At 41.8% G+C, this 120,312-nt stretch overlaps 8 protein-coding genes across 10 annotated transcripts; 4 read left to right on the top strand and 4 right to left on the bottom strand.

Annotated features, from left to right (window-relative positions):
• Positions 1-4,183: 4,183 nt before the first annotated feature.
• LOC117499006 (helix-loop-helix protein 2-like) lies at positions 4,184-5,493 on the bottom strand. Its single transcript, XM_034151231.1, has 2 exons — positions 5,430-5,493; positions 4,184-4,685 (listed from the first exon to the last, which is right to left on the bottom strand). The coding sequence occupies exon 2, from the start codon at positions 4,646-4,648 to the stop codon at positions 4,274-4,276; it is 375 nt and encodes a 124-aa protein (XP_034007122.1). The 5' UTR covers positions 4,649-4,685; positions 5,430-5,493; the 3' UTR covers positions 4,184-4,273.
• A 27,452-nt stretch (positions 5,494-32,945) lies between these two features.
• Positions 32,946-36,639, top strand: hpxb (hemopexin b). Its single transcript, XM_034151204.1, has 10 exons — positions 32,946-33,044; positions 34,137-34,159; positions 34,274-34,357; positions 34,436-34,587; positions 34,686-34,839; positions 35,258-35,470; positions 35,573-35,665; positions 35,799-35,929; positions 36,020-36,167; positions 36,247-36,639. Exons 1-10 carry the CDS (start codon positions 32,980-32,982, stop codon positions 36,471-36,473), a joined length of 1,290 nt encoding a protein of 429 aa, XP_034007095.1. The 5' UTR covers positions 32,946-32,979; the 3' UTR covers positions 36,474-36,639.
• A 5,676-nt stretch (positions 36,640-42,315) lies between these two features.
• LOC117499223 (gap junction alpha-3 protein-like) lies at positions 42,316-44,255 on the bottom strand. Its single transcript, XM_034151601.1, is given in 5 exon segments — positions 42,316-42,560; positions 42,730-42,864; positions 42,918-43,036; positions 43,538-44,097; positions 44,187-44,255. Coding segments are annotated over 5 exon segments (1,128 nt in total).
• Positions 44,256-48,118: 3,863 nt separating this feature from the next.
• On the bottom strand, positions 48,119-50,312 carry LOC117498998 (gap junction beta-2 protein-like). The gene is made up of 6 exons (XM_034151222.1): positions 50,250-50,312; positions 49,575-49,746; positions 49,332-49,484; positions 48,821-48,969; positions 48,537-48,743; positions 48,119-48,423 (listed from the first exon to the last, which is right to left on the bottom strand). Exons 2-6 carry the CDS (start codon positions 49,743-49,745, stop codon positions 48,336-48,338), a joined length of 768 nt encoding a protein of 255 aa, XP_034007113.1. The 5' UTR covers position 49,746; positions 50,250-50,312; the 3' UTR covers positions 48,119-48,335.
• A 2,272-nt stretch (positions 50,313-52,584) lies between these two features.
• Positions 52,585-54,498, top strand: sap18 (Sin3A-associated protein). Its single transcript, XM_034151230.1, has 4 exons — positions 52,585-52,816; positions 53,780-53,889; positions 53,977-54,099; positions 54,212-54,498. Exons 1-4 carry the CDS (start codon positions 52,745-52,747, stop codon positions 54,366-54,368), a joined length of 462 nt encoding a protein of 153 aa, XP_034007121.1. The 5' UTR covers positions 52,585-52,744; the 3' UTR covers positions 54,369-54,498.
• A 531-nt stretch (positions 54,499-55,029) lies between these two features.
• rtraf (RNA transcription, translation and transport factor) lies at positions 55,030-57,881 on the top strand. Of its 2 annotated transcripts, none has more exons than XM_034151224.1 (8): positions 55,030-55,187; positions 55,674-55,798; positions 55,889-55,988; positions 56,618-56,698; positions 56,814-56,902; positions 56,988-57,056; positions 57,171-57,219; positions 57,309-57,881. In XM_034151224.1, exons 1-8 carry the CDS (start codon positions 55,127-55,129, stop codon positions 57,461-57,463), a joined length of 729 nt encoding a protein of 242 aa, XP_034007115.1. In that variant the 5' UTR covers positions 55,030-55,126; the 3' UTR covers positions 57,464-57,881. The 2 variants fall into 2 exon arrangements, with proteins under 2 accessions (XP_034007115.1, XP_034007114.1); XM_034151223.1 differs by having other exon boundaries at positions 55,032-55,187; positions 55,889-56,003.
• An 85-nt stretch (positions 57,882-57,966) lies between these two features.
• nid2a (nidogen 2a (osteonidogen)) lies at positions 57,967-94,102 on the bottom strand. The gene is given in 44 exon segments (XM_034151235.1): positions 57,967-58,594; positions 60,227-60,339; positions 60,420-60,543; positions 60,785-60,942; positions 62,639-62,810; positions 62,897-63,026; positions 63,192-63,364; positions 63,461-63,561; positions 63,645-63,774; positions 65,330-65,435; positions 65,527-65,660; positions 65,842-65,947; positions 66,048-66,181; positions 66,641-66,746; positions 66,830-66,963; positions 67,117-67,222; positions 67,330-67,463; positions 68,536-68,641; positions 68,749-68,882; positions 70,180-70,285; positions 70,400-70,533; positions 70,852-70,957; positions 71,063-71,196; positions 71,370-71,475; positions 71,571-71,704; positions 71,810-71,991; positions 73,619-73,724; positions 74,333-74,413; positions 74,416-74,478; positions 78,095-78,325; positions 78,412-78,612; positions 79,019-79,130; positions 79,268-79,401; positions 79,493-79,602; positions 79,825-79,864; positions 81,836-81,947; positions 82,468-82,560; positions 82,562-82,795; positions 82,889-83,021; positions 83,441-83,580; positions 83,707-83,808; positions 91,645-91,761; positions 92,274-92,459; positions 93,790-94,102. Coding segments are annotated over 44 exon segments (5,616 nt in total). The 5' UTR covers positions 93,997-94,102; the 3' UTR covers positions 57,967-58,583.
• A 4,340-nt stretch (positions 94,103-98,442) lies between these two features.
• On the top strand, positions 98,443-111,080 carry ptger2a (prostaglandin E receptor 2a (subtype EP2)). 2 transcript variants are annotated; one of them, XM_034151213.1, is made up of 4 exons: positions 98,443-98,611; positions 98,835-99,001; positions 100,101-101,012; positions 108,185-111,080. In XM_034151213.1, exons 3-4 carry the CDS (start codon positions 100,188-100,190, stop codon positions 108,473-108,475), a joined length of 1,116 nt encoding a protein of 371 aa, XP_034007104.1. In that variant the 5' UTR covers positions 98,443-98,611; positions 98,835-99,001; positions 100,101-100,187; the 3' UTR covers positions 108,476-111,080. The 2 variants fall into 2 exon arrangements, with proteins under 2 accessions (XP_034007104.1, XP_034007103.1); XM_034151212.1 differs by having other exon boundaries at positions 98,835-99,005.
• Positions 111,081-120,312: the final 9,232 nt, after the last annotated feature.

The raw sequence follows: 120,312 nt of genomic DNA, 5'->3' as shown, positions 1-120,312 counted from the left end.
TTCACGGAGACGTGCAGATGGACTCCTCCATTCAATAAGCTGCAGCAGAAGTCCATGTCCACCCCTGCCAGAATCACAGAGCTTGTTTTGTGTTCTGAAGAGGACAATCTGTTGATGCAACATATTGGGCTTCTTTTCTTCTTTTTTTTAAAGATAGAGCTGTCTTTAATATTGGACCAGTCAGGTTTGAATGGTGTCTAATTAGAATCAAATGATGATCAAACATTTAAATGTAAGTGTTTCGTATGTGATGCAAAGTGCTGACAGTGTCGGTAGAATGAAACAAATATGCCGCCTTTATCTTCTTCTAAGTGACATATTTTAACTGCGTCTTTGGACAGACCAGGAATCAGAATTGCAAAACTTCTCTGGCTGCAAATTCAACCAGGGTTACACCAAATGAGACAAACATGCGTCAAAATGTTCCAACGTGAGCGAAAAATGTGCCTGTTTATGTGTTTGCATCATAAACCTACAAAGACAAAGAAAAAGAAAGGAGAGAAACTGGAAGGAAATAACAGAAAGAATGGTAGTTTCTGCATTCTGAGTTCAAGCCAGGGCTAAACCAAACACAAACACAGTCGGAGCACCCGTTGCTAGCTAGCCTGAAGCTAACGTCTGAACAGTTGGTGTATTGGCTGTTTGGGGCGAATTAACACCAACAGTCCATTGACCAATGTGAATGACCAAAGGCACACATTTGCTAACAGTGTCCAATGTAGCATTACATGTAACAGGATGATATTTCCCAACATATCTCTTCAGTCTATTGCTTTAAATCCGCCCCAAGCTGCTACTACAGAGCCTCAGAAACTGTTAACACAACATTGACACATTTTCACCTTTAGAGTGTCCAGTATTCTCTCTGTTTTAGCTCTGTTTATGGTCTCCAACAACTCCTGAGGGGAGAACATGTCTCTTTAAATGCTAAATACTCCACTATGTTCACTAGCTAGTGTCTACATGTGTGTGTTTGCTGAGAAGGTTCTATGCACATGGTCTAGTGAGAGTGAAGCAAACAGTAAAGTCGTGTACATTTCAGTATGTCGAGGGATTGCAGATTGAGATTCTCAACTGTCACATACTTGTTAAAAGAATGATAAATGAAAGGCAGCAAGCTTACTCAGTAAAGTCTGTTGTACAACTTCAAGTTGTTAGCCGCCACAAGCTATTGGACATACCGGAACGAGTAATCCTGCAGCAGCAAGGCCCCTGGTGGTATTGAAATGAGCAAAATTACGTTTTACTTCGAATGAATGCATCTTTTCATAAGAGGAACCATTGTGCCATATCTTCTATGGAAAGTTGCTTTATAGTTTCCAAAAATGTCAAGCTGACTTGTACAGCAGCCTTGTCCCCATACAAACTTCCGGGGCCCGTGTGGGTGCAGCTGAAGGTAAAACAAGGTGGATGACTGACAGACTGACAGGCGCCAAATGGAAAAGAAAAAACACACAGGGGGCCCTTGAGCTGAAAAGCAAAGTACATTTCATGCAACCTTCGGTCTCCACGGATAAAAAGATTTGGAACAGGCAACATGGATTCACTAAAAACACTGCAGCTGCCACCTGAGAGAGAGAGAGAGAGAGAGAGAGAGAGAGAGAGAGAGAGCGAGAGAGAGAGCGAGAGAGAGAGAGAGGAGAGAGATGAGAGAGGAGACTTAATAATTTGACATATGCATTCTGCTCCCCAATTGGAACAGCTTATGTGGCATTTCCTGGGTGAAGGGTTCGATTCCCAAAGGGCCAACCAATGCTTGTGCAAAATAAAAATAAAGGTTCAGTAAAATGATAATCTGATGTGGAAAAAAGCATTCACACATCTCCTGCTCTGTAACTCAACTACACGCTTTGTATAGCCCAATCGATGGGAATGGCCGTTATATATCACAGATGAATATAAATATTTGGATCTTTCTGTTCATACCATTTGGCAATATTACATCTCGGCGCTCGCTCGCTCATAAATTTCCATCTCTCCCATCCCTTCTCTCTTCCCGGGTTTCCCACGGGAGGTGCCAGACGGCCAGTAATTTGGTTGTCTTGGCTCGTCTGGAGTAACACCTGCCCCCCCTCTCTGGGGAGCAGAGCCTTTCAGCCAGGAGCACACATGGAGGCTACCACTGCCTTTAGCTGCTGACCACTGTGTGTGTGTGTGTGTGTGTGTGTGTGTGTGTGTGTGTGTGTGTGTGTGTGTGTGTGTGTGTGTGTGTGTGTGTGTGTGTGTGTGTGTGTGTGTGTGTGAGAGAGAAAGAGAGATATGTGTGTGTGCGCAGATTTTTTTATAATATCTGTATTGGTGTGCACTCTCTTGTATTGTATGTGTGTACAGTAGGATATGTGTGTGTGTGTGTGTGTGTGTGTGTGTGTGTGTGTGTGTGTGTGTGTGTGTGTGTGTGTGCCAAATTGGTTTGCACTTCTTTCCCCATGCATTGTGTGTGCGTGTGTGTGTGTGTATGTGTGTACAGTAGGCTATATGTTGGACTGATTTGCACTTATAGCACCCAGCGCGTGTGCACGTGCACGCGCGTCAAAGAGCACGAGCCTTACGTCATCCTGCTCCGTATCCATCATGCCAATCAGCTGGATATTCCCAGCTGTCGCTAATTTTTGCCATACATTAACAAAAATATTTCAAACCAGGAGAGGGATTTTTCAAGTATTTCCGTTTTAATTAAAAATAAAAGCGGAAAATATGAAAGTTTGTTCATTAGAAACCAGCTGTCACAGACACCTCTACTACAAAAGATCTGCATAAAGCAACAAGTAGCCTACACAACCCTGAAGAGACACAAAATCTTTGGATAGAGGATATGTTTGTTTTTTTCCTTCACTATAAAATGACTTATTGGATTTTCGTAATACAAAGCAGACACAAATAAATAAATAAACCAAAATATAACATCAAAGCATTGAGGAGAATAAATTCAGACTATTATTTCAAAATGATCAGTGTTATTTTTTGGTAACAGCAAAAAAGAGGGTTGCTTCTGATGACCCCGTTTGACATGATCATTCTTACATTTTTCTGACATTTTGAAATTGCAAATTTGAGCAGCCCGTTTCTTATTCTTCGAGCAACACAACGGTGGAGGGAAATAAACATTTATGGGGCCATTGGACCCCATCTTGAAGTGCTTATCGTTGCTATTGATAGGCAATAGACGTGACATTAAAATAAATATAAAAATGACATACATCAAACATACACCAAACGAATAAATGATGGAGTAACAGAACGGGCCTTTTGTAACAGAACACCATCACTTTCCAAGTTCAATTCACAGCCTAAAATATAGCAACAAACAATATACATTTTTACAAAAAGACGCCAGCCTATGATATAAACATAAATAAATTAGCCTTAAATATAAACACAATTAAATAAATAATTCCATACACTTTAAAAAAATGATTAAGGTCACAATTGTATATGTCATAAGTGGCACTTACGCATTTTTTTTCTTCCTTCACGGAAAACATCATCTAAACTAGATCTAAAGCAGCTATCTCTTTACATCCTTCCTCTCGATGTGAAATGTGTTATTTATTAGACCTCGGATTTTTACAGTGAGGGCAGGACTGTGATTTAAATATATCCATGAAATTAGGATTTAACTAATATCATTTCAAAACCAAATTCTTGATATCCCTCCACATTTCTCCCTCCTCTCCTCCAGCTCCGGGAGGGGGACATGAATGCCTGCGGGGCCCCTGCAGCCCATCCCCCCCCCACTGCATGTCGGGTGATAATCATAATTCTCATTATTGCATCTAACAGCTCCTCGGCGCTTGTTGCTTTTTGTTCACAGGTCTGGGCTGGAAGTTGTGCATTTTTTCCCACAACTTTTAAACCGCCGTCACAATAACCAAGACTGCGGGGGGAGGGTGGGCAACTCAGTCAACTGGCAGGTATGGCAAAGTCCCAGCATCCGGGGATCCGTGGACAAGAGGGGAATATTTCATAGATTTGTATTTTAAGTGAGCTGATTCTGTTGTGATTAAAACCTAAATATTGAATTTGAGTCCCTGCATTTGACTCATATTGTAGCACACAGTCTATTACAAATATTGTCCTTAACCTCCAATCATTTAACGTTATACACATTTTCTACAGGTCATCTCTGCACTAAATGAAAGGCTACGAAAATATCGGGTATCCGTCCCCCTCCTCAGCCAACCTTGCCATACCCAACTGACGCACAGCATTTACGCGCTTGAGTCTTCAGCCCAAACCAAAGCATTTCTGTCTCATGGGGGGGTGGGGGTCACTTTTAAACATCCAGCACGTGATTGAGATAGGAGATATAGCATATAGCCAGTCTGAGTATTTCGATCTTGGAGAGTTTTTTGTCCGGGGGCAAGGTGGGGAGTAATTTCCTCAGCTCGGCGAAGGCCACGTTGAACGCCTCCACCCGGATCCGCTCTCTGGTAGCGTGGGCCGAGCGGTACTTGGCCGTGGCCCTCCTCCGCCTCCTCTTCTCCTCCCGGCTCAGGGGCTGGTCAGATCTGCATCTGGGCCGGTCCTCGCCCTCCGTGCAGGGCTCGTCCGAGGTGCAGCCGGTGGACTTGAGGCCGTTGAGGATGGACTCCGGGTCGGACTGAGTCCAGGAGAGGTCGGCCTCCGTCTGGTCCGGACTGAGCATCATCTTTATTCTCTGTTGGCTGTCACTCCTCCGTGAGAAACTGTAGTGAGGACAGAACAACAATTAAGCATTTATTTATATTCTCCCCAAAACTGCACTTGAATAAATGTGTCCTAAAAACATTTCTACATTTTAAATTACGAGCCTCCTCGATGCATCTTCAATAATGAGAAAATGTCAATTAAACGGAATTGTGTTTAGTGTTTCTGCCACCCCGAGGCCCCAGTATGAGAGATGCCCCAGCGGGGGCTTGTCTGGGTGCCAGGGCCCCCCATAAACCCAAAAGCAGTCTACGTTCGTTGCATAATAACATTAAACTCCATAAATAATAAATGCATCCAACAATTCGTGTAATGGATAATTGATCAATGCCTAAGGCCTTACTAATTAGGAAAACACATTTTAAAGTCTCATTTTTTCGTTCCAAATAATTATTTTTTTGTTTGATAATCCTTACAATAAAGAAATACGTAAGTTGTGATCATTTTTAGAAGGAGAAAGTCCCTTTTTGGTGAATTAACATAATCAGAATGTGCCATCTGTCACAGTGTGATGAACACATCTGCTTGGCTGAGGCCAGAGAGACTTGACAGCATGGAGGCAAAGAGGGGAAAATAATGTTGACATCTGCTGGACATGGAACTAATGGAGATATGTGTTTTTAAAAAACGAGGAAAGTAAAAATAAAGAACTTGTCAGCACAAAAAAGCATCTAATTGGGGGACAAACATTTTAATAACAAACTTTCATATGGAAAAAAATCAATTTAAAAATTGAGACTCACCTTGACAAATAATTTGGAAGCAAAACTCTTCTGGAAACGAACTTAAAAAGCGCTCTTTGGCGGAGCTTCAACTCCAAATTAAGTCATATTCCACCGAAACAACCATCAGATGTTCAACAGATGCACCTTCAGCCTCTCCGAAATAAAATAATCTATCTGGACTCTGTCAGCATGGAAACTTGCAGCATGGGGGGTCACAAGTCAGGCAGGGTGAATGCTCCTGCACGAGACAAATGTGATGATAAGAGTGATCAGTCAGTCCGTGCAGATCCAGAGACAAAAGAAGAGACAGTGGAGAACTCGTCCCTGGAAGATGGGGATGAAGGGGGGAGATAAGCGAGGCTCTCCCGTGTCAGGGTGCAGAGGATCGGATGCAGCTCACAGATAATCCCCCTCTCTCTCTGGCTCTTCCTCCAGCCTTTCTTCCACACAGTGTCATATGCAAGATAAGATCCAAACGATCCCGGCTAATAAAGGCTCACTTCAGGGACGGAATATATTTGAGGAATGGCGTAGTGGTCGGACGACGCCCAAGAAAGATACGGATCTCGACTAGAGCAGCTACGATAGAGAGAGAGAGAGAGAGATAGAGAGAGAGAGAGAGAGAGAGAGAGAGATAGAGAGAGAAGCGAGAGAGGAGAGAGAGATACTCTCTCTCTCTCTCCCTCTCTCTCTCTCTCTCTCTCTCTCTCTCTCTCTCTCTCTCTCTCCCTCACAAACACACACCTCCTCCCTCCCTCTCTCCCCCCTCCCTCCTCACGCCCCTCAGCCCTCAGGCTCTCCCTCCCGTGGGAGTACAGTGGGCAAAGGGAAAGCAGAGATGTGTGCATGATAAAAGAAAAAAATAAATAAAGAAGGTTTTCAGTGGTGATTGGAAAAAGTAAATACAGATAGGTATGGAGGTTTTTAATCTGATAATAAAAGGGTCGTTATACTATACATTTAATTATCATTTAAAATGAGATAAGATAAGGGATTATTTTCCCCAAGAGGGTCATTCAACAACACTGGAAAAGTCAGTCAGTTTAGTTTACATCTTTGTGTCATGTTGGCTTTAATGTTTTCATAATCTCATTGTATTTTATTTTGAAATGACACTCGACACTGACATTTGGTCCTGTCAAAATGCCGCTTTAATTGTTAACACGTTTTGGTGAGAATTGGAATGAAGCAGACTCAGGTGTTTGTCACTGAAGAAACAGTATTGTCTTTGGTTATAGCTAACATCCATGCCTGATTAAATAAAAACAACAAATGACAATAATAACTCATAACTTAAGTTAGTCAACATGGGGGACAAGACACTGATGCTGTCCAAATCACTCTTTCAACTAAAAAGAAAATACATGTTTGACACTTTTATTATATTCTTAAGCCCAAGGGAAAAACAGTGTGAGGAAAAACACAGACATAACCTATTTTCCTGCACTATTTGAGCTATTAGAAAATATTAAAAGTGACTAGATTAAGCCCATGTTAAGGGTTATTAGCCTTCACAGCTGCCCCCTTAACCATTCTGTGCTGTCAAAGTTAAAAGAATCTTGATTTCATGTGACTGTCATGGCACTGCTGCGATTCCACGGAGAGAGAGAAAGAAAAGACAAGAGAATAAAGAGAGAGGAAGTTCTGATATTTAAAACTTTGAACTTTACCCTCTCTTTTCAGTATTACAGCTGTTGAATAAATACAGTTCAAGTAGAGTATCCCACTGAAATGTAAAACAGCATAACATGGAAATATTACATTAAGTAAAGTGTCTTAAGAAACAGTTTAAGGAAATGTACTTACATTTCCTGACTGCAGGAGGGAACTTGTTGGATGCTCTAAAGTTTCTCCTCTCTTCCTTCCTTCTTCCCGCCCTCTTCCCATCATGCCCTCCTGTGCCCGGTGGCAGCGCCGGGTCATGAGGGCCGGGCTCCAGAGGGGGGGGGGGCAGTGGGCAGCGAGTGTGGGGACTAGCTGCGCCTAACGAGGTGATTAAAACGATAAGGGGAAGCACGGATGACTAGCCGTGGCCCGCAGCCACCGCCATGCTTATTGCCACACAAACACACACACGCACACACAAACACATACACACGCACACACACACACGCACACACGCACACACACACACACACACACACACACACACACACACACACACACACACACACACACACACACACACACACACACTGAGAGTGAGAGAGAAGTACCATAGAGCCAGAAGGACCATATCGGTGAAAACTCAGCATGTTTGAGAGAGAGAGAGAGTGTGTGTGTGTGTGTGTGTGTGTGTGTGTGTGTGTGTGTGTGTGTGTGTGTGTGTGTGTGTGTGTGTGAGTTGACGGACAGCTCGCCGTGGGCTCCGGCCGGGTCCACGGAGTGTGTGTGACACAGAGAGACTCACAGCGGGGTGTATCGGAGACATGTCAGGACCAGGAGACAGAGGCCTCCTGACAGCTGGAGCCCACGGACACACACACACACGGCCCACCACCCTAATTGCTCCACAGACGGAGAAGTGGAGATGGTCTGCACTCGCTGGTCTGCGTCACCCCCCCCCCCCCACCCTCCCTCAGTCCGCCAGGCCCTCGGCCAAAGACATGAAGGACCCCTCCAAGGCTGTTTTGTTTGTGCCTGCTGCAATTACATCCCACAGCTGATGTAGGGCGGTGCACACGGGTGGTGCAGTCACCAGAGAATGGTCATTTCAGGCAGAGGGTGACACTCGCTGCAGTTATGATGTTTCTGGTAAAGACTTTGTGTTGGTGGTCTGAAACTCACATTAGATCATACTTCTGTTTTAGAACATGTCAATAACATGTAATACTTCATGAAGATCCAGAAACATGACAATGCAGTTCATCCTTTTTCACAAAAGTGCTTGTTGCTAACATGTTTCTTTCAGATAAATGGAAAGATATTATTTAAAATGCACATTAAGGTGTTGATATCGCTATTTTTGTCAATTTGCGTCTGAAGATTTCTCCTAAATTCACCAAAGAATAACAAGAATGATAGATAATATGATCATGTTTGCAAAATGCCTATATCAACATCTCATCTGCATATTCAATCATTTGTTCTCTTCCACATCGACATCCCCTTTAAAATAATAAGATTTAGGAATTGTCCAAAGACAATAAGATGAAACACCCCATCACAAATATGTAAAATATACATGACAACTGTGTGTAAAAAGAGCATTACTATTGCATCAAAGCAATATTCCTTTCCCCTAAGTTATTGGAAACCAAACTTAGACACGATTGTTTCATTTGAGTTCTTGCAAGATTTTCAAATGAACAAATCCCACTCATATTAGGGTGAAATATTCCTTTGGAGAGACCACCCCAGGAACAGGGGTTTAGTCTGCCCTCTCCCATAATCATGGAGAAGAGGCAGACACACAGGAAGCAGCGCACTGATTTATGGTTATGATTATTCTTCGCAGGGCTTATATCAGCCATCCAGCTGGGGCCTAATACTGCAGTTTCTGAGGAAATAACATGCAAATCTGAAACCTGAGTTTTTGGAAAGGATCAAATCATATTTGAGGCTAAGGCGAAGAATTGTAAAGGCTTTAAAGGCCATTTCTTTTTGTGTGGGTGGACGTCCTTTTGAAGATTCAGGAAGTTACAAAGTGACGGCGGTAATGGAGTTATTCCTCTAATCAGTCGGAGCTCAGCGGACCCGCAGCTGTCTGAGCTGCTTGTTACAACAAAAACACCTTGAACCTGTGTGACACACTCCCACCTGTCACCCATCTCACACACACACACACACTCTCACACACAGTTTTGAACATTCAGGGAGCAGTGGGATGGAGCTGTGAAATGGGAAGGATTAGTCACTTTGTCAGGAGACGTACGAGGCTCCTCTGAGGTGGACGGAGAGCCACAGGGGGCATCTGGGAGGGGAGGGAGGAGGGGGGGGGGGAGGAATAAGAGGCTGGAGCAGAGAAATGGAAGTGTGCAAAAAAAAATGAAGACAAATGCAGTTTGAGAAAGACAGGAAAAGGAAGCTGTTTTTGCATCAGAAACTCTTAATTTGACAGTGATTTAACTTTGGTCTGTTTGCACATGGGTACACTGTGTGGACGCCAACTCGCCCATGTGTTGTGTTCTGTCTTTTCTTCCAGGGTAGTGAAATAGGCAGTGGCCTGGACCCTGGCCTTGTGTGTGTGTGTGTGGTAGAGGAGGAAGGGAGGGACAGTGGGGGGTTGTCAGTCCAGGCCTGAACAGGAGGTGTGGGATCCAGAAAGCTGGGGGTCCCATGTGAGAATGTGGCCATCCTCGGCACCATCTGTGCTCCCAGCAGGGCGCCCGGCGCGCTCTCCGCCACCCAGACACATATGGACACACAAAGGTGCTCACTTTCTCCCATGAGCGTGCACTCATACACACACACAGGAAAAACATTTTGGCCGAACAGTGAGAGTTGGGAGGGAGGATGATGAGTGTGTGGATGTGCAGTGTGTGATAGTGTCTTGTTGATGATGCTGCTGACATAAGTGTGATGACTTTGGAGAGCCAAAGAGGCATTATTAGTCAGCAAACGACCCAGCTGTGTTCTGCTTTCACCAAAAACACATCTTTTATTCTCTCATTACAATGTAAAACTGCCCATGTTTATACATGAAGACTTAGTGGTAATACAAACGTAGTGCTAGGAGGGCAAGCCAGTGTCTTGCTCCAGGAAAATGGAGGGAGTTCTGACCATTTTCAGCTGCCAACTTTTTATACTTAACGTTTGAAACAATTCAAGAAATTGATAGAACGTTTTAACATTTGTTTCCAATGTTATCAGCCCATTAAATGGACGTTATCAGTTATCACTAGCGCTCAAAGGCTTTAGAATGGGCAAACTGCACCCAACAACAAGCTAGAACATGCAAATCCAACGCTATGAGACATCGCAGTATCATTGTCACTTATGTTCACCAATATTTGGGATTAAGTCAAAGGGTAGATCATGATTTTGGTTAGAAAAATTAGGCGTTACGTTTTCACAGGACAGACTGACACATATTTGACACAACGTGTAGTTTCACACGGGATACGAACTCCAGTCTTGTGTTTGCTTGACCAATCATAGTCACCTGACTTTACCTTTACTACAATCATGAATACTACAACTACTACTAGACGTCACCAGCTCCTTGTATCTGTCTTTCTCAGAGAGCATGTGAATATATGATAACAGCATTCTGAAGCAGGCCCCTTCTAACCCATATCTATGACGTGATACAACTATTTTAATCTCATGAAATCATTGGAAATGAATAGAAGACAATTACTAGCTAACTTGTTCGATACTACTCTGATTTAAATTCTCAATGTGAAGCTATGGCTAACATAGCTTAGCTTAAAGACAGGTCTTTGCTAATCGGAACTTTACTTTGGAGCCACTGAGTCTTTAGTCCTTGCCTCCATCTCTTCTTCAGCACAGACCTACATTTCTTCCTCCACACACCTCTCCCTCCCGCCCGCTGACCCTCCTGTCTCGGCCCCCAACCCCCCCTCTGAAGCTGCACCTGCCTCATTTACTATGTTGGGGATCTCAGCTCAGCCGCCCTACACCTCCATCTTCCTCATACCTAGCACCTTGATAGGCTGCCCCCCCCCCCCCCCCCCCCCCCCCCCCCCCCCCTCTCTCTCTCTCCCTCCGGCCCCGCAGCCTCCCCCAAGTGGCCCCTGTCCCTCCATCCAGGGCCTCCAGCTGGCTGATGAGTTCATTAGGCCCAGAGCTCTGCCAAGGAGCATGCCGCTGTTTGGGCCAAAGCAAGGAGGCATCAGGGGGCCCCTGGTGGTCATTGGGCACAGTCCATGGTCATTGGAGGTGGGACAGAAAAGTCCCAGAATGCCCCACATGTCGATGTTCAGGCTCTGTCCATTCTTGGAGCGGGAGACTGTTATTTTGTACATTAGCAATCTGTTTTGGTGCTTGTTTCTCCCTGAAACTTCAGCGGGCAGGGCGCGAGGCGTTGTGGTTTGAAAGGGTCCACATAAACAATGAGGGAAACAGATTTCTAATAATCCCCACAGGTCGCAGTGACATCTGGCCCCACACTTGAGCGTTGGCTCAATTAATTCGGAAAACACAAAACAAAAAGCGCCAGGGGCAAAGATCTGGGGGGACTTAACAGGCCGCTTTGTATATGTGTGTGTGCGTATTGATTGTGGCATTTGATCAAGTCAACTGCAGTGCGTGTGTGTGTGAATTTTGTTCAAATTAGTCGAGGTATACAGCTGCTTCACAGAAAGAGATAATCATGTTCTTCTTTTAAAGGCAGTCATCTTGTGAACGGTGCAGTTAAATAAAAAATGTTCTTCCATAATCTCTACCTGCAGTCCTTTACCTGCAGCTTCACAGCAAGACTTTGTTCCCTCCACTCTCACCTTTCCCCTTCTCTGCCTCCTTCTCCTTGGCGGTGGGTCAGCTGGGGTCGGGGCCTCATGGCTGGGCTCAGGTGTAGCCTCAGCTGGGGCATGATGGGGGGGGAGGTGGGGGAGGAGAGGAGAGAGGAAAGGAGACAACGAGGATTCTGTCCCACAGGCTGCCCGAGAGGAAGGAAACAAACACGTGCGTTCACGCAAGTTAAAAAAAAACAAAAAAAAACGACAACAGCTTTGTCCCTCACCCCTCTTTCTACACCTCCCCCATCTTCTCTCTTCCCCCCTTTCTCTCTCACTCTTTCTCTCCTGGGAGAGGCCTGGCCGGGCTTGGCCTGAACGCCATCTGCTGCATAATGTAACGGGATGGAACTCCAAATCCTTCATTTCCACTCACTGCCTGTCATCTGTGTGTGTGTGTGTGTGTGTGTGTGCGCGTGTGTGTGTGTGTGTGTGTGTCCACTCATACAGTTGCATATGCACACGTACTCGGAAAGGGTGTGAATGTTTGAGCGCGTGTGAGATCTCATTTTACGGATGTTGTGACATTAGCTCGTCCAGCGATGAGTGATGGGTCTGATGAAACACAAGGTGACGCCAAATGTGTGTGTGTGCTTTTTCAAAGGGATTATTACGCCGTTTGGAATATGCAAGTCCAGTGGTCTTCACGGCATCTGCAGAGGATGGGAGGCAACATCACGGCATCCATTTTCAGCCAATGGTCCTGGGGAATCTCCAGAATGGCATCGTGCCAGAAATGTCACAAATTTGCTTTTTGTTTACAAGTTAACAACGACAGTGCACACACACACAGAGGCGTGTTTAAGTGCCCCACCCCTTTTTGCGGCACTGGTAACCCGGAGGTGGAAGGAGTTGTCCCTTGGTGTCCCTGTGGGACCGCTGTGAATTGGGGAGCCATCTGTTTTCTGGTAATAAGCTTTCTCTTCATTCATCCTTCCTCACTTCTTCTCCGCGTTTGATTCTGCTTTTGTTTTGGTTGTTTTCTCTGTCCGTCTTTCCCCTCCGCAAAAGACACGAAAAGACTCAGACAGACGAGAGAGGCTTCTGGACACAAACACAGGCTCTCACGCTGATGTTTAGGGGAACAGAGACATGGTGAAATATCACAGCGTGAACCCTGAACCCTGACCAGCTATCCATGGCTGTTGACATAAAGTAAACGTGACACATCCCTCCTCACATAAACCCATACCCCCCCCCCCCCCCCAGCTGCTGGGCACGCAATAAAGGATGTACTGCATTTTATTTCTTTGTTTCTATTACACAGGGGTTGAGCCAGACTCTTTTTGTAGAGCGTTTTTTGTATTGGTTGTGAATTTCCTTTTTTTCATTGCAGTGATTTTGGACTAATTGTTTCTCGAATTGACAAATGTGCTTTTGTTGAGGACTGTTGATCTCTCAGGGCCACCATTTCTTTTTTATTCCAAATAAACTGACAATAAATAAATGATCCATTCCTCAATGTAGTATTTCATTGTGACGATCGTTGCTTTATTTCTCTGCACACCTCACTAACATTCTGTATTGAGCTGCATTCACCGGCTCACAATAAGAGTGGCACACTAACAGAAAGCCAACACCACTCCCATCATGCACCTCTGCTGGAGCCGTCACCTCGCCGCCTGATTGTTTAAGTTTTTTGGTTTGGAGAAAACATTTGGATTTGGAATCGATCAGAATAGTTGCCATGGCTACGGTGGGATGTGATGGGGGAGAGGCTGAAGGGGAAGGGAGCAGACGAGGAGAGGGAAGTGGATTTAAGTTCACACACACACACTCACACACACACACATAAACATAAACACATAGCACAGAGAAGCAATTGAGTGTGAATGGAGCTTCCCAAGGCCCAGCTCTAAAATTGCCCGGCTCCTTTGCTTTGCATGCTTCGTACACGTGTTCCTGCATGAATGCACAATCCGAATATCCCACTACACACTTATGTTTCATTACGGCCGTGCATGACAACATCGATATGTCATCTGATATTGTTCATTACCCCGGCTGCTGCATTATCCGATTTATGCCTTCCTATGGCAGGTTTCAATACAGCCGAGTGTTATATCATGATTATGAGCGTCCCGGGTGCTGGGATGCTGTCTGCATCTCATTGAGACAGAATGAAGTGGATCAATATACCAGAGGGGGCTGAATCAGGGGGTCTGCATGTGTGAGTGTAGACAGACAGCCTTGGGAGATCAGAGTGCACAACTGCTCGCGGCTTCAAACAGAGTCTGTCTTTCTGTCTCTCACACACACACAGATGTTTTTTTCCACTGCATGCACAAGTGGACTGTTTTTATCCGGTGAAAACATTATAATCACACAGTATATCAGCCTCCTTTCTCCCCCTTGTGTTGGTTACAAACTTCATGAAGCCGTATTTCTTCAGTGACGCAGCAGGCAGGCAGGAGCCGGGCTCTCGCTTGCTCTCATTTAAGTGCAGATTTACAAGCTGTGTGCGACAGAAGCTTAGGTCCAGGACGCCGAGCTGGGAGGATGCATCTGTTGTGTCAGGTAAAGTGTAGCAAACAGGCTGTCGGGCTTATGAAATTGAAAAATCTAAGCCCTGTAATAGCTCAGGTGCATTGTTGGTTTGTTCTGAGGTAAGCTTCTTGTTGGAGGGATTTTTACATTACCTTTACACACACATGCATGCACCGCTGTTCCCTCACAATTGCACTAATTTAATGCCTCATTCCCCCCTATTAATCCTGAATTCTGTCCACATTTTTATTCTTGCTTCAAATGAAGGGGCTGCCACATGCATCACTCCTAACAAAAGGGAGGTTAGATTTATTCTTCATTTGGGGCAGTGTGGGTGGGTGTGTGTGTGGGGGGGGGGTTCATGCATGGGCATAACCCGGCCCCTAAAGGAAGGCCCCCGCTGCCAGCTGCCAGCCATAATTAAGCAGCCCTGCCGTGTCTATCACTGATTATGTTTGACCTGGCTAATAAGGCGAGTGTGTGCCACCTACATGTGGCAGGAGAGCGCCGCAGCTCCACTGCCCTCCTTCAGACCAGGGTACCGTTTGATGTATTAGTGATGACAAAAACGTGTGTTGCTCAAACATCAGCTGCGTTGATGTGTGATAGGATGATGCAAAAGTAGCTGGGGAACATAGCAAAGCATTTAGCAGCTTAAAATCTGGATACTTTTCGAAGGAGTTGGTGGAGAACAAAACCAGAGCAAAAAACATTGAATTCGGTACTTGTGCTTGCCACAACTCTAAATACAAGATGATATTGTCTGATGAGTAAATATGCAGCTTTCTCAATCTTACCAAAGCCAATTAAAAAAATCCATGTGTCAAGTTGTTTTAGCTTCCAAAGCAGACCAAGTTGTTATTACAGGTTCAACAATTACAACTTTATATCAGAAAAGCATTAAAGTAGGCTTAACTTTAGATTTGGTTAGTCTCAAAACAACCTGGGTGCTAATATTTACGCCATGGAACACTTAGTCCTACTTCTAAAAGATCACTGTCTCCCCAAATGGCAGTCCCAGGGAGGGATGTCCTTTATATCACTGCCTTCGCCTGCATGTACGGCAACATTGCAGCAATCAGTATAAATTAATAATAAGTGAATCAAAGTGCTTAATTTAACGGAGGCTATGAAAGATTAATACCTGACATTATCCAAGCTGCTGAGCTGTAAGGGGAGCCACCCACGCCTGAGGTAAACCAATCACATTTCTATGAATATGACATTAGACACATTGATGTGATGTGTTACATCAATGTCAGCCGGAGTCTTGAGTACAGCAAGTCTGGATAGAAAGTCCACTGAGTGTGACTGGTCTATTTCTGTATCTGCCCCCCCCCCCCCCCTCACCTCCCTCCCTCCCTCCCTGCGTGGGTCTAGAGGCGAGAGATCAGTTGAGGGTGGAGGATGGCTGGTGTTAGGCCCGAGGGGCCCTTGGACACAGATTCTGTCATTGTCCACAGCTGCCACTCCGCCCCTCCCATACCTCCCTCCTCTCTGTGGCCATCCTCACCTTAAGGGCATCCCCTGCTCCCCCGCCTCCCTAATGAAGAGTGACACGCGTCCGGAGGATCTGATCTAGTCTGCAGCCGGGCCCTTGCCTCTCTGTTTGTCTCCTATTATTGACTGCGCCGGCTCACACTGAGTCGCGGTGATGAGAGCGCCATATACCCAAGAGGCATCGCTCCCAAATCGGAGGGGGAGCTCAAAGGGCAGATGCAATTGTATGGAATCATGAGGACCTAATTGTCTTTATTCATGAGCTGTGTGATTGATATTAGAGGAAAATGAGACACTCTAATTGTCCTCTTATATGAAGAATTTCTGACTGGACGCTGGGTGTGTGTGCATGCATCTCTGTGTGTGTGTGTGTGTGTGTGTGTGTGTGGGTACTGGGTGAGATATCAAAGTGACAACTCCTAAAGGGCATCTATGCAGCGGTCTACAGACATATCACTTGAAATAATTCACATCGTCCTTTCTGACAGTGTCTTGCCTTTATTGCATCCAGAAAAACCAGACACAACATTATTATGAAGAAATGGATACATACGTCTTACTTCTTTTTTGTGGCAAGCACCTGCTCTGATTTGCTTATGGCCTGTGTTTACATACAGTATCTAGTCAATTAGTTTATTGTGGGTTTAAACATCATTTATTTTAAGTGATTTTCTGATAATTTTTCCATGCCTTTGATTAGATTTGATATTAAAATGATAAGGGGTAGAGTTACTCGGATGGGTTTTGATCTCAAACCACACGTCGAGTTTGCACGATTTTGATGCTATTGGTAAAGCGTCATCGGGACATCTAGAATGGTAGAATGATGCCCTAGTGTTTACAAATGTATTGGGATCAAGCCTTTAAAATAATATATAACAATTTGGCATGAAAACGTTCTAGGTTTGTGTACTGACATTTAGTGGTGCCACCTCTCGTTTCTCTAACTTCCGAGGAAACACGGGAAACGCCTTTACTCAATTGAGTGGGACTTAACGTGATGTGAATAAAACTTGATTTCATTACTTTGCCTGGAAACATGATTTCACAGACAATCTTAAGGTAGATCTACCGGAGCATTGGTGGTTGTTTCATCATGAAGACAACACCTGTATGATCCTGCATCACAACGTCATCCAACTCTTGTTATTATTTTGAGTCCCTTAGAAGCTACATAACCTACTTTGCATTTAGGTAGTGATCTTTAATCAACATTTGGTTTAAATGGTGACAGGGAAAAGTGATTTTTTGTGTGTGTGTGTAATGTACCTAAAAGCAGTTGAGGTAATTGGGTTGATTCTACAATAAAATCGTTGAGTGCTTCTCCACCAATCAGGTCTTTTCCCAAAGCTAACTTGAGAATCTGAGTGTCCCAGTAATAGGTGCAGTGTGATGCTTCGTGTCCGTCCACCTACCAACGAGATGCTCCTCACGAGGCATCCTGCCGAACCCTAATTGGAACCCATGAGGGAAAACACCTTGACTGGTTCAGGTAAGCGTAAACTAATGTGTGTGCGAGTGTGTTTATGTGGGCCAACGTGCACACACCTACACATGAAAAGGAAAGCAAGGTGTGTATGTTCATGTATGTGAGAGTGTGTGTGTATGTGCACCCACCAGTGTAATGTGATAAGCTCCAGCAAAGCACATACCTGATGCCATTAAATGCAATTTCCCCTGTGTGTCAGCTGAGCCATTTGTCAGCTGCTAACACTGCACGCTTTATTAAAAACCTCATCCGCTTCAATTAACTGCGCCTGCAAAGCAGTTTAACTCCACTCTAATCCTGTAAAGATGTTTAAACAGGCCGTGCGTACAGTAGGTACATCATTTCAAACCCTGTCAGTAAGTTGTTTTTTATCCAGCACCTCCACTCTTACAGTTGGGGTTAAGCTCAGGGGGACTGGGTTTAGTGAGTGTGCACATTTTCTTTAAAGAGGTCGGAAGTCTCTAAGGAGCAGTGACAGAGTTCTGGTAGGGCATTAACCTTACATATGCACACTTTTCTTGTTCACAATTGTCTCCCCCTGCCTATTAAAGCACATTTCCTTTTAAGAAATTGAAATTGAAAGGCCTTAACTGTAAAATCAAGCTTTAATTTTTGTGCAGTAGCCCGCAGCTGTGTCCCTCTATGGTTTGTCTTTTTGCTTAACTGGGATTTGACTGACAGGCAGAGTGGTCTTGAGCAGAGTTAGGTAATTTTGTAACACTTTGATAATGAAATAAATCATTCATTTTGAGGCTTTGAATTGTAATTTCCCCTTCTATACTTTCTGTTGTTGTTGTGTTAAAAAAGTATCACTGTTTTTACATCTCTGCACATGGCAACTAAAGTATTGTTCACATCAATTAACTATCATTGGGAAAAAGTGGGGGAAATCTGTACGGCAACCAATCACACTTCACATCCAGCATACTGAACTATGTAAGGGAAGAATCAAGAGCTTTGCCCAAATCAGAACAAAGTCCAGAGGTTTCAAAATGCAAACAAGTCAAAAAAGGGAGAGAGGCACGTGAGCAACACAGGAGAGGCTCAAAGACACATGTCAAATGGAGCAAGGGGAAGTGGCAGGTGGGTATATCAGGGAGCTGATTGGGGGAATGAGGGTCAGGTGTGCTGGCAGGTGAGGATGAGGTGATTAGGGATTGGAGGGAAAGGAAGGGAATGTTACGTTTAAAGTCTGATTAACAACCATGGAATTGAAGTTGAGATTTTACTTTTATGACCACATTGTTTATGTTTTAATGCACATAAATCTTTAACAAATATCCAAATTCAAAGCTAGATCATTAGCCAATAGTCGATGGGTTCTAGGATTGCACTTTGGGAATTAAGATCCGCCTCCTTTCTCGCCACACAAACTGTTCACTGCTCAAAACAGATTTGTTTCAATACCACTCAACCTACGAACGGACTACAAAAAGAAACCAAAGTCTTGATAGGTGTCAAAGGAAAACATGCAACTGGTGAAATAATTCGACTGAATTCAGGATATACTAGTAGCCATGACTTCCTGCATAACCATCCTTTAAGCATTTCCTAATAACCCATGTTAAATTAAATTAAATGAAACACTCTCCCTGGATTAATTTGAACCTTAAACTATTATTCTCCACTTGTCCCTTGAAGAACAAAGGAGGGAACAAATTAAACAACATCTCCTTTAAAAATAAACGGACCCAGTCTGAGCAACTCAAATTGCTTCCCACAAGGATAACACTTGTGCCCTTCGGCTTTCTTCCACTCTCTCCTACACACACACCCTCTTTCTCACACACACACAGTCATGCCAGCAGGGAGGTGGTGGTTAGCATGGTGCTGTCACCAGGGGATCCTGGGTGGGGCTGCAGGAAAGGGAGAGGTGTAAATTGGGTGAGCGCTTGGTGCGGAGCCTTGTGAGGGAAGGCTTGGTCCTCTTCCTTCTGATGCTTTGTCACTCACACACATCCCGAGAGATACAGGTGGGGGGGTAAGGTGAGGAAGCAGAGGGCTGTGATATCCATTGTGTCTTTCACGGCTGTTCTGTAACCCCTGTGCCTACTATCCATGTTTTCAAATGCACTATGAAACATTTCAAGGTGCAAGGGAGAGTAAAGGTGTAACATTCCAGGAGAAAGACGACACTTGGGATTGTGTTGACCACGAGCAAACAGGTTTACCACATAATTTCATATCTATCAACTTGACGTTGATGAAATTTGAAAGTGTAATCAGTGAAACGAAAGCTAAAGGCGAGCAGGTGTGACTTGCCTTTGATCATAACGGAGACCAATTGCAATTAGACCCAAAATGGCTTGACGGAGGTATCAGGGGGCCGCTTGCAGATTATGTATTTTTAATCAGAGTTGTTAGCATCTGTGATGGATGCCCGTTTTACTCACACCAGCCTCTGATGGCATACGTCATGTTTGCTAGCTGTGAATTACCTCGGTGTGTATGCTGTCCATTAACTGCATGAGAGGGTGCACATCCCCCATCATGTCGCCCACCATCTCTCCCGGAGCATGCCGAGCTTCCGAGGGGAACTTGTTACTGAGGGTCCTCGTCCTCCTCAGGCTAGACTTGTTCCTGCACACATTCAGCCGATTGGAGATATAAGAGGTCATTGTCCTCCTGCTTTTCATTCTTATAAGTGGCTACAGTACATAAAGAATTACAGAAGATACAATCTGACAACGATAAGTATACGTGTGCAACAACCAATATGTCTAGGGTTTTGGTGTAGCTAACTGTTCATGGGCAAAGAGTTCCTTTACTTTGCGCTGGTTCTGTAACTGGTCAATACTACTCGGACTACGAATGGAAAACAGAGCACTTCTGTTGTCTAACAATTCTATGCTCTCATGCAGTTATTTTGTATAGAAAATAAAGGGATGTCTTTGTTGTTTTTACACCCAAAAGGACACTTTGAGGCTATAGAGGTTTTACTCATTTGCATTTACAGTACAGCGGTGCTTTGAGCTAAATGCTAACGACACCACGCCAAAATGCTAACAATGACAACGCTAACATGCTGATGTTTACCAGGTCAATTGTTTACCATCTTAGTGTGTTAGCATGCTACTATTTCATAATGAGCGCTTAACACAAAGTGCCAAGGTTGATGGGAATGTTGTTACTTTTAGGTAGGTTTTGGGTAACAAACAAAAGTGTTGGACAATTTGAAATTGCCCCTGATTTAGCCTTTTCACACTGTCTGTTTTAGATTCAAGGATTCAAGATTCAAGGGTTCTATTATCATAAGCACAGTAGCTACAGTGTAGTTATGGCAGAGATGGAGTACTCGAGTCCTGGACTCGGACTCGAGTCGGACTCGAGTGCCGATTTTCGGGACTCGTGACTCGACTCGGACTCGCGCACTGATTGACGCGACTCGGACTTGGACTCGTGAATTCTCGCACACGATGACTTGGACTCGGACTCGGACTCGTGAATTATCGCGTACGCTGACTTGGACTCGGACTCGGACTCGTGCATTTTTCCCCCCACGATGACTCGGACTCGACTTGTACATTGACGCTCCGACTTGGACTCGGACTCGGACTCGAGCAAGTTTTCTATGGAGTCTGATGTCCTCTATCCTGGCGTGTGCACCGGTTGCGAGGCGAGTTCACGTACTGGGCCCCGCTATTCCAGTCTAAATATGTCTAGAGACACACCCCGCATCGTGCTGTATGCTTTCACACATTCTGCTTCCACATTGGAAAAGAGCAGCGCAAAATGCTCTATGTGGAAACAATATTGAAGAGAAGGCTCCGTAACACATTACTCTAAACATCGAGTTCAGACATATAGGCTGTCTTGAACACTATCATCAGAGTAACGTGATCTAATCAATAAATAAAGATTCAGCCGATAACACGAAAGCACACGGCTACTTAACATGCAGAATGACGTCATTTTGCATGCTAAGTAGCCATGTGCTTTCTGGGGCTAAATCTTTATCAGTAAACCGATTTAACCGGTAAAAGTTCCTTCAAAATAAGAGTCCCGATCTTATTACTATCAAAATAAAAGTGCAAAACGAAAACTTTACCATAGGAAAATATTGGCATACAAATATAATCACTTCTCTAAAAGGTAACTCATTTTAAACATAGTTTATTTATATATAATAATAATAATAATATTAATATTAGTAATAAGCTTTATATTTGTATAGCACCTATTACAAGAATTGTAGCCAAACTGGCTTCACAGCAGTTCAATAGACAGATTAGTATAACATGACAGGATAAAAGCAATGTAGAGGAGCAGCTACATTTCAACACATATATCCACGAAGATTAATACATGAAGACTTGTGACTCGGACTTGACTTGGACTCTTCTTAGGTGACTCGGACTTGGACTCGGACTCGAACACAGGTAATGATGACTCGGACTCGGACTCGACTCGGACACTCCTTGGGTGACTCGGACTTGGACTCGGACTCGAACACAGGTAATGATGACTCGGACTCGGACTCGACTCGGACACTCCTTGGGTGACTCGGACTTGGACTCGGACTCGACTACGACTCTCCCTTGGTGACTCGGACTTGGACTCGGACTCGAAGAGTGGTGACTCGAGAGTGACTTGGACTCGTGAATTGGTGACTTGACTACAACACTGAGTTATGGCAATGAAAATCGTAGGTCCCGAGCTCCTCACACAATGCATCAATTTAAGGATTGATTTGAGATGTTATTGATTCTCTTTAAGTCCTTTGGCTCCTTGCTGTTTGTCCCACTGGTGCCTTATGTCTGTCTGTAATGACCCGGATTAAAAGATCTAGCTGAAGGTGAGCGGTTCAGCTGCAGGTTTCTGTGGTTTGAAAGCATCAAACTGAACAAGGTCGAGCATGGGGACTACTGTGGTTACATTACTGTGGTGACATGCTCTTAAAAGGCCGAACTAAGGAACTAAAGCTGAAAACTGATGCAGTTATTTGGGAAGAATTACAATCTTGAGAATGCAATTAAGTATGGGAACATTCTGGATTGTGGAAAACTACAAAAGCATACAGTACTTGCACATGCGTGATAGTGGCAATGCATAAAGTGCTGCATGGGTGGGCCTGACGGAGATGGTATAATAACACTGTAAAGAACAATGTATGCCATAGAAACCATTCATACACACATCGTCATTTGATCCGTTGTTGATACAAAATGATTAGGACGGCTGCATCATCTTCAAACATTTGGAGAGTCAAAATGGCAGCTGCTTCAACAGTATTGGAGATTCTTTTGAGAATCACCCAAAGAAAAATATCCTCATTAAAAGCACGACTTATTACAGTTTACGCAGCATAAATATTCCATATTTACAAAGACTAAAAGCTGTGTTTGTCAGAGTGTGTGTGTTTGTGTGTGTGGCCCCTAACTCGACCATGTGCTAACCCCACACAGCTGCAGAGTCCCCTTGAGGGTTTGTCGCACAGGCAACAGAGGAAGGGCGGAGGAGAGGGGGGGGGGGGGGGGGGCACGGAGCGAACATTCTCATTTCCATGCGGCACTGTTCTGGCAAAGACATTGTACACCGCTGTGGATGTGCGTCTCTTGTGCTATTGCTCAATCTTTTTAGGCCTGTCAGTTAGGGTTTTCATCAGACTGCTCTCTGGGCGCCGGGGGGGGGGGGGGGGGGGGGGGGGGGGGGGGGGTACTTCAGTGTGGCAAATTTGTTCTGTGTGTTAATGCGATGTATACAGGAGATGGAGAAAGATGCTCTTCTGGGGGAATTAAATCTGATTGTTATCTCGAATATGCATTCCAATTAAGTCTTGAATGCCGGATTAAGAGGTTTGTTTGTTTTATTTGTGAGCTTCATGAAACTACACCAACACTTCTTTCCGGCTGAAAAACAGTAATGGAGAAACCAAGGAGTCGCAGGTTCCTCAAATATCCCTGTCAATCAAACGCCGTTTCCTCTGAGTGCGCTTTCTATCTGTCAAGGGTCATAGAGAGTGAGGATGAGACCCATCCCCTCCCTCCCCCCATCTCCCCCAACTCCCCCATCTCCTCCATCCCCATCCCCATCCCTCCCTCCTCTCCCGCTCCTTAGAGGTGTATCTCTACCTTGTGCATCACGTCTGGGCATGACCTGTTGCTAGGTAACCCTGGGTCACAGCTGCACACTATGGCAGACCCTTTTTTTTATTTATCAGTGAGTTATGTGGGAGACGGGGGCTGTAATTTATTAGTTTGATATTGGGTAGGCAGCGCAAGTTTGGGATTGTAAAAAGAGGAGACGGCCTATAGCTCATCAAAATGCTCATTCTGATCCCAGGCCTCGCTCTGCTGAAGAGATTCACAACAGAGGGGATCACAACATTATAAATTCATCTGCTTTTTACTAAGAAAATCAAGCATCCAACAACAAAGCCAATGGTAATGCACTTTCCATGCTGGTAATTGAACAGATGTGGTCAGAGCTTAGAGGACCGAGGGAAAGAAATTCATCTCAGTTCTGTTTGTGACTGATTCATGTCCAAGGATGAAGTGGCTGCAGACAAATAGTGTTATCAAGCTTTGTAGTGACATGACAATGTTCACGCTGCAGTGTACGTTTATGCAAATCCAGCATCAGGCTGATTGAGTTCACCTGGAAGAAAGGCCTTTCAAAGAAATAAAAGCAACATTTACAGAAAAATATGATAGGTCTGTTAATGAACTGGAGTATGGTTAACTCAGCTTTTAAGGGAAATCGTGCAAATTCTGTTGATAAGATTGATATCACCCAGGTTCATCCATGGAATATGCATCAACAGCCAGCTGATGATTAGCCTAGCTTAGCATAAAGCAAAAAACAGGCTAAATTAGCTCTGTAAGGTAACACGGTTAGCCTACAAAATCACTAATGCTGCATTTCTGCTGCATGGGACTCAACGTGCTCATTGTTGTTTTTTAGCTAAAGTTACCTGGTACTTTTTTTGTACCATCGCAGTAGAGGTTACAAGCAAGTTTAGCCGTCACTACAGGGTGGAGTTCAAACACTGCAGACCACTGATTGGTCAAAAGGAATTGTCGCTACTCTGGCAAGGGACATCTTTTACAAACCCACCACATAGCCAAGGTATACCATCCATTTGTTTCTTCCAAGCCACCAACCAAACCACAGTGGGAAATGAATAAGGGAAACGCTTGTACAAAAAGTGAATCCAGTCGCGTTGAGCGGTAGGAAGGAGGCATAACAGACCACCTTGTTGCTACGACAAGACTCTGTCTCTGCTCCCAAACACGAAATAGTCAGGGTCATAATCCCCAGTGAAAAAGCTCAGACTCGTCTTGTTTCTACGAGTTCAAAAGACTTGGTTATACATATCGTAAGTATATAGAATAATTGGGTTTCTATAACATCAGAAGTTCATTTAGATATTTTAGGCATTGCAAAAAGTGTAAAGATCTGTATTGGTAGTTACATTTTTGGATAATATGTGTTATTATTTAATTCAAGGAATGTTAATGCAATTTCTTACATTTGTTGTGTTTTTACCTGAACCAATGGGTTATACCAATCGTCATCATCGTATTGATGAAGTCAAAGAATATGGAGGATGTTTGCCAATTAATGATATTATGTACTGTTCAATAGTTTCAACATTCTCAAGAACTCGTGCAGTGTTTGATTTCATTATCTAAAAATGTAAAATAAGACATTTCGGAAATCTCTTTGTTTTTAAACCCATGTTTTTGGAAGATTGTGTACCAGATCTAATTGTATCATTTCTCAAAGTATTGTCACATTAATTCATAGTGACACTTTATCAAAAACCCTAAAATGAGGCTGGCAAATGTCAGGACAGACTGCTGCCATCTGAAAGTTTGTACAGTTTGTGCAACACTTCAGCGTGATATTAATTTGTGATGCATCTGCTGCTTGAGACGGAGCCACAGACCCACCTCCCTGTCCTGAACAGAGCCCCCCCCCCCCACAACACTTACTCCTCCCCTCCCTAATGTGTGTGTGATGAATATTTCTCAGATGCTTCCTTTAGGCCATATCTGATCAAAACAAATGCACCTGCACTTTTCCTCCCCCCCCCCCCCCCCCTCCTTCTTGCCACTGCGACTCCCCCAGGACGGGTAAAAATTGACTCCCTGGCTTCCTCCACCAGGCAATTACGTGCCATCTGTTCCCATCTTGGTTGTTCCAGCTCGTTTTGTTTCTGCGATTGTTCGTCTAATATCATAGGCCTGAAAGTGTGAGAGAGGAAGGGTGGAGGTGGTGGTAAGCGGGGGGGTGGGGGGGGGGGGGGGGGGGCACCAAAATGAGGAGTGGCATGAAGAGGAATTAATCGAATCTAACAGCAGAACCAGATCTTCCCCTCTGAAAGGAGATAGTCCCACAAGAATGAGGACCATTACCATATTCATCACCTAATATTGCCTGCTGTATGCAAAGTGGGAGAGAAGAGAGCAATATGACTTTCTTGACCACCTTTCTCTTTCCATCTGTGAACGCTTCTTTTTTTAATTGTTTGTTTGCAACAAGTCCACTTCGTACCTGCTGCCTTTTGTTTGGGAGTGGCAATAACAAGCCATTAACTCCCCTGTCACACATCGCACTGATATTTATATATATGGTGCCACGCGGAATCACATTACTGTGTTGTTACAGTAACTATTGGGCCCATTACTCTCTGCCTCACACACACGGGCTGGAATTTAATTGCAGGGATGTTGCAGTGGAGGCGAGCAGCTGCATTGGACACTTTTAACAGTGATATCAATAACGGCGCGCTACCTTAGGCCCATATAATTTTCCGTCTCTCCTGACAGAGCGGAAGATAGAAATAATCAGTCACAACACCAGCCAGGCAGCCTGTAGGACCTCGTGTGACATCCAGCAACAGTGATGGCTCAAGACCCATCTGTGTCCAGGGGGCAGCGCTCAGTGTGTGTGTGTGGGTGTGTGTGTGTGTAAGGGTAATTGGTGAGAAGATGTAGGATCCTATAAGAACAGGACATCTGTTACACTGCTTAAAGGCTTATACCACTTGATCAGCGTGTGTATATGTGTTCGTATGAGTGATAAACAACAAGTGGAGTTGATGACACCGTATATGCTGAGTTTTTGCTTAGTAAAACATTTTGGTTATAAAAGTTAGATTGTGTTGGGGGATGAAATGTATTCACGAAGACATACAAAAGATACATCAGGAAATCTTCTCCCTTTTCAAAGCTTCATTTTGGAATGAGAGGAATCACCATCATATGAAGGTGAATGTGTGATCTCTAATTGGGAGCTTGTTAAAAAAGCCTCCTGAACTACCTGGGAGTGAAGTCAGCAATTTTGGAAATGATTAATTTATCTTTTGAATAGGTTAAGTACCTTTATATGACTTTACTTAAATGAAGGCAGTCATTTCTCTCATCAACTAACATAATACAATATCCAAATTGAGACTTTGATTTACCCCTACCTTAGAGGACTTCGCTATGTGACTGCTCGAGTAAATAAGGTAGATAAGATTGCATCGTTCTAACTAAGGAGATATATTATTTATTTAGTTGATGTCTTATTTGGTTCGAGAGAACACAATACTGTACAGGTTGCTCTCTTTTCGAAGCTTTGTATTTGCTGACATCCAGTGGTTAACTGGTGAACACTAGTCAAACAACCATATGTCAAAGTGTCTGTGTTAGAACATTAATATAAATACAGTAATAACATGATCCAGTATTCATTCATTATATGGCGTAAAAGTATTACTTGTATCAATATATTAAACCTAGTCGGGATTAAGTATGCAGATTTTAAAAAACATCTGGTACCACTTTTTATTTTTCTTAATGGATTCTTTTTCTGTGGATAACCTAAATGCTACTTTTAGATCCTTATTTAAATGCTGAAGGTTACACCGGAAATATCACTTTTACACTTTATAGTTCACTCTTTATCCTTCTGTGTTCTGAATATTTCTCTCAAGGCCAAATCTCCAAATGACAAAAGTGCCATCACCCAAAATCCAAAACTAAACTATCAATGTTTTATGATACTTTTTGAGTTAGTTTACAGTTTCAAATCAATCAATATGCAGAAATGGTCAGTTGAGTTATTCCCAAAATGACAAATAATCCTCGGACAGGGTGAGGGAGGGCAGTGAGGTGAGATGGGGGAGTGACAGAGAGGTGGAGGGAGGAAGAGGTGGAGGCGCCAGGACAGAGCAGAGGGAGCAGCAGAGGAAGAAGCACACCTGGACTTCAGGTAGGACATGCTTCTGTTTAATGCTTCTTTATTGTTTATGCACTTCTTGTATACTCGCATTTTGCAGTAAAGAATCTGAATTAAAGCCACTGTTTAGCCAATGGAATTTGGAAATAAAGAGGCAGTTCTTTGCTGACAGATTTCTTAGTTTTAACCGACTGAACTGCATTTAATTTACATTTCAAAGAGCTCTTTACCTGCGAGCTTTATGCTCCATAAGTTGCGGTGAATGGCTCCATTGTTTAGTTTCGATACGCTGGTGCACATCCTGCATAATCCTCTCAATTATGAATGCTATCATTTATTCTATAGCCTCAGCACCTCAGCGGAGGCCGTCCGGTAACTAAGCAACTAGTGCCTCTCATTCATCATTAAAGTGGGGTAACATGAGAAGACCCGGTGGCCTGCCTCCGGGAGAGTGACCGGGATTTGTTACTGACACATAAACTACATTTTCCTTCAATCCAACAAAGACCGATGGCTTGTTCACCTGATGCAGTTCTGACATGGAGATTTGACTCAAAACAATGTTTTTCTGTTCTAAATTCTGCATCCTCATCAGCATTGAACAAATGTCACCCACAGATAACATCTGAAACATCGTGTTTAAAACATGTGAATCAGATTGTATCCATTGACACTGTTAGGTCACTTGTTTCCAGGGGGACCTTATTGTGAGCATGCAGGAGTAAACTGACACCTCACCCTTTCATCCTTGCAAAGGCCGTGTTGTTTTGCTCCTGAGGGGAAAGGGCTCTATATTTAGTTCTACACTGTTAACATATATATACGCTGATATCCACAATTGCCAACTCAGAATATTATATTTTTAGTAGGGCTGACCCCTCTCCTCGCAGTGTCTCGCATATTTTGTGCTGGTGGTGACAGACAGAGTTCAGTTTCAATCCCTTCAGCAGATAAGCGCTGCTGTTTCCACAAGATGTGACAATGAGGGTCTGTGCCTCATTCGGAAGCAACTATTCCACACGGTTTAATGTTTCATGATGAGTGCCATTAAGTGAAGTGACTTGGCTCAGAAGTCCCTCTGCTTTACAGGCATGCATTGATCCTTTAACGATCATATGAGGTCAGAAATAGCTTTAAATACTGATGTAATATCCCATCTATTTGAACAAGTGAAGCATGACTTGCTACTTCAAGGCAAAGCTGAAATGAGAAACGTGCATTAGACAAACTGGTGGTCAAAATCCAACATTTTCTGTTGTAGCGATAAGAGGTCCGAACACAACACTGACCTCAGGTAAACAGAACAGTGGTTACCTGATAGCCCTTTACAGTCTGGTTTGAAACTGAATATATTGTTGGAGGGATAACGTTTCAACGGAAGGGAACATGTGTCCCAGTTTTAAAACATCAACAGAAATGTGCACTAGACCTCAGGGTATACTGGATATGTCAGATAGATCTGGATTTAAGACTGAAGAGTGCATTTGCAAAACTTCACAGGATAATTTTTGATAGAAAACTCTTTTGTTGTTCTTTAAAAAAGCATTTAATATATAATACATTTTCTTTTGCACTTTCTCTTTGTCTCAACAGGAACACACAAAAAGTAGTGAAAAGTGAAACCTTGATTGACAAGAGGATTGTTGGAATCTACTGTTCACAATGTTAATGCGGTCTCATTCAGAGAGGAGAGCCCGCCTTGGGCTCACAGCCCTGCTGACACACAGCACTCCAAAGCAGAGAGATGTGAGCCCCCCTCCTCCGCTAACTTTTACCCCAAGGGAGTCCATCTTCACACCTATATCTCTTACTTCACCACCTCCCTGGGTGACTCAAGCTCTTGCCAACCTGGAGCAAGGAGAACAAGAACTTCAGAGCCTCAGGGAGCGACAGCAGGTCGAAGTGGAGGAGGTGAACCGTGAGTTGGACAACGCTGCGATTGAAGCTCACAGAGAAGAGCGTCGCCTTCTTGAGAAAATTGAGCAAGACCACAGAGAGGCCCAGAGACACATCAGCCGGGTGAAAAGGGAGAACGCTGCAGCTGTGAGAGTCGTGCAGTCACTTGTTGACCAGCAACTTAGAAAAGTTGGACAACTGAAGGAACAGATACAAAGATGGGGCAGTACTGCTGGTGGATCCAACAAAAATCAGCTCCAAAGAGGAGCGGCAGAGCTCACCCAACCTTGGGAGATCGCTCTAACAATGAAAAGGGTCAGCTTCTTACCAAGCACAGGGTCCAAGGCCTTACGCTTAGGGGGAGTTGAAGTTCAAGAGCAAGGTATGATCTACCCAATTGGTGTCTGTGGTGACCAAGGACAAAAGTGTGCCTTGCACTCAAGGGATGCAGCATTTTCAAACATTATCCCAGTCGAAATTCGAAAAGAACCCCAACCAAACAGAGCTGGGCCAAGGAAGAGTCCAGAGGAGAGCAATAAGGCAAACATGCGTGTTGTCCGGAAACTACGTCTCTCAAGCTCTACAGAGAATGAGGAGCATCTCAAATCACCCACCTTGAAGTCCCCAATGCCAAGACATCGTGGTGCATCTGAGTCGTCCCAAGACGAGGACGTAGAGTCCTTGTGTTCAGACACACAGGGGCAAGACCTTTTCCTTGCTATCCCACCGGTCTCCAGTCAAGGAGAATCTGAAGGTGATGAATCTGACAGCAGACACAATGGAACAAGGAGGCGCTCCATACTGAAGGGTAAGAGGAGGCAAAAAGCCCTTGTCTTGGTTTCATGTGAAGAACCGTCCTGCCCTACAGACGCAAAAAGCAGTTATGCAGCAACATCTCCAAAGACTATTCGCAAAGGTTCCCCCTCAAGGTACAGTCTTGTCGATCATCCACTGTCACAATGCAACCCAACCAAGAAAAAGACCTCAAATCAATCTTCAATGGACAGTGGAAGTCCTCCGTCCCCAGTGGACAGTGAGGATTCCTCTTACATCTATACTGTGAATATTCCATCCAATGAATCCCTCAATCGAGAGCACTATCGCTCAATGTCCACCACTGACCTCTCAGGTAAACTGAGCACTTTGATAAAAGGTGACAAAGGTGAGCGTAGAGGAATTAGGAAGGTCAACAGAATGCGTCTAGCCTATGAACCTGCCACTCTTGAAGAAGGCCAAGTTAATGACACTGAATCGGACAGGAACAACGTTATTTGTGAAGGACAACGATCAAGATCACAGACCCGTGTTACACAGGGTTCAAGTTTAACCAGCGGGAGCAGATCTCTCTCAATGTCAGCCATTGAAGGAGACAAATTACACCTCGGTAAGGAACCACAGCAATACAACAAGAACAAGACAGAGAGTGTCGTGCCAGCTTTGGGGGAAGTGGAGGAGGAGGAGGGCGGTTCAACGGCGCTCGACTCAGCCTATCTGGTCAAACAGTTTGGAAAACAAGGATCAGGTCGCACTGACTTCAACCTACCAAGCGGCGTCCATACAACCATCAAGGGGCAACTCTTTGTGGTGGATTGTGGAAACGCCCGCATTCAGGTGACCGATCTCCAGAAGAACGTCGTACAGCAAGTGACTCCTTCAGGATCAGAAAGGTCTTCCCGCATCTGCAACTACTTTGACGTGGCTGTGAACTCAAAAGGCCTCATCGCCCTGACCTGTGCGGCTGAACGAGCTGTGCTGGTCTTCAACCGCCATGGACGCCTCCTGCAAACGTTTGGAGGCACTTTGATTGGCGCTACCAACGAAGAGCTCGATGCTCCCAGAGGGGTGACAGTTACACGCCAAGATGAGTTCTTGGTCGCTGACCTAAAGCGTGGCACCCTTACTTCCTTAAAGCTGGACCCCAAAACAGGGGCCAGGTTGGAGCGCACGGTGGTGACTGGGTACCACAGACCCTACCTAGTGGCAGCCTGTCTCACTACTGGGTTCATGGCAGTGTCGGAACGGGGAAATGAGACTGGACGCGTCCCATGCATCCGGGTCCTGGAGCCTGGCTGGAACACTATTCGGATCCTAGGGGTGTGCTCTGGCTTGGGGCCTGTTCTCACCTTCCCTTGGGGTCTCTGTATTGACAGTGATGGGGATGTCCTGGTGGCAGACTGGGGAAAGCAGCACCACCGTGTTCTCATCTACCCATCCACAGGTGTTGGTTGGCCCCTGGTGAATGACAGCCTCAGCAGCCCGAGGGGCCTGGCGCTGCTCCCCGATGGTCACATGGTCGTGTCAGACAGCATGAATCACTGCATCAAGATCTACCACTACAAGTAAACCGCGGAGGATGACTAACAAAGAGATAGAAACAAACATGGATAGAGTTAGCACTATATTTTAGAAGTTATTTATAATATCATAGGGAAATTATAATGTGAGTTTCTTTGAGTATTATTTACAGCCTCTACCTCCTACCTACTTTAATTTGACGTTTGATGAGAGTTCAATTGGGGATTGACCTCTATAATCACTATATTATTTAGAATTATGGACAATTATTACAAATTATTTGCATCATACCTATCCATTAAAAATATCTGAGTAAAAATGCATGCTTTACATTTCCCTTGAGTGTTTATAAACTATATTCCAATGTATTAATAACCCATAATGTTCTGTTCCTGAACGATATACGATGACATTTTGTGAATTATACTGTTAAGGAAATTGTGCGATCAAATGTGTTAACATTGCTAACCTTAGTTTCTCTGATTAGGTCATCTCTTTGGGAGTGAACCTTTGCATACTGTGTCTGAGGGGTATCTGCTGGCCTCCCAGAATGTTGTTATAATGTAAATCTGCTTTGATGTCCTCTTATAAAGAGAGCCTGTTTCACTCAGAACTGTACGTGCTCTTTTGAAGGATACTTGCAAGTATAAAAAGATCTTTATTGCCTTTAATACGAATATTGTGTTGATGTACGTTTGTTACCTAACTGATTATTCTCTCTGGACCACAGCTGATTTTAAAGCTGCGACAACAATACCCATAAGGCAAAACATTTGATCAATCAATAATCAAGACAAGTTAGAGAACTGATCATTTGTATTGTCCATATCTCTGACTGGAAAACATTCAACTTTGGTTTAACTCTAATTTTGCATGTTCCTGTTGTCACTGGGGCTAATGTCCAACCCTTTAGCTTTTGGGTATTTCTCTGTGACCAGGATTTCCCCAACACACCTGTTTTTCCTGAAAAGTCTGTAATCAATCAAAAAAGGGAACAAGACGCTGATCCAAAGAACAAATGCAGCAAATGAGTAATTGCCCAATTTTGCAATAACGGAAATTCTGACACACAGTGTATGTAAACACACACACACACACACACACACACACACACACACACACACACACACACACACACACACACACACACACACACACACACACACACACACACACACACACACACACACACACACACACACACACACACACACACACACACACACACACACACACACACACACACAGCAGTATAAAGTGCAGGTTCAGTTTCTGCTCCACAGTCTGACTTCACATCAGAGGACCGCACAGCATGGAGCTGTTCACCAAAACTCTGTTTCTGTGCCTAGCACTCGCCCTTACTAATGGAGCACCTGCGTGAGTATTAATCAACTATTTCATCTTGAAATTCATTTACACTCATTAGGTCATGATGTGCTAGTTTTAATACTGATCTCAAGATCCTTTACTGCCAACATCATGTGCATTTCCAAGAGTTGTTCCAAGCCTTGAAAAGAGAACTCTGTGTGTTTATTTAGGCTACAAAGCAAAAAGAATACAAAAAATAATAGCTTGTTATATAGTGCAAATCAATGCATAAATCCAGTAAATGCATGGGTCCTGCTTCAGATGCAATGAGTAACTAATGTGTAATTTGTGCTTTCCCAGTACAACCAATGCAGTAGAAAGTCACTGTTTATCCATTTCATAACTGTGTTTGTTCGTTCTCAAAGTCCACAGTTTGGATCAATTGATCAAATAAAACAGTGCCGGCCCTTTAAAAAAATGGTTTAACGTCATCATTTAAGTTGCGCTGACAGCCTTTTTCTCATAGTGTTACTGTTTTCGTTACCATTTAAATATTGAATTCTATTTATTACTTTTATTTTAAATCAAATCCACCTGTTTTAGATAATATATTTATTTTGAGTTTGATTTGCAGGTTGGTTGTTATTTGTATTGTTACTGTATATTTTATTATATTAACTACTATTTATTGCTATTTATAAAATACTGTTATGAACACTATACAATGTCTTTATTTTTGTAGATACCAGAATACATGACACAATGAATCTTTGTAATATATTTATGTTCTCTAGTTTAAATAATCATACCAGTATTTAAACAATGTATGCTGGTCACCTGGAATCCTGGTAAGCTTCCAGCATGGTATATTTAATACTATTATTTATTAAACATAAACTGGTGATAGATGGATGCTGTTTTTTTTAGCTGGCCAGGATGGCTGGTTTAGCTGGTTTAGCTGGTTTAGCTGGTTTAGCTGGTTTAGCTGGTTCAGCTGGTGCACCAGCTAAACCAGCCATCCTGGCCTGAATTCTAGTCCCAGTCCGCCCCTGGTGCATAGTCAATCATGTCACTGATTGACCTTGTTTCAACATGACTCAAGAATTTTTCGAAATGAAATGTTATGTGGTGGAAATTAAGGATCTATTTTATGATCCACAGGCACCATGATGCAGCAGTAGACGGTAGGTTTAAATATATATATTACAATGATAACCTGTCTCATATACACATTAACTGTATTTTCCAATAATTTCAGTTGCTCTAATGGTAACAAGAGATATTATGTCCATGCTTAGATGCTTCTCTACCAGACCGGTGTGATGGGCTTGGGTTTGATGCCATTACTCCTGACGAGCAAGGAACCACTTTCTTCTTCAGAGGTGCGGAACATTTCTGATAAAGAACAATGGAATTTATATTCTAACTAGTCTAATTTTAAACTGATGATTTCCCTTCAGGTAGCCACTTGTGGGAAGGCTTTCATGGTCCAGCTCAGCTGTCCAATGAGTCCTTCCAGGAGCTTAATGACATCCATAACATCGGCCATGTTGATGCCGCCTTCCGCATGCACAACATAGAGCACGACCACGATCACATCTATTTCTTCCTGGTACGATCCACGGATACTATTACTTGTGATGTGGTTTGTCAAAATATTCTTATCCAAAGCTATATTTCTACCTGTCCTTTTTCTGATCTTATCTATAGGATGACAAGGTGTTCAGCTATTATGACCACAATCTGGAAGAAGGGTATCCGAAAGAAATCCAGCAAGACTTCCCAGGAGTCCCCTCTCATCTGGACGCTGCTGTGGAGTGCCCCAAAGGAGAGTGCATGGTCGACTCAGTTCTGTTCTTCAAGGGTGAGTTGGCATTCGTGGTAGAAATATTCATCTCGCTGAGTGGAAAGTATCACAGAACTGTGCTTCCCTCACTAATATAACGATAATGCTGCTCCCTAGTGGAGGAAAGTAGCTGCACCGGGAATACATTTGGTCATAAAGCCAGACCTTCTTCCCCCAAACACAGGTCGTAAGGTCGTCTGTAAAAAACAGCTTATGATGACTTTTTGCTTTTTTATAACGGAAGTCGGGAGACACCTACAATTTTCCTACAGGTATCATTTAAGGTTTATCTTATCTTATAATATGAAGAGGGTATTGGCAACTAGGACTATTTGTGTCCCGTGTATAACAACGTCCACGTATTTATATACACATACGTTTTAATTAGACCTTTGTTAACAATTGAGCACATTCAAACAAATAATTGCCCCCACAGGACAGGATGTACATGTTTATGACATTGTAACAAAGAGAGTGAAGACCAAGACGTGGTCCCACCTGCCCGTCTGCACCTCTGCTTTGCGCTGGCTAGAGCACTACTACTGTTTCCACGGAAACAACTTCACCAAGTTCCACCCGGTATCCGGAGAGGTGAGCGGTGTTTACCCAAAGGACGCCCGCAGTTACTTCATGAAGTGCCCCAACTTCGGTGAGTTCATCCAGAAAAGAACAAGGAAGTTTGATTCAAATGAGTTTCTTGTAAGAAATAGAAACAGATGTATTTTGGGTGAATGTATAATCTTCTGTTCAGGTCATGGCGGTGACTACAAAGTCCTGAAATGCAGTGATGTCAAAATAGATGCCATCACCACTGATGATGCAGGCAAAAGTTACTTCTTCGCAGGTAAAGTAACAAAATAATAACAAAATAAGAGGTCTTTAAATGAATATTCCAACATTGAGCTATTTTCCTTTGATCATTTGTGAAGAACTTGCTGTGAAGCTTTCTTTAAGACTGTATTTCAAACCCCCTTTAGGCCCCATCTACATGCGTCTGGACACCAGGCGTGACGGCCTCCACGCCTTCCCAATCACCAGGTCGTGGACGGAGGTGACCAACGGGGTGGATGCTGTCTTTTCCTACGCTGATAAAATTTACTTGATTAAGGTAGGCCTTAAAGTAACAACAAAAAGCCAATTTATGTAGTTAGGCCTATGTGTTGAAATGAATACACCCTGTTCTCCCAAACGCACGCAGGATGATCAGGTTTACATCTACAAAGCAGCTGCTCACTACACCCTGATTGAAGGATACCCTAAAACCCTGAAGGAGGAGCTCGGCATTGAAGGACACGTGGACGCTGCTTTCGTCTGTCCTGATGATCACACAGTTCATATTATCATAGGTAAGGTTACTACGGGCTTATCCAATTCATTTTTGGGTTAAAAGTTTTCTGCTCGACTCCTAAAATATTTCTTCAACAGGAGGGACGATTCGTGCGGTGGACCTATCTGCCACGCCCAGGGTCGTGATCCAGGAGAGGCCCCTGCCTTTCTCCGGCATTGACGCTGCTTTGTGCAGTGCAGAAGGAATTAATGTGTTCAAGGGTGCAACGTATTACCACTACGAAAGCCCCATGACACTGGCTATGAGCAGAATCGCCCCTGAGCCTCTAAATGTTACCAGAGCAATGATGGGATGTGAGGAATAGGATGAAAGAACAGTCAAACATTTTATTCCCCTACTACGCACGCAAGAAAATAAATGGCATCTATCCATAAGAATCAAAATCACTTGGTAAACAGAGAGTAAACAGGTACAAACGTGAGTTTTTGGAAAAGTGTCCCCCCCATGATGAATAAAATGTTGAAACTACATACTGGAGTGTCCTTGTAGTGGTTGGTGTGCCACTATTTATGGTGTCTTTATCATAGAAAATAACATGTATTATTGGTTTGATGTTTTCAAGTTGCATATGTGAAAATTAGAACTATAATGAGGAATAACATCCAAAGGCAAAGTTTAAAGTAATGATGGAGTTTGGCCACAAGAGGCCCTACTGTACAAATGAATGAGTTACAGCAGAAGTAACAGCGGATCAGATCCAAACTGAGCTGATACTGTATGAACAGGTTAAGGAGCAGGTCCTTTTGCACATTTTCCAATTGTGATTTTTAACTAAATACTCTGAACTGCCTTAAAATATGTGAATACTCTGCAATAGTGTGAAAATGCAGCCAATATACGTGCAATATACTGCAAAAACAAAAGAGACAACTCTACATTCAGCCACAATGTTTGGCAGCTTCATACAAATGAAAGGGAGTTGCTGTTCCACTTGGTGTTGCCAGCAACAAGTTGCAGCTGTGCTAAAGTTCTGCAGACCGGGACTCTATTAGGAGAAATGCTTGTTTAATTTTTTGCAAAAATAAGGCCGGATCATAACAATAAGCCAGACAGAGGCATTTTTACTTCAGATATTAAAGGTTTGAAGCAGTGCTGCGTAAAACACACAGATTTGTGTCACACACAGATTTGCTCCCAATATTTGTTTAATTTCTTGATTTCTTTTCACTAATAGAATAGTCAATATATTATAAATGTTTGTATTTTTTTTTTTAAATATGGTATTATGAGGTACATAGTTTTATTTTCGAGAGCTTTTAACGGCTATCATCTGCTTGTATTTGTGTTGGGTGTTTATATTATGTCTAAAAGAAAAATAACTTTTCAATTTAAGTTCCTGTCCGTTTTTTCAATATATTCCCCGTAACAACAAAGTGAGCTTTCAATTTCCACTACACTAAAATCAAAACGTTTATGACCAAAAACAGTTCTAGTCTAGTTATCACAATATACAGTATTTCAGTGTTGTCCATGCCCATATCAGGTCGTACGGTCACGTAGGCAGCAGCCACCAAGAGTCCAGAGCTGGGGAGGCATTAGCAGCCATTCAAGGCCCTTTCACTCCCTGGAGAGGGTTTTGTTCAGACAAAATCCCTGGGACTTTCAGCTCGCATAAAGGAAGTGCTGGCCTCAGCACGGCTTAATGGGCGAGGCCATGAGGACACAGCACACACACACACACACATACTTGCACCGAAACGTGAATTCACGTGCACATAGAAACACCACCGCAGATACACATATTCACAGCAGACAGTACGGACTGCGTTTGCACACACACAGCTGCCAGCTATCCAGTAATACTAATAACGGAAGCTTAGATATTAAACATTTATTTTATTTTGTTCAATTTCAATTTGTATTTATGATGATTGGTTCTCTGGGGACCATGAGCATCCAGCTAGAAGTATCTTATATAGGCCAAACTGAATTTCACCCTGCACCAATAAAGCGTTCAGAGAAATTGTTCTAGAAATAATATTCCGAGTATAAAATCCAGAAAGATGGGGGACACGGACATCGAGGAGGACAGTGTTTGAGTCCTGTGTAAAACAAAAAACTCAGTTTACTTATTTTGTTGACTACTTAACCTCCGTGCATTACTGAATATACCTAACAAATGTAGTTATTATAATCATGACATTTTCCTTAAACACAACCTAGTAGTTTTGTTGTCTAAACATGTCATAGTTTAGTTTAACCACGTGTTTAAAACTTTGAGCGCGTGCCCGTATGTGACATTTACACGTACGCTAAACCATGATCTTTTCATTCACCTAAACGAGTACTTATGTTGCCAAAAAAGAACCAAGGAGTTTTGTTTGTATTCACGTCAACTACTCGTTTAAATCTACGAATGCTCGTACATTCGTGACATATTGTGAATGAGGTCCGTGCGTTATATGCAAAAAAACACTAAATGCAAAGCGACCTTAAAAGGCATTTCAATGAGATCACGTTGAATAAACTCACAAACATCACCGTGGTAAGGCACAATCTTGTATTTTTGCACAGCACAATAATAACAGAGGGTAAACACTCATTGAACACAGAAGAAAAGAGATCCAGGAAGAAAGTGCAAACCATGACAGACATAGGTATGGTACAAAAAGTTTATTCAGTAACAGTTCTGTAAACATCTGAGGTAAATGAACATTTACATCAACATGTTCTTTAACAAAAGGTTCAGACGCAAGGCACTTCTCTTCAAAGACAGTTGTTTGACAACGGGAGGAATAGCAGGGTGGTTCTTCATTTTTCTAACTCGTGCGATTCTGTGTCCCTGCTTGAAGGGGCGCCGTGAAAATCCCTCCACATAACCTCTGTTTTTCTTCACGGGACCTTTCATTCAAGGCTCATCCACATCCGGAAAAAAGTTGGAACGGCCAAAAGTATCTCAATCAGTATTAAGGACAGAAAAGAACAACCGCTTTAGGTTCTTCTTTCGTCCACTCCAAGTCTAATCATATTGTTATTCCCATAAATAAACAAAAATATGTTGATATCCCTTTTCCAAGGACACCCTTTCTCTTTTCCATTTAAACTATCTTCATATCCTCATTACAGTGATCTATTACTATTTAACTGAGCAAATCTTTATCACCATATTGTCAGTACTAAGAACAGCGAGGAACAACAACACATTTCAGTGATTGTAATAAGTCCAATGACCTTTGTCGTCTTTTAGAGACAAAGGTCAACAATTGTTCCCAGAATAATAAAAGGGGTTTTAAAATGTCGGTGTTAGGGTTCGGGTTGAGGCTACCAAGCAAAGCTCTTTACAGGTTCCATCCTGTATTGTGAAATCTTTGGCACAAATATCTTAGGTTAGATTTGACACATCACAGCTAACGTGCTTCAGCTGCCAGATTCAGCTGAAGTTGTTTTTTGGCACCCAAGATTTGTAGAGAGACATGTAAACATTCGACAGAGTCAGCGAAAAGCAAATATATATGTATATATATATGTTTGGTTCATGCTGAAATCCTGCCTGAAGTGATCAGAAGTTACAGGGCAGACATTTAGTCTGGAGAGCACTAACAATGTTTGATAAGCACAATGTCCTCGGAAACCACTTCAACATGTTGAAGCCTGGACCTCGTAAATGCTTACCAAATGCAAAAAGAGTATTAACTAAAGTTTGCCAGCGACTGATAATAAAACTGCTTCCAAATACAATACAACGAGCGTATTGGCTTAGTTAGAGTTAGATAGGAAGTCAGTCACCACTCTCAGTCCATTCACTATCAAGCTGCATTCAGGAGACTTTGATAAGCTTCAAGACTGGAAAAAAATCCACCAAACTATTTCTATAAAAAAATCATAATCTTTGATAATGTGCAAAAGTTAATAATTTGTGATGAACATACATACATTAACATAAGCAATGTATAAGTTACCATTAATTCTAACTCTGAGCTTAATCCAAAAGCGTTCATAAACTGTTGAGCTAATAGATGTTCCAAGATGCCATGGGTGTTATTATTTATACGATATGTGGCCATTTGAGAGTCACTCTCAGATCTGACTTATCGAACACCACGGTGTTCTTTCAGGACAACGCCATGGGTTACTTAGCTGACAGTGAAACATGGAAACAGACCTGGACAAAACTACAACAACAATGAAGACCGTGAGATGTGGTTGAAGGTTCAGAGAAAGTGAGTAAGGGGACCTTGAGTTAAGATTATTTTTTTAAACTACAAAAACAACATTTTGTTTATTTCGAAATGTCAACGTATTCAAATCAGACTTATATTGGGTTGTTTTGGTTATGTGTTTAAATGCTATAGCTAGCACTTTTGTATTATTCTAGTATTATTCCAAGTATATGAAACCTATATTCTGCTCGGAGAGAAACACAAAGATATACAAACCCAGAATGATGTTCGCCCCAAACCTAAATCCTTTGTCCTCTTGCTAATAGGGAGCCTTTTTAATTCCTGAATGAAAACATTCAGAGTAAGATTTGATAAAATAAAGCTGTTGGGAAGTACATTTAAATCAGCCATTTTCGGTTTGGTTTATGTTTTTTTCTTTAGGCAGGAATTAATAAGAAGAACAGGAAAAATGAACATTCCTATGTGGGATATCTGTTAAGAACTGACAGAGAAATAAAAGTTTTTTAGATCATATCGCTTTCTTTTTTTCCAAAAAATCTAAAAGCTACAGTATAATCTAAGTCTAGAAAAATAACCTAGAGTCCTCCTACAGATCAGCTAGGGGCACTCGACAGTTCTGTAACACACTGCAAACACAAGCATCCCAAAGAAGGGGAAGTGATTTGTTCAAGCTGCAGAGCTTCAAACCGCTGTAGACATAGTTAAGGCGCTCGATCGTGTAATATAAAAAAAAAGACCTCAAGTCTTCTAACATTGGATTTTTGCATAAAGTGACCTGTGGGGCCAATGTCAGAAAACGCTAAAGCACTTTTGATCTTCTAGGTAAAAGTCGCTATAAATTGCAGCTTGAGCAGAAACTACCGTTTTTCAAATGTAGCTAGTTTCTCTAAAAACATCTTTGGTGCCTATCAATACTTTGAATATATTTACATATGTATATACTTTATAGTTTACCCTGATGGAACTGCAGAGATGTCATCTTTTAAAACACTGAAACATAATTAAAGGTACACACACACACACACACACACACACACACACACACACACACACACACACACACACACACACACACACACACACACACACACACACACACACACACACACACACACACACACACACACACACACACACACACACACACACACACACACACACACACACACACACACACACACACACACACACACACACACACACACACACACACACACACACACACACACACACACACAGCCTGTGAAGCCTAAGGACTCTGTCTCAGGGTGGGACCTCGGTGAGTCCCTCTCTTCATTGAAACTCCGGGCTGTGTGAGCGCGGCACACTCGTACGGACACGACGCACGGACTGTTCGGCTCCATCATCACGTCACGGTAAGAAATGAAAATAAAGAAACCTCTCCTCCGATGTCTCACAGAAAGTAAATAAAAGATAAATGAAAATAAAGGAATATAGTAACGCTGCCTCTACGCCCCCAATTTATAAGTTAGTCCAACCAGAATCATCATCATCATCATCGTCATCGTCACTATAACCTCTTCTTACTTGTGTCTGTGCTCACTATATATATATATATAGTATATTATATATATATTGCCGTGTGTGAAAGTGAGTTTGCTAAGGAAATGCTGATGGTATGTTTCAAGGATTAATACAAATAAATATGCTTATTCACGAAGAAGATCGATACTACTAGCTAGCGTTTTTATTTTGGCTAAGTTCTCTTTTTATTTTTGAATTGCCTTCCTTGCCTGCAGTTATTGATTGGGCTTGTTTATTGAACATCTATTTTAATTGCACGTATCAACTATGATGTTTGCCTGGTCAGGCCAAACTATTTCTATCTCTACGTCTACCTTATCATTCTGAGATTAAAATGAGCAGCCCCCTCCAAATGAATAGTGTTTTCTTCATGCAGGCATGTCAGTAGCTGGAGGGCATGCTTTCTATGTGTACACATCATGTCTGAATGGTTGTGTAAATGTGTGTAAATGTGTGTGTGTGTGTGTGTGTGTGTGTTAGCTACACTGCCAAGTCGTCGGGACGAGCTCGGACGCCGCCGCTCCTGAAGGCCCGACTCGGCTTCCGGATGTTCGGCGCGGGAGAAGCAGGAGGCGGGTGCATCTCCGCCCTGGTTACCACGGTGAAGTCGTCATGTAGGCCCATTCGAGGCGATGTAGTTTCTTCATCCACCACCTCCTCCGGTGCAAGGGGGGAGAGAGGGGTGTGACGAGGAAGTGTAGGAAACTCAGAGTGTTCCTCCCCATCTGGGAGTGGCGGGGTGCTCTCCCCGTGAGGAGAGGAGGAGGAGGTGGTGGGAGGAGAGGGCAGAGGAGGAGGGCAGGAGGAGGAGTTTTGTCCTTCCCGATTGTGGAGCTCCAGCGCCATGTTGCTCCAGTTCTGATCCATCTCCATCAGCTGACTGCGGCCCCCGACACTCCCCCTCTCGCCGTAAAAGGAAGTGGGCAGGGCCTCCAACAGGAAGTCGTCTGGGTGGAACTCGTCCATCTTTAGTGCTGCGGGCACAGACATCACTGCAGGGGAGGCTTCAGCTGGACTGTAGGCTCCGCCCTCCGCTGCTCCACCCCCCATCACGTTCATGCAGGAGTATGGGATGGACTCACTGCTGACCCCCTGCTTGACCTTCTTCCAGCCCAGGTGGTATATCTCCAACAGGTTGAGGAGCAGAGACACGCAGGCAACCACCAACATGAAGATGATGAAGATTGTCTTTTCAGTGGGCCTGCGAAAACAGACAGACAAGATCAGATTTCATTCACAAATGTATAAAAAGAACAAAATAGTATAACATAGAATGAATTAAATCATTTAACACATGACAAGAATCTTATGATCTTGTGAATTTGAGTTGTCAGGATTCAAGAAAAATGACTAGCCCAATTTTCATGGATTATGTGGAAGTGTGTAGTAGAGGCCAAGCAAGAACTTAGGCTGATAACTGGGATATGTTGGTCCCATGGAATTGGCCTGGTCTGTGCTCTCAATGTTTATTTCCAAAAAAATCGTATTTGTGTTACAAGGTATTCCACCAGGAATATAGGCTTGCATGTGTTTGTCATGCAGCAGCCTGGTCTCCTGAATATAACGTTGATATACAACGTAACAAAGGGGGGACAGGCCAGAGGATGATCATTTCAAGTGAGTGTACAAAGTCATATGATTTCCGTGGAGTACAAAATGTGGTTTTGCATTGCATTGAACACTCAAACACAAACTGTCTAACCTGGAGATGAAGCAGTCCACCGTATTGGGGCAGGGCCAGCGGCCACATTTATAGAGCGGCCTCAGGTGGAAGCCATAGAGGAAGTACTGTCCCAGGATGAAGCCCACCTCAAACAGAGTCTTGAAGATGATGTTGAAGATGTAGGTCCTCAGTAACGCCCCGCGGATACGGATCTTGCCGTGCTCGTCACGAATAGGCGGCTTCTCCTTCTTCCCACCACCTCCTCCTCCGTTACCGACTCCATTGTGATAGAGCGGGTCGTTGTCCTCCTGGTGCCGCCCGGCCTTTCTGAGCTCCTCCTCTCTCTCCCTCCTCTTCTCCTCCATGCGGACTATGTGCAGCACATGGCCCAGGTATATGAGGGTGGGCGTGGAGACAAAGATGATCTGCAGCACCCAGAAGCGGATGTGGGAGATGGGGAAGGCCTCGTCGTAGCAGACGTTCTCGCAACCGGGCTGCTGCGTGTTACAAGTAAAGTCCGACTGCTCGTCGCCCCAAACCTCTTCGGCTGCTGCGCCCAGAACCAAGATGCGGAAGATGAAGAGGACGGTAAGCCAAACCTGGGGAGGAAGGATGGAGGGATTAAAAAACACTGCAGTTAATGTGATCGTGTCATATTGATCTAGTTCATGAAAAGTCAATCAGACACCTTTCCAATCACAGTGGAGTGTTCTTGAGCATTCTCCAGCAGCCGCCCCAGAAAGCTCCAGTCCCCCATGCTTCACTCGATCTCTAGCCTGGATGGAAAACAAGAGTTTTAACTTTTAGTGTTAAGAAAAAAGGCAGTCATTTGAAACAACTGGGCAGTTTTGAGTAAATATCTCTCAAACAAACATAAATATTGCATTTGTTCATTATTATTTTCAGCTGTGGAATACACAATGTGGTTGCTGGAAACCCAATGACGGCACCAGATTGTGATTCCTCAGGGGAAGGCAGACTTACTAAAATATTGTTGTATTGTCAGTGATAAATCCATCGACCAGATATCAGAAGAAAAACTATCTTGATCTGGAAAGGAGAGAAAAAAATATGTGTTATATGTCATTTTCAAACATGGATAAAATGTCACATACATAGAATAAATATCACCAATTATTTTCATCTGTATGGAGTCACTTATTGTAGGATACAACCAAACTGTATGTTTACTGTTCATGTTTAGTGACTGTCTGACTGCTTAAAGAACCATCTCTATAAACAGATGCCTACATATGAATTGAGAGTATGTTGGCGACAGTAGAATATGTTGGTTTCTGAAGGGTTCTGGTTCATCAGGTTTGAGCAAGCATTGGTTGCAACAGTCTGTGTTTAGAGCAGAAGAGGCGTAACACATTGGCTTAAAATGCAATCTCAGGACTCATCGGCTATCGCCTGAGAATGAGCTAGTTGAAACTATCTTTCAAACGTGTGAAACATAGAAGTCATCTCTAAACTCTAGCTCCAAAGGCACGTCTCTGGTTGCATATCAGACAGTAAAGAACGACCAATATATCTTCTGGCTACACCACAAACATCAAAATGCAGCAGGACCTAAAGTTTGTACGGGCACTAATGCAAATAATATAGGGAGCCCTGGTACAACTGTAAGTCATCCTATGTGTGTGTATTTATGCATGTAAGGGAACTTGGTTTGTGCATGCCTTTCTTACTTTATCCAAATGTTAAATTGCGTACAGACATGCATCTATTTGTGTATGTGTGTGTCGCAGAGCAGGCTGGCTAGTGGACAATGGCCGGCCATCTGTGGGAAGTGAATGAGTGGATAACAGGTTGTCCCGGATGAATGCTGGACTCATCACATCCCAGGAATGCTGAGGAGGGCAAATGTTTGCCTGGGATTGACGGATATATACACACGTGCAAACACACACACTCAAATGTACAGTACCACACCAATCTGAAGCTATTTGTAACCTATGTAACATATAATATTTAAGGTAATCCCAAGACTTCTCTCTTATTTACACTCACAATAAGTAGATCAGAGGTCGGAAAAAGCAACAAAAGGAAATCAAATAGTCAAATGAAGTTGCGTTCTGTAATATTGCCCCTTTAATACAATAAAAGTATTTGATATATCTCTGCTTAAGTCCAGAAAAAGTCTGACTTTACCACACCCTAAAGCTGCTCAATGCTCAGTCTATGTGGACTGATGTAACTGTCTACTGAAACGCCAATCTAACAGTGGCATGTGAACATGTACATGATGTGTTGACCTGATGAAATACCATCTGTCAAGACAGACAATAGAGAAGCTGCCAGATGGACATTGTCCTGGCTGCCGTGTGCTTTTGATGGATCAGAGGTCTTTGTGCTAAAACAGCCCAAACAGTTAACTCTTGGCTTGCCGCTTGCACCCCGAAAACCTTTTTAAGATATGAGGACAGAGGCAATGCTCACATGAAACACTATTATGTTTTAATCATATAGCCTGATGTTGGTTAGATGCACATCCATAAACATTATAAGTTAGGTTTTTTAACTTATATAGGCTCACATAGCTGGTTTACACAAGGAAATGATGCTAGAGCTTGATAATGACTAACGGTCAACAAGTGCTGAGGAATTAACGGAAAGAACACGTGTAAAAGTGCATTTAGTGTATTAAAGGGTACAATATTTGATAACAATTTATTAAGCTGTATAAGGTGCGTAGAGGTGACGTAAGAAAATAAATAAGCTTAAATGTGTTAAAATGTGTGCAATACCACAAATAAATAGAGATGCTTAATGTGTGTAAAAGTACAATACAGTTTAAAGAAGCACATCAACAGCTCTTTAAATTTAGATAACGATCTACGAGGAGCAAGAGTCAATCAGGGTGTCCAAATGTGAGGTTTTTATCCCAGAGAAAGTAACATCAACTGAGAAAACAGCAGGGTGGTTAAGAGCTGCAATGCGTTATGATGGACATTATTTGCAAGAAGAATCATAAATCACCATTTAGGAACACTGGTTTTGAGTATTACATAGAAAATATTAAAATTACATATTTTGTACTACACCAATTCTTGGCTTTAACAACTTTGATGGTCTAGCTTGTTTGAGAAATTCCAAAATGACCAAAAAGATGAACACTTCATACAAACTCAAAGGCTAATTGACAGTGTCTAACACATCCTAATTTAATATCCAGGACTCCGTTTGGTGTGTTTTTACTAATAATTGGGATTATCATTGAAAACACAAAATCTCTTAAAAAATGTCCGAGCTTCTATGTAAAAAAATGATTCTAGGAAATATTAGTGGCTTCCTGTCTGCCGTCTTTCCCACAGGGAAGTGACCGCAGCATGAGAGGTGCTCCTAATCCAGCAGGTGGAAGGGTGATAATCCCTCCTCTTCCCTCCCACTCCACAACACCATCACTGCAGCCTCCACCTGCTTACCGCTCTCCTCTGAAACACGGATCCTCCCGCAGCGCCTTCCCTCTTCTTCTTTTTCTTCTTCTTCTTCTTCTGTTTTTACTCCCACCGGCGGGCTAAACGAGGAGTAGGTGAGATTAGAGAGAGAGAGAGAAAGAGAGAGAGACAGAGAGAGAGAGCGAGTTACAGAGGGAGAGAGGGAGGGTGAGAGAGGGAGTAAAAAAAGACGCGAGGCCAGTCTAGCGAAGGCGAAGCGGAGCGGCTGCGTCCCGCGTGGCCAGGGCCATCCGCTACTGTCACACATTGGTATCCCCGTGCATGGGGCGCACGAGGGGGGTGATGGGGGGAGGTGCGTGCTTTTTTGCGTGCGCGTGTGTATGTGAAAGAATAGGCACTCCATCACAACACTGACAAGCCTCATATAAAACTACACCGTTTAAAACTAATGATATGAATGCAGTGTAGGAAAACTTTAGGTGGAAGTACTAAAGTGTAAATATACTCTATTATGAGTACAAGTGATGAATAAAAAAGAACATACAAATGTACTTAAAGTGCCAAAAGTAAAAGTGATAATTATGTGTGCTCTACTTATCTTATATTATAATGCAGCATATAGCCTAGCATTAGTTACTTTCCCTCACTGCACTGAAGTAGTAAGAATATCTGAATTATCCCATACTCTTATCTGACCAAGATTGAGATTGAAATATGCAACAATGAGACTAATGAGTAAAAATTATTCGAAAACAACAAAAAAAGCAATAGCATTGCATAGCAAGTAACAAAGTCATCATTGTGCATGTCTCACCATGGTTAGTTGTTAGGAGGTGACATCAGTTCCTGTTGTGTGTCAGTGACGCTCAGGTGGTGCAGTCACCGTGGGCCGCCAGCAGAGGTCAACACAGGTCAAAACAGTAGACCACTCCATGCATCTGATATAAATGAGAATACAGTACAGGTTGTGTCCTGTTACATTGTTTTTTTTAAATTGATGAGTCACATGGTTAAATGCATGTTAATGGTTTTGACTGCATTTGTCTATATTCTGTGTGATTTGTTTGAAACTGTACCACTAAATAATTTGCAACAAAGTCAATCCATAGTTAGTCAGTTTCCCAGACAGGAGCATCCTTATTATCAAGCAGTGATTTAATCAAACAGTTAGACTGACACATAGTTAAGATAAGATGAAACTTTATTTGTGCTACAAAAGTAGGAAACCGCAAGTGCATTCAGTGAATTAAAGTTTTAACATACAATCTTGTCAATATCATGTAAAAAAATACAGTTTCCATTCTCTCCACCCCTTGAACGTTACACTAAGTATCATAGAAAATGTTCACTTTTTGAGTTGCATTTAAAAATGTTCTTGATCATTCATATGAGTACCACTTGTAATCATTCAGCTTGAAAGTCTTTGGAAGTCTTCCTCAGACTGAGACTAGTTTCTGAGTTGTCTTATTATGCATCCTCTCTCTGCTGGATCTTCTTTTTCTCTCCTTCTGACCACAGAGACTCCTGAAAAAGAAGACGTTTTCAAGCATTTAAAGACTCCCTGCCTTTTGATGACCAAGAGAAAGGATGCAGCACTTCAGACTTTAATGAATCACCTGACTGATTAATGCCTCTACCTAGTGACAGCCTTGGCAACAAGATATGACAGTTCAGCCATGTTGAGGACCATGCAGATAGAGGAAATGGTGGCCATGAAAACGATGAAGATGGTTTTCTCCGTGGGCCGTGAGATGAAGCAGTCCACCAGGTTAGGACACGGCCATTGGTCACACTGCACCAGTCGAGGCATATGGAAACCATCATACACTACGTATAGAGCATACCTGGAGAGACAAAGATGCAAACTGGTGCGATTATACCAAAACCAGTAATATGGCACACAGAAAATTGCAGAGCATACATGAAGCCTCCTTCAAACAGCAGCCTGAACAACAGACTGAAGGCGTACGTCCACCAGAGGGCGCCAGCTATTGGGAGTCTCCGTCTCTTTAGAGTGTCCAAATCTTCCTCTTGGCTTTTGTTGCTGAGGAAACTAGATCTACCTGAACCCTGTAACACAAGATGTAACATAACGTGATGACAAGATACAACTAAGACCCAACTACCTAATAAATGACCAAATAAAGCATGCCATGGCAAGAAAAAAGTATAACATGGGTAGAGGAAGCATAACGTGACAAAATAAAGCAGGAAATGGCAAACAAAAGTAAAAAGATTATACGATAAAGCACATGACAAGATAAGAAGAGACAAGAAAAGACAAAACTTGACAAATTAAGCATGAAAACTAGACACAAAAGGAACAATTCATTGAAAAAAAAACAGGACAAGATGACCCATGTCAGGACAGACGAGACATGGGCTGAACAGTATGTTTGTCTCCTGCAATAACAGCAGACAAATCCACACACCTCTAGGAGCCTCTTCCTATCACGTTGGTTCCGATAGGCCACATACATTGTGACCAGGAGCGGTGGTGTGGAGACAAAGATGAGCTGAAGACACCACAGACGGATGTGGGAAACAGGGAAGAACTGATCATAGCAGACGTTTTCACAGCCGGGCTGCAACACAGACAGACACAGATTGTTTCAACAACACAGATCAGTTAAGTTCATTTATACGTGTTGTATTCTTTCTCATGGGGGCCCTACCTGTAGTGTGTTGCAGGTGAAGTCAGACTGCTCGTCCCCCCAGACGCTCTCAGCGGCAACAACCAGCACCATGACTCGGAAAATAAAGAGCACCGAGAGCCAGACTTTGCCCAGGCTGGTGGAGTGGCGGTTAGCTCCGACTAACTGAGCGTAGAGAATTGGCCAAGACATCCTGTGGGGAAAAAATAGAATGTTTACACAATAATGACTTCGTATAAAGGGGATTTATGTACCAGGTTCGGCTGGTTTCTTTGAACTACACATCTGACAGCACTGAGGGAAATTGAGAAGGCTGGCAGTGGCAAGAGATAAAAGCTGCAGAGACAGGCAATGAAACAAAAGAGAAGTTTGAAAGAAGAAGAGGATGTGAAGGAATGAGAGTGAGAGGAGGAAGAGAGAAGGCCCGGTGCCAGACTGCATGTGAACTGATGAACCGCTCTGCCCACTGTGGACTGTACCGAGCCCATTCCATGAGAAAACACACTGAACACACTGTACTGACAGTACACTGAGCATCACCATTCACATACAACCATGGATTCACTGACTATTGTATGGATATCATGGAATATTCATGAAGAGTTTCCATTTGTTAAACACTCTCCAAAACACATTTATATGAATAATTGATGATGATAATAAAAGTCAACCAAAAAGAAAGAGTTTCTTTCTCACCTTGTGTCTGCAGAGTCAGGTTGTTTGCAGGAATATGTTCCACATTGTCCTTTTCTTACAAAGAAACAAACAATCAGCTCACTCTCACATCATGGAAATGAATTGCAATTGATTGTACTGAGTCTCAAATATTGAGAAAACACTAACCTGCAGCTCCTCCTTCCTTTGTGGGGAATAAAAGATACACATCCAAGTCTGCCAGAAGAGTATGATGAGACTTCCTGTGAGACTTTCAAAATAAAACCTTGCAGTTGGAATGTTTTTGTGTTCAACGTTTGAGCAGCAACGCAAAACTGTGGGATTTTGAAGTTATTTCAATGTCACTGATTATAGACAACTTTTACTATACTGGGTTTGTCACTGTGAACGGATGGTGGGATTGTTTTTGAGATATTCAGTGAATGATGAGAGCAGCAAAATGTTAGTGGAAAATGATGAAGAAGATAGTGGGCACAATCAAAGAAGCAGAGTTGAGATGCCCTGATTCTGAGATAAAAGATGAAACGACTGTTGGGTTGAAAAGACACAATTGTATTGGAGTTTAAGGTAGGTGTGTGTGAGATCCCTTTGTGACTGTAACAGGACACAGGTAGCGTTAAACTGACTTTTCAGGGTCCAACCAGGACTTGGCAGCGACAGGCCTCAGGACAGTGCGCTCTGTGTGCTGCTAATGACTGTGGCTGATGACATTTAAATTAAGACTTTTAGGGAGGTCAGGGGCCGTCGTGGCCTTCACCTTCAATAAGGCTCAAAGAGACACGTACCAACCAGGAAGAGACATAAAGTAACCACAAAAAAATATAAAATGACTACAAAGAGATCAAAACTATACTGCAAAGAGAAATAAAATGACTACACAGATGCACAACATGAGAACAGAAACATAAATCAACTAAAAAGATATTTAAAATAAGCACAAAAAGACAAAAAGCGACTACAATTAGACACAACATGATTACAGGAAGATACAAAACGACTACAAAGAGACACAAAATGACCACAGTGACAAAATGATTACAATAAAACTCTAAAATGGCGACAAAGAGACACTAGGCGAAACAAATGACCACAGACACAAAATGTTACAAAAAGTCACAACTCAACTACAAAGAGATATAAATGTACCTTCAAAGATTTCAAATAATGACTACAAAAAGACACAAAGTAGCTAAGAACAGTCACAAAAACGACCACAGTTAATATTAGTTTTCATTAATAAAGTTGGCGGAGTATTGGACAATGTAAAAATAGTATTGTCTGACTCACATCACTGTATGTAACATTGCTCTGCCATGAGCTGCAAGGATCTCCAGGAGCACAAACACGGCTAAGGTTGAGACAGAGAGGGCGTCAGTGATTCTAATGGAGTCATTATCAGAATAACACTTAGTCCTGATGCATATCAATGAATGGGTATTAGTGGCAAGACCGGACTCAAAGACCCACTGTCTGATCTCTCAGCCACAACAGAGCAAAAGAGAGGAACAGAGAAACAGAGGGAGAGAGGCTGGAGGATTGTTTGCAGCGGCTCACACAAAGTGAAGGATGAAAAAGAGAGGTAAATAGAGCTGATTGTTAGAGTAGATCCTGATTAGCCTGGACAAGAGGAGAACAGAGGGGGCCAGTGTCAGGATATACACACTACACTCACATATGTGTTTCCAAGAAAGACACACACACACACACACACACACACACACACAGAGGGGGAGCAGCATGTGACTGTTCAGTTCTGTTGGTGGACTTGGACACTTTCTGAATTAAAGTCTGCCAGACATCCTAATGATTTGTGCAATTTACAGATTATTTTCTCTTGAACAGAAAACTATTTGCAGGGTCGAATTTGGAGAGGATTTCTAGGCAGACATTTAATATGAAGAAGAAGAAGAAGAAGAAGAAGAAGAAGAAGAAGAAGAAGAAGAAGAAGAAGAAGAAACACTTTATTAATCCCTTACAGGGAAATTTCTTTTTGAGCGGGAAGATGCTGGCAAGAAAGCCCAAACAATATAACTTCTCATTCATACATATCTTACTTTGGAAAATCTAAACAATACACTTATTAATATAGCGGATTTGTAGATTCAATTTGGAAAATGTGTACATTTTTTCCCATTGTGTTTGGGAATATACTGACTGAAAAATCATAGCATAGATGTAATGAGGATTTGATACTTCATATGTTTAGTGTAAGTTATGTTGCTTTAAATTAAATAAGACTTTATTACAGGTAAATCCAATTGATTTCAGACTTTATCACATTTGATAATAAAGAAAAATACCATATTACGTCATCTTGTGCAAAATGATGCAGTCTTTCTCCCTCCAAAACAGTAGAGGGCAGTAACTTTGTGCTGGTGAGAGTCAGCTAAAACCACCGCGGAAACGGAAACCGCCATTCAATCGTTGCTGCACTAGCTACGAAAAAATATCAAAGCAAGGTGGTAGAAATCCGTTAACGTTACCTAAGTGCATTAGTATATCGACAGAAAGTAACAATGGCCCTAGAATCGAGGATCACACAAGAAGAAATCAAGAAGGAACCAGAGAAGCCCATTGACCGAGAAAAGGTATACAGCTGGATATAAAGTCTAAGTCCGGTACAACGTTAGCTTGTTTACGTTAGCTCATTAGCTCTATGGTGAGCTAACGTTACCTGGCGCTGCTAGCCAAAAGTGCTAACAGTTTGGAGACTGGTTAGCATACGTTGAAGACTGCAAACAATTAGGACATATGCAGGCATTTTTTTCCTCCGTGAAATATTATTTAGGTCTCTTCACCACCGGTAAATACAAGGTGATTGAATAGTAACTTAGCATCTGCAGCGTGCTAGTGCTAGCGTGCTAACGTAAGTGCTAGCATGCTATGGGAAGCTAGCAAATTACAGGTTTCTACGAAACTGCTATATTAAGTTAATAATATATTACTATATCAAATGTCATAACACGAGTACTTTGCTATATTTGTAGCTTACCTCAGTTCAGTTGTCATGGTGGGTTTTACGGCACTTTGTTAGTGTAGTGCCCCCGATAATTGCAGTCGTGCATTGGTGAGATATCCACAGGTGATTCGAATATTCACTGATTAATTAGTGGTGGACAAAGCTAGTTCAATGAGTACACTGTGTACAATTGAGCATTCAGATACTATCAAGACTATTAGTCAAGTTCAACACCTTCTATGGAAACTAATGGTATTACAAACTGTCATGTTATCTTTTCTTGTTGGTAACCACCTATGGGCAGCTAACTATCAAAACCCCACCACTGTCAAACAATGCACATGAGCATACCATATTATTCAGGGCCATCTTTCATAATGCACTGTTATCCCAATATTAATGTGTGTGTGTAATGGGTTCATATCCAGGGTTTCATGTCAATTGTTGTAGTGAGACAACATTGGGTTATTTAAAGGAATCACTCTATTTTAAATATTTAGATTAGTTAATTTAACTTTTCATATCCGCTTGCTGAAATCTAAATTGTTTACTTCTCTTTATATTGTTCATTTGATGCTTATTTTTGCTGCAGACTTGCCCCCTTCTGCTGCGAGTATTCACCACCAACAGCGGCCGACACCACAGAGCAGATGAATTTGCCCGTGGCAATGTTCCCTCCAGCGAACTGCAGATATACACATGGTGAGATTGCAAACTCTTTTATTTTGATGTCAATTGAACATTTGCCAATTTTTTAAAATTGAGATTATAAGACTGTGTGCTTTTCAGGATGGATGCTACTCTCAAGGAGCTGACCAGCCTGGTGAAGGAAGTGTATCCTGACGCTAGAAAAAAAGGGACCCATTTCAGCTTTGCCATTGTCTTTCCTGACCCCAGGGGGAAAGTGTACAGGTGTGTATCCCACTACAACATTTGTTTGGCTCATGGAGCTGAACACTTTCTTTATACCCTGGTGATTTTTTGTAAACTATATATTAAAACCTGTATCTGTCCCCCCTTACAGGTTGAAAGATATCGGCAACACTTTATCTGGCAGGAAGGGCGCAGACGACTCCATGACGTTGCAGTCTCAGCGCTTCCAGATTGGAGACTACCTGGATATAGCTATCACCCCCCCCAACAGAGCCCCACCCATCAACCCACGCATGAGGCCCTTCTGAACATAAACACCAACACATAATGTAACACACATCAACATAATTCTGTTTTTTTGTTTGATTTTTTTCCATTGGATGCTTTTTAGCTTCATTTTATAAAATGTGACGTGTAATAATAAAATGGTCATTTTTACAACGTGTCTGTCCTTTCTGTGTAACATGCTGGGGGATGCTATAAAGAATTTACTTTTTTTCAAATTGTTTATTAAGCTGCACTAGTATTTTGAAATAATCAGAATTGTATAATATTTAAGGCAGTGTATATATACCTATACCTTAGTTTAGTATAACTAACCTATTTGGAGTAATAATTCCTGGTAACACCTCAGTGATGTTTAACATTTTAAAGTTTGAAAGCCCGATTAATGAAATTGTAACTGCTCTGAGATTCTGTAAATTGGAAACTAGTTGAACTATTGAAGTGTCATCAACACAATAAATTATGATCAATTTACAAGTGTAAAATGCTGTTGCAGGAATGTTAAGTCTAGGAATTCATACAAAATTAAATCTGCTCTTAAACTACAAATAATAATAAAAAAATGTCTTTTGGCATTGCTGTAATATAACCAGCTCTTGGGTCATTGTTAGGTGTTGTGCGGATGGGCATGAGGGAGGATCTTATTTTGTTAGTTATAACCGGAAGTTGTATGGCTGCGCATGCGTATTGCAACATACTGACAGCTAGCAGAGAAAACAGCCAAGCTAGTCAACTATTAGCTAAAGAAAGCAGCTATTTTCACACAAAAACATACGTTGAAATGTTTAAGAGAAAACTGACAGCGTTAGACTATCACAACCCCGGTGGATTTGACTGCACAGGTGAGCCTAAACATTTCAAGGAGCTGTTTAATGTGGGTCAGTGGGCTAAACGTGGAGCTGGCTAACGTGTATGCAGATAGATCCTGTCACTGAAGACGACATGCCAGACCCTATTTATAAAACTTTTATGTATTGTAGCTTTTTGACTGAGATACCTGTAGGACTATTAGGACACGGTGTAAAACTTCTATACACCTCACACTTTTATTCGGCTTTACTTGCTTAATGTATTACTTTGGGTCTACTTTTTTATTGGCATATGTTTACTCTCATACTTTGTAAGTCAACTTGAAAATGACGCTCACTTTTAATAATTTTTGGGCTGCAAATATCAATTAACCAATGCTAATATGTAAAGTAAAATGCTAGCTTGCCCAAACGTAAATGTGATGCTCTGCAGAGATTGATCAATGTATTCAGTTTGTCTCTATTACTGTTATTCTACTGCATGAAGCCATTTGTGCAAACTGTCTCTCCTCTGCTCAGATGAGACTCAGTACAGAAACTGCATCGTGTGGCTGGAGGACCAGAAGATTCGGCATTATAAGATCGAGGAGAGAGGAAACCTGAGGAACATCCCGAGCTCAGACTGGCCCAAAGCCTTCCACCAGGTGAGACACTTTGACATGAAGAAAACTCCTGCTGTGTTGAGCTATTGTTGAGAGTTGTATCATGAATGGAGTGCCATTTCCTGTGTGCAGTACCTGCAGGACCTGAACTGTCCGTTCGGAGGTGAGCAGCAGCCGGAGGCAGTGGACTGGTTGCTGGGCCTGGCTGTAAGATACGAATATGGAGACAATGGTGAGAGGGCAGTATGTGCGTGTCTCCTTTTTAACTCTGACACACTGTTGCGTCGTTACTTCTTCTATGTAATACTGATGGTGACCAGCAGATGGAGACATTATAAAAGGAATAATATGTTCTAGTAATGCCAGCTCATCAGTCACAGTAAAGTTATTATTTGACAGTCAAATTGACAGACATTGTATTGAAATCTATGGAACCCTCCTTCAGTAATGGAAAGAAATACAATGATATCAACCTTGAAGTCAATATACTGACAACATTTCTCATGATAATGACTCCGTATCTAAATAATGAATTTGTTTCTTAACATAATGTCAACATTTCTCTTAATATAATGAACTGGTGTTGCAAATAAATGACTTGTTGTAGAAAATACAATAACTTAGTACCATACAAATAATGACTTGGTATAGCAAAATAATGCCCAAGTCTCCCAAAATAGTGACAAATTAATGATATATATCATAACTTTTGAGAAAGTTTCACATTACGACTTACAGTGTCTTTTTTTCAATCACAATCGCAGACATTTGCTCCAATAGAAAACCAAGAAATACATAAATGTTAAAATAATCTTTATATTCCTGGTTAGATTCTCACCCTGTTTTTATTTCTCTCCTCAGTGGACAAGTATAAGAACTGTAAGCCGCTGGCAGCCCCCACCAACAGTGACAAGGCAGTGGACCCCCTCCTCAACCTTGACGGTAAGTAGAAACACTTCTCTGCCCGTCCTTGCACTTTGCTTTCACGCATTCTTTCTCTGTTCTTCATGATGCCTTTGATCCTGAGTGAAAGACGACAGTTGTTTGTGTTTTTCAGGTGATTCACCAGATTTCAAAGCAGGAGTGACAGCTCTGGCTAACATCCTGAAGATACAGCGACATGACGACTACCTGGTGATGCTCAAGGTTAGATATGTTCTCTTTACTGTCTTCATCACTTAAGAATACTTATTTAATGTCATACTTACCAGTTTTCATGTACTCCTGCCAGGCTATTCGTATTCTGATTCAGGAGAGACTTTCTCCAGAAGCCATCACTAAAGCCAGCAATAATAGAGAGGTATTGTAATATTTTGTATCATATCTAAAGATTCCTATTTCACAAGTTCTTATATTAAAACCTTCCAATTAATGAAATATATCTGTAACATTTCCATGTGTCTCTGTTTCCCAGGGTATTCCAGTAGCTTTAGACAAGCACGTCTTGGGTTTTGACACTGGAGGTGAGTGTTGCTTTTGAAAAGGATTCAAAAGGAAGTAAGAGGAAAATATACAATCACGTTTTATTCATTTCAAATGCATTTTCTCTCAGATGCCGTTCTGAACGAAGCGGCTCAGATCCTGCGCCTGCTGCACATCGAGGAGCTGAGGGAGCTACAGACGAAGATCAACGAGGCCATCGTCGCCGTTCAGGCCATCATCGCCGACCCAAAGACAGACCACCGGCTGGGCAAGGTCGGCAGATGAGAGCGAGGAGGAGGAGGGACGCTGGAGGAAGAAGGGAGGGGCTGAACCACGGGAGTTTTAATTTGATTTTGAGAGGAGAAGCCTTTGTTGGAGTTTTGTATTTAATTGATCAGATATGAAGTAAATGCCAAATTTTCACATGCTGTCTTTCCTTTTTGTACTGCAGCATGGAGGAGTTTACACTACACGTTAGAATCGTTTTTGATTTACCAGATTTCCGTTAACATCTTCATTTCTTCATACTGAGGTAGAATGGTATGATCATCTCCTGGTTGCCGCAGTGTCTCCCTCAGTGGAAATGACACAGAAGCTGATGAAATATTCGAACGGTTATATTTGTATCTTTTGTTTCCAGAGGTTATTTTGAAAACGTTGTTGCTGTGCGGGAAATGTATAAATACAGCTGAAGAGATTGGCATCTGTGCTCCTTGTTTGGTTTTTCATATTTAAAGAAGCATCACGGCTGGAAATAAGACACACAATAAACAACAACAAAAAATCTGTCAAGTACCAAATCACATTTTATTGTTATAAATATCACATCTTATAAAAAGATAAAGATTTAAAAAGTAGTAGTAGTAAAAATATTTGGCAAAAAAAGATTGTAACGTCTTTTCATGGTGTGTGAAATACAGATTATGAGTGCAGAGACTGCTGTGATCTGACTGAGGGAAACATTACAATCTGATTACAGTAATCTGATTACAAAAACACTTTTCTGTCACTCAACAATGGTAACGGAACTTGAAAATGACAGTGGTATCAACGTCTCATCAACAAATGTTCTCTTACATTTAAAAATCAGGTTTCATTGTTCTGTAGCTTTAATCGAAAGATAAACAACTGGCGTACAAAAATACAGTAAAAAAACAAACTAAAAATGAGGTATAAAACAAATTTACAAAACATTTATTTGGGGGTTATATCTTTAAGGTGAGATAATGGGCTCGGGGTCAGGGGGAGTGGAGGGGATGTTAATTTGCTGACAGTCGATCTGGCAGCCACCATCCCTTTTTCTTCGGAGGGACACTGGAGACACTTCTTCAGGAGGTCCTACCATCCGATCGGGAGTGGGCCCCGAACTTTAGCACCAGAGGACCCTGCAGCTGCCGCTCTGTCGTTAGTGGCTCCCTGAATCACACAGGTCAAACATTAAAGGAGGAAAACTAACTCATGAGTTACATTCTGCTGGAATTACACACCTCCTTTTCTTCTAGCTTGTGGAAATGAAGAGTAAAAGGACAGATTTTCTCTTCCTGTGTGAATCCAAATGGGACAGGATGAGAGCCTAAGTGCTGCCGTGTCCTAATGACAGAACAAACAGAGCCTCCGCGCTGAACAAAGAGCTGCACTTTACAGCCTGTGGTGACTGAATTATCTCCGTAAAGAGCATGTGTGTTCATGCGTTCAACAATAACAGCTTTTAAGCCTCTTACAAGCAGCTCCCTAACCTGTAACAAGTGTTCAAGAGCCGTCATCATGGTCACAATTACACCACGCGTCCACGCTTTGAAGAGAGCGGCTGTTATGTAGAGGCTTTAGAGAGTGTGAGAGGACATTCACAGCAACACACAGCCATTTTGAGACGCACAAACTGGACTGTGTGTGCATCTCTTCTATCGTGAGCAGATTTTGACGCTCTCTGCAGATGTGTGTAGCTCCGACGACGACATCTGCCAAGGTGCTACTTTAGGGATTATCCTGTGCTTAGAGGGCTACTTTGTACTTTAAAGGTGTTTAACGCCAGGCTTTGAAATGACTCGGAGCCATCTGCAGACATCAACACATCAAACATGACACACACAAACACAAAATGCAGGCGGAGGGTCGCAGGCAGCTGTGTAATCACTGTTCCTGGGTGGAGGTGAAGTCACCACACACGGTGCAGGACGGCTGAGCCAGCTGTGTGATCACTGCAGGGTGATGAAACACCAACCTCTGTCTCTTCAGGACGCTCACTATTTACCTTATCTAACCTGATCTGATGTGGTTCGTTTCTCAATTATTTTATTTCATTTTTATTCCTAACTTTACTCACGAAAAGTACAAGCACATCAAAATTGTACTTAAGTACCGTACTTGAGTAAATATACTTTGCTACAATACGCCACTTGTTTTATGTTGATCACTGGTTTGGGTTTTTATTTGTAAATTGAGCAACTGCCACAAATCCTAATTTCCCCTATGAGTATTCTGCTTCTGTTTTGATTCACTTGAAACATTTAAAGATCCCCTCCAGACACGTCTTATAACTTATAAAAACATATAATGTGTCTGATACAGAAGAGAAAGCTCAAATACTTTGTTATCATTTTTTGAAATGGACAGTCCCTCCCTCACATTGATATGCATGGTCCTCGTGTGATAAAGCAAAGTGTGAATCCATATCTCCTCATGTGTCACCTCAAGTGTGTTTCAGGCTTCTTTCTTCTGTTTTCCTTCACTTGTACAGCGAGTGTGTGTTGTCCACCTCACTCAAATAGTTTCTTCTGCTAAGCAGCCCGTGTAGACATTGTTAAAGAAGTTCATATCTCCTGTGTGTCCTGCAGCTGTGTAGGGTTAACTGTGTGTGTGAATGCAGCCTTCAGGGTTAAGGTGACACCTGGTGGGAGTCGACTGATGTTGTGACACTGCACACAAACCAATGAGCTCACTGTCTGCTGCACCTCCAAGTCAGTGTGGGTGTGGGGGTGTCATTATATACAATTACACATCTGAGTGTGTAAGTGACAGAGAGTGATAGTGTTTAGCATTTCACAATACCTGATAGACACTGGGTGGTTGCTATAGCGATGCCGTACAGGTGAGAGCGCTGGTCAGGCAGGAACTCGTCCGTGATCTGACTGCTGTCTTTGTTCACTGCGATCACTCCGTCCCTAAGAACACAGACAGTGTGAGCAGAGCTTCATACTGGTCAGAATTAAACACACACACTCAGATATATGAAGATAGCTACCTCCTCCAGTCAGTGTAGTAGAAGTGGTTCCTGTAGTACACCATGCTGAACGGGTAGTTGAGGCTGGGGTGGACCACTCTCCGGTTGGAACCATCCGGGGACACACACTCTAACCGCTTCGTACCTGTGAACAGAGCAAAACAGAAACGTGGATCATCATTCTGTTATCCATGGTTTCTTAGATAATGTCTTTTGAAGCTCAGATATTAGAAATTAAAACAGTATATGAGGTGGCAGCCTGGAATATGCGTCTCATTTGAGTTTTTTACCGCCTGCTTACAGTCAACTAGATGCACACCCAAAGGGAAAGCCACATTTCTGATCAACAGGAGACACTTTCTGACAGTTTTGGTGGGGGTGTTTACCTGCATCGGCCCAGCAGACCTGAGAGGAGGAAGAGTCGTACGTGAGAGCGTTGGGCAAACCGATGCCGTCAGACACCACCACCTTGCGGTTCTGTCCGTCCACTGACGCACACTCGATCTTCGGAGCCTCTCGGTTCCAGTCGGTCCAATACAGAGTGCTGCAGAGAGGAAAACAGGGGGGGGGGATTATAATATTTATCACTCTTAATTTCAAGTGTATCCAGGCTGGATAAACATGTTTTTGTAGCTTTGCATTTTTTTTTTTTAAACCTCTGGGATCTGGCTAATATAAGGAGACAAGAGGAAAACCGCACACCCGCAAACACACACGCTCTCACACACACACGCAGGGTATATAAAGGTACAAGGGCACAGGGCCCTAGGGAGCAGCTGTCTCGCGCTGATGAGGTCACGGTCAGGTTACTCTGAGCAACGTGCAACCTTTGCCCCCCTGCAGTTTAGTTTCATCTCAGACAATATGGACCACACTAGCTGACAGAAATAGACACAATATCCAATCTCAAATAAAGCAGTTTCGGCTTATTTCTCACGGTATGTTTCTGTGAAATTGTTTTTATATTTCAAAAGCTACAAAATGTTGGACTGCGGGATGATAAGAGAGCTTCAGGCGGAGTGTGTGTGGGCTGCTGATGAAGCCACGCTGTTTTTCGTCTGTAGATGATGGTGTACATGTGAGCAGTCCGCTGGGAACTGCAGGTAATACACACCACATGAGCAATCAACTTACACACACATACACCATGTGTTTATGAGTCTGTACGTTAATTAATCTGAACGTAGGGCTGAGCAGATGTTTTTGCATTAGACACATGTACGTGCTTTTATAAGTGTGTGTGTGCGCGTGGACTTTCTCTGTGTCTGCTTCAATGTGTGTGGTTATGTCTCCCTTAGTGTATGTGTGTGTGTGTAAGGGCAACATGTGTTGAAATCACAGAGCACATGCTTAATCATAAGTGTACCCGTGTGAAGCAGTAATTACCTTTAGGACTTGGCTTTTTGTCAGAAAACACACACTCACACACACACACTCACACACACTTACACACGTACTTGGCCTTCAGTCAGACTGTAAACGTTCAAACCAATAATGTGAAACACACATTAGAAGTTTTATGATTTGGGTTATTGCTTCGATGTTTAATCATTTGTATCAACCGCAATAACACACACACACACACACACGCACGGTTTCTCTCTCAGACAAAAACACATGCACACAGAGACACACACAATAACACATGCATACCTGTTTATTATGTGATTAGTTGCAATGACGAAAAGCAGATGTTATTCCTGTTAGTCTGAAAGATGTGTGTGTGTAGGATTAATAGCATCAGTAAATGTACAGTTTTCTTGGAACAGTTTGGTGCTACACTATAATTAACTTCTATGACAGATTATCAAACATGTGTTTTTAAAGGGACACTCCGCCCGTCCTTGTTCCTGCGAGCGTCTGTCTCACTCTGATGAAGTCAACAGGAATTTCTGCCGAATAGCTTTACATATAACAGGCATTGTACTAATGAATGAGACACAGGCCTGTCTGAGGACTTTAATGTGTTTGTCATGGCTGATGGTCTGAAACCATCTGTGCGTTCCGCTGCTCATGTGCAGTGCAGTCTCACTGGGCCTCTGTGGAGCACCTCCAGGATGTTACACTTGATCGTGAAGAGAGTGTGTGGGAGTTTGTTTGATTCTTGCTCAGGGAAGAGATTTGTACATGTTTGCAAATCCAGAATAAACCGTCCCAAGGCTTTAGAAGTGCAGCTTTTGTAAGTTGAATAGCTGGTGTTTGTGAGTTGCCAAAAGAGAACAATAGAAGCTGGTGTTTACCCAGTGGAAGAGACCACTATGATGGCTCGAGGGTTGACCAAGTTGGAGTCAAACAGCGTCCGCCTCCCGCTGCCGTCCAGGTTGGCTCTCTCGATCATGTCGGGGTTCGAGTCGACCCAGAACATCAACCTGCGCTTTTCATCCACAGCCAAACCCTCGGGACTGACCAGATCTACACAGAGCAGAGAGGGTTTAGAAATCATTTAAAACATGCAACTGATATAAAAGAAATGAAGGAGTGTAGGTGTTGGTTCTTACTCGCGTTAATGAGGATCTCTGGCTCGGCACCGGCCGCAATCGAAGCTCTGTTGATTGTCCTTGCAGACAAATCTGTCCAATAGACCTGGTTGTCTTTGCAGTCGTAGGCTAAGCCAACAACTATGGAACCCTGGACACACACATATGAATATGAGCATAGAGAGATAAGAGGCTTTCAAAATGGGAAATAATGTCAATATTTTTGCAAAACAATGTTGTAATGATCTACGTTTAACTAAGAAAATAGATAACAGAAGTAAAAATAGAATCAAATCTGGCTATATTCATCCCTTACATGTAGAGTCAGTAGTGTTTTGGAGCGGGCTCCATCCAGTCTGGTCCCGTTGAGAGGCAGCGCTCCTATCTTCTGTCCCTGAGCGTACAGCAGTGTGATGTCAGTGTTTGGCGGAGGCGTCACATCTGGGCGGGGCAAGGGGCGCACGGTGGGCGGGGCCACTGAGGGAAGGCCTGGGACAAGAGTGGATTGGTTAAAAAAAAGCCACGATTGGTTGGAAAATCAGTTATTTTGACCACATATAAACATACAGGTAGAAAGATGCTTACATGCAGGTTTGACCACATCATGTGATCGGGTTCCAGGAACCTCGCGCCCGTCCTGGTCCACACACCAGCAGTACGTAGTATCTCCGTAACACTGGACTGGACTGAGAGACAATTTGCTTTCATTAGTAATTTGTCATTAAAATAAACAATTTCATCTGCTGTTTTTTCTTTCTGTGGCGTGTACCTGAACTGTCCGTCCGACTCGCACTGAGGCACGTATTGTTGAGCCCCTGGTTTTCCACCATAGTGCTCAATCAAACTGGTCCTCCATCGCTCACACACACTCTCGGGGCGCTGGGTCGGAGCCACGGGGCCTGCAAACAAACAAACCCAATTATGTAAATGTTTTTAAAGTTACATTTAATTCTACATTGTTGTAAAATTACAATTGAGATCACATTCTGCTGTAACTTGTTTGTTTTCAAGCTCACACACACATCTTGCTTTTGTCAATACTGTTTACCTTGTAAAATCTCTTTAATAACTCACTTTATAGGAGAGCTTTAAAAGTAAACCTGAAACCACTTAAGGCCTCCACTAATGTTTATACTGGCCCCTCTCTGGCCCTCTGTGCATTTCCAATGTGAGAGTGCAGTTGCTGCACTAAGGAGATGAGATTAATATGTGAAAGGACAGTGAGAATAGCTTTATTGTGAGAGTGAAGAGAGGTAGAATAATACTGACTGAACTATTAGAATGATGTTTTTCCAGCAGGATGTATTGCAATCCAGTCGTATGATTCACTTGGTTTTACTTCAATTTACTGTTTGACCACATGACGTTCTTCCCAGAAATCAACAGCATGTGGACTGTCCAGTAAGTCAATGATATTTCAACTTAGGGCTGACTTAGTGTGTTGGCAGTGAGCTGTATCACTTATGTGGGCACACACATTCACAAGTTTAATGTCTATGTTTGCCTGCATCACGTAAACTTCTAAATTTGGTACAGATGTAATTTAAGAATCCATCTGAAATTGTCAAATTATGGGTTTCCGTTCATGCAAATCATGTTTCTGGGTTCCTCTCCTGATTTGGAGCAGAGGATATGAATGTGAGCAGGAAATGCGCTCGCCTCCCTCATCATGGACTATTACAGAAGAATCCCTGTGCAGCGGCCTGTGGTCGTGCTGTGCAGCTTCCAGGTGGGAATGAGTGCCGCTGAATATGAGACGGAGCAGTAATGACTTCAGATAAGTCTAAAAAAAATGCTGAGCACATGTGTGTGTGTGTCTGGGGGTAACACTGTTTTGTAACTCAGCTGGTCAAGCAGCCTGTCTTGTTTTGGTTTGGTTGTCTAGCAACAGCTGGCAGCTCATCCTACCACAAAGTGACCACTTCAGATGTTTGGAGGGTCATACATGGAATTTATAGCCAGAGCTGAATTTATAGAAAGGCCTCTGTGTACATTAGAGTGTGAGTGAGAGGGCGAGAGAGGATCACAGGCTCAGGGGGAGAGAGAGAGAGGCAAATAATAAAGTTGTGAATTTTCAAAGGGTAATACTATTTTTTTTCAGTGCAAATGTTTGTTTTACACTGCTCCTTGTTCTAAAGCTCAACTGTAATCACTGTGTGCTTTCTAGTAGCAAAGCAAACAGCTTAATGTCTATTTGCGAAGTTTTCATCTTGTCTGAAACAAGATATTATTATGTTATGGAAGCAAAATAGTCAAAATCGCAATGTTTATGCCTACAATGTCTCGTCACAAAGAAATAATTCTTAATTAGATGAGAAGATCACTTGTCTATCTATTGATCTTCTAATTGAACTCTTTCCTAGAAAGGAAATTACCATAGTTTCCATTCCCATTTATTCTGAACTGTATTTTGCCTGGATGCAGAAGTACTTGATGCAGTGATGACGGTCTCACCTGGTCTGTCACAGTCTTTAGGCTGTGTACCAGCTGGAGTTCTGGTTCCTGCTCTCTCCTGTCCCGTACTGTCTACACACCAACAATGTCCAGTGGAAGTGTGGCACTAAAACAAAAAAGAAAGAAAATGTAGACAAAAAGTAATATTAAACAATGGCAAAAAACAATAACAAAGCAGGTGTGTTGTCGATGCCAACCTGCAGTCGTAGGTACTGTCCGTTAGCGTCACATTGAGGCACATGGGCTCCTACTACAGGATATCCCTCTTGAATGGTAGTCTGAGCTCTCTCTCTCTGGTGCTCACAGTGAGTCTTAGGACGCTCTGGTTCATCTGGAAAACATTTACAAGTTAAACAAAGTTATTATACATACATTATGTCTAGGAAAGTCGCAGATCTATATGATATCACCTACAATTATTCTGCATGGACGGCAGTCTTTGTACAATCCCTCAAGCACTCTAAATACATTGCATTCATCAGGTCATTTATAGCTATCATACGCAGTCTCACCTGGTCTGTCACAGTCTTTAGGTGGTGCACCAGCTGAAGTCCTGGTTCCTGCTCTCTCCTGTCCCCTATTATCCACACACCAACAATGTCCAGTAGAGCCATGACACTAAAGCAGGGGGAAGATCAGGGGAAGATCTTTCAGGTTATATGTCCACAATTCCAATTTACTCCACAAGTTTATCCACAAAATGTCTGAAAATGTTTACCTGCTGTGATATGTACTGTCCATTATCGTCACACTGAGGTACATAAGCTCCAACGACAGGATATCCCTCTGCACTGGTTGTCTGGACACCGTCTCTGTGGTGCTGACAGTGAGTCTTAGGGCGCTCTGGCTCATCTGGAAAAGAGTGATACATTTTTACAAGTCCATAGGAAACACAGGTGTTATTTTAAGATCATACCCTGCATGGGCTACTTAAAGATTTTCTCTTCAGTCCATAAGGCTCATTATCAAATCTTCACAGTAGATTATTTAGCTTTAACAACATTTTGCTAGCCGTAATTAGCATTCAAAGAAATATATCAGCTAATATGAATTACAGATAAAACCGACTTGCCTGCTATCTAGCATCAGCTGGTTACTAATCTTCACCCTCTCATCCAAATATGGTAATTTCTGATGTTGAATAACCAAGATGGCGACATCCAAAATGTCAAAATGAAAGCTTCAAAACAGCAATTCATAAACCCAAGCCATCACAGGGTCTACGTCAAACTGCTTTCAAACAGTTAAAGGACCCAATACTTAAAATTGTGTATGCAACAAGTCTTTTGCAGCTAGACTTAAGAGTCTCACCTGGTCTGTCACAGTCCACACGTTGTGTATCATCTGAAGTCCTGCTTCCATCTTTCTCCTGTCCTCTACTGTCCACACACCAACAATATCCAGTAGAATCGTGACACTGAAAAAAACCAATAATAGTTTTAACAATAACAGAGCACAAACAGAGGCCGTGTGTCTCTATACATTAGGAACAGATCTTACCTGCTGAGATGTGTACTGTCCGGTGGAGTCACACTGAGGTACATACACTCCCAGAAGAGGGTATCCCTCTGGGCTGTGTGTTTGAACACTGTCTTTGTGCTGCTCACAGTAGGTTTTAGGGCGCTCTGGTTCATCTGAAGATTTGGGATTTAGCAATAGTAAAAACATAGTCAATACATAATAGAAATAACCAATATGTAGCCAATTAAACCTTTCCACAAGTTCTACTTCAGTGTATGTTATGTTGGAGCCCAAGGGATGCAAAGAGAATAGACCCTTCCCCTAACCTGGTCTGTCACAGTCTTTACGTGGTGCACCAGGTGGAGTCCTGGTTCCTGTTTTCTCCTGTCCCCTTTCATCCACACACCAGCAATGTCCGGAGGAACCATGACACTGTAGCAAAACAATAATAATTGATGTTAAATAGGGCTTTATTTTCATCATATAACTCAAGGTTGCATTAAATGTATAAATGAAACTCTCTGTCACCAGACGCTGACCTGTGATGATGTGTACTGTCCGTTATCGTCACACTGAGGAACATAAGCTCCAACTATAGGATATCCCTCTGGACTGGTGGTCTGCACACCGTCTCTGTGGTGCTGACAGTGAGTCTTAGGACGCTCTGGCTCATCTGGACAGATTAAGGTGAACAGTTGCAGGATTATATGCATTTTCTTGTAAATAAGTTATTCAAATACATAGAGTAACACTAGACAACAGTTAGACATTAGTCATGTTTTCTTGATCTTTGTAAAGTTGTTTAACATTTGGAATGTTTGTACCTACAAGAATAAAACAATTATTTAATCATTTTTGTGTTTTAATAATGATGTCCTTCACGCATAGGCTACTACTTACTGCTGGTTGTTTAGCCTGAGCTTTGTGTAAAGACCTACACATGTACTTTATAAAAGCAGATTTCAAAGAGATGTTAGGGGAAGTGTTTATTTCTGACATCTCACAGTTAAAAGGGCTGAAGGTCATAAAATCCGTTCAGCAGGTAAAATCACAAATTGACAATTACTGTCTGACAATTGCAACATATACTGTATACACAAAAGGTACTTTTTCATGTATTTTAGTTCATATTACTGCCAAAATGAAAGCTTCTAACAACAGTCCACAAACCCAAGCCATCACAGGGTCTACGTCAACTGCTTTCAAACAGTTAAAGGACCCAATACTTAAAAGTGTGTATGCAACAGCAGCTAGACTTAAGAGTCTCACCTGGTCTGTCACAGTCCACACGTTGTGTATCATCTGAAGTCCTGCTTCCATCTTTCTCCTGTCCTCTACTGTCCACACACCAACAATATCCAGTAGAATCGTGACACTGAAAAAAAACAATAATAGTTTGAACAATAACAGAGCACAAACAGAGGCCGTGTGTCTCTATACATTAGGAACAGATCTTACCTGCTGAGATGTGTACTGTCCGGTGGAGTCACACTGAGGTACATACACTCCCAGAAGAGGGTATCCCTCTGGGCTGTGTGTTTGAACACTGTCTTTGTGCTGCTCACAGTAGGTTTTAGGGCGCTCTGGTTCATCTGAAGATTTGGGATTTAGCAATAGTAAAAACATAGTCAATACATAATAGAAATAACCAATATGTAGCCAATTAAACCTTTCCACAAGTTCTACTTCAGTGTATGTTATGTTGGAGCCCAAGGGATGCAAAGAGAATAGACCCTTCCCCTAACCTGGTCTGTCACAGTCTTTACGTGGTGCACCAGGTGGAGTCCTGGTTCCTGTTTTCTCCTGTCCCCTTTCATCCACACACCAGCAATGTCCGGAGGAACCATGACACTGTAGCAAAACAATAATAATTGATGTTAAATAGGGCTTTATTTTCATCATATAACTCAAGGTTGCATTAAATGTATAAATGAAACTCTCTGTCACCAGACACTGACCTGTGATGATGTGTACTGTCCATTATCGTCACACTGAGGAACATAAGCTCCAACTATAGGATATCCCTCTGGACTGGTAGTCTGCACACCGTCTCTGTGGTGCTGACAGTGAGTCTTAGGACGCTCTGGCTCATCTGGACAGATCAAGGTGAACAGTTGCAGGATTATATGCATTTTCTTGTAAATAAGTTATTCAAATACATAGAGTAACACTAGACAACAGTTAGACATTAGTCTTTTGGTGTTTTAATAATGATGTCCTTCACGCATAGGCTACTACTTACTGCTGGTTGTTTAGCCTGAGCTTTGTGTAAAGACCTACACATGTACTTTATAAAAGCAGATTTCAAAGAGATGTTAGGGGAAGTGTTTATTTCTGACATCTCACAGTTAAAAGGGCTGAACGTCATAAAATCCGCTCAGCAGGTAAAAATAACAAATTGGCAATTACCGTCTGACGATTGTAACATATACTGTATACACAAAGGTACTGTTTTCATGTTTTCTTAGCTTCATCTTACTGTTTTACTAGGATGCCTTTTAGCTCAATTTCCCACCACACACACAAACTCTCTGAAATGATATCACCTGTTTTTCCAGGCATTCCAAGGCTGTGACCCAATGACCTCAGTAGTGCACCACTTACAAGGTTAGACAAGCACTCACGTAAAACGTGCTGTCTGTTTGACCTTGTCATTGAGTTGAGGAATTATGGGGTACAAAGGTCAATGTTTAGCGAGAAATCCTTGGATAGGCATGACAGAATCCACCTGCTGACGCTAGTTCTGTTATTGCACATACCAAAACCGTTTGGAGCTCTCATTGGAGGCTGATTAGAGGGAGAGGTCTGTCTGTGTGTGTACATGTTCCTTTCTCACCTGGTTGTCACAGTCTGTGGGCGGTGCACCAGGTGAAGTCCTGGTTCCTGTCCTGCTCTTTCCTGTCCCCTACTGTCCACACACCAGCAATGTCCGGTAGTAGAGCCGTGACACTGAAAAAAACACATTTTATTCATTCCAAGCAGCCAGATTTATACCATTTAGTCTGTCAATAAGCGTATTACTCATTAGATCCTGACCTGCAGTGATATGTACTGTCCGCTAGCGTCACACTGAGCTACGTAGGCTCCAACGACAGGATATCCCTCTGGACTGGTGGTCTGCACACTGTCTCTGTGGTGCTCACAGTGAGTCTTAGGACGCTCTGGCTCATCTGAGAAAGAAAAGCATTTTTCTTTTTAGTTTCCACAAGAAGTCTTTAACAGATGCCGCAAATGGGATACCACAACTTCAAGATGGTACAAGTAAGATGGCGTAGGTAAAGCTTGAAAAGGCAAAGCAAAGAAATGGATAATGAGTCGAGAGTTTTACCAGAGTACGATACATTTAGTGTTGGTACAGGCAGAAAAGCAATCATTCCAATGAATCTCACCTGGTCTGTCACAGTCTTTAGGTTGGGTACCAGGAGAAGTCCTGGTTCCTGCTCTCTCCTGTCCCCTATTATCCACACACCAACAATGTCCAGTAGAGCCATGACACTGAAATCACAATAACAGCAACATGTACTGTATGAATGTACGTATTCAAAATAACAGTCAAATTACTGATGCAAATATAAAATGTCATGGATTAAACACATTATAAAGACTGACTTGTAATGATATGTACTGTCCATTATCGTCACACTGAGGTACATAAGCTCCAACAACAGGATATCCCTCTGGACTGGTGGTCTGAACACTGTCTCTGTGGTGCTGACAGTGAGTTTTAGGACGCTCTGGTTCAACTATAAAGGAAGAAAACAATGATATAATCTTGAAATATTAAAGAATGTGCTGCTGTGGAAAAAGACTTGAAAAAGTATCTTTGTCATGCTGGTTATCAAATGTACAATTTTCATAAATCTTTTGAACCCATCCATTCCTGTTTGCATAATAATGTTCAAAGCTGCTTGTTTATTAAACAATTTATGAGTATATATATCTAATGGTCCAGATGTACCAGACTGACCAATCTTGTCTGGTCTTTGTGTATTTGAGTAGAACAATCTGACCACATTGTAAAGAACACGCTCAGAGAAGCAAGAAGAAGGCCTGTTTCTCACCTGGTTTGTTACAGTCTGTGGGAGAGGAACCAGATGGAGTCCTGGTTCCTGCTCTCTCCTGTCCATTACCGTCCACACACCAACAATGTCCAGTGGAACCATGGCACTGTGGTGAACAAAATCAGCAATGCCATCAATACAAAGTATGAAATGATGTAAACATTATTGCAGTTGGACATTATATCTTTCACACACTTAATTTGTGACAAACCTGCAGTGATGTGTACTGTCCATTATCGTCACACTGAGGTACGTAGGCTCCAACTATAGGATATCCCTCTGGACTGGTGGTCTGCACACCGTCTCTGTGGTGCTGACAGTGAGTCTTAGGACGCTCTGGCTCATCTAGAGAGATAAAGATGAACAGAATATTAAGAGATGATGTATACATTAGTCGTATTCTTCTCTTAAATACCAACTTCTTTGGGAACTTGGGAAAGGGTTAACAATGAAACAATCACTCTTTGATGTTTTTCAATCAAATAGGCAGTGAATGTGTTTCTGTGTGTGTATCTCACCTGGTCTGTCACATTCATAGGGAGCTGTTCCAGGTAGAGTCCTGGTTCCTGTTCTCTCCTGTCCCCTGCTGTCCACACACCAGCAATGTCCAGTGGAGCCGTGACACTGTAACAAGTTGTTAAATGTTTTCAAATCCACACGTTGCTTAATTTAACCCTCAACCGTGCACTCTAGCGCTTCATCAGTCGCTGCCCACCCACCTGCAGAGTCCGGTAGCCTCCGTCAGAGTCGCACTGAGGGATGAAGGCTCCCACACTGGGTCTTCCTGCTTCCCCTCCACTCTGCAGGCTGTCCCTGTGATGCTCACACTGGCTCCTCGGGCGACTTGTCTCTCCTGTAGAAACAAAATCACATGCGTTTCGTTTTTTTCTTCCAAATCTTTGTGGTTTCTTTTGGATATGAATTGTATCGTGCATCCCTACGTGGTGTTTTTACTGACCTTCCTCCTGGGAACACTGGAAACCGTCCCCATAAAGCCCGGGCTGGCACTGACACTGGAAGGAGCCCAGTCCATTGATACATCTGGCACTGACGTGACAGGGAGAGGAGCTGCATTCATCGATATCTAAGAAAACAAAGGAAGCAGAAAGAAAAAAGTATAAACACATCCTCAAATTGAAACTTCGTAATAAATTCAAATTTCTACTACGTTCATAAATGTTAACTGATATACATCTGGCTGTAAGTTATCTTATCAGTATTTGGTTTGTGATGATTGCACCGCCTTGTGTAAAGTCTCTGTCAAGCAGGGAGGTAGGGAGGGTTTGAAGAAGTTCATCAAAAGTTCACACTGAAGGGTGAAAGGAGGACACACACCTCTCTCCTCCACACATTCCAACGCAAAACACAACATTGTGTCGTGTCTCCATTTGTCTTCCACTCTCACCCCCTTTCTCCTGTCTAACCTCACCCTCTCCTTCTCACATTAGTCCTCCCATTCCCACCCTTGTTGGAGCATTTGTCACCCTTCCTCCCCTCTCGCTGTGTTTCCTAGCTTTTGCAGCTGTGCGTTACTGTTGTTGAAGAAATGTGGATCTCCTCCAAATATACAGCTCATTCTGGAACATGCAGCACTACATGCTCCAAAAACATGTGACATGGCTCCCATTTGGATAGATGATTTGTTTAGAGAGTGTTCATTTCTTTGCACGTGCAGAGCATCCCTTTTACCACACTAACAGTGCGTGCAGGCGGACACCGCTTGTTCAGCAGAAAGCAGCGTGTTATGTGGTTGGAGTTGATATCTCTGTTGGTCTAGTATTTCAGATAACAGATACAGTGTAATGGGGCTTAGCTCAAATATAAACCACTGCAATGGGCTTGTTATTGATTTTAAACAATTATTAAAAGGTGTTGAAAGATCTTCAACAGACACAAAAACACATGCCGGAGATCACATGATTCTGCTTTTAAGTACGGAACAGTTGCCTCAGTGGGAATTATTAAACCACCTGCGATAACATTAAAATATCAGGCTAGTGAACATATTTTTTTGGTTCATTTTTATTAACCATCGCTGCAAGGCACTAGGTCGGACCACCACTTTCTTCCATGTTGAAATATAACAACTATTGGATGGATTGCCATGTAATTGGGTACAGACCGCAGAGGATAAATCCTCCTGATTTTAGTGTTCTCCTGGGGTTTTCCACTACCACTAACATTTTTGTTTTTTTAGCGAAATGTCTCTGCTTTGGATGGATTTCCGTGAAACTTGGCACAGACATTCATGTTGCCCCAAGGACAAATGCTAATTACATTAGTAGTCCTCTGGGTTTAAAACGTTTTCACTTGTCCATCCAAATGGGTTGAAATCTGTTGTAGGGATAATGGTAAATAAAGAAGAGTAATCAAATAACCAAATTAGATGTCAGTTTAACAACATCTGGAATAAGCTCACTTGTTCTCACATTAGCCACAATAAGCTACTGGCTATACCAGACAAAAAAAGTGGAATGGAAATATTAAAAAGGCTGAGGGTGTGTTTTATTGCATAATAATTATTGCACTATCTTTTCAAAGTTTCATTTAATGCAATTTTCAAGACCAAATAACTGCCTTACGACATTCCTCTTAGCCTCAGCTTTACTTTTGTTTTGTTTAGTGCTAATAAAATAGTCTCCAGGAAGAGCTCAGAACCCAAACCCATCTCCTGTGTAAATACAGTTAGGACAATTGTATCTAAACATCCCAAAAACACAGATCTGCGTTCATTGCACTCACCGACACAGGTTACGCCCGTCGAAGCCGAAACTCGTAGCCGCTCTGGCACGGACAGCGGTGGCTCCCGGCCAGGTTCATGCACTGAGCATGAGCACCACATGAGCTCAGGCCCTCAGCACACTCATCTACGTCTGCAGAGAGAGAGAGAGAGAGAGAGAGAGAGAGAGAGAGAGAGAGAGAGAGAGAGAGAGAGAGAGAGAGAGAGAGATGAGAAGAGAGAGGAGACGGAGAGAGAGAGAGAGAGAGAGAGAGAGAGAGGAGAGAGAGGAGGAGGAGAGAGAGAGAGAGAGAGAGAGAGAGAGAGAGAGAGAGAGAGAGAGAGAGAGAGAGAGAGAGAGAGAGAGGTGAGGCAGTGAAACAGTGTTTCTCACCACATGCGTGTGTCAGTGTAAAAGCTGTAAATAAGGGGTCATTACTGGTGCTCTTAGGTCGTATACAGTGAGTGCCTGCATGTTTGAGTTACTCTAACCCACACCTGGATTCTTGGCTGCTGTCTGAAATGTGTTGTGCAATGGAGAGAGAGGAGAGGAGAGGAGAGGAGAGGAGAGGAGAGGAGAGGAGAGGAGAGCTTGACCTCTGTATGCTTTTTGGACAGATGTTGATGAATCCCAGACACACTGCCTTCAACTTTGTCTAAATGTGTTATTGTTATAAAAACAGTTGTAAAAGCAGTTGCAATGTTCCAGATTATTTAACAGGACACTGTACATGCATGTCCATATAAAAGGGTGACAGGTACCGTAGCAGTTGCGTCCGTCCCCTCTGTAACCGGTAGCGCACTGGCACTGGAAGGCCTGGCCCTCCTGGGGGAGGCACTGGCCGTGGTGTCGCAGTCATGGCTCCCTGAGTAGCAGGGGTTCACCTGGTCCGGCCCCGCTGGCTCCACTACAGAGGAGCACAGACACATTACAGGGATCAAATAGATATAGTGATTTTTTTTTGTATTATACATCAATGAACACATGCTGCCTGAATGGGAAACATCTACAGTAGCTCAGGATTGAGTCTGAAGGTTTTATGGGTAATCATGCACCTTGGTGCTCGTCTATATAGCACATGGTATGGTTTACCATCCTTTATAGTCCTGGAAAATGTACAGAGGTCCTTTCATTTGGTACAAAATAGCTTAACAATCATGTAAAAACACTTAATAAAAGAACAGAAGTAGCAGCTGTGTATGTGTTTGTGCATTAGCGGGTAAGTTAGTGAGGCATTTTGGATAAGATGCCATGTCAATGCAGTCCATTGACCAATTAAATGTAGGAGGGCGTATAAACTGTAGTAAAAAATGTTCAGAAAAATGTTGGAGTGAGTCCTAACATCTTTACAGTGCAATTAATCTAAATAGACAAACTGTAACAATTTAGAGGCAAGACCAATCTACTGCACAGACTATGTTACATTTAGAATGTCCTGAATTGAGATGAATTCGATTATTCGACAGTTCAAGTCTCAATGATTGCAGCGTTGATTCCAGGACAGCCTAACCAGACACACATGTCAAATCACTCCAGATTCCCAAAGGACGGTTTCCTCTTAGGAAGTGACTCCCTTCATGTTCTCAATATTCACCATATGGATAATGTTAGACACACACACACATGAGGGAGACACACAGACAGGGGGATGAGTGAGCGGATGTGTGTTCGGGGTTTCCTCATACCAACGCACAAGACAACTTAAAGAGCAACCCTCGACTGATTTCTGGAAAATCAGGAAGACAAACAGCAGAGTGAAGAAAACCATGGGAAGCCATTAGAAAAGAATGTGAAGGACTTATAAATATTCCCAGAATTAAGTGACGGCTTAAAAAAATGTTCCAGACACATAAAGGGTGGGTGGCACAGTGGGAAACCCTTTCTCTTTCCAACTCTATCTAATTAACCTACAAATAATTAGTAGTATCAGTTTTAAAAGCTTTTATTGGAAAAAATGTTGGGCTTGGTTGTGGACAAATTATTGAAATGATGCTTTCAAAATGTCATAAATATTGTGTTTTTAAGTAGAATTTCAAGGAATCTTCTTGTGTCACATTTGGTGAAACACAGCACTTCTGATGGATGACTTTGTTTCACATCGTCTAAACATGTCTAGAAAATACACGACAGTAATGTGGTTTTCACCAGAGAACCATGTTGCTCCACCTACTAAACGTTTTCCCACTTACTCCATATCTATTTAATTGCATTTATCCACAAAAATAAAAATCGCCCTAAAACAAAATAAAAAACTTCTCCACGACTAATATCTGTTTTTAATAATAAGTGTTTTACGATGGACATTTTCTTTACAATCCTCCACTATAAACAACAACACACACACTTACACCTAAACAAAATCAAACACACAAACACAGCCATTAGGCACAGCTTGATTTCATCTCCTCAGGCCAGAGGCCAATTTTGGCTCATTATCAAAGACAGAGCGAGGGGGGGGGACGACTCTTCAAAGTCCTGAATGTGGCCCGGGAAGAAGGGGAGATGAGAGGGTGAGATACACATGGATGGGAGAAAAGACTGAGGGATAATTAGAGAGAGAGGCAGGCAGAGAAGGCGAGCGGGAGAGAGAGGGGTGGAGAACACACACACACGTAAACACACACATCGCTACACACCATCAAAGCAACCAGTACAGTTTCCCACCTGTTGCCTTTTACAAAACTCCTCCACACACACACCGCACTAGTTATAACGTTATGAGTCCGGCCGACGTGCACGGGCTACTCTGCTGATCCAATGGACCGACCTTATCCATCCATCATCACTGACTTTTACTCACACGTTCAACTGACCTGGGATTTAAGAGAGTGTTGTTTGAAGGGATGATAGCAGCATATGAGTTGCCCTTCAGTGCCTGGCGGTCAAAACCAAACCGCCTCTGCAGCTTCAATCTGAGCTTAACGGAGTAGTCAGTGTTACACGAGTTTTGAGAATACACCGATTACAGTACTTGCCCACCATCGTTTTTTGTTCTTTTTTCTGATTGAAATTAAACCCAGTACATTATTTTTCAGGTGTTCCTCAAATAAAAATTCTCTTTTGTAAGATACTAACCGCCAAAATGGGCCGAATCTTGAATAGAAAGGCCAGACACTTATTCTTATGGTTATAATTTATGGTCTTGTTGAACAGTGTGAGTAGGGTAGGATTGTTAAGATTGTAGTAATACTTATATGTGTTTTTTGTATTCCATTTCCACTAATTCGATATCTTGGAACACCTTAAAAAGCCCAAACCAGTGTTTCCATTTGCTGTAGCACATGAAACTCTATATATGAAAAGCTGTCCCCAACACCTTCACTTAAAATAGTTCAAGAGAGATATAACAACACTGATTTATACTTTCTGACAGCTGTTCATGAAGATGTTGACAGAGACTGAAATCAGGTAAAAGGGTTCCCTCTCTGTCTGTCTGTTCAGTGTCTCTAGCTCTTCTGCAATCTCTGATTCTCATGACATCAGTGGGCAGCTATTCTGCCCGGCAACCCCCCCACCAGAAAATCTGTCATTGGCTGGGATATTATTTCCCAGAATGTGTAAAACCCTTGAACGTGCACACATACACACACACACACCACTTAACCCGTGTTTACAAAAACCCCTGATCCCCAAAAGCTCTTCCAGCTGTGCTCCGGGTGTATCAGTGTGTGTGCATGTCATGTGTGAGATGTGTCATCATAACCTTTTTAATCAACGTGTTGACGTCTAAATGACAGAAACTTGGTCTGGGTTCAAAAACTGGGGGGGGGAGGAAAACAGTATCTCGCTCTTTTCCGCCATCATTTCAGGTCTCTTGTCTCTATCTGGTTTTCATCAGATAGAGTGGGTTTAAGAATGCACGGCCACTGTGTGTTGACAGAAAAATAATACACTTTATAAAAAGAAAGCTGGGAACTTGCCAAAAGAAACAGGATGATGTTGGTCAAAGTGCTGGATATACCGAAAATTGCTTGATATCACTCCATAAGACGGTGCCAACAGTCCACATTGAAGTCATCAATGCCAATCCAGATGAAAACACTATACTAGTTAAATATCTAAAGTCAGCTGTGACGCAAATTGCGGTTGCAATCATCCTTAGGGGGGTGTAGTGGGTCTGCAGCCTTTAGCAGACAACGACCCCAGAGACAGAAGAGGTAATGCAGACATTAGGACATTGTTTTCTGGTTTCAATGTAAATGATCCCTCAGCGCACAGTATGGGTGTTTATAGCCCGAGCTGTGTCCAACTCTGCACCGTGGTTTGGCTGAGGTTTCTGTGGCAGCGCTGCAACAATTACAAGGTGGTCTGGTGTCTAGTTGTGGTCCTGGAATAGAGAAAACCTCATGTGTGTAACGCCTCCAGTGTGTTCGGCCACTTACAGATTGACAGGGATGTTTTGGAATGGATTCAGATGCTCGGTTCTCCACGATGGCTGATGCTGGCCTACATGTGATGGGTATATCTGCCTGACCCCAGGTAGCCTATACTGACACATTTTATAACATTTCAGTGGGCCTCACCTCCGACCGGGCTGATCTTGTTGGTGATGGCGTATCTCAGGATCCTTTCCTCTTTGACGTACATCACAAACACCCTCTCCATGGTGATCTGCAGCGTCTCCGGGACAGTGGCGCGGTTGTCGTGGCGACAGTCGCGGTAGGTGATGTTTTGCTTCAGCTGGAAGGAGAAGGACTCTGAGCCCTTTTCCGCCGAAACGACAGAAAACTCCCTCACAGAGGTGGAGGTGGCAACTGGAGAAAGAGAGAGTTAAAGGTTCAAGGAAGACGAAGGCCTCAAATGTTACACAGAATTTGTTTCTTGTGGTTGTTATGGTTACCAGATGGGTAGTACTGGTAGGTCTCCTTGAAGGGATCCATGGTAACTTCAGATCCAGGGGGCAGGAAGGGCACGTCTCCACTGAGTACGGTATCCACGGTGAGGTGGTTGTGGTCATCAAGGCCGCGTCCCGTCTGGATGATTGACAGGCGCTGGTTGCCGGGATAGAAGATCACCTCAGCGCGACGAGTGAACTCAGCACCTGGTGATAAATCATTCAATTATTTTCTGATTGACTATTTTTAGATTATGCTCATTGAATACTGCAGACACTCCAGCAGTTCAGCAGTTGGATATCATAAACAGCGGAATTTCTGCAATGGCTACATCTGTATAGAACACACACACAGACACGCACAGACACACACACACACCGACACAGACACACACACACACATACACAGCTGCTTCCGATTAGAGAGGGGAGGTGGAAGCCTGATATCACATCACATCCCTGGAGAAAATACAGCTGGCTGGGAGACCAAAAACACACACACACATACTCACACACATTCATCGTAGAGGAGTTTCCTCAACCTTCTACAGAGGTGCGCAAGAGTCAAGATGTGTACATGGCAACATACCCCCACACACACACACACGTTTACCTGTGATTTTGAACCCTGCTTGGCTTTTGGGCAGCTCCAGAGCAAATAGCCATCCAAACAGCTCTCCTATTGGTGCAAGCGGCATCAGAGCCCAGCCCACTGGCTCGGGTACCTGACCAATCAGCACAAAGATTACAAATTACAAATGAGAGAAACCAGGAAATTGATTTCAATGTGAATTAGAAGAGTGGAATTCATATCTAGTTAAATAAGTTACACTTTTGAATGTTTGAATTTTCCGACTCGTACCTCGCTGATGGCAGTGTACGCTCTGCCGTCTCCCACCACGATGTAGGCGTGAAGATCGATGTTGTTTATCTCCACTGGAGTCGAACCGACGGTCACTGTTCCGGTCACCTTACCACTAACACGCTGAGGGGCACCTGAAGAAGAAGGATTATAACAACAGAAAAATGTAAGATTTGAAATACAGTACTACTACATAAAAACATGGGTTCATGGTAGGGCTCTAACCGTCGGGTAGACACTGGCGACCGTTTCCATAGAAGCCAGGGCGGCAGTGACAGCAGTAGCCTGTGGCGTAGTCGGAGCAGAATGCATTCTGGGAGCAATGCTGTTGGAATCTAGAACGAAAGCAAAACAACACACGTTTAATGCCTTAAAATGTAGTATCACAATGGATAGAGCAGAAACACAGATATTGTTATCCCCCACAAAAGCAATGTAGAATCAAGTGACAGATTCTGTACCGTTGTCATATAAAACAATAGACAACCACAACAAACAGTTATAACACGTTTCTTATTCCAATAACATGAACATAATGCTATCAGGTCTTCACATACCTCGCACATGTTTCCTTATTCTCTGTCGTGTACTGAATCACTGAGAGAGAGAGAGAGAAAAAAAGTCTTATTGTTATTTTGGATTACATATACAATACAATACTTATTAAATAAACTCCCTGGTGTCTCCCATCCAAGATCCTCACAAAACGGCATTAGGACAAAACATAGAAAGGGGTGTACATGCAGACTATAAACATCATTTGAAATGTTCACATCAAAGATTTGAACTTGGTCTCTGTTGTATATTATTTGATGGCTTTTATAGTATCTTTCCTCAAGTGAACATTCATATAGAAATAGGAAATAGAAAGATTTAAGGTTGCAGTTATGTTGGCAAGCGATACTATTTCTGTATGTAAAGTTGTTTCCACATAAGTACAGATGGACAGAAAGAATAAGAAGGCGGACAAGATACAGGGAAAGGAACACACACACACACTCGAAGATACACATGTCAAGGCACCACTTGAAGACAAACCAGCTGTTGCAGTCCTGCCTCCCACACCCACTAATCCACTCACAAACTAACACTTTTACTGTTGCATCATGATCTCCCAAATGTGAAATAAAGAAGTCTAAATAAAATAAAATCACAATAAACTGATAAAGTAACACAGTAATGTATATCTACAAGTTTTGAGAAGTTTTTAAATATGCTGCTCTCTACACTTATCTAAACAGTGATCACTCTTTCCAGAGAAATATCCTCTGACACACAGGAAGTGATATGCTGTTTCTAAATATATTTTTTGAATAAACAGACAAAAAATGTAATGGTCAGCATGAAAAGAGACAGTCACCATTGCTGAGAAGACAGAAAAAATAAACGACACCAACATTACTGATATAAAAAACTAGGGATAAAATATTTGAAATGCAAATAAACTAATAGTACTAATAGAACTATTAGTAAACCTAATAAGTGCCTTCTCTTTTTTCCAAAAAATGGCTGATTTGGGATCTAAATGCAGCATTATATCATCCTACAGGGGCATCACAACACACACACACACACACACACACACACACACACACACACACACACAACACACACACACACACACACACACACACACACACACACACACACACACACACACACACACACACACACACACACACACACCACACACACACACACACACACCACAACTCACACACAGGATGTCAGGATATTTTCTCAGGAACCGCACACACAGGAGACAAATCACTCTGCTTTTACACACAAAAACACACACACACACATGCCAATGCTGCAGAAGGAAACCCACACACTTACATCACAATGAATCTTATGTGCTGTCTAAGTTACAAAATCAACCCATGACAGCACAGCAGAAAAGTACACATGTTTATTCGTAAACTACGCCTTTTCTCAGATTTGTATAATTGGGGAATGTTCACACACTTAATACTGTAACTGTGCATGCCTTACTGATAGATTAAATTATCCCTATTCCAAAAATACTGTAATTCATTTCCGTTGAAAGATATTTTCTTGGCCTCTTCTAAGAAACCTTGGATTTCATCACTCCAAACTGAGTTAAATAACTTAACTTCTCAACTCTTATGTAACCAGCCAAGTTGACTGAGAACACATTTTGTTTACGGCAAGAGCCTGAGGGAGAAGTTGCAGGGGAGGGACTGTTGGACACACACACACACACACACACACACACACACACACACAACACACACACACACACACACACACACCACACACACACACACACACACACACACACACACACACACACACACACACACACACACACACACACACACACACACACACACACACACACACACCACACACACACAACACACACACACACACCTGGGAGCTGCCCAGCACAACGGCAGTATTGTACTGCCAGCTGCTGAGCGGCTCTGCAGCAGAGGGCAAGGTAACGTTACCCTCAGGTTTCTCAAAGGGACTGTCCTTTCATCAGTTGAGCTGAATATTACATATACATATATATTATACATCGCAGAGTTTGTCTCTTACCTCCTGTGTCAAAATCAATGTCGTCTTCATCCACGCTGACCACGTGACCTCCAGGGGAAAGATTGGGTTCATTTCTGTGAGGGGGGTAGACATCCACCACCTCCAGAGGAAGCTACACAGGGAATACACTGTGTTTAACTTCAAACACGTTTCTCCTGTTGTCTTCAGGGCCAAGACAATATTTTGTAACTCTCCCCAGATGCTATGAACAAAGAGCTATGATCTGTGCATACTTTACATGGCGCATACAGTATGTAGGGTTTAATGATCACAGCTTTGCCAGTTTTTACACTACTATACTCTACAGAAAAAGCGTTCCATTGTAACCACAGAATTTACAAAACGTGCCTGCAACTTCAATTTGGTATTACAAAACTCAGTACTGAGAGCACTGCCAGATACATTCCTGTTTTTTAAAAGTACATCACAATGAGTGATGTTTGCAGAGAGTTGTTGCAGATTGGCAAACAGTGCAGCTGTCTCTTGTCACATCACAAATGAATTTAGTCTAGCTTTGCAACGTTTGCAATTTAGGTGTAGCTTTACAATGCTAGTAATAACACATTTAAATTAACCTAAATACTTTTTTACAATCATTTCATGTTAACATGTTAGTTCATTTCATGCGTTACCTGTGGTTGCTGTTCCTGAGTCCGCTCAGCACGTCCCTCTGGTCGTCTTTCTGAAGGGTTGGAATACTGCCTCTCTGCTGGCTCTGGATTGTACCCTGGGTTCAGAGGTCCATGGGACATCTTGATGACCAGAATCCTCTGCACGCGAGGAGGGAGCATCAGGGCTTGCTGGCTGAACGGACGCTGAGTGGTCCCCACCGGCAGTGGCTGGCTGGAAGTCAGGGTCCCCGCCTGTATGAGGGTAATTATCTTCCTCCTCCTGGTTATCACCGTCAAAATTATTGTCTTCATATTCCTCAAACTCACTGTACTCGGGGGTGGTGGTGTCCTAAAGCAGAAACCATGTATGGGTTAGGAGGTTTACAACACAAAACACCTCTTGACTGTACATACAATGAATTCAAGACGAAAACTAAATTACCAGGGAGAGGCCGTGTCCTCCGGTTGGTGGAGTGTTCAGCTGGCCACCAATGGATGCAGGGACAATGTTGTCAAAAGAGTACCGGTTCCCAGTATGGAAAAGCCAGACACCTGGAATTCCTGTGTTACCAACCCTAAAGAGCAGGAAAACAGTCTGGTGTCAGAGCATTTCTCACCTGACAGGTTTATATCGTTATCAGTTTTATTAATTACACCTTGTGCTCCCCCCCCCCCCCCCCCTTTATTTTAGCTTGCAAAAACATCTAACGTTAACTGCTAAATTACAAAACAGCTGTAAAATGTTGGCGTATGTTTTTTATTTTATACAAAGGCTTATGAAGTTACATACAGTTATATAATACAAATATAAAATGTACTTCAATTTCCAAACAGAACTACATAATTTTACATTTGACCTATAACAATATTTAAATGATATTTATTGTTTTCTTCTGGCTATTTTGCAAGCCACTACTTTCACAGAGCTAATTCTCTGATTAATCACATTTTTGTCAGTTGTAAAAATAAGCAACCTTGAGGTTTTTGTACTTACTGGTAGAGGTTTTTCACACTCTGCTCATCACTTGTAGCGCTGTAGTACGGTCCTTCAGTTCTGGAGAAGATCAGATATGTGACTTCTCCTCTGCTGAAGCCAACTCTAGCTGGAAGCTCTATTTCAACATTATAAGACTCCTAGAAGAAAAATGCAAAATGAGGAAATCAAATAGTTAGCTGTTAAATAAACATTGCACTTAGTGAGTGCATGCCTAGACGTTTTGCAGTAGCAAAGTATCCGAGCGAACCGAGATTATGAATTACCTTGGGGCGTGTCGCAAAGAAGTTCAGGCCACCTTCAGGATACAAGAACAGGACATATGAATCGGTCTCATCATAACCAATCACTGCCTGGAAGGTATTGACCTTGAGAGAGAAGAAACACAGTCAGATAAGAACAGAGACAAAACTGACCCAGCAGCTAAAACATAGCCTAGTTTTATTCTATAGTCTCTTTCACACACGACTGTAAACCTGAATTCATCTAGACATTAACCGGAGGACCTGTATGTGACAGCACAAATGTCTGAATCATTGAGACCAGACTTTAAACAGACTCCACCCGATCAGCTCTCCAGTAGTAAGTCTGTGTAATGTCTGGTGGAGCCCATGTGTGAATAAAACTGCTTATTGTACAGAGAATTCAGGGCGAGTGATTTGGAGTGTTGATGATATTTCCATGCAGCTGGCACAAAGACAAATATCTGATGGTAAAGAAGAGGGATCATTTAAACAAATGAGTCAAAGAAAGGTCAAAATAAACAAATTGGCATCGTCATCGGGAACTTCTGTCAACCCACGCTAAAAAAGACCTTGCTGTTGACTAAGCAGCTACATGATTGCAACAACGCGCTACCCTTAACCCCAAAACCTTTGTCAGGCGACAATATAATGAAATCTCCAGACATTGTGATATAAGAAATTGGCTTATAATTCCTTGTAGACCTTCCCTTAAGCTTTTCAATGTGTTTTACACACACGTCACACCTCAAATACCTATTTTCTTAAACATGTCTTTTTTTTCTACCCCTGATGGCAGTACATTTAGCATGTCACTGGTAATTAAGATATTCATGTTCATTTTCAGCTCTGCTAGAGGGATAACCGTCTTTGTGTACAGCTTAGCTTAACCAGGCTCAATTAACACTTCACACCTCGCTTCCCCTCTCCTCCTCCCTATGTCTCCTCCTCTTCCTCTGCTGGGATTCATGTTGAGACTTCTCACCCTTCACGCTCCCCTTCTGCCGACCACCACCAATTATTAACAGACTGAGCATCTGGGTTTTAAAACATCTCTTTTGCACAAATGAAGGTGATTTAAATGAACTGAGTCAGGGAACCTTTTCTACCAGAACTTGTGGAACCTCTTTTGGACGTTTATGTGTTGGCGTCCAGCCCACTCTGTCTTCCAAAACCACAGTTAAAAAAACACAGATTTGGTGAATGAGGGGAAGACTCTGAGTGATCCCATGTTGTTTTCCTTAGGGACACAATCAGATTATCTGTGCACACACACACACACACACACACACACCTCGGTCTCTAAACCCCCAGCCCAGATGTTGATCTCCACAGCTGTCTTCCTGTGTGTCTGGGCATCTTTCACGATGATGTTAGTACAGGCAAACCAGACCTCGTTACAATGTGAGACGTGGGGTGCACACACACACACACACACACACACACACACACACACACACACACACACACACACACACACACACACACACACACACACACACACACACACACACACACACACACACACACACACACACACACACACACACACACACACACACACACACACACACACACACACACACACACACACACACACACACACACACACACACACACAAGCACAAGCACAGATGTCCCTCCATCTATATTCCACTCATGGGAATGTATGTGTGTGTTCCTAATTGTTTACATCAACATCTTTAAACTATCTTGTTTGTGGGCGGGGAGGACTGTGTAGCCTCCGGGCTTTGTAATTACTGAGGAGGGGGTCTTTTTTTTTCTTTCTGTCTTTGGGAGGAGAAGAGGCTGGAGCTCAAGAGGGGATCTGCTTTTTTCTTTGTCCCTGACATCCTTTCTAAACGTCTGTATTTTTCTCTCCTGCTATCCCTCCTTTTTCCTGGGAGGAGGAGGCGAGGGGAGAGATGAAAGCATGCGGGGGGTTGGGGTCTGGTTTACAGAGGGTGTACGGGGAGACAGAGAAGAGGATGTATTTCCATCCAAACAGTTATACAAAGTTAAAACAACAAGAGGAAATAGTGTGTGTTTCCATCTAAATCTAACATTTCTGTTTCCTACTATATGATAAAAGTCTCATTAGTCCACGATAGACCCAACACATTAGTTAAGTTTGGGTTTTTTCCAGAATTAAAAAGGAAAAAGCGGTTGGTGGAGCACACCCAAGAGTCTTTGTTTTACCCACAACAATCCTTTTCCACTTCAGTGAACATGATTTGCAATATTTAGCTTCTCTCAGGTTACTTTTCATATTGTTCATGAAACAGCTAGATTGAAACTCATTCAAAGAGACACGCAGATAGAGAAACACATTCAGAAAACGTTACGGTTTTTAAATGATGTTTATGCCACATTTAGTGGCTGCATTTGAGAATGGCCTTGTTCCATTTTAGTGTTTACATGACAAAGAAGTTTTCTAGACCACCTCAGACTGTTGCCTTCAAGTTTGTACGAATGAAATGTTTGACTTTAAGGGAGATGTGCTTATTTTAGTACAAGAGGAGAATCTCATATTTGCACACTCATTACGAAGCTTGCTCTATCTCAATATTAAGCGTACTAACTTGAAACTGGTTAATCCACTCATCTAAATCTTGGAAAGAAACCAAATAATCTAATTTCCCAATATGACAAACTATAACTCTAACTCCGGCTCTCTCTTTCTGTGTGGTCATCTGCTGAGTAAGTCTGTCCTGGTGTGCTTTACAGACTCACAGCTGGAAGACAACAACTAGCAGCCAACATACATCAAAGACCTTCAGACAGTGTGTAGCTCAGAATGTGCTGTGTGTGTGCTCCGGCAACCCCCCCCCCCACACACACACAACCTTCGACCTCCCTAAAGGCATTTTGTTGCACCTTTTTTTAAGAGTGTCCTCACACTCCAAACACCGAGCAGACACATGCACAGGCGTTAATGGTCTCCGAGACCGACAAATGTTTGTTGTTGGGGTCCTTCAAGGTTTAGGTGGTAACATCATCAGACTGCTAGGATTAACTGGTGGGGGGGGGAATACCCGACCGCTTAAAGGGACAGTTCATCCAAAATAAATATTTACTCTTTCAGTCAATATTAGATTAAATTTGAGTGTGGCACCGAATTTTTATCAAAAATGTCCCAATAAAGTAAGAAATTAAAAACAATCTTTTCTTTTTAAAGTTATCCTTAATTGATGGTAGCTTTAAAAACTAGTAAAGTGTATGGGTAAAAAGTTATGTTTAGTTTTTTTTTAGCAAACACAAATAGAAGCCTTAATGCCTCCAAGCATGTTTTCCATTCTTTGTGTTCAGACTTTTAATTGAAAAGGCTTTTATATTGGGTATAGCATCATTGCTACAACAAGCTACAAATATGAACTTTTAACCATTAAAATGGGTGATTTTAGTTCAATCGAAGTTGGCAAGTATATAACGTAAAATATATAACACTATTGCATATATAACATAACATAATATGACTTAATTCTACTGTTTGTAAACCCTGCAGCAGCTGCAGGCGTGTATCATTTCTCTTTCAGTTTACTTTAGTACGGTCGTGTTTAGTATCTGTATATTTATTGGTCTGGTTTACTCCGCCTTGATATAGTTTAGTCTACTCTGCCCTACTGAAGGTTTAATTGACTTCCCATCGTGCCTGTGTTTCGAATCAGTGACTCATCACTGTAACAAATGTTCTAAATGACATTATAATTATCTCGAGCTGGATCCCACTTTGGTGAGGCAGGAACATCCCGAGGAAAGACGGGGATCGAGGGAGGTCCGGGCGAATGTGCAACACTTGTTTGTTGGTTGCCGGTTTTTCAGCTAGTTGGCCGCAAAACAGCTGCACGGGGAGAAAGAAACAGAGAGCAGCTGCAGGCCAGTTGCCAACCTCACCAGAGTGCTACAAACGGAACTGCCTACAGCGTGGGAACTGGCACACACACACACACACACACACACACACACACACACACACACACACACACACACACACACACACACACACACACACACACACACACCACACACACACACACACACACACACACACACACACACACACACACACACACACACACACACACACACACACACACACACACACACACACACACACACACACACACACACACACACACACACACACACACACACACACACACACGGCTGAGGCTTGTGGCCAGGAACAGTCCAGTCAGTCTTTCACTGTTGTCGTTTGCTCCGATCTTTTGCGGTGGCTTTCCTGTTATAACTTCAGCGTTGCGCTCAAAAGGATTCCCTGCTCGTCTTAAGCTTGAGGAAATTGTACAACTTCAGGGCTTATGAGCGCTCTGCAAAACCTATTTGATCAACTCCAGAACACATGGTGGTTAAAACCAGAGCTGCTTTTCTTAGATCCTTAAAGTTTTGCGAACATGAACGTCTTTCCCGCAGCTACAAACCAGAGCTCTATGACTTAGTAATTAGGAAGCCGTCAAGATCCCAAGTCTTAAAAGTCAAACTCTGACTCGTTTTAGTGGCTATTATGGAGCTATAAACCCTTTTCTTTTGCACAGAATCAATCCCAAAGCAAAAGCTCAGAATAACACATTATGAGAGCTGAATTTCAGTAAGAGTCTGCTCTGAACCCGGATGAGCATATTTCAAGGGATGCCCCCTGTGTCACTGCAAGGGGGCCCCCAGAAACAACAAATAACACTAATCGAAACAAAAGTTCCTTTTGTGCTACAGACAAGAAAACAGACGGAGAAGAAGAAAGACAGAGAGGATAGGAGAGGCCATACGAGAGGCAGAGAGGGCTGAATCTAACAGAGGAGTCCATTTATTCATTCATCCACTCTCCACTGACCCTCCCACAGCCAATGCGTAACATGCTGTAAAGCCTACAACACTTTCCTTATTTGCACAAATAACTTTGTAGGGAATTCCAGGGGAAGCTAGATACAAATCTTTTTTTTTTTTAAATGGTCTACTGTGGTCAAATTTAAAATCACATTCCACTTGAAATTGCTGCTCATATACAAGAATGTCTCACAGGAAGGGCACCTGAGGTTAGATGTGCAATAACGTGTATATTGTAGCATTCCTTTTACCATCACTCAGTACTATTTCCTTTCAAATGTTGCAACTATTGCATTCGATGTAGCTATTTTGGATCCGAAGAGGGGTATTTAATATACATTTTTCGTTTATGAAGTTTAATTTTTACGGGGTTGTCTTTTAAATAACATAGATAAACATAACCTAAAAACCTACAGTATGTCCTTCTTACTATATTCCAAGTTATCCGATGTCAAATAAATACATTAAGATTTGGCATACAGACATGCTAGCAGCTCTGTAGGGAATACATAGACAAGCGTTAATTTAAGCTATGTGCTTACGTAGCATCAACATACTAACATGTTCAAAATGATATTGACAGGCTTATGATCACAACTTTTCATCATGTTATCACAAATATGTGGTTTCAGTTTTGCAGGTTTTTGAACATAAACCAAAGCAAGTTAGCGTTAGCATCAACATGGACATTCTTGCACATTCTCTTTGTCTTTCTGTGGATGGAGAGGTTATTTCCTGCTGCTAAGAATAATGACGTTAACGGTGGGGGAAGTTGCTGCTGTGTAACAGCATCCACTAACATGACAGGTGTGTTCGTGTGAAGGAGGATTAGCAATATGCTGCTCAAAGTAAAGCCTTGTCGACACTTCCAAAAGCATCGACACACAGAAGGCCAGATTCTCTGAGTAAATACCTCTGGTCATTAGCAAATTGGGCTACATGGTAGGAGATACAACAGAGTGTGTGTTATAGGTTTCAAATGAAGCAATTACTTTCCAATTACGATAATAGCCTCTTTAGGACTCATTTCATAGAAAAAACAACTCTTTTTTGGGGATGTGAACTTTTCTCTCCTCTATTTCCCTGTTTTCTCTTCCCTCCTGCACCTCCACATCCGACCCCCAAACACCACACAGCCTGCCCCCTCCCCCAGCCCCTCATACACATCCCGACAAACACACACCTCAGGTTAATCAGTTCACACACACATACCACTCTACCCCCAACGCACCCCACCCAGCACCTCTGGCTAATCGCTTCAAAGAAAGATGCTATCAGTCCGAAGAAAGAGCCACTGAAGCAAATCCCAGACTGATCTGACAAGCACCATGGAGCCTTTCCAACAACACTCTTTCTTAGCACATGGAAATACATCCAGTCTTTAATTAGGAACACTGGATAGACTTAATTCCAATATTTGAGGTTCAAAGTCGACCAAAAAGAGCCTTTGAGAAGCGTCTTAAGAAGCTTAATGCTGTGTATCCCCACTCCACTGTTTGAATGTTTAGCTTTTAATCAATCAGGAAGAAAGGGGGAGGCCTAAAAGAAACCAGACCAAGAGAGTAAAGAAAAAGGACAAACAGATGAGGCAGGGAGAGACCCAGAGGTCTCCTGGGGGTATTTCCTTAAGTCTACCACTCCCTTCATCTCTCCCTCCCACTTGCTGCAAACCAGGAACAACAAAGCTCTGTTTGTTTAATCGATACGTTCAGTGCTTTACTTGGAGACTCTCCTAAAGACTTAGGCAAACAAAGTCTTCAGTGCTGCTTTAGGTGACACTTTCTGTTAGGGTCCATCTTTTCTGAGAACAATACATGTGGTATGCATTTGAAAGAACATGGATTAACTGTTCATTGATACACTTGAAATGGATTCAGCCTTTGAAGACAGTTGCACAATGTCCTCTGCAGCTTTGGAGGGAGCTTTCCATAGTTGAAAAAATGACCATAAAAATGTCATTGTGCAGTCGTCAGGGTAACAGTGTTTGGTCAAGACTGCATTACACACTGTAAGTGTACGTTTGAAAGATGTGTGTTGAGAGCTTCAGGGATGAGGTGTAGGCCAGGTGTACATTCAATCGCTATTAGTAAAAAGTACCGTTAGGCGATAAACAAACTGCATCACGGTGGCATGGCTAAGCTAAAGGCGGCTAATGTTCATCGTGATGACGATTATTAGTCTCATTGAGCCACCCCCCCTTTTTTTGTAAGCTAAACATGTTAAAAATGTGACATTGGTCTACAAGCAAGCATTTACTTGTTCTTTGAGTGCAAGCAAATTCCTATTTTCCCTATAATTAGTGACAAATCACACGCCTTTTTCCAGGAGAATTCCTAGAAAATTACGGATGTGTAAATTAAAGTGTTAACCGCCTCCTGTAAGGCGTGCCTCCCCAGGGGGCCGCGGGAGAGTTTGAAGAGGGATGCCGAGTGAGAATAGCTGCCTGAAGTGAAAGGGACAGGTGCTTATCACTGTTCAGAAAGCACTGTTTTAGTCGCCTCATTAAAACTGGTACTCAATATATCAACGAATATATTATGTTTTACTTTCTGCTTATTGTGTATTGCATTAGCTCGGTTTTAGTTGGAATAAGTTGTACTTTTCTCCTGCGGTAAAACATCCACAGCAAAAAGAAAAGTCGAATTGTGTGGTAAAATGTAAAACGTTTAATTAAACTCTAAGTGTACATTTTGTAGCTGAAGAGGAGCACTTTAATGGTCAACCAGGTTATTAACTGTTGAGTGGCTGACAAACAGGGAGGGAAGAGAAGTCCAACAGAGCATGAGAGCATTAATGGTCCAGGCATGTTTGTGTCTACCTGTGTGTGAGGGGATAACGAGTCAGGGAGGGGGCACTTTGATGACCCTTTAAGATGACCTCTGACCTTTTGAAAAGGTTAAGAGGCAGATTAGGAGGGGAAGGGGAATTACAAATAGACCCCCCACCCCAGGCTGATTACAAGTGATGCACATCCTCCAGGAATTTGGGATTGTGTCTCTCACAATGACCAAAACATACTTGTGGGATTACACGATGAACTCATCCAGTCATAAATCATGACACAGAGAGACAGGGGGGGGGGCCTGGAGCTAAAACTCTCAACCCCTCCATCCATCTTACCTTGTTTGAAGGTCCATTGGTTCGGGTTGGCTCCTCGTACGCAGCCACGTTCTCCCATGTTGCAACCACAGCATGTGTGGGCGTGAATTTCGCATCTGGGAACCCTCGATGTACTTCCTGGGTGAGCAGATGAATGAATGAATGATGGAAATGAAGTAAAAAAATAAACAAGATGGAGTGTACAATGGATTGAACTAATGGATGAACTGAAAAAAGGAAAGAATTCATATCCGTGGTTAATTGTTTTTCAGAACGTATTCATCTCAACATGTCATTTTCGGAGTTTTTGTTACAATCATGTATAAAGTTATTAGTGCCTGAAAATACACAGTTTTTGGCGTCAAACTTTTCGAAACAATTCACATATAGTTTCTCCCATCTTCATGAGTTTTGGTACACACATTGCTCTTATGATTGCGAACATATTTGAAATTGGTTTTCATTAGCAATGCACGCCCGGAAAGCAGCCATTTTGAATTATGAAATACAAATTTCGGATGGAATAACCCCCACGGCAAATATGACACTAGATTGCAAAGGGATAGTCGATAGCTCAAATGAATGTGTGGTGGGTCAAGGGGGTAACATTAACGCCATGAAGACAATGGATATTCAATAGACATACAGACCTGGGCCACTCTGTTGAGTACACTGGGAGTTTCGGTCACGCGGTAGTAGATCTGTCCTCGCCCTCCGCTGGTGTCGATGTCAGCCAGAAATGGAGCCACCACGGGGAAATCCGTTGGGAAGCCGTCGTCAACGTACTGCTTCTCCATCGGCAGGTCCTGGCCTGATATGATACCGTTGGTAGCCACCTATAGACAGAGAGAGACAATTATTAATAATCACCACAAGCAGTTTAATACTAGGGCCGGGTCTAGAAGGTATTGATTGAAATAGCCCATTAAAAATAAGAAGTGAATGTCTTTACATATACATAATCTTCTTTTAAATACGCAAAACACCATCATGAACCCAAAGAACCTCCCAATGAACCCGTACCCCCTCATAAACCGCTGGAACCTCCGTGGGCACTGCTGGTTAGGTCAGGGGCCCCGAGAACCACATAATGAACCCCTAGACTTCAAGGATGTAGATACATTCAAACCACATTCAACTCAACTTCCTCTTGGTGTATTTTTCTGTGTAATGAGGAATGACTGATGCAGCAGTGATGTGTATAGCAAGTGTCATTCAAAGCGACACTCAGCGGTTTGTGTCTGTATTTAGAATGTATTTAATCAGTGCTGGAATGGAGCAAAGTGTATTTATTCAAGTGCTGAACTGCAGGCAATTTTGAGGTACATATTACCACAATATGCAATTAAATAAGTACTAGCATGAAGATCTCGGAATAAAAGTACTAAGCCTATAATTACAACATAGTGTATTAGTTGATTAGTTTGAATCTGCTAGTATCTATAGTTGCCAAATAAATGCAGAGAAGTTAAATGTGTTATATACATCCCTCTGAAATGGAAAAAAATCTTGAATTAGTACTCACTCCACCACTGGGCTAACAGCATTTAGCTGGAATTTGATACAGACACTATTTATTCCTAATCACATTGTGTATCAATTATTCTAACATGAGATTATATTATTTTCAAATGAAATCCAATATAGAAGTTTATAATCTAACATACTGCAGTGGGAATCATTTACAAGCACGATTTGTCAATGTCACCAGTTGACTATCAACATCTGTTATGTATCAGTCAATCACAGACATGAGATTCATTTATTTTCTAAATAAAACCTTCTCAAGAAGTGTATATTGATACATAGTGCAGTGGGAAATTTACAAGCACGATTTATTCTTATCACCAGTTGACCAAATCAACATCTGTTAAGTATCAATCAATTTTGACAGTTGTGGAATCCATTTATTTTCAAAATAAGACATGTCGAGAAATGTATATTATATATTACTATTCTAACACTGCATAGGGGATTCATTTATGATCGATTGACAGACTTTACACCAGAAGAAAAACTAGTTTTCCCATTTACACATGCTAATAAACCGCTCCATAAAAATATCCAACAGCTGCAAACTTATCCTGCAAAAAGTTTTCACGCTTTGATTGCATAACTTTCTGAGAGTACCGAGCATGCAGATGAGTGCTGATGAAGTGAACTTACATATAGATGTGAGAACAGGGAGTCGTAGAAGTACACGGGTCTGGGCAGGGACAGCACTCTGGAGGTTTCATCGTCGCCCTCTGCCAGGATCTGGTCTCCGCTCAGAGAGCCGTACGGGAACATGTCAGTCCTCTGGATGGCCGTCACCACACACACCGTGCCGCTCCAGCACAGCACACACACCGCCAGCATTGCCCCTCTCTCCATTGTAGAGCCGGGCTGACACTGTGAGAGGTTCCGATGGACTGAGAGAGACCAGCAGAAAGAGGGAGATCTCTCCTCCTCTCCGCTGAGCCTCGGCAGGGAGGAGGAGGGAGGAGCTTAGGCGCGCTCTGATTGGTCGGGCTCGGGTTGAGTGACAGCATGCACGCAACATCTGGCTCGTATTAGAGAAAAGACAAATAGAGCGTTTTTAATCCGGATGTAACTCTATCTGTTTCACAACAATGAAAAAGAGACATTGTTTAATTTTTACGCACAGGTGGGAATTTCCGTGAAAGACATTTATCAAAATAAAAGTGAAAGTGGAAACGCCTGGGCACTTTATATTTTCCTTAACACAGATACATATCAAGAATAATATTTTAATCACCAAAGATTAGGCTTTTTCTTTTAGCACTTTACATTTAAAACTCACTTTTAATTAAATCGATTTTTCTCTCATTAAAGGCAATGGCTGCAAGTTTCTAATACTTAAACTTGGGCGCCATCTACTGGCCGAAACAGCATATAGCAGCATGCAAGACGTACAGGGTTAAAACTAAAGCTTAAAATGTATTATTTAAATAAACGTTTTAATAATATTAATATTAAACTAGTATTCCAGTCATATTTAAAGCTACAAAATAATAATGTTCTGCTTGCAGTGCATTCAAGGTGAGGATTTGCTGCTTTTCTCTCTGTTTTGTATCAATGTAAAATGAACTTCTTTTGGTTTTGGTCTGTTTGTAAGAGAAAACTAAAACGTACAATCATTTTTCTTTGTAATTATAAACATATGTTCAAAGGAATTAAAAAATATGGTAGCACAACACTCTATCTATTCATTTGGATAAAGAAAAGCGTCCAAAATATAATTACACAGGGTAAAAAAAAAGAACTGTCCAAAACCCCAGGAAGAGCATCAGAGGAGGGATCCTTTTATCAGGATAGACAGACCGTTGGTAAAATGAGAAGAGGACATTGAGCAACTTCCAGGTGCTGTAGAAACAGGAAGATCCTGAGCCACACAACCTCCTCTCCACCACAACGACCTGTGGAGATAGATACACAAACACAGGAGGCAATGCTAAAGTACACATTCAAACAGAGGGAGCAGAGATAAGAGGAGAGCCTTGTGAAAGACAGGACGCCTGGACTGGGGGAGGTACATCCAGGGAAGAAGGGTCCGAGGAGAGAAAAGCCTCCTACAGGGGACAAGGGGGGAGAGAACAAACACTAATTCAGGGAACTTGAATTTGAAACTGTTGAGCATGCTGCAGAGCAGACTGAGGGCAGATGGATATAGCCCAGGCCAGGCCGAGCATTAAATCATGTCTGCCAGGAATCTCTTTTTTAAATGTAACATACTGTTAAAACTATACGCACAACTCCTATTTCATTCAAATACAATGACTTCTTGCATGCTAAATGGTGTTTATTAGAAATAATAACATCTTTGGCAATGGTTCTACACATAATAACCCAAAGAAAATACACATTATTTGCTAAGTTAGACAAACATTTTGAAAGGTATTGAGACTTTCCTAGGACCTAACTCTCAGGTTAGCCACACTTTAAGATACCTTCTAATGTTCATGAATCAATAACAGCTGATGCTTGCACTTACCCAGAGCAACCTGTAGGTGGAGCCAAAGGTCAGCTTGAGATCAAATATATCTTACTATATTAATTTAGCAGGTGAAAACCGAAATGTATTGTTTTGAATATGTGAAACGTGTTAACAGTCAGTCTACCATTTTTACCATTCAGTAGAATACACAGACTGATCTGCTCATGTTTACATGTGGATAGTAGTATGAATACACAATTTATCAAATTTCACCCACACAGTTTGAGAAGTTTAGGAATGGTGTTGATGTTTATTCTCTGGTAATGTTTTTCTGGGTTTCAGTGTGTAGTTACAGGCTGACCGGCTTCATTTGTGACATAATTAAGACAAGGGCCATCAGCAGGACAGACACAACGCGATGTATCATGTTGAGTAAAGGAGTGATGAGAGGAATTAAGCCTCGCTGTGGGACCCTGTATGTTTGTGTGTGTGTGTGTGTGAGCCAACAAAGGCTGTTTACCAGCAGAGCAGACCAGGATTTGAGGATTAAGACCTTGATAAATAATTGAATTGCTTCTAAATAAAGAACACAGACTCAGACAGGATCACTTAAGATTCCCAGTAGAGTATTTCCATAATCACCTGCATCCATATTGACTCAAGGGTGGATCAGGAAGTCTCAAAAATCTGGACTGTTAGCAGAATTCTAAGGGTGTGGATTTAGTATTCACGAGTCAACTGGTTTTCTGATTCTGTTTAAAGTTATCTTCTAGAACACTTTTGATTAAAAGCCAATTTTCTGACAAATAATGTTGCATTAGTGATTTAATAAATTCACGACGAAAATCATGGAAACAATTGGTTCACTATAGACACATTGCTTTGATAGGAAAGGAAAAGAGTACACACGTAAAGATATTAAAGAAACAAATCTAAGAGAAAAAAAGGGAGGTAAGTTAAATTGATAGTGAGGTAAGAAAGGAAGAGACGAGGAAAAAAGAAAATGGAAGGGATGTCAAATAGGAAAGAAAATATATTAAATGAAAGAAAGAAAAAGGAAAGAAAGGACAAGAAAAAAATGGTAAAAATGAATTTCATAGAAAAAAGAAAGGAATGCAAAAGTGGAGAGGACTTGATATTAACATAAAATGAAAGTAGAGAAAAACGAAAATGGAAGGAAAAGGGAGCAGAGGAAAGGAAGGGGAGAAGGAAGGAAAAGGGAAGTTAACTAATTGGATTTTTTTTTTAAAGGAAAGAAGAAAGGAAACAAGGGTAAATTAAGGCAAAGGAGATGGAAGGTATGTTGTCGTCAGCGAGGGCAGAGGACAAGGTAAAAGAGGCCTCTGCCGGGTGAGGAAACAAAAATAGAGCACTGGTAACAGGAGGCAGAGAGACGGGTGAAGGGAGAGATCGACATAGAAGAACAAAGAAAGAGAAGCAACAGGAAGATAAAAAGGTATGGGAGGCAGGAAGGACGAAAAAGGATTCCTGTGGGGACGAGAGCTGTCGAAACTAGAAATAAACTTGTCAGGCAGTAAAATGTACTGTATATGAATTACTGCGTGTTTGTGTCGTGCAATGGATACCTCAACAACCGAAGCACTGCCATGATAGAAAGACGTGAGGAAGCAATGATGGCATGATGGCAGTATGTCACAGTTAAGAGTGCGTTAATGGGTCTGAAACAGCACTCAAGAGCTTTCAGCATACATCATGGCTCTTTATATGGCCTTTTTGGACTTTTCTATTGAAGAAATGGGTGAAATAAGGCAATTACAAGGTCATTTAATCGCATTTACTGTAGTTGCAGTATGCCTTTACGGTTGATGTTATCCCCCAAGATGAAGCCTGGCACAAGCCTGCGAAGAAGAGAAAAACACAAAATTGTTATACTGGTTAAACACGGAGACAGTCCAGTGTGTCAATGGAGCATGAAGTACACATATAGAAAAACAAACGCTTTGATCCCAATGGGAAATGAAAGCCTCATATATGTGCATGTGGGAGGAAACCCAGGAAAATAGGCAATCTCCACATGAAGACACACAGGAAAACAAACATCTTTCATGCTGGGTCCTTTGAATTCTATAGTCATAGGGGAGGAAAACAGGACTTATGTCAACATACAGTTTGTCCACCCTCACATACAAGACATTCCCAAGATATCATATATTGTTGTTATTATTTTAATATTAACAGCCCAGGACATCTGCACAGAGCCATACATTTGGGAGACAGATTCCCTGTTAATAATTTAATATAGATGTTGTTATTATCCAAAACAAACGAAGTTATAAATATGTAAATGACTATTGTACAGTATACTTCCTACAACTGTAGTTTTTCTATAGTTTTGAGGTTGCTGCCAATGTGGAGTTTTCTTGTGTCTATCAGGATTACGGGGCAAAATATTAACATTGTGTTTTGCAATAACGAGGCGATTAATGATTCATTCGTTTTAAAACAGGAAATGAACTGTCAACAGTGTGGATGGTTAATACTAATAAGTAATTGATAGGCAAAAAAGACAATACAAATATAGTCTTCCAGTAAGCAGATATGCTGATTATTGTTTCCTATCATCTTGAATATAATATTCAGGATTTGCAACTGTTGATTTGATGACAGCATCCTGGGCTTCTCTCAATTTCAATCTTTTACTATTTTACTACATTCTATTGACTAAATCCTTAATTGATTAATACAAAGAAACAATACTATTTTTGAATTTTTAATATATTATGACATTTGACTACAGGTTGCGCTTTTGTTATTATCTAGTATATTTTGAAGGAGAGGCTTGAATCTTGGGGTGGGTGTACCCTTCCCTGTGACGTCACCGCCTCGCTCCCTGTAACCCGGGCCATTCATCCCTACCGCAGCACAGTGCCGAGCGCGCCTCGCCCTCTGCACAGCTCACCTTTAAACCAGAGCTTCTTTAAGTGGAACAAAGCCGGACACATTGGGATACATTTTATCAGCCGTGCGACTAAAGCTGGATTAACACACTGACTTTAAAGTCTACACTACGGGGAGAAGGTTGTAAAATAGGTAAGAACTTTATTATTTGGATGCGTTTCACCGCTGTTAAATCCACGCGGATGTGACAGCGGCTCTACTGCGAAACTCGCAAATGAAAAACGCTCATTCTGTCAGAGCTGAACTTAAGTCATTTTGTAAGTCTGTAGTCAATCTTACACTCGTTTGCCTGTCGTTACTCTTTCACGCTCCATTCAAATATGCATTTAACGTATTTTCTCTACTGATTTTACAGTATCATTCGTGCCCTCAACTTCTCCAAAACGCGGACCCAACACCTGGACACACCTGTCTCCTCCGCTGTGTGGCACACATCTAACATCTCCACGGTTGTTGGTGTCTTTTCTCACCGATTCAGTGAGCCCTACACTACAGCTTCAGAGTGGACACTGGACAGAGCAAGTAGGTGAGTTACTTATCCTTCCAAAAAAGTCAGTAAATGATGTGCAAATGGTGATTTTAAGGGTCCTTTAAATTCTGAAATCAAAGCCTTATAAAGTAAATGTGTCTTATGTCATTTAATGTTTTACATCGTAGGAGACAGTGCATCTGTCTCAGCATCACATGTGAGACAATGCGTTTTATTCTTTTATTTGTTATTCATTCCGTTGCTATGTTTTTTGTGTCCTTATTCGATTGTGGTCACTGGGTCTGATGTTGGTTATGATCTGTCTCTGCTTTTTATCCATTAATCATATTATATATACATGAATTTAGAATGGATAAAGGTTTCCACATTTATTCCTGAGAGAGCTTGTCATGCAACATTTCTCAAGATTAAGCACACTGGGAATAAGAGCATGAAATTGTGTGTGAAAACTTGGCCAGCAGACCGTTCAGCCTGTCAGCTGATATCTGAATAAGTGGTGAGACAGAAGAGGAACAATGTTGGGTTTCACATCTCATACGGCAGCTCAGTTCGTGCCCTGAGTCTTTCAGTATATGCAACGTTTTTCTTTTTATGAGAGGTCGAAGATGTTCTGCCTTCTCTGTGTATGCATGGGATCAGTTCACTTAGACAAAGACTTGCAAACATGGAATTAGAGTGGCGTGTGTAGTGGACTTTGTTGACATTGAGTCCAAACAGAGTCTAAACGTAAGGGAGACGAGACAACATCCTTGACAAATCTCCTCAGGCCAATGCCAGTTAGGGTTCATTTGAAACTACTTGAACATAGCACTCATATGAAGCCTTCTCTAAATTTGACTCACAATCTAATCTATGTTTTTTTTGATGAATCGACAGATGTGGCCAACAGATGTTTGGTTAGCTTTGGTTTCAAAATTGGCCTCAAATTAGGAAGCAGTAACAATGTCATAACAAATCTGAAACTTGCTATCACTTGTGATATGTTTTCACTTTAGGTTTCTCTTAGAGCTGCAACTAAATTAAATGTAGGAGTTGACAATTAATCTTCTGTGGGTAAAGGAAATGAAGAAGAGACTGATTTTAAAAGCTGTAAATCTAAATAAATGTTCCTTTTTTTCCTTTCTGTATCAGGATGGCTGCAGACAACTTTTTAAGGACACATTTCTGACGCCCTGGGGCAAGTTTTTCTGATTGAAATCTAGCTCGTATTCAGCCACGATGACTACAGATTACGATCTGTGCCACATCCAGCACCACATCGACGGCATCAAGAGCCCGCTGATCAGCGCCACCATGTTCGCCGCGGGCATCTTCGGAAACGTGGCTGCCCTGGTGATACTGGAGATCCGAAGACGCAGGGCCATGAGGTCCGGGGAGGGTTGGCGGCGCTCGTTGTTTCACGTCCTCATCACGGCGCTGGTGGTCACGGACCTGGCGGGGACCTGCCTCATCAGCCCGCTGGTGCAGCTGTCGTATGCGCGCAACACCACCCTGATAGGGATGTCGCCTGAGTCTCACAGCGTGTGCTCGTACTTTGGAATCAGCATGACCTTCTTCAGCCTGGCCACCATGTCGCTCCTCTTCTCTATGGCTCTAGAAAGGTGCTTCGCTATTGGGTACCCCTTCCTGTACAGCCGGCACGTCACCAAGAAATGTGCCTACATATCAATCCCAGTGGTGTTTTTGCTATGTATTTTATTCTGCCTCCTCCCTTTCGCTGGGTTCGGTAGTTATGTACAATACTGCCCCGGCACGTGGTGCTTCATCGACATGAACCCTTCCAAACCGAAGGACCGGGTCTATGCTAGCCTGTACGCCACCCTGATGCTGGTGCTGGTGCTAGCTATAGTGGCATGCAATGGGTTCGTGGTGTACCAGCTGTTCAGGATGTACCAGCGGAGGAGAAGGAATGGAGGGTCTGTGATGGGCACCACAAGATCCAACGGCGAACGCAAGGCCATGTCCATGGCGGAGGAGGTGGAGCATCTCATCCTGCTGGTCTTCATGACCATCATCTTCATCATCTGCACGCTGCCCCTGGTGGTAAGATGACAGCACATGCATGCTTTTACCCGTTCATTAGAAATACACCCTTATGTCCAGTTTGACTGCTGACAGCTGACCTTTGTTTCTTCATGTATGGCTAAATTGAATCTACTAAGGACTCATTGAAAGCAACAGCACTTCATTGACTTAATTGGTGTTAATTAGGGGTCAGATAAGGAGTTGAGGCAGATATTGATTATTCAGACTAGGGTCTTACCTGACATTGATACACAGGGGTCACCACATCTAGAAAGTCTTTCTTTTGTATTTTAAACAATGCTTTATTTAAGAAGACACAGCACTGTTTTTTTCTGATTCAAAACCCCCTTAAACCCAGCCCGCAGGCCCATCCCTACAGGGGACAGAATGATAGTTTTGTAGTATAAATAACAAAAATAAGTGAATGGATAAAATAGCAATGAACTTGGCATAAAGAAGAGACGAAGAACTTAAATAGAGAATATATGAAAATGTAATTACATTACGGTACATTCATATATTGCTTGTTCTTGTATGAGGTATCTTGAAATTGGGTCATTTTCTTGAACCCAAAAAAGATAAAAGCATATTCAAAATGAAGAACACATGTAAATAAATAATAGTAAGGAAAATGAGTATGCATGATATTTGTGTGTGGAATCAGAAACATATCATAGACAATACTGAGTGGAGCATCTCCTGTTAGGATGTATCCATTACAGAGTGAAATGTAGCTACTATACTGTAAGTGATATTAATTGTGTTACAACACATTTACGGGCTTTCAAACATAACAACTAACAAAGTATATCAACATATCACCCAGAGCATATACATTTAGCTGTATATGTAATGCAATCTGATATATATCTTTGTATGACTGTCTGCATATTGTGGCATTCTGTGGACCTGCAGCTATTCATACATAATACAATAGACTATGGGCTGTTCTGATGCCAAGTAATAGACAGGAAACAAAGTAGCAGTGCCTTTGTATCTACTTATTTTGATGCCTGGTATAAATGTTTACATGCTTTAATGTTCAAAAAGCTCTTTATTTTGCTCATACTGTCTGTGCTGCAGCACCTCTTTTCACCCTCTGTCTGAAACCAGAGCCCAGTCTGCTCTGATTGGTTAGCTGACCAGCTCTGTTGTGATTGATCCAGAATGTAATCAGCTATGTTATCAGGATGACATTTGGACAGAGGCCGTAATTAGAAGATAATACAAGACCACCTTTTCAGAGGTCCTTAAGCTTCTACTTGTCCTCCATCCTGCAGGGTTACTGTATAATATGATCCTGAGCCAATAGGATAAATACATACTGTAGGGAAGGACTGCGATTAGCTAATGGCAGTGCTGGCAGACCACTTTGTGGGGTAGTTTAAGTGAACTTTGACATATTTCTAATTGAATTGGCTAGTGAAAAACACACAACAGAAGCTAGGAAGTAGATTTTGGAGACTAAAACAGTAAGGATGGGTGGACATAAGTACAAATTAAACCCACAGCTGACCTATCATCCAGTAATTTGTCTCTGTAAGACTCCTGGGCAATCTGTTAGCACCTCTGGTATGAAAGTGTCACTTTGGATTTCAAAGGTTAAATCAATAACTTCCCTAGCCGTGTATATTGTTGTGCACTTCATCACAGACAGCACTAATGAAAGTGCCGTGGCTTGCATGTCCGCTATGATTGACAGCTCCTGCATCACGCTTCATATAATAGCATCCACAACTTCACAAACACACACACCACACTAATTCATTAGAGTTTATCTAAGTAAATTAAGTGTGTGCAAATATTTGTATGACTTTTTGCTGAGTGTTACAGCTATTTCACCTCACACTAAGCCACTGAACCTTACGTATAAGCAAAGCAAACAGTAGCTGATTATGCCTCTTAAAGGACTGATATGGCATCATAAGGCAGCTACTGGCTTCAGGTGCTTTTTTGTGGGCCGATTTTAATCATCTCTAATTCTTAGAAAATGTATCACATGAATCAGTGCTGAATGATGCCATTAACTTTTATTCCACTGCCTACTATTATGGTAAATAAAATGTATTTGACACGCTATTGCTGCCTGAAGTGAAAAGTATAAAAACGTCCAAACTATCCACAAGGCGATAGCAGCAAACTGACAGAGATGAGTACAGTGTACGCCTCAAGATGATCTTGTGAGAAGCATTTGTGTCCGTTTGAAAGTGGTGGCTTATTATAATTGCCCTCCTCTGTGCACTGTGTATCAGGTGCAGACTTCTGCAGGCAGGTAAAGGACACAGTAGGTATCACCTTACTTCATTAGCTGTCTTCACTGCCTCATCAGGAGTAAAACAGATGACTCTGTACAGTGAGGTGAAACAAGGACACACAGGAAGGAGACAGGAGGCCCTAAATTGAAAGGCTTAAACATAGGTCAAACTGATTTCAATTTTTCTAAGAAATCACTAAAACCATCTTTATTTTTAGTTTTGACCCGTGTTCTTATTTGGTCTTAATTGCAGTTGACGGCATCCCTACATTAGTGGAGACATGCATTTTAGTTTTTATATCTCTTAAACTCATCATCCACATAGGCTAGGATTCATTTCAGTCCTACTGTTAGCCACAGCCAACAACACAGTGTGGACATAGTAGTGAAACTATGTGGAAAAAACATCTTATTATAAAGCGTGCCTGCCAGCAACACCAGGATTTGAAATAGTTTTTTTCTCGGAAAATGACCCACCTTTCCCCATGATCATTTTGTTCACCTACAATAGCCCTTATACATTGATATTTAAAAACACGCTCAGAAGCTTTACACTGTTTCCAGTGTATGCTCAAAAACAGTGTGATCCTCTTTTTTTACCAGGGAATATCAGACATCATTTCATATTGAATCAGCATGTGGTGTTGTCTTGTCTGGAGGGAGTTACACTTACATAACTGCGTGACATCAACATGAAATTGAAATAACTTTGCTTTTGTTTCCTTATTTGTTAAAATCCCTGTTGATTTAAACTTTGGCAGTAGTGAAAATGTCTCAATGAGTTCTACATTTGCCAGAGACTCCCAGATCCTTTCCTTTATCTTTCCACCCACTGATGACCAGTCAGCACATAGGTCCTTTTACTCATTAGGCTGTTGATGTGCATCTTGTCTGTGTCCAGCTAATAGCCTGTCTATCAGATACCCAGTGACAGTAAGCAGACCTTTCACCACTACTGGGAAACGTCGTCATGACATTAACGTCATTCATATATGAATCATTCCTCCTATGGGAATCCTGTGTCGCACATACTGGGAAATCACTTACTTGCGCCAGTCACATTCGGCTCTCCTCTCCTCATATATCCACAGAATGGCCGCATTAACTTATTGGAAGACATTTCCATCTGCGGGAAGATGAAGAAAACCTTTTACCATATTTCACTCAAAGAGCACACTTAGTGATTATGCTGATGGTGCTGCGGTCTCATATTTGAATAAACGTTGTTTAGAGTCCTTATCTATGCAGCATGTTCATTTAGTAAGGTATAGCCCAATTTAGAGTTACATTGCCAAAAGGGTGGGACCGACTCATGATGGCCAGGCCACTACCACGTTTTAGTCTGACTTTGTTGCTGTCCGTGTTTGCAGTGTGCAGTCATGAAAGATAATGTTAACTTTATGATGGTTTTATTAGTTTGACTGTACTTAGCTCCACTGACTTGTGCCACTGCTGGTTCCAATAAAACAAGATGGCAACTGCCAAAGATTTTGAAGGTGTTTCATATCCGCTTTGTGGTCACACACTTTCAATGGCTACACATTCAATCATACTAAGAAAGAGTATGAATGCATTATTTATTACGAACCTTATATAAACATTCATTGGTTTCCAACCAGCAATGTGATACCGTAGAGTTCACACACGCACGCACGCACGCACACACACACACACACACACACACACACACACACACACACACACACACACACACACACACACACACACACACACACACACACACACACACACACACACACACACACACACACACACACACACACACACACACACACACACACACACACACACACACACACACACACACACACACACACACACACACACACGTTCTGTGCCTTCTCAAGTTTAAACTGGGAGCTGGTAGTGTGTGTGTGTGTGTGTGTGTGTGTGTGTGTGTGTGTGTGTGTGTGTGTGTGTGTGTGTGTGTGTGTGTGTGTGTGTGGGAATGCATTAAAAATTGAAAAGGCCAAACAATAGCTTCTTTGGCACAGAAGAAAACACACATTGAACCAGGAAGAGAGTGGAAAAATGAAATTGGAAATACAGTAATGGAATTTGAATGTTGCAGTTAAATCCCAAAACAATTTTGGGGGCATTTTGGCCTTTATAAGAAGAATAACTAAGGTCATAGACACTAGGACATGTTAGGCATATTTGACAAACCCTCAATAAGTTGTTAAGTTAAACCTCCTACCAGTTTTATGAGTTTAAGGCATGTGGGTTCAATTATGCATCTTTGAAATGGAATATTTTAAATACTCTCACATTGTGGAAAACTTAATGAAAAACAGGCGCAAGCAGAGATTTAGAGAGATTGTCACCTCTGACTGGCATAATTGCTCAGCACACAGATCACTTTCACATTGCAGTTTGTGAGTTTTTTTTCCTAGAGGATCAACCCTGACAGACACTTTACATTACATGTCACTTGTTAGACGCTTTTATCCAAAGCGACTTACATACTCAATACTGTGGGCAATCCCCACAGGAGCAATTTGGGGTGAAGTGTCTCAGGGACACAACAACATGCTGACTGCAGTGGGGTTTGAACCTGTGACCCCCTGATCCCAACACCAACGCACAATCCACTGCACCACACGCCTCCCACTTCACATTAACACTTGTGTTACGCTTCCTGCTGCTGAGAGACGAGAAGAAAATGTGTTTCACAGTGTGAGTTGCATTTCACGGTAGAGCCTGGCAAAACAAAAAAGATCTGTCTCCACACGCACACTTGATCCAACGCCTGGCCAGTCAATCACAGTCATGATCTCATGCAGAACAAAAGTGAGATTAGCATGAAGCTGTTCAACACTTAAAGAAACAAAACAACATTGCACACCTCAGTAGTTTGATAAGTAGAGTGTTTTTGTATATTTTAACTATATGCAGATGAGATAATTTTATCTTGAACCACTTCCCAGATGAGGTTGCAGAAGTAACTTTCTAAGTATTTTCCCTCGCACAGCTAACAGCTGCTGGTGTTCCCTTAAGCAAGACTCTTAAGTGCCATTCTCAGCTTCCCGGAAACAATTGAGCCACCGCGTTGTGAGACGGAGCAACAGGAAGCTAGCTTTATATCATTGGCACAAAAACGTTGGGGCAACCAACTACTGCTTCTCACGAAATGAGGTGCTTTTATTTTCAAGTCAACTAAGAATAAAATGATTTAATGGAAGAGAGATGAGTGTGAGGATAGATGGTGCAGACTTAAGAGAAAAAGGTGGGTGGAAAGCAGAGATTAAGATAGAAAGTGAATGGAAAATGCCACGTAATGGAACTAGAAGGGCCAAATGCCAGTGGTGGAAAGTTACTGAGTACATTACTCAAGATACATTTTGAAGCACTTGTCATTTAACTGAGTATTTCTACTTAATGTTTATTTATGCGTCTTCTCGTTATATTTTACATATACTAAACATTTATTTTTACATATATATTATATTGATTTTTGCTTGTAAAGGAGTATTTGGACATTAATATAATTAATGGCATCAAATAATGCATTAATTGACTTTACAACCTGTTGTTAGGTCACCTCACCTTCACATTTCATTGGATATTGTTCCTGTCTGAACCCCAGAGACAGCAGCAGCAGGGATTTTTGAACCTTGGAGCTGGTCATGGCTTCCATGGATTGTAATAATGCGCTGGTTCCCAACCTTGTGGACATCAGCCTTGGGAGTTTTCTGCTACTCACTTCATGAGCTCACATTTGAACCAAAGACAGGAAACAATGAATGAAATCAGCTGCTCATTCTTGGCCTCTATGGTGCTACTAAAAACAGCCGTATTTAAAAGCTGTATCCATTTAAAAGACCTCTGTAGGAAAGAGTTTCCAAGGAGAAGAGTCACAATTTAGTCAACATTTGGTAGAAATACAAAATGAAATGACTATTTGTCATGAACAAAATCATTCAAAATGATTAAGCATGTCACTGTGCAAACTAACTATAGATATAAACATGGGAATTTAAATTTGGATCCGCCACAACATTCAACATCTGCCGCTCATCCTCTCCTTAAACCTCTCATTACACACATGTTCACACACTCGATGATTTATAAGCTATCTGTGTTTGACCTTCTAAAAGCAAACACAATCCTGAGAGTAATTTAAATATCGTCTTGGCATTAGGACAGCAGTCTATTCTCTGCAAACATCCTGTTCTAGGATAAGTGATCATGCTTACTGCGTAGAAGAGGATACAAATAGTGAACATGCCAAATCGACTTTTTACTACAATATTTATTATGCAACAGTTAGTTTGAGCAAAGGTTAAAACCCAAACAACATTTGTGTGGTTTGCACATGCTGGTATGTACAAGTTCCCTGATAACTATTTAGCAATACCAGCCAGTCTTTGAACGCTTTGATGATAAATTACAGGGCCGCTAGAAAACCTTATAATTAGACAAAAAAGCCAGTAGATGCACGCTTTCTTTTCGATTTGAAGTAGTTCGGTAGAAAGAAAATAGTCTTTGCATACATGGTCTTTGAACTTAGTTGATTATCGGGACAATGATTTTTGGATAAAGACACCAACTGACATTTTTTGCCATCCGTCACTCTGTTTAGAGTTGACAATAGTTTACCCTAAGGGTTCGTGTCCCTTCGTGTTACGCTTTGTTAAGATTGACCAGTGGTATTTCTCTCAGTATCTAAACATTCAGGACGAGTATTAGCTTTGCCTTTTAAACAGACAAGTGGTTCCAACTTCTATTGTTCAACTGCCATATCACCATGAACTGGTTCTAGTCTTCATGTGTTAATGCTGCTTTAGAGGGTTTAGTGAGAGATTTAGACCAGGATGGTAACTAGGACGTGTCATGGTTACTGTTAGCATTGGGATTATACTTTGGCAGCCAAATTCATTCCCTCTTCTTCCCTCTGTTTTTTTCCATGTCTCAGATCCGGGTGTACATCAACTCCATTGTGACGGACAGAGAGTCTCACCGCCTGGACCTGATCGCCTTGCGCTTCATCTCTGTGAACTCTATCATCGACCCCTGGGTCTTTATCCTCCTCTCCCCCAGCGTTCTGCACTTTTGCTGGTCCTCCATTTGCAGGGCTTCCCTGGGAGTCTCCAGGGGATCCATTTTTAAATCATCCATGGCCAAAGAGAACTCTCCGGCGAACCTCGAACTGTGCCCACCGACGATAGAGTACACCGAGGACTTTCCCTCTGGGGAAACCCTATGACCACAACAGTTCTTTATTATTCCATATGTATACGTATTGGACACATGATAAAGCGAGGAGGTTTCCTGGGCCACAACATCCCTCCCATGTCGGGGGTGTTATCTATTTTATGGATGTGTTTCCGTAAGATAATGGCCCTCACTGTGACTTCTTGCCAGACACTTGGGATTTCCTTCTACTCCTAGCATGTCAGCTAAGTGTATGCATGTTGACTGCATACTGGCTTCTCTAAAGTGTTATAATTCAAGTGCAAAAGCCACTTTAGCTTGTATGTTATGCTAATGAATCAATGGAATGAAGAGGCTGCTGATGGAAGCTAAAAGAGACTTCATTCAGGATGGGGAATCGACAAAGCACTGTGGTCTGTTCATTGGAGGAGCTTGTGGCAGAATGCAACATACATCTTCCAACAAGGACTTGCTGTACATGTATACTTTGATTCAAATGCTGCTTTCCAAACTAACATGTCATTGTATAGAGCACACTCAAAGACAAGAGTCGATATGGGGTGAAAACAAACCAGGATAACAAAAAGTAAGCACATTCAGAACTAAATAAGAAGATACATAAAGAAGAGTTAGCCATTTTGTTATCAAATGTACAGAAGGGAGTCGGTTTGCAACAGGAAAGCATTGTAATGCTTGTGCATCTCACTGAAGCATACCTAGATACAATCTAGACATGAGACATGTTCATACAAGTCTAAATGAGAGCTGATATTAAATATTCCAGGCACGACTTTCTTTGAACCTCAGACTTTAACCCCCGGTTTGCTTTGGTAACCGTGCTCCACTACCAGACTCCTGCTGGAAAGGTCAAAGGTCAACAATCCTGGAGCCGGGTCAAGACTCAGGAAGCTTTGACAGAAAAGTTATGTTGATCATGAATTTATATATACCATAAGTAGCATATACCATTGTATCATACTGATAAATCATCACAAGTTCTTCATATAAGTTACCTTTTGACTTTTACAGATCAGGTTCTCTAAATGTATCATCAAAGGATAAACTATTCCATAAAGTACATTTAGTTGGAAGTTAAAGGTGCCCTGTGTAGTTTTGTTCAGTATTACTCATTGGAACATGTCCCCATATCATCTAATGATGGTATTTTATAAAACACTGGCAATTGGCACTACCATTGGTCAAAAACCACTCTGTTCCTTTTTATGTTTCTGGAGTTTTATAATATATATTTAAAATACTGTTTGAAAGCTAATTATCATTTACTAAATATTATTTTATTGTACAGAATGTGGAGTAGCGAGCCTATAGGTTCCTGATATAAATTGTCTGTTACCCTTTAAAAAGTACCATGTTTTGTTTATTATGGGACAGAACTTCTTGGCAGGTCCTTTGTTCTCTTACATTGTTTAAAAGTTATTTGGAAACTATGAAAAGAGCACCCCTTATTGTTATCCATCAACTTTACGACTGAAGTGCCATTTGAACTGCATTAGTTTTACTGGGGAACATCTTAAAATGTTATTTTCAATGCGTGTTTTTGCAGAGCACCGCCATTCATCAGGGACAGACTATGTCCACTTAAATAGACGCTAATAGCCCAGATGGAAAACGTCATGATTTCTATCTCTGTTGTATCCTTGTGCTGATTGTTCAAACGTGTTTAAATGCCAACTAAAATGCTGGTTCTTCATAGCCACCTATGTTATATTATGACATTATAATGATGTTGGTTCTAACTGACCTGAATTAGAACTAGAAAAGCAGGTTGTTTCTCCACTTTTGTGCAGCGGTAAAAGTAACACATGTTGGATTCACACAGGGTTATGTTACACAACACCATGGGAAATTGTACTATAAAAGAGTGAATCAAATTCAAACTGGGCTCAAGTGTTGACAAGAAAATAAGCTACTACAGATTTTAGCAGGATGTCCACTCATAAATCTCTCGAAAGTAGATACACATTGGGTTACACAACAGCATAGGTCCAGTTTGAATCAAAAACATGTAATCCTGGTGTGTATAATGTGAGAAAAAAAAACTACAAGTTCTCAAACTATATGTATTTTTAAAAGTTGCCAGAACATTAGTGAGCATGAGTTAAACTTTGGGACTGTAAGCCTTTATTTGAGAGTGTCACGGATGTGTGTATTTGAGTGTGTGTGCGTGTGTGTTGTGAGAACGGCTTTTTATTGCCTCTGCTGTTGGTTCTGAGCTCAGCATCAAAATGTTCAGTGTTAACGACAGTGTCTTACTGCTTCCTGTGTGAGTGGGTTTGCTTCTGTGTGTTTTCCTGTTGTATTTTTTGCAAATGTCCCCACATACATGCTTGTGAGTCTATGTGCCTACAATAGGTGCAAGCTTGTGTGTATGTGCATGATTGTGTGTGTGTGTGTGTGTGTGTGTGTGTGTGTGTGTGTGTGTGTGTGTGTGTGTGTGTGTGTGTGTGTGTGTGTGTGTGTGTGTGTGTGTGTGTGTGTGAGACAGACAGCACTGATGTGTCAAACAAGAATGCTACGTACCTACCTACCTGGATGTCTTGTACTCTGTTATTATAAAGTACTGTAAAGGAAACTGACTGCACTGTGTGTATGTGTGTGTTTTATGGCTTGTGTAAATAAACATCTCGTCCACTACATATTCTGTCCGACCTGCTTTGTAACCCCCTGCCACACACACACACACACACACACACACACACACACACACACACACACACACACACACACACACACACACACACACACACACACACACACACACACACACACACACACACACACACACACACACACACACACACACACACACACACACACACACACACACACACACACACACACGATAGGATAGGTTCCAGATGTGGAGATCGAGGCACATCTTTCAGTTGTGTGTTTCTGTGTGTGTTTCTGTACTGTTGTGTGTTTCTGTGTGTGTGTGTGTGTGTCTGTGTGTATGTGTGTGTGTGTGTGTGTGTGTGTGTGTGTGTGCCTTGAGGTATTTTTTCAGGCCACACTGACGTGTTCATAGAACATTTTCTGTGGTGTAGGCTAAGCAGGTCAATGTGCTGAGAGGGTGAGCTCTATGGGGTCCTTAAACAGCAAAGTCATAGCCGATATATGAACATAGGAAGTGAAACAAAAACGTCTCGTGATGGAGATAATTTGTTTTACTCTCAGCCACAGTTTTATGGTCATAAATGTATTTGTTGTTGTGGTGTTTTTTCTTCATTTCAACACTTTAGGATTAGGGCCACATGTGAAAAATTTCACAATTATGAAAATAAAGGCAGAACTCCAATAAAAAGTGTCAAATAAAACTTACTTTAATACAGAATTCTGACTTGATTACATTTTTTCATAAACACTGTTCTGTATGTACTTTATATATCAGACGGATTATTTACTGTAGTTGTTTTTTGCACTATTGGATAGACGCTCACTGCACTTTTATGTCCTAGTACTTGTACTCTGTGTGATTACAATAAAGTTGAATGTAATCTTAAATGATACTTTAAAATGTTGACTTTTTACTTGTTAATGAAACAAAAACATATATATTTCACAACAGTGAAGCAAACAGCATTCTCATGTTAAAACATCAGGGCTGTAAGACATTTTGGCATAGACGTCCCTACGCCTCTTCTCAGAAAAACGTAGCCAAATGAAAACACACACACACACACGCGCACACACACGCGCACACACGCGCACGCACGCACACGCACACACACACACACACACACACACACACACACACACACACACACACACACACACACACACACACACACACACACACACACACACACACACGCACACGCACACATATTACCAGCTCCCAGTTTAAACTTGAGAAGGCACAGAATGTGTGTGTGTGTGTGTGTGTGCGTGTGAACTCTACGGTATCACATTGCTGGTTGGAAACCAATGAATGTTTATATAAGGTTCGTAATAAATAATGCATTCATACTCTTTCTTAGTATGATTGAATGTGTAGCCATTGAAAGTGTGTGACCACAAAGCGGATATGAAACACCTTCAAAATCTTTGGCAGTTGCCATCTTGTTTTTTTGGAACCAGCAGTGGCACAAGTCAGTGGAGCTAAGTACAGTCAAACTAATAAAACCATCATAAAGTTAACATTATCTTTCATGACTGCACACTGCAAACACGGACAGCAACAAAGTCAGACTAAAACGTGGTAGTGGCCTGGCCATCACGAGTCGGTCCCACCCTTTTGGCAATGTAACTCTAAATTGGGCTATACCTTACTAAATGAACAACATGCTGCATACAGTAGATAAGGACTAAAATGTAGTTTGAGACTATAAGCACATTAGAGACATATTTACTGAGGCAATTGGCAAGTGAGAAGTAGGGATATTTTCTCATAGACTTCTATACAATCAGTCTTCTTTTTGCAACCAGTACTTTTGCACTTTGCTGTAGGAAGGTAGGTTTAAGGCACGTCTGAATTTGCTTTTGTCAGACCTGCAGTTTGCTGCTGGACAAATGTCAAGCTACATTTTAAGTCGTCTGTTCTTTGCAAAACATTTTTATGAGGACACTGGACATCCATTAGACTATCCACAATATACACCTAAAAATGAAATGACTCACACATGCTCACTCACACATGCTCCACGGCAGCAGGGGGCGCTACTGAGTCCATTGGGAAGGCGGGAGGTTGAGCAGAGCATGGAACAGCCCTTGCCAGCCTGATGACAGCGGCGATCCAGCGATCTGAATTTAGCGATCACAACGAAAACAGCCAAGACACATATTGAGCCCAGAAAATGAATGTTCTTAGGGCTGTAAATATAATAAGCCTTTGTCTAAAATGGACAACATTGTAACTAAGGAGATTTAAACTATACAGCGATTCTGCACTCGGTCAATCAGCTGCTCTTCATTTTCTTTCCTGCTATATTCAATGAGTGATACAAATATTTGTTACCATACGTTCTGAATAAAACTGATACTGTTGGACTCGGTACTAGTTGACTGCTACCAGAAATAAAAGGAATATGTGCACATACGGGGACTGTCTCAGAGGGTATCTCCTCTTGCACTTGATGTAGCTCTTTTATCTCCTCCTGCACTTTATATATCATAGCTGCTACATTGTACTGCCTTGTGGTAAATGCTTGTATGCTGCACATGCTCTTTCTGCATATCAAGTATTTCTGTTTGCCATGTATATAAATGTTATGTTCATAAATGTTGTATTTTGATGGGACTACGGATGGAAATGAGCTCAAAGCTAAAATCCGGCTCATTTATATTTCAAAGCATTATTTTGTTTAAAATGTTCATTAATGTGCATTGTCCCGGTTCAAATAAACGATTAAAATAAGTGCTTAGTTAGTATATAAGTGCTTTTTTATTATAATCTTTTTATTTCTTTATGTGGAAGGGTTAATCATACTACTATTTGGAAATATGTTTTTGTGTTTTCACATTTACCTCATCGTTTCCTGAGTGCAAAGAGTTGACCGTGATAAATGTTAAGAATACATTTATGTAAATAAGAATCAATAATCGCAGATCTCTCGCTAGCCACAGTAATACATCTTGTCTTGACCTTTGCAGATTGAACTGTCCGATGATCTTAATGCCATGTGTTTTCTCTCCATCCCTCCCTTCTCTCCTCTTGCAACATTTCCTTGTCTCCTGTCCCCCCACCATTAGCCAGTGAATGTGAGATAATCTAATTCACCAACAGTAATGATTCAGGATTGGAGACATTAAATGCCACAGCTCATTGATATGCCAATCTATCTCCCTCTTTCAACAACAGTGCACTAAGAGCCCCTTGGCATTCAGTGTGTGTGTGTGTTAGTGTGAATATTGATCAGTATGCCATCCCTAGCTTCTGGTGCCTGATCATTGTACAGCAGTAGGAAGTACAAGGTGTGTTGAAATAGTTATTAACGTGTATGATTTGGGAATAAAGTATTCTAGTTGAATGATGCAATGGAGACTTCCTGTGTCAGTCATGCGTTCTAGATGAGTCGCAGACTTTCCTCAAAAGTAAGCATTAAAAATGACTTCTTACTTTGATTACATTTTACTTATTGAATGCTTGTTCATCAAGGACTTTCACGTCGTAGCCGTAGCATGCATTTTCTTTCTTTTTTAAGACGGGTTAATCTGACTAATGGTTACGCTTTCATTGTAGGGATTTGGGAAGCAAGCACATTTTTCATATTTCTTAAATGTACATATACTTTGTCAAACATTTGTGTCTCTAATTGTTTATATACATCTTAAATGTTCAATTTGTTATAAAAATCTGTCCGTCGAAACACCCGAAATGCGTGGCTGAGGTGGAAAAGATGATGTATCGATAAAAGTAAAATACAATGGAAACAGATGAAGTGACTTAATGATGACGTACCTCGAACATGTGACTGCAATGTCTTAAAATACTCTCCTCATGCCAAACTGAACAGCTGATCAAAGTCCATATAAAACAGTTCTCCAGCAATAACTCTAAGAGCACATCGCCTCAATCAAACCTCATGGCGTAAAAGGACCAAAGAGTTGAGTCATATTCCATCAAGCAACTCTCAAAAAGTACATGTCATGTGATTTCATGTTGACAAGAATGTCATTTCCCCCTTTAATGACCTGTAATTCCCAATTTATCCTCCTTGATTTTAATCAATTAATGTCCAACCAATAAACAATTACATCCAACCAGACAGCCATAACTGGATTTATTCCATTTAATTGATTAGATGATTAATTAACCCTGTCTGTTTAATTAGATAACGCTGTGTGTAATGTTTAGGTCAGAGGAAGGAAGGAGCTGAGTTCAGTTTGAATGTGACAGATCACAGATAGTGGCACCATAGTAATGGAGGCTGACTCAGGCTCTAGCTTTGGGGACTCATTAAAGATTCAAAGGGATATTTAAAATGAAGTATTAGTATGAAATGCTTAGGGGGGCTCAAGGTTGTGGTTTTAGGGTTTCTAGCCACAAGTTATAATGGTATTTTTTCACAGCATTAATAACCACGGTAGATAATCAAAAAGTGCCTCGTTCCGAGAATCGTAGATGTATTAGTCAAACTGAAACTAGTCGGTTAACACCTTGGTATTCTCATCACAGATTATAAAAAAGTTCTTGATGAATAATAGTTTAAATCTTCATATGTGATTCCTCTCCAGTTATGAGAAAGATATGCTCGGCATTGGAAAAATTAAGTATGTTAAGTCAATGTCTTGCCATACCAGCTAACTGTTAGATTTTGTATCTTTAGGTCGGCTAGAACTTTTGCTAGTTCTCAAACATTTTACTACAGTTTAACAACTTATTTCTAACCATCAGACAAAAAAATAGAGAGTTCCCCTTATCTTCTCTCAACAGTCATCAGCAGATGATCTGGAGGCGACACGAGGTCAAAAAGGGAACTTTGAGCAGGAGTTCACCAGGTCATCATGCAGCTTTAGAGGAAGTCAGAACAAGATGCAGATTAGGGCTGTTTTAGCTGACTCTAGCTACCAGGTTATACATTGTTTTATCAGTGCTAAGTTATAGTCTTTTAATCGTTCACATTTTGAACAAACTGTTTCTTACGTGTGTTATATTAGTGCGAATGTTATGGATCGCAGTTAGAAATGACGCTAAACTGGAGAGGTTGTCATACTCTACGTCTGCTTTGTGTTTCAGTCTACATGTAGATCCCAAAAATTAAGTGTTCTAGTTTCCAAAACACATTTCCAGTACCAAAGCGAGTAACAAACGTGTCGTTGCGGTGCTTTTCCAGACCAACTTGAGATTTCCATTTGAAAATGAACTCTTCCTCACCCTGGCTCTAATGAAAGAACATTCCTCTGGAAATAGCTTTTAAAACACGCTCATTATTCCTTAAGGCTTTTTCACAGAAATCACGTACAGTCCCTTTATAAAGATATTTGAAACCATACAATTAAGAGATGAAGACCGCTCTGTCCTTTCTGAAAGGCTGCTCTCATCTCTCGTAAAAATACAAGTACAGCCAGGGGCTTGAGAGACCAGTGTCTATCTTTGTTGAAGATATAAACCGTAAAAGGCGTCTTTGAGCAAAATATATGAAAAGTCAGGTGGTTATAAGTGTGAGTTTTTTACAGCTTCTTCAAAAGGAGCTGCCAACAAGCTCATACTATCATATTGCTTAAGTTTAGCTAAGCCACAATGGGTCATTCAATCTGGTAACAATTATTTACAAAAACATATTTTCTAAAATAAAAGAGACTACACTCTCTTTAGTTATCTTTTATATGTGAACCTACATAATTCATGCACAGATTCTTTGGTAATTTAGCATCATTTATTTCGGTTTATTGAATAATTCCAAATAATTTTTCTATGGTAGTTAACTGGCATTACTTCCGAGGCCAAGAAGTATATCATTACTTAACTACAGTACATTATTGTGTGAGCTAAGAAGTATCTTTGGAAATAATTCAGGACCAACATAAATTCCATGCGTTTAAGCTAGTACGCTTACAAAATGAACAGATGTTAGGCTTAAATGAGGAGCCTGCTTCTGTGTACATTTAAAGAGCCATTGCTAAAAACATTCTAAGAAATGTCAGGTGGTAAAATTGCCAGCGTTATCATCGTTAACTGCATATGTGTAGAATGGAATAGCAGACCAATAGCAACGTTTTATTGGTCCCCAGCTGTGAATTGATAGCAGCTGGAATGCAAGATGACGACATATTGAGTGGAAACGAGGTTCAACATCTGTTTTGTGTCTCTCCATATCTGAGTGTCTTGAAGGCTATGGAATGATGTATCTAGGGAGTATTCAAAAAAAGGAAAAATGCACTAATTAATGCATTTTCACCTCACGTATCTAGTAGTTTTGTTGACTGTATGCCTTTTTTCAAACTTACTTGCACACCTTTACACCTAAGGCAAGGCAAGTTTATTTATATAGCACTTTTCAGCACGCGGCAATTCAAAGTGCTTTACAAAACAAATTAAAAGACTTTTTAGGAATAAATAAAGTAAAAACACATTATATAATGGCATTTTACAACAGGCATTACAAAGCAAAGATAATAAAATAATAACAACAGGTATACAATACATGTTTAAATGGCATACTGTAGTGCGAATATGAGCAGCTCAATTAAAAGCAGCGGCAAAGAGATATGTTTTCAGTCTCGATTTAAAAATAGTAAGAGTTTCTGCAGACGTGCATGATTTGGGCAGTGTGTTGTCGGGGCATAATAGCTAAACGCTGCCTCTCCATGTTTTGTTTTTACTCTCGGAACCGATAGCAGACCCGTCCCAGAAGACCTGAGGCACCTTGATGGTTCGTAATTATGTAGGAGATCAACAATATACTTTGGTCCTAAACCATGTAATGATTTCAAAACTAGCAATAGTACTTTAAAATCAATTCTTTGGCCGACTGGAAGCCAATGTAAAGATTTCAGAACCGGTCTGATGTGATCCACTCTTTTAATGTTAGTGAGGACACGTGCAGCGGCGTTCTGAAGGAGCCTAAGGAGTTCAAACATTATCTACAGTGATATATGAGACGTGACTGATGCTCCTTGTAAACTGTGTGTTCCTGTGCCTCACAGTGAGGAGTTACATAATTGAAACCCTGGAGCTGGTAGCAATCAGCGACTGAAGGACGCTCGAGGCCACCCTGCTGCTCTGATATCAGCAGGACTTTGGAGGAGTAACGGGGGAAGAGGGGGTAAGAGAGACAGGAATTTTAAACAACTGCATGATTTGACCTGTAAGATCGAGGAGAGAAAGTTGTAATTATTTATACTTCAGCTCAGTTTTCTGCCGCTGGCCTGTAGGCATTAGAGTAAACTGAGATTTAGCTGCTTTGCTCAAAGGTACTTAACTGGTTATCAGTAAGCGCAGAGGGATACTACTCTGTTAATCTGAATTTACCAATGTTTATTCAATTTTTGAAAGTGAAATGTTTTCCTCAACTTCAACCTTGAGAGAGGCATTTTGCAACACAGGAAATATGGTGGCAGTTATGGTAAAATGAAACAGATGTTTCTCTAAGATCAAGGAATGAACACACATGTCGTAAACAAAGATATTACCTTGCACATGCACATTTTGTACATGTAGGACACACAGCCGATGCACATGCATGTGAAAACACAAGGTAATGCCTTCAGAAAATGCACTAGTTTAAGGTCATTTTAGAGTTGAGATTTGACAGCATCCCATAATGTATACAGTCATGTTGTAGAGTAGGCAGAAAAAGCCTCAAGATTCAATTTATATCCGACAAAACAGATGGGTTTAGTGTTTATCCTTTTTTTTTATAACAAGGACTTTCAAAGGCATGCTAAAGTAAAGGATTGTGAAGAATTATGATCATAATTTGTCACTATTTTCTGATGTTTTACAGAGAAAAATCGCCCTAAATAAAGATAAATATGATGTATTTCAGGAGGTCTTTATTACGAAATGACCTTGATCAAATTGGGTTGATTTGGGTCATTTGCTCATTTCAGTGAGCAATACACGGCGGGAAAGTCTAAGTTCAAATCCAAAAGAGTGAGGTCAGCAAGGGGAGGAATGCCCCTTGGATCCCCGACCAAGACCACTACTATTTGTAAAAAAACTTCTGTTTTGTCAGGACCATGGCCAGGGGAGGATTCCCACCAGTAATTCGGCATCAAATCAAAGAAAGGTATGAAGTTCTTGTGAGCTGAGCTGTGTGATTTTATATGTTATGTATCTCTCTGTACAGCACTTTGGTCTGGAGGTTTTAAAGTGCTATATAAATAAAGTTGGATTGGATTGACCAAATTAGATAGTTGTAAAAACGCTTTTAGTCTGGTTATTATGCTACTTTTAACTCAGAGGGACTTCTTGTTTTCCACACCCTTTTAGAAATCTTCTGTGGAATCTGTTTTGTCCTCCCCCTCAAATATGTGTCACGGGCAGATCAAGGGCAGATCGATTCAAACTCTGACAGCATATTTGATGCTATCCGTTTGACTGTCGGATGTTTGTTTATTATTATACAGAATATGTGACGTAAAAAAAAAATCAAGAAAACAGTTAAATCTACCTTTATGGAGTACTTAAAGACATTTTTGAGAACATTCAAGTGTCTCGACATGTTCTCATCCACCCACTGAAGCTCATGTATCCTAATTCAAGCCTAACGGACTGTTGAGAAATACCCCCATGAATCAGAGAGAAGAGGTGGGTTGACTCGTGAGAGAGAGCCGACTGTTGACGGTTTCTCTTTTTGCCTCCTTTCGCCATGCAACCACTTCCTGTACAAACCACAACCACTCTCACTGTAACATCAATACAACTCTCATGCCTCATGTACAAGGAAAAACAGAAAGAAAGAAGGAGAAAGGATGGATGAGGCAGAGAGGGATTTTCCCTTTGGTTATACGGAACAGAAAACTCTAAGGATGGATTGCCTAACTTGTAAATGTCCACTATTACACCGTAAGTGTCTGGATGGAAGATCTGTGCGAAAATGATGACATTTATTCAATTTTTTTGGGCTAGAACTAAAAGTCAGACCGTGACAAACGTTGCACTTTATGACTCCAGAGACATTTCTTCTAACACGAAGGTTCAGATGACATCTGGGAAAATACAAATATCTGTGTGGACATGCGAGTTAACTCCACTTGTTTCCAAGGTGCTGTCACTGTTTTTGAAAAAACACAGCACACCAGCCTGGTGTTAGTCAGCATGTTGTGTTGGTTGTTCCAAAGCAGAAGCAGTCAAATCAAACAACAATAGCAGAGAGAATCCAAACCAGGCAATGCTAACGGTCACCATCAATCCATGCAAGCTTTGATCATATCACTTGATCTTTGCTGACTCACTTTCTACGGCTACGCAATGCTCTCTGA

This window comes from Trematomus bernacchii, unplaced genomic scaffold (genome assembly GCF_902827165.1).
Source record: "Trematomus bernacchii unplaced genomic scaffold, fTreBer1.1, whole genome shotgun sequence".
Classification (NCBI taxonomy): domain Eukaryota; kingdom Metazoa; phylum Chordata; class Actinopteri; order Perciformes; family Nototheniidae; genus Trematomus; species Trematomus bernacchii.
This window is presented reverse-complemented; position numbering and strand designations above follow the sequence as displayed.

Coding starts and splice junctions, on each gene's coding strand:
- LOC117499006 (XM_034151231.1), bottom strand. CDS start 4,648: ATGATGCTCAGTCCGGACCAGACGGAGGCCGACCTCTCCTGGACTCAG.
- hpxb (XM_034151204.1), top strand. CDS start 32,980: ATGGAGCTGTTCACCAAAACTCTGTTTCTGTGCCTAGCACTCGCCCTT. Junction 35,471..35,572: donor CATGAAGTGCCCCAACTTCG/GTGAGTTCATCC, acceptor TCTTCTGTTCAG/GTCATGGCGGTGACTACAAA. Junction 35,930..36,019: donor ATAAAATTTACTTGATTAAG/GTAGGCCTTAAA, acceptor AAACGCACGCAG/GATGATCAGGTTTACATCTA.
- LOC117498998 (XM_034151222.1), bottom strand. CDS start 49,745: ATGTCTTGGCCAATTCTCTACGCTCAGTTAGTCGGAGCTAACCGCCAC. Junction 49,485..49,574: donor TCACCTGCAACACACTACAG/GTAGGGCCCCCA, acceptor TCTGTGTTGCAG/CCCGGCTGTGAAAACGTCTG. Junction 48,744..48,820: donor CTGTTTGAAGGAGGCTTCAT/GTATGCTCTGCA, acceptor TTGTCTCTCCAG/GTATGCTCTATACGTAGTGT.
- sap18 (XM_034151230.1), top strand. CDS start 52,745: ATGGCCCTAGAATCGAGGATCACACAAGAAGAAATCAAGAAGGAACCA. Junction 52,817..53,779: donor AGCCCATTGACCGAGAAAAG/GTATACAGCTGG, acceptor TTTTTGCTGCAG/ACTTGCCCCCTTCTGCTGCG. Junction 54,100..54,211: donor CCCAGGGGGAAAGTGTACAG/GTGTGTATCCCA, acceptor CCCCCCTTACAG/GTTGAAAGATATCGGCAACA.
- rtraf (XM_034151223.1), top strand. CDS start 55,127: ATGTTTAAGAGAAAACTGACAGCGTTAGACTATCACAACCCCGGTGGA. Junction 55,188..55,673: donor CGGTGGATTTGACTGCACAG/GTGAGCCTAAAC, acceptor TCCTCTGCTCAG/ATGAGACTCAGTACAGAAAC. Junction 55,799..55,888: donor GGCCCAAAGCCTTCCACCAG/GTGAGACACTTT, acceptor TCCTGTGTGCAG/TACCTGCAGGACCTGAACTG.
- ptger2a (XM_034151213.1), top strand. CDS start 100,188: ATGACTACAGATTACGATCTGTGCCACATCCAGCACCACATCGACGGC. Junction 101,013..108,184: donor TCTGCACGCTGCCCCTGGTG/GTAAGATGACAG, acceptor TCCATGTCTCAG/ATCCGGGTGTACATCAACTC.